At 48.2% G+C, this 142,598-nt stretch overlaps 2 protein-coding genes across 3 annotated transcripts; one reads left to right on the top strand and one right to left on the bottom strand.

The window, feature by feature from the left end:
- Window positions 1-44,606: 44,606 nt before the first annotated feature.
- Window positions 44,607-105,885, top strand: TUBGCP3 (tubulin gamma complex component 3). 2 transcript variants are annotated; one of them, XM_082365845.1, is made up of 22 exons: window positions 44,607-44,886; window positions 52,479-52,586; window positions 55,771-55,838; window positions 58,957-59,034; window positions 60,286-60,503; window positions 62,347-62,519; window positions 63,293-63,411; window positions 64,034-64,159; window positions 65,936-66,004; window positions 66,370-66,502; window positions 68,420-68,586; window positions 77,922-78,032; window positions 78,352-78,460; window positions 81,318-81,489; window positions 83,487-83,622; window positions 84,466-84,534; window positions 87,073-87,208; window positions 94,682-94,770; window positions 94,896-95,027; window positions 98,286-98,426; window positions 102,570-102,686; window positions 104,795-105,885. In XM_082365845.1, the coding sequence occupies exons 1-22, from the start codon at window positions 44,811-44,813 to the stop codon at window positions 104,951-104,953; spliced, it is 2,706 nt and encodes a 901-aa protein (XP_082221971.1). In that variant the 5' UTR covers window positions 44,607-44,810; the 3' UTR covers window positions 104,954-105,885. The 2 variants fall into 2 exon arrangements, with proteins under 2 accessions (XP_082221971.1, XP_082221970.1); XM_082365844.1 differs by having other exon boundaries at window positions 81,300-81,489.
- A 9,463-nt stretch (window positions 105,886-115,348) lies between these two features.
- On the bottom strand, window positions 115,349-137,254 carry SPACA7 (sperm acrosome associated 7). The gene is made up of 7 exons (XM_082365854.1): window positions 136,550-137,254; window positions 135,651-135,710; window positions 132,884-132,985; window positions 131,898-132,005; window positions 129,737-129,832; window positions 117,631-117,711; window positions 115,349-116,219 (listed from the first exon to the last, which is right to left on the bottom strand). The coding sequence occupies exons 1-7, from the start codon at window positions 136,755-136,757 to the stop codon at window positions 116,203-116,205; spliced, it is 672 nt and encodes a 223-aa protein (XP_082221980.1). The 5' UTR covers window positions 136,758-137,254; the 3' UTR covers window positions 115,349-116,202.
- Window positions 137,255-142,598: the final 5,344 nt, after the last annotated feature.

Raw genomic sequence — 142,598 nt, 5'->3', positions numbered from 1 at the left:
CTCCCAATTCATCCCACCACCACCCCCTCCCCCGCCACTTTCCCCCCTTGGTGTCCATACGATTGTTCTCTACATCTGTGTCTCTATTTCTGCCCTGCAAACCGGTTCGTCTGTACCATTTTTCTAGGTTCCACATATATGCGTTAATACACGATATTTGTTTTCTCTTTCTGACTTACTTCACTCTGTATGACAGTCTCTAGGTCCATCCACGTTTCTACAAATGACCCAATTTCGTTCCTTTTTATGGCTGAGTAATATTCCATTGTATATATGTACCACATCTTCTTTATCCATTCATCTGTTGGTGGGCATTTAGGTTGTTCCCATGACCTGGCTATTGTAAATAGTGCTGCAATGAACATTGGGGTGCATGTGTCTTTTTGAATTATCGTTTTCTCTGGGTATATGCCTAGTAGTGGGATTGCTGGGTCATATGGTAATTCTGTTTCTAGTTTTTTAAAGAACCTCCATACTGTTCTCCATAGTGACTGTATCGACTTACATTCCCACCAACAGTGCAAGAGGGTTCCCTTTTCTCCACACCCTCTCCAGCATTTGTTGTTTGTAGATTTTCTGATGATGCCCATTCTAACAGGAGTGAGGTGATACCTCATTGTAGCTTTGATTTGCATTTCTCTAATAATTAGTGATGTTGAGCAGCTTTTCATGTGCTTCTTGGCCATCTGTATATCTTCTTTGGAGAAATGTCTATTTAGGTCTTCTCCCCATTTTTGGATTGAGTTGTTTTTTTTTTTTTTAATATTGAGCTGCATGAGCTGTTTATATATTTTGGAGATTAATCCTTTGTCCGTTGATTCATTTGTAAATATTTTCTCCCATTCTGAGGGTTGTCTTTTCGTCTTGTTTGTAGTTTCCTTTGCTTTGCAAAAGGTTTTAAGTTTCATTAGGTCGCATATGTTTATTTTTGTTTTTATTTCCATTTCTCTAGGAGGTGGATCAAAAAAGATCTTGCTGTGATTTATCTCAAAGAGTGTTCTTCCTGTGTTTTCCTCTAAGAGTTTTATAGCGTCTGGTCTTACATTTAGGTCTTTAATCCATTTTGAGTTTATTGTTGTGTATGGTGTTAGGGAGTGCTCTAATTTCATTCTTTTACATGTAGCTGTCCAGTTTTCCCAGCACCACTTACCAAGGAGGACTTCTTAATTCAGCCAAACGGTCCTGTAAAACCATAAAACACTTTATCACACGTATAGCCTCCCTTCTAAGTGGTATGTTCCTTATCTTATAGGCTGAGTATAATCAGGAGGCCTGTCTATACCGCGTTTCTCAACATTTATAAGCCAGGCACAATTCTGATAAGTGGCTCAGGATCACCTTCCTAGTGATTTAACAGAAACTACCAGTGAGATGATCTAGTTGAACTTTATTTTCTGCACTTTACTTGATGAAATGATGTGTGCTTTTTTCTTTCCCCAAATATAAACTTTCGTATTGTGTACCTTTATAGAAAACATTTTTATTGAGATATAATTCACATACCACAAGATTCACTCCTTTAAAGTATACAATTCCATGGTTTTAATATATTCACAGAGTTGTGCAACCACCACCACGAAGTTTAGAACTTTCCATCACCCCCAATGAAAACTCCTCCCCATTAGCCCTCACTCTCCCCCCACCTCCCCCAGACCTAGGCAGCCACTCATCTACTTTCTGTCTCTGGGATTTGCTGATTCTGGACATTTCATATCAATGGGATCATGCAATACGTGGTCTTTTGTGACTGGCTCTTTCATGTGTTTTCACAATTCATCCACGGTGTGGTATGTGCCACTGTTTCCTTCCTTCTGATGGCTGCGTAATGTTCCATGGTCTGAATACACCACATTTTATTTGTCCATTGGTCAGTGGATGGAGATTTGGGCTCTTTCCACTTGTTGGCTATTGTGAAAGATGCTTTTACAAACATTAATATACAAGTCTTTGTGTGGACATATGCTTCCACTGCTCTGGGGCCTATACCTGTGAGTGGAATTGCTGGGTCACATTGTAACTCTGTGTGTAGCCTTTTGACGAACCGCCAGACTATTTTCCAAAGAGGCTGCACCATTTCACATCCAGCCAGTAATGTATGGGGCTCCAGTGTCCCCACGTCCCTGCTGGCATTTGTCATCATGTGCCTTTTTATTATCGCCTTCCTAGTGGGTATGAAGTGGTTTATCATTGTGGTTTGGATTTGCATTTCCCAATGGCTAAAGATGTCGAGCATCTTTGCATGTGCTTATGGGATCCTTGTATGTCTCCTTGGGAGAAATGTCTATGCAAGTCCATTTCCTTTTAAGATATGGATTGTGTTTTTGTTGTTGAATTGTAAGGCCTCTTTATATATTCCAGAGGCAATTTTCTCATCAGATACATGATTTGCAAATATTTCTCCCACTCTAGGGGTTTTCTGCTTTCTTAATGGTATTTTCAATACAAAGTTTTAAATTCCGATGAAGTGCAGTTTATTTTCATGGGTTCGCTTTTGGTGTCATATCTGAGAAACCATGGCCTCGTTTTACAGTTTAGGTCATGAAAGATCAGAGGGCAGGGATGATGTCTGTCTTGTTCACTATCCCCCACCTTCACGGTGCACACAGTAGGTTCCCAAACAATACCTGTCGAATGAATACAGTTCCGCAGAAGCCATGTGCCGGGTGGTCTCTGGAAGTGGACGCTCACTCTGACAGCCCCTCACTCACTGCTCTGCGTCAGGCTGGAGAGACTTCGCTCCTGGGTGCCTCCCCCTCCTTACGCCATCAAGCTTCTGGCAAAAATGACACTGGGTAGCAAACCCCATCCTGTCAAGAGGCAAGCCGTGAGTTAGCACGTTAGACCCCCGGCCCCTGACCGGGAAGGTGTAGCATGTGTGGGCCTGAGCCAGAGTGACCCCCACGAACAACATATGAGGTTGAACTATGTGATCTAACCCCTATATGACCCACTTTACCTAGAAAAATTGCAGCTGCAATTGGTTCAACATAAAAAATTTGAATTAGTTTCCACCAAAGAAAATGAAAATGCATTTAATTAAAAACCTTTGTTTGAAACCTACAAAACTCCCTCCCTCATCCGGGGTTTTTCTCTTTCTCTCTCTCCCTCCATGCAGGGAGCACGTCCAGGCCCAGCTCCCGTTCCACTGGAAGGGTGCTGGGACAGGTCCGCCCTCTCTCCCGATGGTGCGAGGTAGGCGCTACCCCGCACGTGGCATGGTGGTGTCTGAAGCAGGACTTCTTGGGCCTCAGACTTAAGTTCCCTGACTATTTCTTACAGGGGAACTTACAGACAGCTGGTACCAGGCAGGGGCCAAGGACAGAGGACATTCTGTACGCAGCAAACCAATGTCATTAAATGAAGTTCTACATAAGTGATGATCTGTTTTTCTGCATCTACCTGGTGACTAAGGAGAGGAATTTCACTTCGTTGGTTTTTTTGTTTTTTTTTTTAAGTGTTTGTCATATTTTGTTGTTACTTGAATGATTTGGAGTTTTTCCTTTCCTTTTTACTTCACTAAATTTACTTTCCCATTTTCTAAGTCAAACTTGACAAGCACCTTGGATAATACATGATACATTATTCATAAGGAGCTGCTTGAAGTAAGGAAATTTAAGTTAGCCAGTTTCCTGAGAAATTCTACTTATAGCACAAAGTTTGTGGTCTAAGTGTTGATGAAGTCCATTCATGAATAAAACATGAATATCAAGGAGGGCATTTTGCAACCGTTTTATATTCCGTTTTGCTTTTCTGACTTTCCTTTTACAATAGCTGTGCTTTTCCTGTGCACCAGGTACAGCCCAAGATTTCAGTAGGACGGGGAAACTTTATAATCAAGGAGCCTGCATGATAATAAACTTCAAAGGCTGGTGTCTTAAAATTGGAGGTCATGTAAGGTTTTGAACGGCAAAATGCCAATCATTGTCCTAAATGCTCTCCAGGCCTTATCTGCGTGACAAGCGTTAAAATCAAGATTGGTCAGAGTGCTATGTGGCAGGTGACATGGGACCCTGGAAAGTTCAGGAACATTTCAGGACCCAGGGCCTCACAGTGGATGGAGCACAGGGTTTCTTTTTTCTTTGTTTGTTTGTTTGTTTTTTTATTTATTTATTTATTTTTATTTTTGGCTGCTTTGGGTCTTCATTGCTGCGCACGGGCTTTCTTTAGTTGCGGCGAGCGGGGCTACTCTTCGTTGCAGTGCGTGGGCTTCTCATTGTGGTGGCTTCTCTTGTTGTGGCCCACGGGCTCTAGACGCCCAGGCTTCAGTAGTTGTGGCACGCAGGCTCAGTAGTTGTGGCTCTCGGGGTCTAGAGCGCAGGCTTAGTAGTTGTGGCGCATGGGCTTAGTTGCCCCGCGGCATGTGGGATCTTCCCAGACCAGGGCTTGAACCCATGTCCCCTGCATTGGCAGGCAGAGTCTTATCCACTGCGCCACCAGGGAAACCCCACAGGGTTTCTAACACAGCTGGGTAGTGGTGCAACCCGCCATCTCCCAGATCTCGGTCACAGGGTGTGCCTGTGCATGTCACTCCATCTTACTGGGTTCCCACTTTTCTTGCTATAAAATGGGAAATTTTGCATCACCTCTCCTTCGAGGGAAACTTGTTCCTTCCTCGTGCTTACAGAGTCTGTGTGGTCACTCTGAGCTGCTTTACATGCTTAACAATGGTGCCTTTGGGTGTTATTGTTATTATCTTGGAGTTCTACCTTGAATTGTTCTTTGAATTTCAAAGCTTTTGAAGAAACACCTTCTGATTTATTTGCCTGGCATAAGGCTCTGCTTGGCCCGGAGAAGGTCCAAGGTAGATGATTCACAGGATGAACAGAGAGGTGGGGGCTTCAGATGAGACTTTGCCTCGGATGAGCAAAGGGAGAGGGGAACTTAGGAAGGAACACGGCTGGCCAAGAGAAGTTGTGTGAAATGTCTGCTTCACGGTGAGAAGTGTGAATTCTCACCCGTCGAATTTTCCGTAAAAATGTTTCTCGTTAATGAGCTGGATATTGGGTCTGTCTGTCGGGGTGGGGTGTGGAGGGGGCCGGGAGTGGCCTCAAGGTGGCGGCAGGATGAGAGCCGGGAGCTCTGTTCAGCCGCGGGGGAGGGGAACGCAGCCCCACCGCTGGTTCTCGCTGGGGAGGGGCCCAAGAAGCCGCAGTGGGGATGGGGCCGCCATGGCCACGACGTCCCATCCCGAGGGAAGTGCGCATTTCCAGACCCTGATGGATGGAGAAGAGGCTGCCTACTCAGAGAGCCCCCTACACCCTCGTCCACGTGGACCCCGCACGTTTGCAGCAGACGTAGAAACCCTGAGGCTTCGTGATGTTTCTCTAATTTTAGACCACACAATGGTGACAGTGAGCATCGTGTTATCCTTCACTTGCAAACGGTGGGACCGTCCCCACTCGTCCCCTCCCACCACAGAACTGAGGGTCCAGTGCGTCTAGAAGGAGCACGGACTGGCCTGGCTCAGAGGAGGAGGCAGCTCTTGCTTTGGTCGATGCTTGAGAAATATTTGTGGAGCAGAGGAATGAGTGAATGAATGAAGGTGTGAATGGATGAATGAATGAAGGTGTGAATGGATGAAAGAATGAAGGTGTGAATGGATGAATGAATGAAGGTGTGAATGGATGAATGAATGAAGGTGTGAATGGATGAAAGAATGAAGGTGTGAATGGATGAAAGAATGAAGGTGTGAATGGATGAATGAATGAAGGTGTGAAGGGATGAATGAATGAAGGTGTGAATGGATGAAAGAATGAAGGTGTGAATGGATGAATGAATGAAGGTGTGAAGGTGTGAGGCGTGCTTTCCCGGGCCTGCTGGCCCGACGTTTACCACATTCTGTGTTCCACTTGATTAAACTCCAAAGTCCCAGGCGATGCAGTGAAGACGCAATTGAATATCTATGCTTCTTAAGTCCTGAAACTCACACATTTAGAGAATCAGATCAAGACCCAAGGGCAGAGGGCCTGTGGTCCTTCTCCTCGCCTGACTGGGCCCCTGTCAGCACCCGCATGCCTTGCCTGTGCCCCTTTCAGGCCCTGATGGTCACGTCCACCCACCGTCAACCCTCACCTCATGGGCCCGGATCCGTCACCCTTTCCCACACCACTGGATTGTCTAAATCGTCTGACCTAAGCTTGGAGGCCAGCACCCTCAGCTCCACCCAGGCCCCAGAACCTTTGTTGGAAGCTCTGAATCCCCGTGGGACCCGAGCTGGGTGCTGGCCCCTCTCCCCTCCAGGCGGGAGTTGGCCCTGGTGGGGGGGTTGGGGGGGGGTACGTGTCCGCACTGAGACCTGACACCCATCGCTCTCCCGGAATGAAGAAGTCCACCATCTCATTGTACTTGTTGAGAAAAGAAACACAAAAACACTGACCGATAATCTAGGGAACTTCCTGTTGGCAAATCCTTGGAGCAAGATTATTTTCACCTATTCAGCTGTTAAATTCGTAACTTGATCAGGCCTTTTAAGAATTAGGTAAGACCCCCGGAACCGGAGCCTCCCAGAGCCCCGTTCGGAAGCTCAGCGCTGAGGACCAGCGGGGATACGCACATGTGCTGGGTTCGATCCCGAATTCAGAGCGCCCATGTGATGCTCCGTGTGGACGCCAAACACAGGTCTCTCCTGCGAAGAGGCGGAGACACAGGCGTGAGACCGGTGTTTCTGGTTCTTATCTCCCATGGGGCCATGTAAACAAGCTGAGGGGACCCAGCTTTACGACAGAAACGGCCTCAGAGCTGAGCTCACTTACTTCTCACTGTGTTCAAAACACTGACCAGGTTGATGCAAAGCCACAGACTCAGCAACACCAAAAATCCACTAGGGTCCCTTCAGGGGTTCATCCAACGCTCCTACCAGGTTCCTACGAGGCTTGAACTGAGAAGGGCCGAGCTGAAGAGCCCTCGTCTGGGTCAGCAGGATGTAGGGACACGAGGTCAGCCCTCTCCTTCCCACACTCTGCTCAGAACTTGAGACACCAGGTGAGGCTCTGAGCTGCAGCCCCTCGCCCGGTATCTTGTCTGCAATGCTGAGGCACAAACAGAAAGACATTGAAACCCCGAGGTGAGTGAATTAATTATTAAGCAGTCTAGCACAATCGATACAATATTGCTGCTGTGTTTCCTTGTAGGTATTTCTGGAGTTTGCTTCAATATTTAATTCAACCTCAAACTGTAGGTCGTTAGAAAATGTGTACTCCAGGCTTCCACAGGGTACAGCTTGTGTTATGTGGTCACCCCACAGGAGGCCTGGAATCCTGGATGCAGATCTGGGGTCTGGTTTCCAAGACCCCCTCCCCCTTAAAGGAAAAGTCAGGAGACACTCCTCAAGGCTCTTTTCTTGTCCGCCATTTTTAAAAACTGAAATATACTTGATTTACAATGTTGTGTTAGATTCAGGTGTACAGCAAAGTGATTCAGTTATACATATACATGTATCTATTCCTTTTCAGATTCTTTCCCCTTATAGGTTATAACAAAGTATTGAGTAGAGTTCCCTGTGCTGTACAGTAGGTCCTTGTCGGTTATCTATTTTATATTTAGTAGTGTGTATCTGTTAATCCCAAACTCCTAATTTATCCCCTCTCTATCCCCTTTGGTAACCATAAGTTGGTTTTCTATGTCTGTGGGTCTATTTGTGTTTTGTATATAAGTTCATTGGTATCACTTTTTTTAGATTCCACATATAAGTGATATCAGATGATATTTGTCTTTCTCTGTCTCTTGTCCGCCTATTTAAAAACACAGGTGGGGTTACTTCATTTGCTAATTCTTGAATCAACGAGTTGCCAAAGAGTTTGGTGTGGTAGGGTCTTTGTTGAAAAGAGGAAGAAACAGTGTGATTATACCGAAGTGCTGTGTCCTGTGTTTCTCCTTATTAGTGTGTAAACAATGAGATCAAAGGGGGGGGGAAACTTTCATGTTTTTGGTGTTATTGAGGATGTGGAGAATCCTGCCCAGAGCGCGTGACTGGACTTGGCTGCATTTTCTATTTGACCCGGAAAAACAACAAGCCAGAAACCCCACACAGTACCTTTCATCCTTTTAAAAGTGACTGAATTGTTCCACTGGATGATGGGGTGAGCTGCCCCCTCCCAGGCCGAGCGTCTCCTCAGTGGGGAGGAAGCGGGGATGTCAGGCACGTCTGTCTAAACTTTACTTGGAAAGAAAGATGTGTGATTCCTCGGGTTGACCTGGCTATTTTGACACAGTTGCTTAGAAGAATGACGTAAAGCAGCTTCCTCCGACCCCTGTTGAAGCCCAGGTGAGGCCGGGGCCCCCGGGGGCCCTCCTCCCCCATCCTCCCCTCCCTGGCGTGTGGCTGATTCTACACTGTCACCGTTTGGGATGTCCCCGTCGGGGCTGAGCCACGATCCCGCCGTTAGAAAGGGCAGCCCTTACCAGCCGTGAGTGCCTCCCGTGGCGGCTGCCAGGGCCAACGAAGCACCACGGCCGGGCAGCGAGCACAACAGAAAGTCCGGAGGCCAGAGTCAGGACCCCGGGTGTCGGGGGCCGGGCCCCCTCCTTGGCTCGCCCAGCTCCCGGTGACGGCGGCTGGCTGGCAGTGCTTGGCTCGCAGGTGCAGCGCTCCAGTCTCGGCCTCCATCTTCACGTGGCTTCTCTGTGTCTGTGTCCAAGTTTCCCTCTTCCTATAAGGACTCCAGTCGTGTTGAACTTGGACCGGCCCTACCCCGGGATGACCTCAGCTACCTCGATGACGTCTGCAAAGACCCCGTTTCCAGTGAGGCCGCATTCACAGGCTCCTGTTGGGCGTGACTGTGGGGGGACACTGGCCCTCCCTGAGCAGCCGCCCCTGTCCTCCGGTCTGACTGCCGAGGACCGTGATGGGATTCCTGAGGCAGGCTGTGAGGTCAGGGCCTGGACACCGCTTAGGGCAGAACAGGATGGCCGAGGCCTTCTGTGTGTGGGCAGGGGTGGCCGGGGGTCCGGGGTTTAGGAGAGGACGACAGGGAGGCAGGAGCCCAGAGAAGAAGCAGCACCCACTTCACTTCTGTCTTGGGCGATGCTTTCCAGCCAGGTCCCGCACCCGCCATGTCCCAGCCCTGCACCCCACGCCGCCTGGGCCGGGGAGGGCGCTGAGGGTGTCACTGTCCCAGCCAGGGTCGGGGGGGGCCGGGTCTGCCCCTTGCTCTGGAGCAGGTGGCCCAGGGCCACCGCCAGGCGGCACAGCCTCCATAGGGCCACTTTGTACCAGTTTTAAACAGGATTCCTTCCCTTTAGGTGAAGAACGTGTTTATATTTTAGCTTTGTGCAAGACTTGCATGTGGTAACGAAAGGCAAATTACAACTTTCAATAAAGTACATAGTAACATTCAAAAAATTGACTCCAGAATTTCCCTATCTGGTTCTTAAACAGGATGCATTACAGAGGCATTAAGATACTTTTGATAAAATCCAATCAAATTTCAAGAGTCAGTTATTTTTACCAGCAATGGAGACCCTGTGGAGAAGACCCAACCTGTGACTTCGGTTCACACGAGTTGTTGTTCCTTTTCTAATTGTTTCAAGGGTCTAGAGGTAAAAAAATGACGAGAAAGCAGAATCTTCACTGTAAAAGAAGGAAGCAACGTGACTTTTAGAGAAGGTAGATGTGTCTGAGGGATGCCCTTCTCCGCTTGAAAGTTAAATTGGCTCTGAGTTCATAAACGGTATGAAAGGGTGAGGGGTCTGTGTTCTTCTTAATGGAGGAGAAACGAACGTCTTGTGGGAGAATATTATGTAAATAAAGGAGGGAGGACATTTTGGGAGGCCGTTCTAGATTGAAACAGACAAAAGAGACCTTTGAAACAGAACACAAGGCATGAATCTTGACTGGGCTCTGTGATTAGAGGCATTGGGGCAGGATGGTTGGCGTTCCCTGTACGACAGGAGGACTTCGCTTGTGTGAGAGACACAGGGCGAGGCGGTTGGGGGTGAATGGCCACCACGTCTGCATGAAATGGATCAGAAAAAAAAAAAGCAATAGTTAAGGACAATTGGGTTACTTTTTTCAAATGTCCTCTATATTTGAAACCATTTATGATGAAACTAATCTGACAAAGCACAATATTAGCAGATGCCTGCGATCATGAGGCTGGCCTCCGTTGCCTCGGCCCGGAGTCCCCGCAAATGCTCAGGCCTCTACCGACGTTCCGTGGGCAGGCGTGGAGCGGTCGCCATGTGGCCGGGGGGCAGCCTGCGTGGCCCGCGCTATTCGGTGACCGCGCTCCGGCACGGGGGGGCGACCTCCTTTGTAAGTTCTCTCCTTGGTCTTGCATCTGTTTGTGGAGTGACATCCGTACAGCCTTGGTCTTTCCGGGGAAAGTTTGTTTGGAGACCGCTGCTTCGGAACAAGGACGTGAGTCCTGCGGGCTCTCGATTTGCCAGCGATGAAAGCTAACGCTCGTTCGGTGCTTCCCACAGGCCAGTGATGGAGGCACGTTAACACTTACGTGCAGCGTCGCACTGCTGGGTCCACATAGAGACACGTCTCACAGACGAGGGGCCGGCAGAGACTGGCTTGCCCGAGGTCACACGGCCAAGATGCGGCAGAGCTGGGCTGAGGAGGGGCTGGTGTCCCGTCAGGGAGGTTTGGTTTGAAATACACAAATAGCAGGAAGGCTTGGGGAGAAGGGCAGGTGGATCAGACGGCGGCTGCACGGCGCCTAGGCGGCGGGCTGGTCACTGGACGATTCATTCACATCTGCCGAGTTGGAAGTGTTTCGTAAGAAAATTTTGGGAAAACATTTAAAAGTGGCAGGACTGAATTTCAGGCCAAGGCAGCCGTGCTCCAGGGTCTAGGTTCTTGGCGCCCGTGTGCCACTGCCTCCCAAGCAGGGGGATTTGGGCCCCAGACGCTTAAGGGATTTGACCAAATTCTTGCTGCAAAAGCATCACAGGACTGGGCGGAGGCTGAGAAGTTTCTGCTCAGCCCTCCCCCGAGGGATGAGGCTCAGGGCGGGGGAGGCTTGCTCGGGGCCTGGGGGAGGGGTGGGACCGTGTCCCCGACCCCCCTGGTGCTCGGTCCAACCTCCCTTCCCGGCGGCCACGCCCCTTCCTGGGAGCAGCCGGGGCTGCTGTGTACCGTCTGTGTGTTTGGCCCCAGAACAGGCCTTCTCACGGGCGGCCGGGCCCTGCCTCCTGACGCCTCGTTCGCCGTCGCGCCATCCACTGCCCCACGTCAGAGCGCCGTCCTTCACCTTCCGTCCTGAGTGCCCAGTGTACTGACCTGCACAGGACATTCCGCCCTCTCGTTTCAACGTCTGCCGGTTTCACTTCTATTTTTAGTACCTCGGATTCATAGAACACCCTTCTCCGATGAGGTCAGGAGCTTCGCAGACATTAGGTCTTGAACCTTCCCCTACTGGTGGGGCGGGTATTGCTGACCGGAGGCCACAGAAGGAAAACAACGACCTCCGGAGCTTCAGTGACTCTCCCCAGCTCGCAGGTGCAAGAGGAGGAGAGGAGCCGGCGTCCCCGCTGCAGGAGGTCTTCATCTTCTAGGGGCCGGGAAGCGACGCCTGTCCGGCGCAGGGCTTACGTCCGAGCGCAGACGCGCAGCATTTCAGCGCACGGAGGGACCGCGTCTGCCCTTTACTGATGGGGAGATTAGAAAAGTGGAGACTCGTATGAGGGCCCAAACCTCCTTGATGGCGAAGCCTCTCGCAAGGTCCTGGGTCGCCTGGGTCTCGGAATTCCACTTTCGGATGGTTATTCTTTTATTTCCTACGAAGTAATATTAAGCCACGCACATAATTCCTTGCTTGGGGACCATGCAAGCCTTTCTCAGCCCAGGACAATTCTGCCTTTCAGGAAAATCCCCTTGGAAGGTTGCCGTCAAGCCTGGAGACCTAGACAAGTCTGTAAATTTGCGTCCCTTTTCCAAGTGTGTTAGCACAGGCAGTGCCACTCTGGGGGAGGAAACCAGCTGTGCTGGGGGATCCCGGGTGAAAGGTCGGGTCCTAAGAAAGGCATTGACATGGAGAGCACGCTCAGGGCCGCCTGGACCAGGCAGGTCAGCAGGGCGGCGCCAGTGGGTTTGGGCCGGGCTCAGAGCTGCCGCCAGGGTGCTTCATGTCTTGGCCTGAGTGTCCTGTGCGGGGCACCTGGGTTCTCCTCCACGTCCCACCCATGGCCCAGTGGACGCTCCACAGGAACCAGTAACCACAGTTCTGTGTTGTTTCTGGGCTCCCTCAGCACCTTTGGGGTTCTAGGGGGCCACCTCCCAAATGGAATACTTTTCTTTTTTTTCTTTTTCTCTTTTTAAAATTAATTTATTTTATTTTTATTTATTATTTTTGGCTGAGTTGGGTCTTCATGGCTGCACGTGGGCTTTCTCTAGTTGCGGCGAGCGGGGGCTACTCTTCATCGCGGTGCATGGGCTTCTCATTGCGGTGGCTTCTCTTGTTGCGGAGCACGGGCTCTAGGTGCGCGGGCTTCAGTAGTTGTGGCACACGGGCTCAGTAGTTGTGGCTCGCGGGCTCTAGAGCGCAGGCTCAGTAGTTGTGGCGCACGGGCTTAGCTGCTCCGTGGCATGTGGGATCTTCCAGGGCCTGGTCTCGAACCCGTGTCCCCTGCATTGGCGGGGGGATTCATAACCACTGCGCCACCAGGAAGCCCTGGAATACTTTTCTAGGAGTTCAATTAACGCTGCAGATGGGTCGATGTGGACACCTAGCCAAGTTCAGGGAGGCCTAGAGTGGGAACTTGAAGGAGGTCTTTGGCCTCCACAGTATAAGACGTTGATACCATTGGTGTTTTTGTAAAAAAATTCTGCAGAGGCAACAGTTCTCAGTTCTTGTCAATCAATGTCCCCCATAATATTTTCTCATTTCATCTTCCAGATACCACTTCAGTAAGGAAGATTTTGGGGGACTCAAGCTTTATTCCATTATTTATTATCCATCCATCCATCCATCTACCCATCCATTTATTAATTTAATTAATGTATTATCTCTCCCTATCTAACCAGACTCAGGTGTACAAGCTGGATTAGCATGTTTCATCATTGGCCAGTGGATGGTGGGTGAGTTACTCGTTAGATATCTTCGATAATGTAATAAGCATCTATAAACCCACACCCCAAACAAAGCTAGAACTTCTACCATAACCTACCTTGAACTGTGTAATTCCACCTCAACACCTGCTCCATGCCAGCCCCTTCACTTCCCATCCCAGGCAACCACTGTCCTAAATCTCATGTTCATTGTTGCCTTGCTTTCATTTTTCTGTGGTTTTGCATTCGTATGTATTTCTAAAAAGTATGTGTGTGACTTTGTTATACAGCAGAAACTAACAACATTGTAAAGCAATTATACTCCAATAAAGATGTAAAAAAAAAAAAAGTATGTGTGTGAGTGTGATTGTTTTTAACTTTGTAAAAAGGGTCTTGCCCTTTCTGTAGTGTTTCTGAACTTACTTTTTCACTTATTAAATTGTTGTTTCCCTGTGTTGCCACGTCTTGCTGTAGTTCTTTCACCATCATAGGAATACAGCGCCCAGAACTGTGACATGACCAGGTGTTACCCTACTTGAGAGCTTTCATGTTAGCCCGTCAGGTCCACAGATCTGACAGGAGGCAGGAGACCCCCGTTGGGGACAGAGGACTGTGTGACGCCTGGCCCTGCAGGCAGCAGGGGCATCGGCGTGACTGTGTGGTCCCCTTGTCCAAGTCCCACGGGGGACACAGGGGCCTGCACACACAGTGGGTCCCTGGGCTCGGGGAACGTGAGTCTTTTACTGCAGGCAGTCAGCATGCCTGCCCTCTGCTCCAGGGGGGCCCGGCCATTGCTATCCTCCAAGGCTGTCAGCTGCACAGACATTCTGGAAAAACTAGTGGGGACAAGGGCAGCTGGTGCCTTGCTTGCAGGATGTGCAGAATGTGAGAGATGGTGGGAAATTAACTTTCACACTTTAAGGTCCTGTTGCGAATGGAATAGAAACATCTCTAAGAAAGCAAACATCCTAAGCCTTATCCATCCATTTATATCTTAAGGAAAATGAATTTATCTGCTTTTTACCACTTTCAGAGGTAAATGATCTAAGCTTTAAAGTAGAGAACGGGGAGGGGGAGCATTTTGGGTTCCCAAGTCATGGGAGATGCATGGAGAGTAGAGGCTGCCAACGGGAGGATGGGCTGCTACACTTAATTTCTGCCTCTCGGGTGATTTTATCCGAAGTGACCATGGCCACGTATCTGATGGGATGGATGCCACCTGCCTACATGGCCATGACATCAAGTAGCAATTAATTGATCTGACTGCATTTTTATGCTGTGCTGATTCAGCGACAAAGTCAGGATGGACGAGAGGGAACCTGGTTCTAGGAAAGAGTGAGCTTGGGGCTGCAGCATGGTGCCTGGATGTGCTGACGTCAAGCTAAGACGACGCTGCCTTCTCAGGAGCCCCCCCGTCCCGAAACTCCAGCCCCTTAACAGCACAGGTGGTTTCTGGGGCGGCTGAAGAGGTGGATATACCAGGGACATCCCATAGGAAGAGTCTGAATGCTCACCTCCCGGGCACAGCGGCTCTTGGGCTTGGCTCCACCTGGGGTAACCTGGGGACTGGTAACAAAGCCCCTGCCAGGCTATGGCCACACCAAGCGCTGCACAATCCCGGGGCAGCTTGGACCTCACACAGACCTGGGTACAAAATAGGGGTTCACCGCATCGGTGCTTCATTGAACTGAGCAGATGCTCCTACCCCAACCTGCAAGACAAAGATCCAGAACATGGCTTTTCACCCGTGTTCCCAGCAGAGTCACCCGGGATGGACTCAGAAGCCTGGTGGTGGAGCCCCGGCTGAGGCTTGTCTGGAAGGCTCCCCAGGTGAGAACTACAGCCTCAGGGGAAGGAGTGAAGACTCAGCCTGTCCTTGCCGTCGGCTCAGGGTCAGCCTCGGGGTCATCACACGGACACAGCGCAGGTCAGGGGCGCGCGGGAGCGAGGGGTCCGGCCAGCCTCCTTCTCCAGGAACTGACCGGGTCAGGGACTTAGCCGAGGGGCTGCCGCTCTTCCCTGTAATTGAATGAAGTGTTTCAAGAGCTCCTACAGGACTCCACCCGGTTTCTCCATGAGATTCTTTGGGGGGTTTAATCAGTGGCGGAAGCTTCCTGAAGCAGAGGTGGCGCTGAGTTGGCGAGTGTGAGCCGCACTGAGGAGCCTGGGATTTAGCCAGTTCTTCTGGGGCCGTGAGGCTCCTCTGTCTGGGGTTTCTCTGATTCCAGGGCGGGGAGGGGAATGGCCGGGTCTCTGCAGCTGGCCTTCAGCATCCCTCATCTGTTGCTACGTGACAGAGCCTGGCTGTGCTGGTGGCAGAAGCAGCATTTAATTGTTTCGGCGTCTCCTTTGGGGCCTTTCCCATATTTCCCGTATTTCTTGAGAGGCGGTGCTTCTCACTGGAACCGATCGTGCTAATTGAGAGAAGCATCCTTAGGCTGAGTTTGGTGAAGGGTTTCGGACTGGTTGTGAAGCTGCCTGAAGCCTCTCAGGCCTCCCCCTGGAAGACTCACAGGGGGTCTGGGCTCCTGAGATATGGGTCTCAAGGAGGGAGTGGCCACATGAGGGTGGAGGTCCCACATGGGCCCTTGTCATCGACAGACCCCAGACCATTTGGCCCCGGCTTCCTGGTGCCCTGGGAGCCAGCTGGGGCCACGAGCAGACTCCGAGGAGCTCAGAAAGCTGGCGGGGGCAGCAGGACAGCATCTTGTGCTGGCCTGTGCCACATGCGGATGACACAAGTGCACCGCCCCTGTGCACGCGTGGACTCGGGAGGGGCAGACCGTGGTCGGCGGTGGGGGAACCAGGCCGCTGGGGGTTCGCACTCCGGCTCTACCCTGAGTCGCTGGACGTCTCCGTGTTCCCGGTTTCCTCACCTGTGACATGGGAATTGTAATAGTTCGCGAGAACCCTGCCTTGGACCGGCTCCTGCACGTGCTGAACACCACCGGGCGTTGGCCGTTCTTACCCCCGCCCTCCGGGAGGGAACGGGCAGCCCCCAGCCTGGGAGTGGACCGGACCAGCCGCCGTCCCCGCTGCGGGGAGCCGGGATCCCAGAGCTGGGAAGAGTGGACGCCGCACACCCAGCTGGCCTTGGACCTGCCCGTGATGCAGTCCCCTCGCTTTAGCGGGGTTTTCTCTTCACCGCGGCTGAAAGCATCCTGACGGTACAGCTGCTGCGTCTTTGCGCCTCACAGTCTTAAAATAAAAAGGGAAACCCAGTTCTGCTAATTCTGGATTGGCAACTTAGTCAATTTGCATAACTAGTTGACAAACTGTGAGCACAGGCTTGACAGAGGCAGCTAGCGGGGTGCACAGATGAGCAACGAACGCCGCAGACAGAAAGGGACCCACTTGAAAGGATGGGAATTTAAATGCTAAATTAAGGAAAACAGGATCTGACCTTTGAAACAGATGTTGATTTTTTTTTTTTCTATCAGAAAAACTTAAGGACAGAGTGTATTTGGAATCCCCCTGGAGCAAATAACCAGTATCAGCTAGATCAATTCTCCTTTCAAATATGTGATCCTTAAGCATTTTCTTTTTTTTTTTTAATTAATTAATTAATTTATTTATTTTTTAATGGCTGTGTTGGGTCTTCGTTTCTGTGCGAGGGCTTTCTCTAGTTGTGGCAAGCGGGGGCCACTCTTCATCGCGGTGCACGGGCCTCTCACTATCGCGGCCTCTCTTGTTGCGGAGCACAGGCTCCAGACGCGCAGGCTCAGTAATTGTGGCTCACGGGCCTAGTTGCTCCGCGGCATGTGGGATCTTCCCAGACCAGGGCTCGAACCCGTGTCCCCTGCATTGGCAGGCGGATTCTCAACCACTGCGCCACCAGGGAAGCTCCAGCATTTTCTTTTTTTACTTTAAAAAAGGCACTCATGTTCTGTTGTCATAATCCAAAATGCTTGCAGGGTTTTCATTTTTCCTTTGAAGATTTCCAAATTCTGAAATATCTGGATTCAGCCCAGCATTCAGATAGCCTGAAAGCACTTACATTTTACCTAAAAATGGGTTTCGGAGGTTTTCATCTATCAGAGGCCCCACGGTTCTGCCTGGCCTTTCAGACAAGCCCAGAGCAAGGTGTGCATTTCCCACTGCTCAGTCAGTGACCCCCAGACGCAGAGACCACAGGGCAGTGATGTGGGACCACTGTGCAGCCCTTCGGCTTTCTCTGGACCCTTGGTCACTGGAAATGGCATTGTCGGTGCTGCCTCCTTGGGCCTGGGGTGGGAGTTATGGGGTCCCTGAAGTCCTCTTTCTCTTCCCCCGGACCCCTGTCCTCCCAGGGCAGAAAAGGAAGGCTACACGGAGGCTGTCCAGGGCCTGGGATAAGCCGCCCCTGCCTGCAGGCATTGCCCAGCTGCTTGGGGAACGGAAAGAACGTGTGGAGATCCAGGGACAAGTTAGGGGAGACCAGCTGAGGGCTGCTGATGCCCGTGGGTATGCCTTGCTGGAGGGGGGCCGCCCCCGGCCCTGCACATCCCCACCCAAACCGTCCGCGGCTTTGTGACCAAAGCTATCCGCTTCCGCGCCCTAAAAGACGGGAAGGCCGGGGACAGGAGACCAGGAGACGAGCAATCCAAAAGCAACGTGTGACCCTGGAAGAGATCCTGTCTTGGAGGGAAAATAGGATGAAGGACGTTATGGGGTCAGTGATACAATTGGAACACAGGCAGTAGATTAGGTAAAAACATCGTGTTGATGTTGAATTTACTGACCTTGGCAGCTGCTCTGTGGTTACGTTAGACAGCGTCCTTAGTCTAAGGAAACCCGCGCTGAAATAGTCAGAGGGCCAGCGACGTATGCAGCCCACTCTCGCACAGCTCAGGGGAAGGGATGCGTGTTTATACACGATCATACGTGTCAGGGAGAGAGCGAACACAAATGCCAAAGCAAATGGGGCAAAACGTTAACAATAAGTGAATCTGGGCAAAGGGTTTATGGACATTCTTTGCACTGGTTCTGCAAATCTGTAAGCTTGCAGGTTTTCCAGATAAAGTAGTTTAGAATCTCTGGACTGAACTTTAATATCTCTCTGAGGACCCTCTCTCTGACACACACACACACACACACACACACACGGCATTTTCTGTTTCACTTTTTCCTTCCGTATCATTTACTATGGGACGAAGGCATGGTGTTCCACGATTCTGTTTCATTTGCAGAGCTAGTCTGAGAAGGTCGGCATTTAAATGGATGGGTCAGGAACGTGACATACTTTCCTCCAGTGTGTGGTGCTGTAGCTGAGCAAGGGTCCATGTGCCTGCAACACGCAAAGCCAAACTCTGACAGCGGGAGTTTGCGGCAAAGTCAGGGTTTATTTGCAGGTGCCAAGCAAGATGAACGGGCAGCTCGTGTTCAAAAATCCCGAATCCCTGCAGTCTTTCAGGGAAGGGATTTTAAAGACAGTCTGGGGGGAGAGGGTCGCAGGGTGTGTGATCAGCTCATGGACCTTCTTCAGATCGGTTGGTGGCGAGGTAACAGGTAACGTTTCAGGCATCTCGACCTTCTGGTCCCACCCGCTCCGGGGTCCACGTGCCTGTGGTCAGCATGTGGTCACCATCCCCCAGCTGGGTGGGGCTCTCAGTTTCTAGAGCACAACTCAGAGATATGCATGTGTCTTATCTCTGTCCCTTCAGAAGGACCCAGGAGGCCTGTGACTTTACTGTCCTATTAACTGCTGAATCTGCTCTTTGGAACTCAGGAAAGGCCTAGGGGGCTAAAGCCTTTTTTTCTACAAACAAGAAACAGGGGACACGGAGGGGATTTTGAACCCGAGAGGGCCCCAAGGGGTCCTGCTTGGTTCCAATCCCCCCTTTTCTGTGACACTTCTCAACCCTGAGAGGAACAGGGGCGGGACAGGAAAGGGAATAAAGCTTTGGATGGAGAGGTTCAACGTGAACTCAGTAAGGGGACTTGGTTTACGGGGGCTCGGTTTCAGTGGCTCAGTCTTTTCTGAGGGGTCTTTCATAGTCTTATAAGTGACTTGGCTGAAGGGATTAGATCAGAAACCAGGGGAACAAACGCCTAATACTTTGGGAAACAGCCCCTGATGGTCAGAACAGACCCACAGTCTTGCTCTCAGTGTTCTTAGGGACCTGACGACAAGCAGGCCAGCCGTGAGGGCATCCTTCTGTTTTTGGAGCAGTTTCTCACCTTTTGGTACTAGAAGATGCTCCCCTTGTATTTCTCCTGCCCCAACTTGGAGAATCACCCTTTTCTCCAAGGAGCCCCACTTCTCCTTCTTCTTTTTTTTTTTAAACATCTTTATTGGAGTATAATTGCTTTACAATGGTGTGTTAGTTACTGCTTTATAACAAAGTGAATCAGCTATACATATACATATATACCCATATCCCCTCCCTCTTGCATCTCTCTCCCACCCTCCCTATCCCACCCCTCTAGGTGGTCACAAAGCACCGAGCTGATCTCCCTGTGCTATGTGGCTGCTTCCCACTAGCTATCTATTTTACATCCCGCTTCTTCTTATTGGAGAAAGGGATTAGAAACCAACATCTGGGCACAGGGTGTGCTCATTGCCTCTGGGGTGTCACTGCTCCTTGGCCATCTCGGCTGATGGAGCATGGAGACGTGTGCGTGTGTGTGTGCTTGTGTGTGTGCATGTGCTGACCCATGTGTGCACTCGCTCTCTGTCGTTGTTTCTGTATCGACCCACCTGCACACATGGTAAGCCAAGCGTGAGCTTGCACTGATGTCTCCAGCTAACCCAGAGCCACGTGGCAGATTCTAGCCTTTCCTTCTGTCACCTCTGAATTTCCTCTCCAAACAGTGGGCAGCCGGGCCCCCACCACCCACCGAATTACTTGTTCAACGTGAGGACGTATGTGGAACAGTTTCGAGACTGTAAACTCGCCCTCTGTGGGAACACATTTATCACCCTCCTCTGTGACGACCATGTCTATGTACCCCGGTTTCCAGACAGAACAGTTCCCAAATTTTCCAGCTTGATATGGTCGGAGTCACTCGTCACAGCCTGCACCCCATCCCGGGGTCCCCGACCCCCTGGTTCAGCCTCCCCCCACCCCCTCGGCTGGCGCATCTCTGTGGTGCCCACACGTTGAGTTCTGCTCACACCTTTGCAAGGTTCTCCGGGTGCACAGAGCTCTCACATGCATTCCTTCGGTCACCTTCCTTACAACCCTAAGTAGGCAGGACAGATAGTAGCAGTTTCATTTTACACATGGTGTTTGGAACGTGAACAGCACGCCCAATACCGCGCAGGAAGGAAACGCCATAGCTGGGCCTGGACCCAGGTCTTCCGCTCTTCCTGAATCCTGACCTGCTACTCAGTGTCGTTCTCCATGCTGGAGATGCCCTGCCGCCCCGACAAGACGAGAAAGCCAGTAGGGTGCAGAATACACGATGTGTACACTCGACAAATGCCCTTTCTGGGAAGAACCGTCTTTCCCCTATACCTTTCCGGATATTTGGGGTTAAATGACCTTCCTGTGACAGACTGATGACAAAAACAAATCATAGCATTTTCAAAATACCACTTTTTTGGCAAAATAAGTAGTTGGCAACCCCATGTTGATCCCCTAGATGATGATTTCACGTTTAACCGTCCCGTGATCCAACACTCGGGGAATCCTTGCATTCTGTTATGTCCCCTGGGCCAGCCGTCTACACGCTGGGAAATTCCTCAGAGAGACAAGACCCCAGAGGAGGGGCTGCCTGCCAGCTCCACGTGACACTGTGATGTACAATAAAGAGAATCGAGACGGGCTTCTTCTGGGGAAACTCCCCCCGCACAGCCGTCATTCCCCCCTTACGCACGATTTCACTTTCCGAGGTTTCAGTTACTGAAAATATGAAGTGGAAAAATTCCAGAAATAAGCAATTCATAAGTTTTAAATGGTAGGCTGTCCTGAGTAGCGTGATGCTTTGTCCTGCCCCGGATGTGAACCACCGCTTTGTCCAGCGTATCGACGTCCGTCAGCCACTCGGTAGCCTCGGTTATCAGGTACCCCAGGGCTTGTGCTTAACTGACCCTGACTTTACTTAATAAAGGCCCCAAAGCGTAAGAGCAGCGATGCCGGCCACTCGGCTACACCAAGAGAAGCCCGTGAAGTGCTTCCTCTAAGTGAAAAGGTGAAAGTTCTTGACTTCACAAGCTGAGAAAAAACCCTGTATGCTGAGGTTGCTAAGGTCTACGGCAAGAATGAACCTTCTATCCATGAAATTGTGAAGAAGGAAAAAGAAATTCGAGCTAGTTTTGCTGCTGCACCTCAAACTGCAAAAGTTACAGCCACAGTGCGTGATAACTGCTTAGCTAAGATGGAAAAGGTATTACATTTGTAAATAAGATATTTTGAGGGGTTGGGGGGAGACCACATTCACGTGACGTTTATTACAGGGTATTTGTAACCGAGCAAGGGCCAAACTCTTGACGGTGAGAGTCTGCAACAAAGTACCGGTTTATTGCAGGCGCCAAGCAAGGGGGTGGGAGACAAGTTTCAGATCCACTCCCTCTTGGGCGTTGAGTTGCCGGGGTTTTTTTTAGGGGAAGAACAAGGAGGCCGGGGTTAATCTTTATCTAGTGACATTTCTTAATCTCAGTTTCAGGAGCCAGGATGTCCCCGGTGTACGATTCTCAGGTCCCTGGCTCAGGCGTCTGTTCACTCATCTCGCCCTGGAGAGGCAGCCTGAGTCTGTAGGTGATGATGACGTCTATGATAGCGGTTTTAGTCTATTAACAATGTTATCGACAGCAGCGATCTTAGCCGTCTGACCCTGTTGATTAGTGTTCCGTGAGCACAGGATTGAGGTCAGAGGGCACAAGACAGGGAGTAAAGTGTTGGATGGAGGGATGAATCATAAACTCAGTTAGGGAACAAGGTTCTAGAGGGCTTGGTTTCATACTGTTGTAATTGTTCTATTTCATCATTAGTTATGGTTGTAAATATCTTACTGTGCGTAATTTATAAATCGAACTTTACCGTACGGCGGTATGCAGGGAAGAAAACAGAGTGAACGTAGGGTTTGGTACCACCCGTGGTGTCAGCGTCCACGGGGAGTCTTGGGATGTACCCCCCGCGGGTGAGGGGGCGACTGCACACACAGCTTTGTGCAGAGGTGAGGCGGAGGGGATGGGGACACACAGGAGGCGGTCCCGTTACACTCGCCACCTCCACGGCCACATTGCTCTCCGGGCCCACGTGGACAATCTTCCACACAAATACCCTTCTTCTTTTTCACATCTGCTGTCCATGGATAGTCTTTTCTGTCGTTTTTTTAAGGTTAAATTCTTTTCTTGCGTGACTTATGTTTACTTCTGTGTCTTACGTTGCTGGACCCCCCCAGCGTTCTCGGGCCTCTCAAATTTCCCCCGTCCCCCAAAGCCGAGTCTCCAGCCTCCCCCGCTGCTGCCCCCACGGCCACCTGGCTCCCAGAGTCCTCCTTCTGTAACCTCTGAGCCCACCCTCAGGCCCCGAGCTTCCCTCTCAGAGTGTCGCTAAGCCCAGGAACCCCATTACAAATCACAGAAGGCTCAGAGGGGGGCCGGGGGGTTCACTGAGCACCCCCGGCCTGGCGCCGTGCCATACACGATCTATCGACTGATCGGTCCATCAGTGGGCGGGCGATTCACTCATGTCCCTGGTTTAACCTTCACTGTGGCTCAGAGAACATCCATGCCCTGTGCGCCCAGGGCGGGCGGGGACCAGGATGCCTGATTCACTGCTCAGGATGCTCTCCCCCATCCCCCTGCCTTTGTCTGTTTCTGGTCAGGGGACCGCTGGTTTGGCAGCCTGGTCTTTTCTTTAGAAAGGCTTCCTCTGTGAGGTGACGTATCAGATGTCCCAGGACAGCAGGTCGGGAATTCTTCTACTCCAACTCTAGGCAGCAGCCCTGGTTCCACACAGAGAAGAAGGGACTCAACAGCCACTGGCACAGTAAGCACGCAACTTGTCCTGGCCCTGGACACCAATTTGCTCCTCCACCTCTGACCCCACCCTGAACTGACGCAGTTGTCAGACCTCCAGTGCCTCATCAGGTACAGGAGACAGCGGTGGGCGCGAGCCCCCTCTCTCCACCAGGGGTCAAGCGCGAGCAAAATTAATGCACCCCTGCCCAGATATCTGCTGGGGCTGCAGAGCCCAGCCTGAAAAGCATGCTGCAGCAGCGTCTGTGCTTTCTATGAGCAATTCTCATTCCAAATGAGTGAAATGCACATCGGTGCTTCTGGGTACAGGCACTGTTCCATGATGGGGCTTACCTGATCCACCAGTAATAAACACCTGGTCTGGGCCTTCCCTGGTGGCACAGTGGTTAAGAATCCGCCTGCCAATGCAGGGGACACGGGTTCGAGCCCTGGTCCGGGAAGATCCCACATGCCGCGGAGCAACTACTGAAGCCCGTGCGCCACAACTACTGAGCCTGCGCTCTAGAGCCCGCGAGCCACAACAAGAGAAGCCACTGCAATGAGAAGCCCGCGCACCGCAACGAAGAGTAGCCCCCGCTCACCACAACTAGAGAAAGCCCGTGCGCAGCAACAAAGACCCAATGAGGCCAAAAATAAATAAAATAAAAATAAAATAAATAAAATAAAATAAAAAACACCTGGTCCTGGGAGAGGGGACCAGGGATCACAGGTGTGGTTAAAACACGGGTGGCAGGAGCGAGGGCTGGTAAGCAGCCTATTTCCCTTCTGCTCGGTCCCGGGCTACTATCCTCCAAGCAGCAGCCACGCATCGTCTGCGTCAGCTATGTCCCAATCCAACGCCGGCCAGCGGATCATGCAGGTTCTCTCCTGCTTCCTCTCTCCTAGCCGCTCGTGTTTCCTCTTATCTCTTTTTTCCCCAGCACAAGGAGAATGCTACTGGTTGTTTGCTCTTATCACCCCATCACTTTCCAGCCAGCATCTCAGGCCCTGTCCTACCACGGCCTACGCGTCTAGGTGACGACACCCCTGCACGTGGCCTTCGCAGCGCTGGGTGGGGCTAAAATAACTCGATTTGAATTCCTCATCATAAATGTTCCCACGAGACACTAGGAAATATTCCTTCAAATGTTGGTTGATAGTAAAACCCCTTTGATCTTGAATTTTAGAATTATGCCCAGAAATCCAGAATGATCAAGCAGTTTCCTCATTAATGAGTTGGTTATCCAACATTAGTTCAAGGGGTAATTTAATGTAAGCTTTCATCTTCATTAGAGCCGTGGTGACATTTCATTCTAACACTTTTTTTTCATAAAATTATTTCCATCACACTAGTCAACATCACTAGCTTGATTATGAAGTCCTGCCGCCTCCGAGAGAGGTTTTAAAGCCTGACTTTGTGCAGGTACAACTTCTCCCGGCTAAGGAAAGAAGGAGGCTTTGTGAGAGAAGAGACACGGTGAGCTTGGGAGAGACTGGCATCCCAGGAGAAGCAGGTGCTCGGGCTGCAAAGCCTTCTCCCCAGAGGAAGCACCGGGCAGGACGACTGCGGTGTGAAGCCAGCGCCCGACGTGCACGGTCCTTTTAGTGGCTGTAAATGGGCGTGTTCCTGTTCCTGAGCAGTGTGTGTGGAAACAGACACGTATCCAACAAACGTGGGCAGAGAGCGGATAACAGTGCCGTTCCACTTTTTTACTGCCTTTGGCTCTTTTCCAGTTATTTGTCGAAAAGCTCCTTGGGCCCCATAAAAGGTGATACACTTAAATCAACAAATAAGAAATTACGATTCTTATTATGTTGAAAATTCTGAAAATATATCGTCTGTACAACTTATTTTAGAAATAGGTTCTGTCCCTTCCTCCATTCAGAGTAACTAGAGATCTTAATTCTTCATGAGACGCTTGAAACTTATATTCCTGAGTCAAGGGAATTTCTGCATTTATCCATTCATCCCGTATTTATCGTGTCTGCCCCGGCTCCCAGCAGGCAAGGCTCTGGCGCGTCTCTGCAGGAGCAGAGCCTGGCTCTCCCCCGCGGGGCTGGGTCTGCTGCTCGTGGCTTCTCCTCTAGTCTGTTTCCGCTTTCGGAAGGAGATAGATGGTCCCGCAGGGAGGTGCAGGTCCCGCTGCATCTCCTCAAGTCTGGGGGCCTGAGAGAGGAGCTCACACCTGAGGGAGGGGTGGTGGACGTCGTTCAGCCCTGCGTAACTTCCAACAAAGGCAGACAGGGTGGGTGGAACGCGGGTGGCCAGCAGCCCCCAGCGGCTGGGCTTGGGTAGGAGGCAGCAGCTCGGCGCCCTGACCTGGCAGAGGAGGAGAGGAATAAGGGCCTGGATTCAGGTTGCGGATGGGAGGTGTCCCGGAAGGAACGATTCTTCAGGACGGGCTTGATGAGCCCAGGTCCCAGGCAGGAGCTGTACCGGCAAGAACCCATCTCTGGGCGAGGACGTGGGGTCACCTTTGCTGAAGCACTTTAAAGGCAGGATTCGTTTCCCCCGTCTGGGGCAGGTGAAATCGGTCCTTCCGAGGGGCAGGAAATGGATCTGAGTGATGGTCAAGGTCCTTCCTAGCTCCGTGATTCCGCGGTTTCGCCACCGCTTGAAGTAAGGAAGGTACAACTCCGAATGCATTTGGAAAACTGAAAAGTCTGGGCAGGCTTTGCCAGGGCTCGTATGTGATCTGTTTGCACGTGCGGAGGTGATTCAGATGAAGGAAAATGCTCTGTCTGGTCTCTTCTAGACACCGGTTTATGAGAACAGCCAAACTCTGTAGGTCATCCAAACAGGTACTGGAGGTAGATGTACAACTCCAGCATCCTCTAGGACAAAGCACGTTAACTCCACTCTAGAAATGCTGGGAAAAGCTCAGACACTACAGCCCGAGGCACAGAGGAAGCATGAGAAATACTGAGAGAAGACCAATAGTAGTAGTCACCTAATGGGAAAAAGTAAGCTAGAAGGACAGAAATAGGAAGCCTTCAAGGGCAAGACTGAATTCTGTAAAACCGTGAGGGTCAGAGACAGAGTGAAAAGACTGATTGCTAAACCCAGATCCCAGAACATGGATGGGGGAAGCTTCCTTTAACTTGGAAGAGACAAATTTACTACTTTTCAAAGAAGGCATTAATTTTTCACAATAAGTAAATTCATGGAACTCCTGATCCTATAATTAACACTAGGAAGGTTTAGAAGGCTTAAAGAGATGAATTGGCGATGGAGACACACAGTTCCACAGAGGAAAGCGGGGTTTTCACCATCTGCTGTTAGCTGTGAGAACACTGGCATGGCCCACGATGTAGCCCTTGTACCATGACTGTGAGGACACAGCGCCCTGGGTGGATGGACCCTGGGGTGCTGTGACGACGACTTTTAAGGGACCTCGTGGGGAGAGGCTGCCTCCTTCTCCAAGGAAACTGCATGCATTTGAGGCAGATTGAAGGCCCTGTTGATTTGAAGAAGTACAATTTTCAAGTTATTGCTTATTTGCCAAACTAATGAATATCAGACATCACTTCTGTCATCTCACGAGGACAAAATGAGGGGAAAAGGTGCCTTTTCTTAGGCTCCTGAAGTACTTACATATGCTTCCTACTTGGCCCTTCCTCTAAATATTTATGATTCACGAATGGTCTTTCCCCTAAGTGCCTTTTGAATCATATTGAATCAGCGTTCATTTATTTATTCATAGCAAATACTTATTGAAAGGCAATACGTCGGTATTGGGACACAGGTATTAATAAAGCGTGGCCTCTGCCCTCCAGGAGCTCCCGGTCCGATGGATGAACCACACGTTGAGAGGTGAGGGTGCCGTGCAGAGGACAGGCTCAGTCCCCGCTCCCTCAGCCCAGCGCTGACCGTTCCTAGCACCCGAGACCCCTTCTTGAGGGCTCCTCTGGCGCCCAGAAGCACAACTCCACCCCCGAGCTGGTGGATGGGGGAATGAACATACTCTGTATACATAGATCGTAAAAGCTAAACAAGGACAGAGGGTGAAAACCTGGGTGATCTACTGCTTAAGGGGTGGTTGACGGGGCAGGAACCACCGCAGGAGGCGAGGGCAGGGATGGGTGAGCTCCACAGACTGGGGTGGCAGGACAGTTGTCCTGACTCCAAGGGAAGAGAGTAGTCCCACTGGGCGAGAACTGAACACGGCTGGCGACCTGGGCGACTAGGAGGTGATGGGGGACCCGGACCAGGGTGCCAGAGGACAGGAGGAGCCCTGGGAAAGCATCGCACACGCGGACGTGTCCGTGACAAGCTGCCCTGAGGTCTGTCCGCGGGAGCGGTGGCCGCTACTCAGTGATTCAGCGTCTTAGCACCTGGGAAGCGTTTTGCGGTGATTGTCCGACTACTCATCACAACCCCATGAGGTAGACCCGGCAGCTATTCTCTCCCCAGCTCCACAGAAGTGTCCACGGTACAAAAGAGAGCTGAGTTTTAAAAAATTGCTATCATTTCAGTTGCATTTGGCATTTGTTTTCCCGGTTAAATATCAACCACCTGCCCAGACACTGCAGGGTGAGGTGAAGATGGTGTGACATTTGAGTCTGGCTTCAGGCATCCTGGGGAAGTGCAGGCCTCTGATAGCTGGGGTGTCAGGGCTAAGGACTCGGGGTCAGGGGTGACATCTAGGGGCACCGCACAGCAGGTGCACGCAGACCAGAAGCAGGCAGGCTCTTCTTTAGTGAAACAGGAGTCAGAGATTAAAAAGAAGAATTGAGACCCGGAGGCAGTTACGAGCAAAGCCCCGTGAAGAAGGAAAAGCAGGTGGCGCTGGGCCTCGGCAGAGGATGGGGCTCATCTCTGTGCTGCCCCGGGGGGAGGCCGTGACTGCACACGGAACGCCCATCCTGGGCCCCAGGGATCCTGACGGGGCTTCAGAGAATTCTTCACGCTGTTGTGCAGCGGGGATTGGGAAGCACAGACCGTGTCGGCTAGCATGTTCTCGGGCATTTCTGGGAAGGTAATTTACATAAAGCACCTGCACTTAGTAGGTACATGGTGAATTCCGGTTTCCTCTTGTCTCTTTTACCTCTTTCTACATCATTTAAAAATATGACAAGGGCTTTTCTTTTCAACCATCTCCCATGTATTCTACAAGACTTGCAAGAAATGTGTCCTTGATTACAATGTTGTGACCTATGAGATCACTGCAGAAGAAAATCATTTTTTAACCATCATTTTATTTATTTTGCCAAAATTGCACTTTTGAGTCTGTTGTTGGCAGGGACCGCAGCACCATTTCTAAGCATTATTGCACAGCCGATGCCGGCGAATGGAAACCTGATATAAAACACCCCTTCTATCCTGCTTTGATATTGATTTAATATCAGAGTGCCATTTTCTCTTCATCTCTACCAGATGCTAAAAGGAACTTGAGGTGGATAGAAAGGACATTTCCTGAGAAAGGTAATGCTCATTAACCTAAAATAAAAGACAGCTTTTTTCCTTCCTTTGAAAAATCTTGTCGCATTTTTTTTATATATATAGAAAGCAGCTTGTAGCTGTGTGTTGAGACAGCAGGATTCTAAATGATAAAAATAAATCAGAAGGACACATTTTTGCCTCATTTTGCGTATCCTTCATTTTTTCCAGTTTTATTGAGCTATAATGATCAATAACACTGTGTAAGTTTAGGGTGTACAACGTGATGAGATACATATATATATATATATATATATAAATGATTACCACATCAAGGTTAGTTAACACATCCATCACGCCACACAGTTACCTTTTTTTTGTGTATGTGTGGCAAGAACATTTAAGCTCTACTGTGTTAGCAAGTTCTAAATATCCGACACAGTATCGTTAACTTTAGTCCCCGTGCCGTACATTAGATCCGCAGAACTTATTCCTCTTAGAACCGAAAGCTTGTATCCTTTGAGCAACACCACCTTCCCACCCCGTTTCCCCTGTCCCCCTGTCCCTGGCAACTACCATTCTTCTCCCTGTTTCCATGAGCTGCACTTTTTTAGATTCCACAAATAAGTGAGATTATGCAATATATGTCTTTCTCTGTCTGACTTATTTCACTTAGCACAATGCCCTCAAGGTCCATCTATGTTGTTGGAAATGGCAGGATTTCCTTCTTTCTCTTGGCTGAAAAACATCGTTTGTCCACTCCTTCACTGATGCAGACTTAGTCGTTTCCATGTCTCGGTTATTGTGAATAAGGCTCCATTGAACATGGGGTGCAAGATCTCTTTGAGATCCTGATTTCATTTCCTTCGGATATATACCTAGAAGTGGGATTGCTGGATCACATGGTAGTTCTGTTTTTAATTGTTGAAGGAACCTCCATACTGTTTTCCACAGTGACTGTACCAATTTGCATTCCCACCGACAGTGCACAAGGGTTCCCTTTTTTTCTACATACCTCTTGTTATTTCTGGTCTTTCTGATGATGGCCATTCTGACAGGCATGAGGTGGTCTCTCATTGTGGTGTTGATTTGCATTTCCCTGATGACTAGTGGCAACTTTTCTTGTATTTGTTGGCCATTTGCATATCTTCTTTGGCAAAACGTCTATTCAGGTCCTTTGCCCACTTTAAAATCAGATTATTTGTGTGTTTTTTGCTCTTGAGTTGTAGGAGTTCCTTATATATTTTGGATGACATTTGGTTATACTGGGTTCACAGAATCTTCCCTTCTCTGCTGTTTGCTAGAGGAAATTGTGTAATTATTCTTTAAATGTTTGGTGAAATTTTCTAGTGAAACCACCTGGATCTGGATATTACTTTTTCAGAATTTTTAGTGCAAGGTCAATTTTTTAAAAAAGGTTATATACCTATTCAACTTATCTATTTCATCTTGGTTGAATTTTGGTAGTTTGTGGTTTTCGAGGAATTGGTCCATTTCTTCTGAGTTGTCATATGTATGAGTGTATGTTGTTCATAGAATTCCCTTTTTATCCTTTAATGACCACAGAATCTGTAGTTATATTTATTGTTTTATACCTGATATTGCTGATTTGTGTATTCTATTTTTCTTTCTCAGACTTTCTAGAGGTTTATCAATTTTGTTGCTTTTTTGGGGGAAAAACTGACTTTGTGTTTCATCGACTTTCTTGATGTTTTTATGTTTTTAATTGTATTGATTACTGCCTTTATCAGTTTTTTCATTTTTCTTTCTTTGGATATATTTTGGCCTTCTTTTTCTAATTTCTTGAGTTGAGAACTTACGTTATTGATTTGAAACTTTTCTTCTTTTCTGATTAAGCGCTTAGAGTTATAAATGTTCCTGTCAGCACTGCTTTAGCTGCATTCCACAAATTTTGATATGCTGTATGTTCAGCTTCCTAGAGTTTACATATTTTCAACATTTCTTTTGAGACTTCCTCTTTGCTCCAAAGATTATGTATAAGTGTGTTGTTTAGTTTCCACATGTTGGAGATTTTCCTGTTGTCTTTCTGTTATTGATTTCTAGTTTGAATCCATTTGGTCAGAGAACACACTCTGTATGATTTCAATACTTTTAAATTTGTGACTTAGGTTACTGTTTATCTTGGTCCTTGAAAAACTGTGTATTCTGCTGTTACTGGGTGCAGTGTTCTAAAAATTTTAGATTCTGTTGGTTGAATGTATTTAGTTTTTCTATATCCTCATAGATTTTCTGTCTAGAAATTCTATTTATATCACAGAATAAGGTGTTGAATGAAGTCTCTAACTATAATTTTATTTTTTAAAATATTTCGGCTGACTTTTATTTTTATTTATTTATTTATTTTAAAAAATACATCTTTATTGGAGTATAATTGCTTCACAATGCTGTGCTAGTTTCTGTTGTACAACAAAGTGAATCAGCCATATGCATACATATATCCCCATATCCCCTCCCTCTTGAGCCTCCCTCCCACCCTCCCTATCCCACCCCTCTATGTCATCACAAAGCACCGAGCTGATCTCCCTGTGTGAAGCAGCTGCTTCCCACTAGCCATCTATTTTACATTTGGTAGTGTATATATGTCCATGCCACTCTCTTACTTCGTCCTAGCTTACCCTTCCCCCTCCCCGTGTCCTCAAGTCCATTCTCTACATCTGCATCTTTATTCCTGTCCTGCCCCTAGGTTCATCAGAACCATTTTTTTTTTAGATTCCACATATATGTGTAGGCATGTGGTATTTGTTTTTCTCTTTCTGACTTACTTCACTCTGTATGACAGACTCTAGGTCCATCCTCCTCACTACAAATAACTCAAATTTGTTTCTTTTATGGCTGAGTAATATTCCATTGTATATATGTGCCACATCTTCTTTACCCATTCATCTGTCGATGGACACTTAGGTTGCTTCCATGTCCTGGCTATTGTAAATAGTGCTGCAATAGAACATTGTGGTACATGACTCTTTTTGAATTACAGTTTTCTCAGGGTATATGCCCAGTAGTGGGATTGCTGGGTCATATGGTAGTTCTATTTTTAGTTTTTTAAGGAACCTCCATACTGTTCTCCATAGTGGTCATATCAATTTACATTCCCACCAACAGTGCAGGATGGTTCCCTTTTCTCCACACCCTCTCCAGCATTTATTGTTTCTAGATTTTTTGATAATGGCCATTCTGACCAGTGTGAGGTGATACCTCATTGTAGTTTTGATTTGCATTTCTCTAATACTTAGTGATGTTGAGCATCTTTTCATGTGCCTCTTGGCCATCTGTATGTCTTCTTTGGTGAAATGTCTCTTTAGGTCTTCTGCCCATTTTTTAATTGGGTTGTTTGTTTGTTTGATATTGAGCTGAATGAGCTGTTTGCATATTTTGGAAATTAATCCTTTGTCTGTTGTTTCATTTGCAAATATTTTCTCCCATTCTGAGGGTTGTCTTTTCATCTTGTTTATGGTTTCCTTTACTGTGCAAAAGCTTTTAAGTTTAGTTAGGTCCCATTTGTTTATTTGTTTTTATTTTCGTTACTCTAGGAGGTGGTTCAAAAAAGATCTTGCTGTGGTTTATGTCAAAGAGTGTTTTTCCTATGTTTTCCTCTAAGAGTTTTACAGTGTCTGGTCTTACATTTAGGTCTTTACTCCATTTGGAGTTTATTTTGTGTTTGGTGTTAGGTAGTGTTTTAATTTCATTCTTTTACATGTACCTGTCTAGTTTTCCCAGCACCATTTATTGAATAGGCTGTCTGTTCTCCATTGTACGTTCTTGCCTCCTTTGTCATAAATTAGGTGACTATATGTGTGTGGGTTTATCTCTGGGTTTTCTATCTTGTACCATCGATCTATATTTCTGTTTTTGTGCCAGTACCATATTGTCTTGATTACTGTAGCCTTGTGGTATAGTTTGAAGTCAGGGAGCCTGATTCCTCCAGCTCCGTTTTTCTTTCTCTAGATTGCTTTGACTATTTGGGGTCTTTTGTGTTTCCATACGAATTGTAAAATTTTTTGTTCTAATTCTGTGAAGAATACCATTGGTAGTTTGACAGGGATTGCAGTGAATCTGTAGATTGCTTTGGGTAGTATAGTCATTTTCACAATATTGATTCTTCCAGTGCAAGAACATGGTATATCTCTCCATCTGTTTGTGTCATCTTTGATTTCTTTTTTTTTTTTAATACATTTTATCACCTAACATTCTTTTTTTAAATTTTTAAATTTTTAAATAAATTTTATTTATTTATTTTTGGCTGAGTTGGTTCTTCGTTGATGTGCGAGGGCTTCTCATTGTGGTGGCTTCTCTTGTTGTGGAGCACGCGCTCTAGGCACACAAGCTTCAGTAGTTGTGGTGAGCAGGCTTCAGTAATTGTGGCACGTGGGCTTCAGTAGTTGTGGCTCATGGGCTCTAGAGCACAGGCTCAGTAGTTGTGATGCACGGGTTTAGTTGCTCCACGGCATGTGGGATCCTCCTGACCAGGGCTCAAACCCGTGTCCCCTGCATTGGCAGGTGGATTCTTAACCACTGTGTCACCAGGGAAGCCCCTTGTCTTTGATTTCTTTCATCAGTATCTTATCTTGATCCTATTCAAGTCTCCTATTTTATCAGGCAGTGCTTCTGGTTATGTTTCGTGTGTAAGGCCTAGCCTGCTTCTGAGACCTGTAATTCCAATGACAATGTAGTTTTCAGGGCCCTTTCAATGCTATTCTGGTCTGCTTATATTTCAACAGAGTTCAAAATTTTACTAAGCATGTGTTCACTTTGTAATTAGCAAAATGAAAATTCCATGTGGACATGTATTTTTTACCCCATGTATTAGCATGGAAGACACCAAGTCCAAGTTAACAAAGAGTCAAAGGAATGGCCAAGAGTCATGGCCAGGAAAGGAGGAAGCAGATGAGAAGTTCTGGGGTTGGAGGGGAGAGGACAGTTTGACTGTACCCCAGGGAGCAATGGTTTGCTGGGGTGAGGTCTCTGTGGCCACTGGGTTAAGATGTGTCCATCTCAGAGATGCTCTCCAGCATCTGGGAGGGGTTTGCCCAGTGGCCAGACTCAGATTCAAATTTAGGGCTTCAGGCTCTGAAGTCAGAATGCTTTCTTTCAGCAAGTAAGATGAAAGACAACACAATCTCAAATAACTGACAAATTAGTTAATTTTCCACATTGAAATCTTGGTTATAGAGATTCCACCTTATATATGGGATCTCATTTGTGTCTCACGTGACTCAAGTGGACAGCAGTGCCCTTGACGGTGACCCGTGTACCATGTAGATAAAGTCAACAATCTCTACAGACCAGAGACCCGTGTACCATGTAGATAAAGTCAACAATCTCTACAGACCAGAGACCCGTGTACCATGTAGATAAAGTCAACAATCTGTACAGACCAGAGACCCGTGTACCATGTAGATAAAGTCAATAATCTCTACAGACCAGAGACCAGTGTACCATGTAGATAAAGTCAACAATCTCTACAGACCAGAGACCAGTGTACCATGTAGATAAAGTCAACAATCTCTACAGACCAGAGACCCACGTACCATGTAGATAAAGTCAACAATCTCTACAGACCAGAGACCCGCGTACCATGTAGATAAAGTCAACAATCTCTACAGACCAGAGACCCGCGTACCATGTAGATAAAGTCAATAATCTCTACAGACCAGACCTTTGCTCACTGGTTACGACTATTGAAATAATTTTACATATTTAGGCCTTTGGCTACTTTCAAATTATCTTTGATTAATTTTTAATACATGTCATAATACAATATTCACATATGTGTAATGCTGAATTAGTTTCATTTTTAAAATAGATTCAATGTGATAAAAACGAATCCCTTTGTTCGTCCTTCTAATGTAATCTTGAAAAAATTCAAATACTAAAATCTACTAGTAGACATTCCATAATCTCTCTTACAAACTGTAATTTTCAAATGTTTACCAGGTTGGGTTTTTTTTTAAACATTAACTTGTTGAATCCTCTCAAAGTCTGGCAAGGTGAATATGTTCATTCTATTTTGAAAATTAGAAAATTGAAGCTGGAAGAAATAAGTTGCTCAGAGTCACACAGCTGGTGGTAGGGTTTGAGCCCCAGTCTTTCTGAAGAACTCTGCAGTACACTTTGATGTCTCCCACTTTCTCTCACTGATGGCAGAGTGAAACAGTCTCAGAAGCATTCTGAAAATGAGACTGACTCTTCCAACATCATTTTTGAAGATAGCATTTAATTCGTTTGATGCAGAAAAAACACACTCCGGATTAGCTTTTTGCAGTACGGCAAAGACTGTGGACCAGAATAGAAAAGTTAAGGATACAATTCTTACTAGGTTTATTCTCTAAAACCAGTTGATGGGATTAAGCTGCAATTCCCGGGTCTCAGGAGAGCAATTCGGACCATCCGGCCAGCAGAGGGCAGTACTAGGCCGGCACTCGGAGGACGGTCCAGCGGTGACCGGCATCACCTGGCCTCGCTCTCCTGATTGATTACCTGGGTATAGCCCATCCCAGGCCCCTTGCGGGGCACTGGTGACCTGGCGCTATTAAGTCGTGAAGGGCCTAATGGCAGAAGAGGGGGTTCCTCTCTGGTCCTCTGTGGGTTTACAGAATGGAGAGAAGAGCTGAGAAGATTCTAAACCAAAGGCACATTTTCTCCACCTAGTGATCCTGTCAGATTTCTGCATCAAATGTATTGAATGCTATGTTCCAAAATATTTCTGATTGTACTTCTTGCAGCAAGAATTCCAAATGATATCCCAGGAGCTAGATAACAAGATACAGAGAAACTTAAATTTCCATGTAACCCACCAGGGAATTTTGGGAAGGAAACAGTGTACACTGGGGAAAAAAAACCCAAAAACGTTGCTTTTAAAAAGCGTACAGAGACAGCAGCTTTGACACGGTAGATGTCAACTGGCAAAGATTTTTTTTTTTTGGCCACGCCACCCAGCTTGTGGGATTTTAGTTCCCTGACCAGGGATTGAACCTGGGCCACAGCAGTGAAGGCATGGAGTCCTAACCACTGGACCGCCAGGGAATTCCTGCAAAGGTTTTTTTTAACACATGATTTTGTACTGAGTTTTTATCTCCAAATTTTTTTTTATAAATTTTTATTTATTTATTTATTGTTGGCTGTGTTGGGTCTTTGTTGCTGTGTGTGGACTTCTCATTGCGGTCCCCCTAATTTTTAAATAGTGTTAAAATAAGAAGTAATAATTCATTTTAGGGACTTCCCTGGTGGCGCAGTGGTTAAGACTCTGTGCTCTCAATGCAGGGGGCCCGGGTTTGATCCCTGGCCAGGGAACTAAATCCCACATGCATGCCGCAACTAAGAGCTCACATGCCACAACTAAGGAGCCCGCCTGCCACAACTAAGACCTGGTGCAACCAAATAAATTTAAAAATTAAAAAAAAGAAGTATTAATGCATTTTATAGACCATCAATAATCAAATAGAGATTTAAAAACTACATTCTAATTGGTAATCCAAATTTCTATTACAGAGTTACTATAAGGTAGTGTGCTAATAGCAAAAACAGCCTCAGCCTGGAAGAGACATGAATCCTAGCCCCTGCTTGGCCATTTACTGCTGTGTGAGCTTAGACAAAACACTCAACTTCTCTGAGCCTCAGGCTCCTTATTTCTAAAATAGGGATCATAACCTCCACATCAGGGAGGCTTGGTGAGGCAAACTGTCTTATCTGCAGCTCCTGGTTAGGAGCGTAGGTATAATGAGACTTACCGTTCCGTGTCACTAAGAGGTTCAGTTTGTGTAGCATTTCGCGGTATGTTTACCTTCGCAGTGTGCCTGCCTCCTCTGTACTGACCAGGAAGCCATGACTCGAGTGTGTCCGTGCCTTTGCGATGGCCACACGGACGATCGACAGCAGAGCCAGGATGGGAAGCTCTCGTCTGGCTCCGAATCCTGCTCCCTTTCTTCCTCGCGGCACTGCCTGGTCAAATCTGTGAAGGGCCAAGCGGAGGTGGAAAGGCCGGAATCACTCCTAACTCGCTCTAACTTCTAATGAGACGGGCTAAGAGAATGTCATCCTCAAGGAAACAGTTCTGATGAAGACTTAGAGTGCTTGTCTCTCCAAATTCATGGCTTTACAAATGGACTTCAGCCGGCGTTTTGGGTCCAAAGCTGTCTTTATTGGCTTTAATGTTCTTTGCATATAATAACAAAACATTTGCAAACAAACAGGACATCCAGGATCATGAAGAGGGAGATTAATCACATAAATTGTGACATATCCATAAGACAGAATATTATGTAGTCATTAATGGTCAGGCTTTAGCCTATTTGATGACATAGAAAAACACGAGATGTGATATTGAGTGAAATTGGGGGTCACAAAATAGTACGTGTAGTACAATTGCATGTATATGGATGTGCACACACACAGAGGGAGACTGGGTGTATAGATGCTAAAGCATTAACGGGGAAAAAAACTAATGGGGGCTGTCCCTATGGGTGCCATTATGCCTGATTTTTATCCTTTAGGTATTTTTGTCGCTTCTCAATTTTTCCCATGTACATTTGTTATCTTGGGGGCAGAAAAAAGTTTATTTTTAAATAGTTGTGTATATATAACACTGCCATTAAATAAAAACAATTTTGTAAGTTAATATATGGAGACCATTTCCCCAACTAAAAGATGCCAAAAGAAAACCTTAGAAAGATAAAATGAATGCATAAATTGAAAATAAGAGCTCATAATGCCAAGACACTAAGGAAAATTGGGTAAAACCTCATAAGACCTGGTAGAAATTAGAACAAAGCATTTGAAATTGATTGGATTGTTTTCTCACAGGACAATAAGAAATCCTATCAGTTTACCACCAAAATGCTTTTCGGAATTCTGGAAATAGGGCTTAAGCAGTGAAGTCTTTGTCCGGAAATCTGCTCTTAAGATCCCAGGAAGGAAAACTGATCTGAATAGAGAAGGCGGACAGTTAAAGTTACAGTTACAGTTAAAACAAGAGAGTTGGAGTGTCGATTTGAAGCAGAGCCACCATAACAAAATTCTGGATATAAAGTGAGCAAAATCAATCTCTTGGGGCTTCCTTGGTGGCACAATGGTTAAGAATCCGCCTGCCAATGCAGGGGACATGGGTTCCAGCCCTGGTCCGGGAAGATTCCACATGCCGCAGAGCAACTAAGCCCGTGTGCCACAACTACTGAGCCTGCGCTCTAGAGCCCATGAGCCACAACTACTGAGCCCATGTGCTACAACTACTTAAGTTCGCACGCCTAGAGTCCGTGCTCTGCAACAAGAGAAGCCACCGCAATGAGAAGCCTGTGCACTGCAACAAAGAGTAGCCCCCGCTCGCTGCAACTAGAGAAAGCCCGCGCACAGCAACAAAGACCCAACGCAGCCAAAAATAAATAAATAAAATTTAAAAAAAAATCTCATTCCTTTCCTCCCTCCTTTGCTTTCCTTTCTTTATGTACATGTTACCTTTGACCCCATTTTATAAACCAAAGATAAAAAATTAAGCACGATAAGTTTGTGGATGTTATTAACATTTAGGATTGTTATACTGAATTCTTAACGGCTTCTGAGTTTAAAAACAAAGCAAAACAAAGCTACCAAATACAGAGAATTAGTAATTAAATAAAATTACCCCCAAAGAACAATGACCCGGTTTTAGGGGGAGAAAATTCTGAAACAACCCCCTTATAACACAAAGACAGTCTTGAAAACTACAAAGATATCGCAGCCGTTCTTGGGATGCAATTTCTGCGAAGGCTGATGGGGGACCCTGAGGTGTCGCAGTCAGGCAAGGCCAGAGTGTACGGGGTGTGATCCACTACGTTGTTTCAACAAGAATCTGAAATTAATAAAATGCTGCAGTTTTTGTTTTTCAGATCAGAAAGCAGGCAAGAAGAAGTTAAGAGATCCGCCCGCGTAAGGACCAGGGCCGCCAGATGATCCACCTCTGGTTTTGGTGTTCTTCCTGTGCTTTAGTAAGTCTGCTGCTTTTTAAAAAAAACTAATCAATTTTTTTATTGAAGTATAGTTGATTTACAATTTGTGTTAAGTCTGTTGCTTCTAAACTGTAAATTGAGGTTGTGCACAGGGAGACTTTAGAATGCAGACCTTGCCTTGGGAATATCTACACAGTAACTTTATATTTACATTATACACTGAATGTGAATGGCAGCGAGGGATTGTGGGAGAGTGTAATTGGTGTAAACTGAAGAGTTAATGTGTTGGCACAGGGAGATCAGCTCGCTGCTTTGTGACCACCTAGAGGGGTGGGATAGGGAGGGTGGGAGGGAGACGCAAGAGGGAGGAGATATGGGTTTATATGTATACGTATAGCTGATTCACTTTGTTATAAAGCAGAAACTAACACACCATTTTAAAGCAATTATACTCCAATAAAGATGTTAAAAAAAAAAAGAGTTAACGTGTAAGACACAAGATGGGGGGATTTTCTCGGCTTTGATTCTGTGCTTCATATTATACAGACTCGCCTTGTGTTGATATATTCCAGCTGTGTCTTTAAAAATATATTCAAGCAAATTTTATGTAAAACGAACAAACAGTGTTGGTTGTGCATGATGGGTCATGGGTCCATCCCATTGTCTTCTGAGGCACAGCAAAAATAAAAACGTGACAAACAGCAAATGTCTTTTTCCACTATGCAGAGATGAGCTGAATTCTGTCGCTGCCAAGGTAACATAGGATAGATATTTATAGAAATAAGCGAGCTGTGCAGACATTCACGTGCTTCAAATCAATCCCTGAGCACAAAGCCCCAAGCCCGGCAGAAAGAGTGTTATTCAAACCGCCTGGGAGACCTCAGCGGCCACGACGGCTCCTTGAAGAGTTTGTGGCTCAAAGAGGCTCCCTATCTGCCCATTGTTAACTCAGCGAAGCATTTGTTCAAGCAAAAGGGGACTAAGCGCTCTAATCATCTGGAAAACTAATTAACTTCTTTTTTCAAAGGCTTTATCAGATTTCTCCTTGCAGCGTTCCTCAAATTCCTCAGCACCGAAGGGCTGAAGACCCCGGAGAGCAGCTCCAAAATATATCAGTGATCAGGAGTGTCTGGAGGAGAGGCTGAAACACACCGTCTCGGGGTCCTGCAACCCAGATTTGAATCATGGGTCTGACCCTGGCCGTGAACTTGGACAAGGGATTGATAATTTCAGGTTGCAACGGGGAGAACAGGACTGGGTTTGTGACGATTAGAGATGGGCTAGCCCACACTGCACACAAAGAGCAGGTCGCGGCAGCTCTGTAACCTAGCAACACTGGGCCAGGTGGCCACGGTGGCCTGGTGGACATGGTGACCCCCGCAGCCCCTGCGGATGGGCCCTGAGGGCCTGGGAGTGATGAATGGACAAAGGCGGTCTGGGTCCCAGAAGCTTCACAGACTTTGGGGGCACAGGGTATATCCTGCCATGGAATCAAACACTGTACTAGGGCCAGCCTGGGCCGGCGAGGGCTTTAACCCAGGTTTCTCAGCCCCAGGAGGAGAGGAAGCCTCAGCCCACCTCATGTGCCTGGGGTGATGAGGGGCAGGCGCAGGGCACGGAGGGACCCACGCAGGAGGCAGCCCAGCTGTCACCTTTAACCTGACTTGTAAAGGGCGTCCAGTCCCTAATCCCGGAGGCAGGTTCTATCTTCCAAAGATCAGATGCCAGCACCACGAGCCGAGCACTGCAGACGCGACCCACCAGCTACGCGGACAACCTGCCCCACTGCGCACCTCCTCTTTCTTTACTCCTCACAACGGCTCTGCTTAGGCTTGAAGAATCTCTAAAACTCTGTTCAGTCTTCTACCAAGAGAATCCACCTATTCCCAGCCACCCCTAGACAACAACAGCATAAGAACATTCAACCAGATCATGAGTAAACTGGGAAGGTAAAGTTGGTAAATCCACGGTCAAAGGGGAGAGATGAGGACAGGATGGAAATACTAGTCACAGAATTTTGTACCCAAACAAGGATATTTCATCCCCATTATAAAAAGTCATTTGTATTCTTTTAAAATAGTGTTTTTAAAATTAATTTAAAATACTTTTAAAATCAAAGAAGCAACGTGCCAGTTGAACACCATACTAAAAAACGTGATATGCTTCAAAAACTGTAAATATAGACCTGAGAAATAAGATAAAAGAACTCTGACAAAAACAATGCTAGAAAAGAGGGGAGTAGGGGCTCCTGCTTCCTAAGCTGGGGAGAAGGGCAAAGGTAATACTCAATCTTGGTGGTATTTATAGTAAAGCTGTGCCAGATGTCAGCCTTTGAAAACTGATTACAATTTTTTAAAAGTATGAGAAGAAACACTACATACTCACAAAACAAGATAACAGAAAGGACAGTGGCTCAAAAGACTTCTTGACTTCTAAAGTAATTTATCCATCCACTTACTAGGGTTAAATGACACGTTCCTGAAATATATGAGTTTTCAAAGTCTAATTGGAGTTTCTTTCTGTTGATCTGATGTCAGAACAGTAAATTATTATGGTCTCAAAAAAGAAAAGTGAATATCAATTTAAAAATTCATTGTAATTTGAAAGACTGTTCACTAGTTTTAGTCAATCAATCATTACCGATCTTTATAATCACTGAGTTGGGTACTAAAAGCTCGTTAATCACAAAGCTTCCGATTGAGGCAACTTGAATGGGTTTTTTCCTATGATATCAAATGTGACATAAGAGATAGAATATGAAAGAATTTTAAATGTAGCCCATATCAAGGAGAAGTGAGACAGAGCAGCAGATCACACGGGGAAGAAGGGAATGTGAATAGCCAGTTGTGGAAACTCTCTACTGTGGTATCCCACATGACTCTGCCTCACTGTTTTACAGAAAAGTTGAGACGGGGGCACCTGACCACAGAATTCGCTGTCTTACCACAATAACCCACCGCCCAGAAGCACTGGACTAACATAAACTACAGACTTTAGTTAATAACATGTCCATATTGGTTCATTAATTGCAGCAGATATACCACACTCATGCAAAATGTTAATAATAGGGGAAGCTGTGCCTGGGTTGGATGGGTGTATGAGCCTTTCTGTACTATTTACTCAACTTTCTATAAATTTAAAATGATACTGGGCTTCCCTTGTGGCGCAGTGGTTAAGAATCCGCTTGCCAGTGCAGGGGACATGGGTTCGAGCCCTGGTCCAGGAAGATCCCACCTGCCACAGAGTAGCTAAGCCTGCGCACCACAACTACTGAGCCTGCATTCTAGAGCCCGCGCGCCTAGAGCCCGTGCTCTGCAACAAGAGAAGCCACTGCAGTGAGAAGCCCGCACACCGCAGCGAAGAGAAGCCCCCGCTCACTGCAACTAGAGAAAGCCCGCACGCAGCAACAAAGACCCAGTGCAGCCAAAAAAAAAAAAAAAAAAAAAAAAGATACTAAAAACCGTTAAGTCTATTCACTATTTTTAAAGAACTCACGGCCATGAGGGAGTGTCCAAGGGATACAGGAGGCAGCTGAAACAGCTCCCAAGAGCCAAGGCTGGAACAATTTGAGCAAGAAAATAAGTGATGCATTATTGCATTATGACCCAAAGTATAAAAATAAATACCCGCAAATGCATACTGATATAAGTAAATTGTTGAAAAACAAGCAAATGGGGGAGAATAAACAAATCTCCATGCAGAAAACTTTTACATAAATCTGTGTAGGTACCCCACACTTAGGGAAGAGGACCATAACTACCCACTCCCTTGGTGTGGACTGCACAGTGACATTCTTCCAAAGAACAAGAAAGGAAAGAGAAAAGGAGTAACTGTACGAACACCACTGGAGGGCAGCTGACCAAGGTCCACACCAGCAGTGATACGTCCAGTCAATAGACTGCAGCCTTGATGGGATGTGATTAGAATTGTTCTTCACCTCTGTGGACTTAATGCATTTATATTTAATGTAATTTGTGAGCTACTTTGGTTTCAACATACCATCTTAATGTTTTCTCTTGTCCCTCCTGTTCTATGTTCATTTTTATTTCTTTTTTCTCTTTAAGTGGATGAAAATTTTTTTATTGTTTTATATTCTACACTATCATCTACCTAGAGTGAAGGAAAGAAATTGAGTTATTTTAAGGGATTGGCTCACATGAGTGTGGGCATGGCAATTCCACAATCTGCAGGGTGAACTGTCAGCTGGAGACCCAGGGAATAGCCAATGCTGCAGCTCGAGTCTGAAGGCTGCCTGCTGGCAGAACTCCCTCATCCTTGGGGAAGGTCAGTCTTTTGTTCTAGTCAGGCCTTCAACTGATTGGATGAGGCCCACCCACGCTACAGAGGGCAATCTGCTTTACTCAAAGCCTACTATTTACATGTTAATCTCATCCCAAAACACACTCACAGAAACACCTAGAACAATGTTTGACCACACACCTGGGCACCACAGCAAGTCAAGGTGACACAAAAGTCACCCTCACAGCATTAAAATCCTGGCGGGGCTGCCACTTGTACCAAGTGGGCCCCCAACCTTGGGCTACTGTAGCTGGAGTGTCACCCTGTTCGTTTCCTACCAAGCCCCCTTTAGCTGGTGAGCCATGGCTTTTCACCTCCTGCCCCAAATTGAGCCCACCCCTTCTGGGACCAAAGCCGATGGTCGGGCAGCCACCGTGCACTGGGAGTACCAGGGCTCTCCTGGGTCAAGCTGTGTGGTGGGAACTGGAACAGCCCTGGCAAGACCACAGATGCATGTTTTTCTCCCTAGAAGCTCCATCATTTTTTCAAGACTGAATGCTTTCCAATTTGTGGTCTATCTTTGGTTGATTTCCAGTGCCCTGGCTTGGTTCATCTTGGCAATTTGGTCCAGTTTTCTGCTTTTTTTTTTTTTTTTGGTGAAAAGGAGTTGCTTGCATCCTCACCCATCATCTCTGTAAGTCCCTCTGGCTTCACGTATTTTGAGGGTCTGTCATCAGGCACACACGCATTTACAGTTGTGTCTTCCTAAGGAATTGACCCTTTTATCAGCATGAGATGTCCTTCTCTGTCTCTGGACACTCCCTGTCTCCGAGTCTATTTTACCTGATGTTAATGTGGCCACTCCAGCCTTGCTATACTCACTGTTTTCGTGGTATATCTTTTCTCCACCCATTTACTGTTTACCAACTTTTTATATTAAAATATGGCTTAACCTGTAATTAGGTCCTGCTTTTTTCCTTCACTCCTTCTGGCAATCTTGGCCTTTTAATGGAGCGTTTCATCCATTAACACTTGTTGCAGTCATTAGAGTGGTTGGATTTTGGTACACTGTTTTAAAAGTTTGTTTTCTGTTGTCCTCTTTGATTTTTTGTTTCTCTGTCCACTCTTTCACTCCTTCTTTTGGATGACTTGAGTCCTTTGGAATTCTGCTTCACTTGCTGCTGAGAAGAGCCATCCTGATTCTTCAGAAAATGGAGGAAAGGCCAGACTCTGCACACACACACGAGGAGGGGTTTCCTGCTGTGTTTAAGAAAGTTCAGGTGACTTGGGTTTTCACGTTTTACCCAAACGTCTCCATCTCAAACCTCAGGGTCCACTTCTTCTCAATTAACCATCCACCCTTAACAGGAGAGACTTGGCAGGACTGTGTGTTCAACTTGCATCATAACTGGAGTCTGGTCCTCAGTTCTGATGACTTTGCAGGTACAAGAATAAGAGATTTCTTTTGGGGCTGTTATAGACGCCCTCTGATTCTGCCTATGGCTGCGCCTCTAGCTAGAAATGCACGGACCCCAGGTTTCCGCATGTACCCCAGCACAGTCCACCCCATCCTGTGCTCTCTGTAGCCATCATTACCCCTGACCGCAGCAGCTGCTTAATTTCCCCAAGTCTTGCCATCAGCCAGCCCTTTTCCCCAAGTAGCCACACGTGACCATATAACACATTTTGGTGGTCGAGCCTGCCCCCTTCTCTCGCTCTTGTCTGACTAGTTACCTGGGGCTGGGGGTGGGGAGGTGCCAATCAGCACTCTTATGAAAAGCTGGACAATGTGGCCGGTGTCGACGTCAGCCACGTGTCGAAAATCATAAAACCCTTGTACTTCTATAAACAGACTTCTCCACCCAAAGTGTAAGTAGAAACAATGATCCTTTAAAAAAAATTATGGACTGTGAAAGCGCTGCTGGGCACCCACTACTCTCACAGCAGGTCAGGGGCCGTCCTGCCCCTCTGCTGGGGACGTCTGGGGGTCGGAGCCGTCCTGACCCTCGAGGACACCTGGGCACGTTTGTGGGTCTGAGCACCGCGAGCAGCAGCGGCTGGGGCGCCTGGTTCCGGAACTTTCCTGGCTGGGCCGCAGTTGTCGGGAGGAACCCTTAAGCCGGCGCACCAGCGGCCCCGAGCGCCCGGAAGAAGCGGGGCATTGTGGGAGGGGCCCGCGTTTCGGCGGGTTCCGTCAAAATGGCGCCCTTCTTGCCGGCGCTGCCCGCGGGCCCTTAGCCTGTGGGGAACCCGGGAGCTCTCGGGGCGCGGGGCGGACGGGGGCGGCCGGGCCTCCGGAGCACGCCGGGCTCGGGGCGGGGCAGGCGAGCGCCAGGGGCTCCGCGGGGCCCCCGCGGGCAGCCCCGGGCTAGGATGGCGACCCCGGACCAGAAGTCGCCGAACGTCCTGCTGCAGAACCTGTGCTGCCGGATCCTGGGCAGGAGTGAAGGTAGCGGGGCTGGCCGGGCGGCTGGGAGGCGTCCCCGGGGCTGGCGGGGTCGGGGCTGGCGGGCCTGCGGGCGCTGCAGCCCCCGGGGCGGGGGAAGGAGGCCGGTCCCGGGGCGGCTGAGTCACCGCTGCCCGGCGCGGTGCCGGGGTGCAGCCCGGAGGACGGTCAGCCGCCGCGCGTCCGCCTCCTCCGGCCGCAGGGCCGGGCGGGCGCTCCCGCGCTTATCCGGATGGAGAGCGCGGCGGGCTGGCCCGGGTCACACGCCCGTGACTGCGCGGGGGCGACGCCGCGGAGGGGGTCCGGGTGGTGGAGCCACACAGTTTCCCCTTAACGTTAGCAAAGGAGCGGATTTGAGGATGATGCGAAGGTGCCTATGACGGTTACCTGCCACGTTTTCCTTCGATGAAGGGCTGAGGGTTGCTTTTCATGTAAAACCATTTCTGCAGGGTTCACATGGCGAGTCCTGCTACCAGACCAGTCCCGTGCAGTAGGTCAAGCCATTGTGTAGTCCTGGAACCGTAAAATACGGCACAGTTTGTCGTCTCTCGATGTTTGTTTTGGCGGGAGGGAGGGGGGAAGAGGGGATGCGCTACGAAGGGATCTTTTGGGTAATTGAAGCAACTGGGTTCCTTATTCCTTGAGCACCATAATGTGGGAAAGGAAGTGTGCAGTTTTTGCAGGAAGACTTAAGACAAAATTAAAGAATTGAGACTGCATTTTGACCTTTCATGATTCTGGACAATTAGCGTACATAATTTATTTGATGGTCTTAGGAGCAAAAAGATGAGTTTTCTTTGGTCAGTCTGTTAAATGACACTGACTTTACACGGTTCTTGCTCCAGTTTCTGAAGTTTCACTCTTTTCCTTTGTTCATCTAAGAAATCTTTGGGCTCCCCCCACCTCCAGGCACTGTGCTAGGCGCTGGTGATGCAGAGGTAGAGAGACAGGTAATTCCTCTCATAGATGCTACATTCTAGTGGAGGATATGTGATAAAATCAGTAAACTTAGAGGCTTCCCTGGCGGTCCAGTGGTTAAGACTCATGCTTCCAATGCAGGGCCGCAAGTTTGATCCCTGGTCGGGGAAACTAAGATCCCACCATGCGGCGCAGCCAAAAAGTTAAATAAATAAATAAATAAAAATTAAAGACAAGAAGATTTTCTCTCATTGTTAGAGTGGAAGAAACGTTACTTATTTAAAAAAAAACAGTAAACTTATAATGTTGTTTAGTGGTGCTGTGATGAAAAATAAAGTAGGGTAAAGGGATTTTTTTTTTTAATTTACAAGTTATTAGACTAGATTTAATCTTTTTTTAAAAATTAATTTATTTTTGGCTGCGTTGGGTCTTCATTGCTAAAAGAGGGGCTACTCTTTGTTACGGTGCATGGGCTTCTCATTGCAGTGGCTTCTCTTGTTGCAGAGCACGGGCTCTAGGTGCACGGGCTACAGTAGCTGTGGCACGTGGGCTTCAGTAGTTGCAGCACGCGGGCTCAGTAGTTGTGGCTCACGGGCTCTAGAGTGCAGGCTCAGTAGTTGTGGCTCATGGGCTTCAGCGGGCTCAGTAGTTGTGGCTTGTGGTCTCTAGAGCACAGGCTTAGTAGTTGTGGTGCATGGGCTTAGTTGATCCACGGCATGTGGGATCTTCCCGGACCAGGGGTCGAACCTGTGTCCCCTGCATTGGCAGGCGGATTCTTAAGCACTGCGCCACCAGGGAAGCCCAGGGTAAAGGGATATTGAAGGAAAGCTGAGGATACCTAAATAGAGACCTGGGTGGAGAGAGGGAGGGGCCCTGGCACACCTGGGCCAAGGTCTTGAGGAGGGCAGGCCTGGCTGTTTTGTTTTTATCTCCAGCTCTTCTGTGTGTGTCTGAGTTGCCTTTCTGATTTGACGTTCCTGATCATAGGAGACACCAGGGAACTGAGATGGTTGGTCATGATTCACTCATGTTAAAGTCAGGGTTTGCATTACATCCGTGGGCCCTCAGTTTTCCTCCAGGGATAAACCACACATTCATCCGTTTCCATTGTCACAACTAGAATTTGAAGACCATTCATTCATTGCGAGGTGTCATCATGTTTCTCAAATTTTTTTTTAACATTTGAGGCTCCTTTTGATTGACTTAGTTTCACCCATTCCAGGAGGTTGAAAAACTTTTCAGAAAGTTCTGCACCATCCTCTCGCTCCATGTAGAATTGTGTCTAAATTAAGAGTAAATTGGCTCCTGTACACCTTAAACTTATACAGTGATGTATATCAGTTATATCTCAATAAAACTGGAAGGAAAAAAAAAGTAAATAAGCTGTCTGTGAGATCCTGAGGGGTCCTCTCAGAGTAAAATATATCATAAAATCCACTAAAACGATGCTCTGTTCTGTTCTGGACAGCTAGGATTGCCAAACAGTTGTATTCATAATTCCAAATTATGCTGCTACTTACCGAAGAATATATGTCTTTAATAGCTTGCCTTGTTCTGTTTTAAATTATTCTTCCTTAGTGAACAAAGGAGCAATGTTATTGCTGCCTTTACAGTGTTTGAGATTTTAAAAAAATTTCTTTTCATTGGTGGGTATTTTATCTGTTAACTTAGTAGAACATTTGATTAACTACATTTTCTAGTGACGTTACAAACAATTGGCCTTATGCTTTTATAATATATTGCTTTTTTAATACTGTGAAATTGAGGCATAATAGATACTTGTTACTTTTCATGTGAATTTCATATGAATTAATTTTTCATAAAGTTTTTTTTTTTAATTTGTAGTTAGCTTCAAGGGGCCTTCAGAAGCAAAGCACCTAGCTATAATGATGCTTGACACTTTTATAAAGTTAGTATAACCATTATTTCCCACCTTTTCCAGCTTATAACACTTGTGAATTTGTTTGAAACACACAGTGCCAGTTATTGAGTGGAGAATTCTCTCTCCACATCCTTGAGCCTCTCCTGGAGAACATTTTACTTATTATTATATCTTTGGATAGTCATTATTTCTGTCTTTGGAAACAGTGTACTTGATGTTATAGTGTTGCCGCTCTGCCAGAGGCAACATTCCTTTTCATACTTTGTAATCCTCTTTCTAACTAGAGATTAAGAAGAAATACAGGAGTTTTTTGTTAGGTAAGTGTTTTAGCACAAATGATTAGGTAGGACTACAGTAGCCCACATACTGAGGTCAGACGATGGCCCTGACTGGGAACGGCCATGTGAGGGCAGCGTGAGCCATGGTGCAGGCAGGGAAAGGATGTTGTCTTGGTGGTTTGTGGACCACAAGTGGTGTTGCTGTGGATTTTATGATTTTTGAAAATTGTGAAGAGTTCTTGATGAAGTTCCAAAGAAAGTGTAGTCTTTACCTTGGGAAAATCAATGTATATTAAATATACATCAAAACATATTATGTGGGGAAAAAAAAACTTATTATGTGTATGTTAAAATGTACACTAAATGTTTATTAATGTGTATATTGAAATTTTAAAGGTTTAGGCTTCATTTTAAAATTGTACCTAATGGGTTTATTATTGCTGTTTTAAAATGAATTAGTATTTAAAAATGATCATGGTTTATGTTTCTAATACAGTAAATATAGATTGATGTAACCCACATAAATAAAAAACTTTTAGGGGTCCTCAATCTTAAAAGTGTTAAGGGGGCTTGAGACCAAAAAGTTTGAGAACCACAAACTAGAGCAATGATTTTTATTTTGTTTTTGTTTTAGAGCATTGCTTTTCAACTAGTGCTGTGATCAGAGTCATCTGTGATCTCACGAGAACCTGATAACACTGGCTGCTCTGGGGAGAGGAGCTGGTGGCCAGACAGTAGTGGAGGGGGAAGACTTTTTACTGTATGCAGTGTTACGTCTTTTCATTTTGAATTCTCTAAATGTGGCACTTATTCACAACTAATATTGTGGGCCCCATCTCCAGAGATACTGGTCCTGGCGGTGTCTGTTGGAGCTTGGCGTCTGGAACACAGTCATTCTGACCTGTGTCTGGGGTGGGGATTGCTGGTTCAGGTTACTGACCTGTTGGCCTGTCCTTTACGAAAGCAGTGCCACGTGTGCACAAGCCCACAGGTAGAGGAGGTGCAGGAAGGCAGAAACTTACGACTTGGACAGTTTGTCCTCGGTCACTTTCTGAAACTCTGGGAAGCACACGCCTGTAGAGTTTTTGTAATTCCTGGGGACTCGCTTATTTTTGTGCACCTTGAAGTTCAATGGTTGTCTCTTACCTGACCGTGTGGATGAGGACCCTTCTGGGATGCAGAGGCAGCTGTCTTCCATCTGAAACCTCTTGGGCCCACACCTGCGTGCTCTCTGGGCCTTCGTGTGTCAGGTTGAGATCCTGTGGTCCCACGGTGTCGCTGGCCCTGGCTTTGCACCCCCTCCCAGTTTCTCTCCCACCCTGCAGCCAGAGGGTCATTTCTAGAAAACAGTTTAATCAGATCTGTTGAAGGCTGATTTTGTTCCCTGTCTGTAAGCTACAGGATGAAGACCACGTTATCTTGCTTGAGGTTAAAAACTAGGGGTGCTCTGTTGAGTTGTAATTTTGATGGCTATGCTAGACACAGTGTACATTTAAATGACATTTTCGGGTTGATAGTAATAAAGATAGCTAACGTTTGTTGAGTCCTTGCTATGTGCCAGATACCCTGCTTACCCTCTGGGAGGTTGCAGTGGTTATTAGTGACCTCATTTTATAGGTGAGGCCCCTGAGACCCGGAGAGGTGAAGTAGCTGGCTCGCCGTCGTCCGGCTGGTGACGTGCAGGGCCACGACGTGCAGGGCCCCGACGGGCGCCCAGGGCTCTGATTCCGGAGCCTCTTGCCTTGAACTCACTCCCTCCCGCTGCTGTGCCTCTGTGCTGAGTAGCGGCGGGAGAGGCGCGGCCCCGCCTGCGGGCTGGGCTCTCACCTGCTTGCGGGAAAGCGTGTGTCAGCAGCGCGCAGCGGCCCTCTGGCCCTCTTCAGACAGTAAATCCTTGAATTCACTGGTGCCATTTCTTCTCAGAGAAATGTCCTCAGAGGCTTGGCGGGGGGTGTACCTCCCCCTCCCCGCTCCTGATAACCAACCGCCCACGCCTCGCACATGCCCAGAGCAGATTGGAGGCGAGAGTACTCTGGTACTTTGTGGTCAAAAATTTGAATGTTCCTATTTTTAGTCTTGGGTTAAGCCAGATCCTCACAGAGCTGCCGTGTGGACCTCCTTGTCTGGGACTCTTGGTGGAATGAGTTTGGCTTTTAGAATCCAGTGTCATTGGCCTCCTTTGAGGAACAGTGTCCTGAGTAGCCCTGTGAATCCCACTACTGTGTCCTTTCCACCTGGTTCTCTGGCTTTTCACCTGGCAGGCTCCTACCCGTCTCAGAGGTCGCTTCCTCAGAGAGGCCTTGCTCAACCAGCGTGTTTCATGAAGTCTTCCCTGTTATTTGCCATTGTAATGTCCTGCTTATTTCTCAGTAGCTCTTGTCACAGTCTGATTACCTTGTGTATTATTTGCCTCATTTTTTTGTATTCTCACTAAGGCTGCCTTGTTAGCCACTATTTCTTGTCTCTTCTATTCTTAGGGCCTGTACTGTTTGGCATGTAGTAGGTACTTTGGAATTATTCATTGAATTACTGATTGAGTTTACTTTAAAAATTGAATGATGTTTTGGGAGTGTTAAAAGAGAAATTTATAGTTGACGTTGCTTGATATTTTGCATTTTAATCCTTGATGATAGTCATTATTAAATGATGGTCATTATTGATAGTCATTATTGATATCATATTGATGATAGTCATTATTAAATGATGGTCATTATTGATAGTCATTATTGATATCATATTGATGATAGTCATTATTAAATGATGGTCATTATTGATAGTCATTATTGATATCATATTGATGATAGTCATTATTAAATGATGGTCATTATTGATAGTCATTATTGATATCATATTGATGATAGTCATTATTAAATGATGGTCATTATTGATAGTCATTATTGATATCATATTGATGATAGTCATTATTAAAGAAGGAATAACGGCCTCTGCTAATTTCTTTCATAGTCTGCATTCTATGCATCTACCTTTGCAGCACAGGATAGGTAGATCTGGTTTAAGAAATAGCTGATGGGTTTTTCAGATATTTTATCATCCACAAGAAAGATAGACTGGAAATTTGGCTGGCAGGCAGATAGGGAAACTGCAATGTGGCTGCAGAGGCGGGAGGGATGCGACAGACATGCAGAGGTGTGGAGAAGGTGTGAAGACAAGGACGAGGAGAGTGTGTCTGGTACTGAGGAGGTTTGCATTTTGGGCAGGAGAAAATTCAAAAGTTTATGAAACTTTTAGAGTGGGGATTTTTGTGTGACGTCCTTGGGTATGTTGTTAACGAACTGTTGTTTGTAGAACTCAGGATTGTGGTAATCTAAAAATAATTTTTAACTAAAATAGTTATACAAGCACTCCTTTTAAATAAGAGATGTTCAGTGACACTTAATGTTTATAAAATTAACGTATAGTTGGTGTAGAAAATTTTTAAAGTGTGGGAAAACATAAGGAAGAATATCTCCCCTCTAATCCTGTGACTCCACAGAAACAGTTTGAGTTACTTCTTTTTGCTCCTTTCCCCCATGTATACACTCACCTTCTGTGTTGTGGTGCAGTGGTGTTTAAGGAAGACTCCGCACATGCGTGTGTGTGTACATGTGTGCGTGTGTGTGCGTGTGTGCGTGTGTACGTGTGCTGGAGGTGGGAAGGCGGTCTGAGGAGCTGGGGGGGGGAGGGTGTGTCAGGGTTCTCAGCTGGACGTGAGTGAGGCGTCCTCAAGGAAGGGCAGGACCGCGGAGCATGGCTGGTGTGTCGTGAGCTGGGCCAGGAGAGCAAGGGGCAGGTGGCAAGGGGCCCAGTGTTGTAGGCCTTCCTCAGGATCAGCCTGACTGCGTGTGGGTCATTTACTCCAGGGGCAAAAGGAGGAGTAGGTCACCAGCTACTCAGGAGACTTGTTGAGATGGGCTAGTGGCTATGGAGTGATCGTAGTGGGACACACTTGTAGAAGTCGAGTCAGCAGGGTTTACTGATCTGCCTTGTTTTCTTTGCTCTTGTAGGTTTATGCCTTAAAAAAAAAAGATCCCCTTTTCTCAGTTTAGTGGGTTTTTGAAGGGCGTGGAGGCGCATGTCTGTGTTTAAGCCATCCTCTTTACCTGGAAGTGCACACATGGTTCATAAGTTATTGCCCGTTTTGGTTGCTCGTGGCCACTCCCGGCGTGTGTGCGCACGTGAGCCTTGGCGCTCCTTGTGGGCTCTGCTGAGCAGGTGCCATGGTTGCGCTGGCACTTTTCCTGCTCCTTTTTTTAGGTTTATCAGTCCAATCTGTTTTCTGTCTCCTAGGAGTTTTCAGACTTTCTGTTGCTGTCTCCCTCTCTTTGTCTGTAAAACTGTCATTCTGCTCATGTAGTCGTTCATCCTGCCTCTTTGTGGCTCTTCCGTCCTCTCAGTTAAGCCCTGGGGAAGGTGGACAGTAGATGCACCTGCCCAGTGCACCGTGTTGAACTGGAAGCCTTGGGGGATCGCGACGTAACGTGATGGTGATAAGTTGCATCCTTTTATTTACCTTTCAGCCGATGTGGCCCAGCAGTTCCAGTATGCCGTGCGAGTTATTGGCAGCAACTTTGCCCCAACTGTTGAAAGAGATGAATTTCTAGTAGCTGAAAAAATCAAGAAAGAACGTATGTATTTTTCTTAAGTGTTATCATGTGTTGCATTCTTAAACTTGTCAAAGCTTAAGTTTATACACACACACACACACACACACACACACACAGATATATACTTGTGTCTTTCCTTACATATGTATGTATTTCTTTGTATGTGTATGTATATATGTAGTTCCGAAGCACATTTTAATTATAGGTACTATTACAAATATATAAAAATATATATTAAAAATAAGGACAAGAACATAGTGGAAGGGGGTTGTTTTAAATACTATTATAACAACATAATGTGGGTTAAGAATGTGAGGAAGATAAAAGGACTTCATATAACTTGCTGCTTATCTTGTGATTCGAAGTGTTTAATCTTATGCACCCTTTGACCAGATAACAGAGGGTATTATCTTGGCAGTTAAAACAACTCAGTGAGTCAACTTGCAGTACTTTAGAGCTTGCCGTTGAATGTTGTAATTCTGAGATGGTCCTGAAAGCTTTCATACACAGTGTTACCTTAGAGAAGGAAGCTCTCCACGTAGTAGCCCCCGGTTAGGGATGGTTGTCCGACTGTGCGTCCCCGGAGCATCTGAAGGGGGGGCTCTGAGCACCAGGACCCGCTTGTGAGAGCTGCCCCGTCCCGGTCGGAGGGTGGTTCTTCTCCAGGGGCCGGGTCCCCTTTCCTCACAGTTCTCCAGACTCAAGAGCCTGGCCCCAGCCACCTAAGCAGCAGCCTGGCACCTGAGAAAGCAGGTGCATTCTCCCTGCGGGCCCGGCTCTTAACCCGCCCAGGTGAAACGGGCTGTCGCAAGTGGTAATGCCACCTTCTCGACGGTAGTTCCTCATGGCACCGTTTCCCACCTCAGCTGTTGCCTTATTAACTGTTTGGCCGGGGCTCTGTGTGGACGTCCTGTTGCAGAGCTGGGTACCCGAGCTGGGAAGTGGCGGTTGCGGTTAGGGTTGGGACCCTGGCGTGTGAGCGGCTGGGTCTGGGGGCGGTTCGCTGAGCAGCGCAGGACTGGCATGATTCCGATCTTGGGGTTCCCTGGCACGTAGGTACCGTGTAAGGTGGGGGGACGGACTGTTTATCATAGTGTGAAGACTCATTTTCCTTTCTTGTCTGTAAAACTGAACCTGAGAACATTGCGCTCGCTTCTTGACCCCTGATGATTGTTACACTTTAGGTCATTAGTGAGGACCCCAACTGCTAGGCACTGCGTTGAACAGACCTTTATGCCCTTTGTGAACGTACAGACCCAGACCCGCTGGTGAGAGCGCTACACGTGCTTGGACTGGCTGACGGCAGTTTGTCCTCAGAGTCACAGGACTGGCGGCCACGTTGTTGAGTGGGTCCTGAAGGATCTTTGTTTAAGGAGAAAACTGTAACCGTGTGCAGTTTATTGTTCTGTGTAGTCTCTGTACCTTTGAAATGAGGCTTGCTGTGTAGACACAGTGCGTCTCTTCTGCCCGTTATCACCTGGTGTCCGCGGCTGCTCCTGGGCCCCCAGCCCGAGTCCCCAGCCCTGACGTGGCCCAGCTGTGGTTGAGGTGTCAGTGATGGTCCATGGAGTGGTCACCAGTGATCTATCATCTGGTGACCTATGAAAGATGACCTATCATCTTTCATTCATTCTTAGACATAGTTTTTACATTTTAATATTTTTGAAATTTGGTAATTGTTTTTGGTATATTAGATTAGTTGGGGTATGGTAGTTCTGCCCGCTGGAATAGCACAAAAATGTTAACTTGCCATTTTATATGGCTGGCTTCAGATATAAAATGCTAGTATGTTTTATATTGACACAAATTGCAAAACTCATCGTGTGTGACAAAATTTCACACCTATTGGTTTCTTCATTTTTCACATTGGTAAGTGAGGTACATTGTAACTCAAGGCTTGTTTTGCTTTATTTAGTCGTCTATTAGATAAAACATCATTTTTTGGGTGAATATTCTGTGTTCATTTTTATTAGTATTATTTACTATATTTTATTGTCCTGTGACTTTTATATCTGAGTTAGCATTAGTCCCATTCTGTAGAAATAACATGTAAAAGTAAATTATATTGAATTTTTAACTGCATTCATTTTGTTGAATGCATTTTGTAATAATGCATTTTAAAGAGAGCTTTACCGTTCTGCACAGGAAGACTTGGAGGTACAGCTTTGATTAGGATGAAGCGGCCTCTGGTATGTCCATACGAGACATACTGGGCCATACGATCAGTACATGATACGGGGACCCTTTCCTAGGTGATGAATATGAAAAGGTATTGGCTGTCGAGTCATTCATTGTCTTTCTAGAGAAGAATTCAAACATTTAAACTAAGTGAGCTTGGCGGATGAGATTTTAAGAAAGCAGTCCTGCTACTCTGGGGTAAACAGACGCAGAGGTTCCTTGGAGAACAGTGAGGCCGTAAGCCAGCTTCTGAGGGGGTGCTTTTCTCTCGGCCGTAACGGGGTTCCTTGGAGAGGCACCCGTGCACGGGTGGTGCGTGCAGCGTGGTGGACGTGGGTGAGCGTCTCCTCCCAGGCCCACGTCCTCCTTCACGGAGCCGCGCGGCGAGTGAGCCTCTCGTTGGTTCCCTTGGCTTCTAGAGAATGGGCTGTGGCCGTGAGCCCTGGGGACACACAGGCATGGAACGAATTCCTGGGTGAAGATTAGCCCCTTAGCTGTTTCGATTTCGATTTTGAAACAGTAACTGACTCTTACATCTTACACCAAAGCACGATGAAGCATTGCAGTATATATTAACAAAAATGCTTAGAAGGTGTGGTTTTAAGTCACACTGTCATGAATGGGGTACTTCTTTGTTATTGCCTTTTGCAGTTAGGATCCCAAAGATGTTTTCACTGCCCATCCCTCCCTCCAGGTGGCCTTTATTAAACTCGTGGTACTTTGCCTCTCTGGGCCGTTTGTTACTATTTATAGATAGGATCTAAAAAAAATCCCATCGTTTCTGTTACTTTAGCTAATTTTCACATAAACTCTTTGATTGCAGCCTAATTTTGTCCATATTTTACAAATCTCAGATCCAATGACTTGACGAAATTTATGGAGCTGAAGTGACGTTGCCTAGTTATTTTGATTCTTAAGCTCAAGGTTCGTTGCAGACGTCAGAGTTATCCATTACTGTGGGTGAAATAGTATCATAAGAATAAACTTCGGTGTGTGTCATTGACATGCTCATTTTCTGACTTTCCAGTTACCCGACAGAGAAGAGAAGCAGATGCTGCATTATTTTCAGAACTCCACAGGAAACTTCACTCACAGGTATCACGCACGTGTCTGAAAGCTGCTCTGCCGTTGGCGAGGCAGTTATTGTGGCGGGAGCACGTGGTCACCTTCTCTGTGTTGGGTAGTGGCTTTCAACTCTAGATAGTGTTTGCTTTTCAAAGACGTTCGGTGTTAGAAGTAGGTTCTAGCTGGGTTGAATGTGAAATTGCTTATAAAGATGAATGAAGCTACAGTGAGAAAGCGATCAGACTTCCTGGGCAGTGAGCGTGTCACCGAAGTCTTAGTTACGTCCCTGGGAGGAAGCACATCAGCAGGAGCTTTGACGTGTCTACACACTACAGCAGAGGCTTAGCTTGTTGGTGCATCTCACTGTTCATCAGGTGCAATTCCTGCTGTTACTGTGAATAAATTACAGTAAATTACTGTCACAGTAAATAAATAAAAAATTGATTTGAACATTTTGTGCTTGGATGTTGATACTTGCACATGAGTGGTTTTTCTAACCTGTTATTTTTATAAAAGACTCTGCTGGCCTTTACTCCAGTAAACTAACGAATCCTAGCGGGAGATTTTTGTGGTTCAGACTATAAAGGAAGCTAGACAGCTAGGTAGCCGTCTCCCTTCTCTTACAGAGAAGAAAGTGAAATCCTGAGAAGTTTACTGCTCTGCTCAGCAAATACTCGGTTAGTCTCACGATGGTGAAATCACGGAGCAGTGCCCGATGCTGCCAGTAGTAGAACTTGTGGTTCTTTCAAGTCTTCCTCTTTGTTCGTCTGTTGTGCCCCTAAAGAGAAGCCTAACCTTATTTGCTGACCTTTTTGATTCCTTAATTCAATTGGATTTACTTGGATTCACTGCTTTAAGTATGTTTTTCCATCTTTATGATATTTATGAAGTTAAGAAATGACCTTGCAAGAGATATGATTTAAAAAAAAAACCTTTCAATATGAATATAATCTAACATTAAATTATAAAATCAAAAAAAAAAAAGAGGAACCTTTTTTTGTACAGTTGTTTCCAGGCAGATAGTTTCAAACTGCTGTATTATTTGGTTTTCTTAATCTTTCTCTATTTTTAAAAACAACTTCACTTGTGCATTGAAAATTACCAAGATCTGCTTATCAGATGTCACATTCCCGAGATGCTTATTAGCCTTACTGAGATCCCCAAAGGGAGATTTCATCAGTAAGAGCTGTTATGTCTGTTAACACTGGCCATTAGGTGAAAACATATTTAGGGAGTTTCTAATTTAAGTGGCTGTTTTCCACAGTTCAGTTTGGAGCCCCAAATGCTTATTCCTAAAGCAGCGATGTTTTACATGGTAGCCGGCTTCCTAGGGCTGGAGGCCGAAGCATGAGGCAAGGTGTTAGCGAGCGGCGGGAGCCGTTCCTTCTTGTTGCTGAAACGTCTGCTTCTTTGGAACCACAGCCATGGTCGGTGTTTTGTCCTCCCTCCCGCCCGTCAGGGCCTTCCAGCAGTGTGCCCGTGGGCACCAGCGCAGGTCCGAGGGGCCCTTTGCCGTTTGCCACTGTGTCCTTAGACCCCAGGTGGGAGTCAGGGAGCAGAGGCGTGGGCAGGGTGTCCTGGGCCAGAAGCTGGACCGCGGCTGGCGGGGCAGAGCTGAGGACGAGGAGGGGCTGCGGGCGGGCGGAGGAAGGCGGGGCTGTGCGGGGCTGTGCGAGAGGAGCGGGGGGCCTCAGGAGGGGTGGGCTGGGGTGCGCGCCGGTCTCAATAACTGTGCGTGCAACGCTTGTCCCGATGCTCCTGCAGAGCTCACGGGGCCCTGATACGTGTTTCCACATGTAAAATTCAGTGTGTGCACAGCGTTCAACGTTTTATGTCTGAATTGAGGTCCTTTCAGTTTCAAAGTCTAAGACAACAGGGTCTGAAGTGGTTTAGAATCATCTGAAACGTGTGCTGCTGGAGTTGTTGATTCTGGTGGTCCCACCAGCTCTGTTCTCTCCCCCTTTCTGCTGCTTTGGGCTCCGGGGGGCTGACGGGTGTGGATTGCAGCCCCTAGGCTCCCTTGCTTCTGGTTGGCTTCCCCTGGAACAGGCAGCGTAGGGAAGAGTGAGCCCCTCCTGCCGCGCTGCAGGGACACATGTCTCTGTTTCTGAGAGACGCACGTCTCCTCGGGGGCTCCTCTCGTGAGCCTGGGCCACTGAGCGATCCTCCTGTGTCTGGAAGGGCAGTTCATGAAACCAAAGTGTATTTGCCCGAACGTCTGCTTCCCTCTGGGCTGAGGCCTCGGTCAGGGCTGGCCTCTTCCTTCCTTGCTGTTGTCCCAGCTGGGGAGTTTGCTGTTTCTGAAAAATTCTGTGTGAATCAATTACATACCTAGAATGAGCTTGTTCTTTAAAGAAACTTTCTAGGAATATTTTATACATATAACGAAGAACTTGTGCAACGTGAGTAACCGTCCCATAATTTGTTTTGTAAATAAAGTATTTATAGTTTCTAGCCTATGCATGGGAAAGGTAGGGATACAGGAATAGAGTGCAATGCGCTGTAAGTTTGGGATAACACGTATGGAGGGTGGGCTGCTTGCTGTGAACGGTTGTGAATCGGGGGGAGTGATACACGTTTGGAAATTAATGAAATCATCATGATTACCTTACATAGAAGCCTAGGGGCAGTTATCCTGACATCTAAGTGCTTCAGAACCTTGAGCTTCCCAAGAACGCATGATGCTGAAACCTACGTCTTATACTTTGGAATTATTTTCTTTTTTCCTAATACTCTTGTTTTACGGCTTAAATTGGACTTAAGGCGGGGAAAGCATTCACACATTTTGTGATGGCATTATTCTTATAATCAACTGTGTTTGGGAAGTTGGTTATTATAAGAATTATTTCAGGGAGGAAATACCGTTAGACAGGAATAGGATAATTGAAAAAATGTTCACGTTGGGACTTTGGAGTTAGATTTCAGGGGGTTAAAGGTTCCAAGGGTCTTGACCTCTTGAGAACGTTCTCTTGCCTTCTCATGGATAGCACTATGGTAGTGCCTGAAAAATGGACAAATTTAGATTTGACGTTACCAGGTGAATTTTAAAATGCGTTTCTATTTTGGAAATAAGGGTAATTTAGGAGAGAGGAAGATAAAATTGGGAACTAGTACAAAGTTGTTCTTTTAATGTTTTCTTTCTAAACAGGGAGTTTTGAAAAATAAATGGTCAATTCTCTACCTCTTGCTAAGCCTTAGTGAAGATCCACGCAAGCAGCCTAACAAGGTGAGAGTCTCTATTTTCACAGCTCGATGCCTTTTTAAAGCACAGTGTCTTTTGCTGGGACAGTTATACCAAATTTTGGTAGGAATTGGCTTCCATACTTAAGAAAATAATAGGAGAAAAGCAAAAAAGTTTGTATAGTTTTCTGGGCAGTCATGAGGGTCAAGAGATTTCTTTTTCTTTCTTTTTTTGTTTTTGTTTTTGTTTTGTTTTTAAGGGCATTTTTAGTCGGTATGCTGTGTTTCCTTAAGATGTTTTTGAGAATCATGTTATTACTTCAAATATAACAATGTCTGGTTAAATAGAGCATAAACTATCAGTTTTCAGATTTTTATTCTGTAAAGTTATTAATATTAGCACAGCTTCATTATTCGTTGGGTTAGAAGACCTTTTAAGGTTTTCTTGGGTTTTCAGATATCATGATGAACATTAATTACTGTTATACCATGAAAAGTTTGTTGTCACTGGGTTCAGTTTTTGACCCGTGCGGTGTTTGAAAGAGCTGTTGGGCTGCCGCCCGGAGTCCCAGAGAGTCTGGTGTAATAAGATGCTCGACCACAGAAATTTGAGTGTTTAGAGAGTTGAAGAATGTGGGTGAAAGAGTCATATTTACCTTTAAAGCCTTAGTCTGAGTAATGAGCATTCTTTCATTACATAATAATGCCAGACTTTTAAAAATGTTTGAGTAATTGTTTGAGTTTCAGTTTGCTTGGTTTCTGAGTAAAGTGTTTAGTTATGAGACCATGTGGGAGTTTTGAGATTCAGAAAACTTTCCAGAACCTTACCAGTTCAGGCATATTTCAAAACTATAATACCTGATTTATCGTTTAATAAGTACAGGCACATCTCGTTTTATTGTGCTTCGCAGATACTGCATTTTTTACAAGTTGAAGGTGTGTGGCAACTTTGCATTGTCAGACGATGGTTAGCATTTTTAAGCAATAAAGTATTTTTAAATTAAGTTGTGTATATTGCTTTTTAGACATAATGCTGTTGCATACTCAATAGACTACAGTATAGTGTACACATAACTTTTATATGCACTGGGAAGCCAGAAAATTCGTGTGACTTGCTTTGTTTCACTACTCGTTTTATTGCGGTGGTCTGGAACCGAGCCCACAATATCTCTGAGGTCTGCCTGCACAAAATCCAGTTACAGAAATAGAACCAAAGTCTGAATGTAAATTATCTTTGCTGGTGTGGGAAAGCGTTCTGTAAGTTCGTGCCCATATTCGTGACGCCTTTTATTTGCAGGTTTCTAGCTACGCCACGTTGTTTGCTCAGGCGCTACCCCGGGATGCTCACTCCACGCCCTGCTACTACGCCAGGCCTCAGACGCTGCCCCTGAACTACCAGGACCGCAGCGCCCCGCCGGCCCAGAGCTCTGGAAGCCTGGGGAGCAGCGGCGTGGGCAGCGGCAGCGCGTGCACCCTCGGCGGCCCGGCCCCGACGCCTCAGCCTCTCCTCCCGGGGTAACCCAGCTCGCGGCGGGCGTCCCCACGCGGTGGGCGCGGGGGGTGCTCGGCCCTTAATCGGGCGTCTCGTCTTCACCGACACTGTCTTCAGAGCCGCGTGTGTGCCAGGGATGTTCTAGGCGCTGGGTCTGAGGTGCTCTATCTAGGAAGTTCCCTTCCAGGCGCTCCCTCCGTTTCAGCCGGGAGCCCCTCCCGCGTTTAGTCCTCGCTGCCTGTGAAGGGTTTGGGCCGACTCCGCCTGTTAAGGAAGGCACAGGCCCATTAGCGGGGGGCCTGCGCTCGCGATGGCGAGCAGAGCCTTCTCTGGCCGTAACTGAGCGACGGGCTCTTGCTGGGCTCTTGCACTTCTCTCGGTGCACGTTGTCCCCTTCGTGGGTGTGCTGTTCCCTTCCTCAGTTATTTAAAACGTCTGGAACATAAGATAAAGCTGCCTCGTCCTCGAGTGCTGAGGTCTTCAGACTGAGGCGTGTGGCATCTTACAGTACATGTGTGACATCAACGTGCTGTCACATCCGATCACACGCAGAGCTCATGGCTGAGAGTACAGCCAGTGCCAGTGCCCGAATGGACGCGGAACTTTGCTCTCCTGTGTGTTTTTCCATGCACATTCCTAGAAATCACATCAAAGCAGACTATGCTTTAAAATATCAAAAAGTGGATATTTTTCCAGGAGAACAGTGACCAAGGATTTACCATCAAATGATGTTTTCCACATGAGCATAATACAGTTATAAGTCATTGTGCGACTTAATCAAATTTTGTTAAAGTTATTAGAAAATAGAATGTGTGTACCACACATGTGGAATAAATGGAGTCTAGTATTTTAGAAAGACAGCACAATACATCCCAAAATTTAATCTTAAACTCATGTTCTGGCTAAAAGAATAAACAGATGTTCTTATTTTCACCTTTAAAATAAGTATTTGAAATAATTAGTGTCATGATCTAAAAAAAGCCGTATAGAGAACTTTGAGCTGAAGTGGTCTTTTAGAATTTTTTCTTAAATTTAGGACTGTATTCAAAAACATAGTTTTAATTTAGTGTTGTTGATGACTTTTTCCCCCTGTCAAAAATAGGAAAAAGTCAGGGCCGTTTCAGGTTTTTCTTTCCTCTCTTACTCGACCAGTTAAAACCAAAGCTCACCACTTGGAAGCAGTAGTGCCACTGAGATCCTTGTTTCTGTATTTTGTGGTCCCAGGAAGCACTATTTTTGTTGCGGTTGTCAAAACGTATGTCATTAGAAATCAGCTGTCAGCTTCCTACATCTTCAGGGAGCAGCTTTGACATGTTCTCCAAATTATTAGAAGCTGTCTTGACCTTGGATGTGCCTTTGCCTTATATTTTATGTTTGTGCATTTTTAAAACTAATTGCAGATTACGATGTTTCGTTTCGTATCAAGTGCTGTGAAGACTGAGGGACAGTAAGGACAGGGAAGGGGGACAGTTTCGGATTTTTTAACTCAACGAATGTTCACTGGATGAAAGATGTTAACTTTTAGGGTAAAACCAGTAGTGAATCTCAAAGTGGTTTTAGCTGGGTGGTGTGTGTTATGTATTTGTAAAGAAAAGTCCAGTAGGTTGTGACTTGTGTGTTGAGAAGTCTGTGGAGGTGGCAGGAAGAGCCCGAGAGCCACCTCGGGAGCCCAGGAGGCCTTGGGTGTCGTCGCTGGGACACGGCGGCGGTGGGGGGGGGCGGTGGTGGTGTGGTCGCTCGGGCGTCTCAGGTTCTCAGGATTAAGTCACTCAGTATAGCAACTCAAGCAGCGTGTCTTCGGCTGTCTCAGTGTCCTCCGTGACTAGTCTGGCATTTGAAGACACAGACGGTCCCTTCCTCTTTCAGACAGTCTCACCCAGCTCCGGGCGCAGGAGATTGTCTCCGACAGCAGCTGGGCTCACGTCTTGCGTGGACTTTAACTGCAAACCAGCCTCCTTCACAAACCGCTACCTCGAAGGGCGTCCCCAGCTCTGTGTCCCGCAGCGTGACAAGGCCACGGAGAGAGGGGGATGCGGGTGGTGAGTAGGACGCACCCTGTTGTCTTAAACACTCACAGCCTTGGCATGGCTCCCGCTCTCGTGGCGGGGTTCAGGAGCCTCAGTCCTCCAGGCTGGCCTTGTCGCCCTGTCACCCTGGCCGTGCCTCCCCGCAGCCGCCCACCGCTCAGGTCCTTGCCGAGTGCTTTCCTGGGTCTGCTCTCCCTTCCCCGGTGACGGTAGGCCCGGTTTGCTGCAACCTGGTATTTATAGACCGTTGTCGCCACAACTGACTGCAGCCCTGGAGTGGGAGCCTGACCCCGGCTGGGCTCTGACTGTGTCTCCTCCCGCCGAGACCTTAGGTCTGTGGGCTTTGCCTCTCATCATGACGTTGGGTAATACCTAAATTCTGAGTTAGCTTTTGTTCCAAGGTTTGTGGAAATCGTAGACCCCTTTCTGCTGTGTTAGCTCCTTTTGTCACGGTGACGGAGACGGAACCAGGTTTGCGTGCTTACCATATAGCCAGTTTTCTAAACATCGTATGAAATAATCATCCATCCTTTTGTGATTGATTTGTGCTGCTCCCGATCATATATTAAACTCCCACATATTGCTTTCTTTTTAAAAGACTTTTGGAAGAGAAATTATATGATCTCCATATCCTTTTCAGAAAATCCTTTTTTCTTATAACTTCATATTCTTTCTCATCTTAAATTCCTTTATTTAGTTTTTAAATTTTGTTCTGGTTGCAAATATATTACCTGAAGCGAATTGTGTTGTGCGATTTATTTCACCTTGTAAAAACCGTGTTACAGGTGCTGTGGAAGTTGCCGAGGCAGCCCTAGTCAGAGATATCCTGTACGTCTTCCAGGGCATAGACGGCAGAAATGTCAAGATGAGCAACGCTGACAACTGTTACAAAGTGGAGGGAAAGGTACGGTCCCTGAAACCCCGTCTGAAGTGTTCAGAAGTCAAGACAGATGGCAGGCACGGTTGGTTTGTGAGGCAGTACTAGGGTCACGAGGGCTGGCGTGCAGATTCGGGAGTCCTGGTCAGCCGGCACCCTGGAACCCTGGTTTGCTCCCTGGTTTGATCCTCAGCGCGTTGCCCCCTTTCATCCTGTGACAGTGGTGCGCGAGTTACCTGACGGCCAGGTATCCTGGCATCTTTGCTTCTGTCTTCCAGAACCTGCCTTTCCCACAGTCCTTCTTGTTGACCCTCTGTCCTCTTGCGACTCTTAGCCGAGTCACGAGGCCACTGACGTCACAGACTGTCCCTGCCACGCCGGGCACCGTGGCCAGTCACTGCTGGGGCGGTGGGACCCAAGCCTGACACTCGCTCAGAGGTGTCTTACTTCCCGGCCTTCTCTGTGATGCTTTTTGTTCCCTAGAGTCTCACTGCTTTCACTTTAGTGATGGTGTGTTAGTTGTCTTTAAGTTTCTTATGTTGAAGCCTAAGAATTATAAAAGTACAAATGGTTAAAAAAATAATAATAATTAAAATCCTAGGGTTAAAAATTTTTTTTATTTTAAACTCTGGATATATTTACTTTTTAGGCAAACCTAAATAAATCTTTGAGGGATACGACGGTCAGACTTGCTGAGTTGGGATGGTTACATAATAAAATCAGAAAATACACTGACCAGAGGAGCCTAGACCGTTCATTTGGACTTGTAGGCCAGGTATGTTCTTTGTGACGGAGACACGTGGGGTTTTGGGGTGACATTCACCTCGGGAAGTGCTTAATCTCCTTAGAATCTTATAAGAAAGTCATTCTGAAGAGGGTTCTTTTTACATAAAGAAGGTTTGAAAATGGACTGTGTCAGTCACGGTCAACTCAAGAAAAGAGAAAACATAGTGGATAGTGACAAAGATAATCAAATATAGCGATTTTTTAAAATGTTTAATGAATACTTGGGAACACTGACCATGTATGAGTCACTTTACATATTTTAGTGTATTTTCCCTTTGACTTGATTCTCTCAATTAAAAAAATTTTTTTTAATTGAAGGATAGTTGATGTACAGTGTAGTGTTTCAGGTGTACATCAAAGTGATTTGGTTATACGTATATATGTATATATGTATGTATTTTTATTACCTTCCATTGTAGTTACAAATATTGAATATCGTTGCCTGTGCTATACAGTAAATCCCTGTTTATCTATTTTACTATAGTAGTGTGCATCTGTTAATCCCATACTCCCAGTTTATACCTCCCTCCCTCCCTTCCCTCCCTTCCCTCCCTTTCCTCCCTTTCTCCTTTGGTAACCATAAGTTTGTATTCTATGTCTGTGAGTCTGTTTCTGTTTTGTAAATAGGTTCATTTGTATTATTTTTAGATTCCACGTTGAAGTGGTATCATATGGTATTTGTCTTTGTCTGACTTACTTCATTTTGTATGGTAATCTCTAGGTCCATCCATGCTTCTGCAAGTGGCATTATTTCATTCTTTTTTACAGCTGAGTAATATTCCATTGCATATATATATATATATATATATATGTATACATACATATGTACACACACACACACACCCACTACCACATCTTCTTTATCCAGTCATCTGCTGATAGACACTTAAGGTTTCTTTAACACTAATGTTCTTCACTAGTGATATTTTTAAATTGGCAACTCCATGCCAGTTCCCCCCATTTTGGTGAGGGTAGTTGTACCATCCACATTATTAAAAACTGCCTTGTACCTTTTCAATCTTAAATTCTGAAAAGGTATCAGAAGGACCTTCACATACTCCTGTGACTCTGGAATGAACTCTGGGCGTAAGCCTAAGGGTATGCAGGAGGAGAGCCTGTGACAGAACCTGTAAAGGATAGACAGGTTTCTCACGGGCATAGAAAACATACTTACGGTTACCAAAGGGAAGGTGGGGGGAAGGATAAATTAGGAGTTTAGAATTAGCAGATACACAGTACTATGTATATATAAAATAGGTAAACAACAAGGACCTACTGTATAGCACAGGGAACTATAGTCAGTATCCTGTAATAACCTATAATGGAAAAGAGTCCAAAAAAAAAGAATATAGATGTATACATATATATGTATAACGGAATCACTTTGTTGTACACCTGAAACTAACAGAATATTGTAAATCAACTATACTTCAGTGAAAAAAAATTAGAAGGGACGTAATCTGAAAATAAAGCATCAGTGTCTAAAGTGAATACCCCTTAGCTTATGAAAAATGCACTGTGTTTCTCCACTTCCCTCCTGCAAAGCTCATGCTGAGGGACAGCCCTTTCCGGATGCTATTAAATGCGTATGTCTTGGTGGGTACACCTGCGTGGGGAATGTGGACAGAAGCAGACTTTCATCTCGCAGACACCCGAACTTTGTCTGAAGGCGTCGTCCTGCGAGGTCCCCGTGTGTTGTGGTGTAGTGACCGTCGTGTGCAGTGACCGTGTCCTGCTTTAATTGTGCTTCGTCCTTTCTCCACAGAGCTTTTGTGCTGCCTTGCACCAGGAACTCAAAGAATACTACCGATTACTCTCTGTTTTACATTCCCAGGTAAATACCTTATTTTTAATTTCTTCATGATTTGAAGTGTTAGGAAATACCACTATACAGAATTTTTAAGTTTCTTCATACGTTACTTTTAAAAGATAAAAATCTGATAATCCTATCGGGAAGGATTGGATATCTGTAAAGTTTCATTGTGTCCTAGAGCCAGTTCATTGCTAATTTTCAGGGTCCTGTCTGCCATTGAAACAGACCTCCTCTGTAGCTTGAAGGAACTGTCGCTGTCTCAGAGGGACCTTCTGTTTCATTTTCATGAGGATAATCCTTTCCCCGTGTCTACTTCACATGGATTAAGACATGCTTGGCCTGTTTGGTGACCCGTACTTACACATTCTGTCTTTCCTGTTTTTCAGCTACAGTTAGAAGATGATCAGGGTGTGAATTTGGGCCTTGAGAGTAGCTTAACGCTCCGGCGTCTTCTGGTTTGGACGTACGACCCCAAGATAAGACTGAAGACCCTGGCGGCCCTGGTGGACCACTGCCAAGGTCATTTTGCTTTATTTCAAAGCAGGTTTTAGGGAATGTCACCGAGGTTTATTTTTGTGCCTGCCCTTTTGTATGCTTAACAGCCAGAAGGATGCTGATTAAATACAAATTAATAGACATGAACTTACAGGGGAGAATAACCAGCTGTCCGCATAGCCCAGTGTTTATGCTTTGGAGGCTCAGGACTTCCTTGAGGGAAAGGGGGCGGGGTCTAGTTTTCAGAGATTTTGCCTTTTCCTGTGGCTCATGGTGTTACAGCTGCTTATCTCTGTTCCTCTTTTATTTGTCTTTCAATTAGCAGCCTCTCCTAGCGCTTCAGTCCCCCCAGGTTCTGGCCCACGTCTGGGCTCAGCAGCTGTGTCACAAGTTCCCTTGTTTGTGCGTCTGGGTGGGGCCCCCCCTGGGCTCTCGGCCTGTGTTTCTAGTTGCTTCTCAGCATCTTTCTCACTGTGTGTGCTCCCTTGGCCAGGAAGCCCTTTGTCTCTCCTCGTCTATAACTGTGGGCACTGGGGGTCCCTGCCCCCTCGGGGTGGGAGGGCCAGGTGAGATGTGGGGACCGGTGGCCGCCCTGCCCTCTGGCTGTGCGTGCGCTGCCCCCTCCCGCGGGATGGTTCTCAGGGCCACTGATTCCAAGGGCCCGGTGTGGGTGGCACCTTCCTCAAAAGAAGAAAGAAGTCGAATACAGTGAGTAAATGCCTCCTTTCTCTCCAGCTACTGGCAGCCCCCCAACTGTCTTCCTGCCGACCCCCATCCCTTTCATGGTCCTGGCGCCTCCAGCTCCTCCCTAGGCCCCCAGGCTTTGCCCTCCTGGGGACGCTGGGGTCCCCGCTCCGGGCCTTCTTCATGCCCTGTCCTCATAACCTGCCAACTGGCTCTGTCTCTGTTTGTGTACACATGCCAAGAGGGATCCTACTAAAGTCAGAGCACGTCAGTCCTTTCCTTAAAATCTGTCCGCAATCCGAAGACGCAGACGTAGAGAATGGACTTGAGGACATGGGGAGGGGGAAGGGTAAGCTGGGACGAAGTGAGAGAGTGGCATGGACATATATACACTATCAAATGTAAAATAGCTAGCTAGTGGGAAGCAGCCGCATAGCACAGGGAGATCAGCTCGGTGCTTTGTGTCCACCTAGAGGGGTGGGATAGGGAGGGTGGGAGGGAGACGCAAGAGGGAAGGGATATGGGGATGTATGTATATATATAGCTGATTCACTTTGTTATACAGTAGAAACTAACAACATTGTAAAGCAATTATACTCCAATAAAGCTGTTAAAAAAAAAACAAACTTTCCGCAATGTAATAAACTCCAGAATTATTCACATGGGAAACTCCTCGTGTGCTTATACTATTGGATCTGGTTTTTGCCACTCCCGATATTTTGTGCTGAGCTGTGCTCCTGGGACACCGGGCACTGTTAACACAGGGCCATGTTTTCACACTGTAGGGCCACCAGTTAGTTAATGGGTTATGACATCAGTCTAATGAGTTGAGACCAGCATATTATACCAAAAGAGAAAAAGGAAAAAATAGAAAATCTTCAAGTGTAAGTATTGTTTGTAAAGCTCCTGTTTTCTATATATGCTTATTTGTGTACTGGATCGCGGTATAAAGTGTGAGTCTTGATGTGGGTCTCAGTCAAGAAAAGGTGAAGAATTGTGTTCTCGATCGTATCTCCAGTCACGTTTTCCATAGGGGTCGTGGAGAGTCACGTGAAGCGCTCTGACTCACGTGAAGCCCAGGTAGACCCTAGGCCTCTGGGCTCCTGGTCCGTCGCATGTTGACTGCTGCTTCTACGTCCAAACAGTACTAGGAGAGCAGACACACTTTATCTCTGTGACTTGGCCATTTGCATTACTGTTCAGTTGTTGGTTTCTACTGTGAGTGTCAATGTGGGTGTTTTTTTGCTGTGTCCCCAGGAAGGAAGGGAGGTGAGCTGGCTTCAGCCGTCCACGCCTACACCAAGACGGGGGACCCCTCCATGAGGTCCCTGGTGCAGCACATCCTCAGCCTGGTGTCGCACCCTGTCCTGAGCTTCCTTTACCGGTGGATCTACGATGGGGAGCTCGAGGACACGTACCACGAAGTAAGGGACGCCCCCCTTCTCAGGCGCGGCTTTGAGGAGCATGGGAACAGTTACTCTTTCTTGATTTTTTTCCCGAAACTATTTTCTCTTCACAGTGATGCCACCATACTTCATTTGCATGCCTGGCCTATTTTGCCAATTACCTCATTGATCAGAGTTGTATTTGGTTAGTGAGAAACTGTTATCCTCGTTTGAACAGTGGGAAACTCAGCAAGGTCGGATCGCTTGTCCCTGTTTATCAGCAAGTTGGCGGCAAAGCTAGGACTAGGTGTCCCCAGTCTTAGTCCGGGTTTCCTGGCAGGGCGGTATTACATGTTCTGATGCTTTGCACCGTTACTGTATGAACTAAACTCATGCTGGTTAACTGTGGTGCTGACAATTTTAATGAGACAAGTTATTTGTATATGTGTATATGTATATGTACCTATTGAAATACAGTTAGTTCCGCCAGAATGTAACATATTTGTCCCTAAAAATCACTGCTATGCAAAATCATGTGGTAAAAACCAGACTTCTGACAAAAAGTAGAGTGAGGGGCACCACACTCAAAAACCTTGTCATTATGTTACATTAAAAAAGGATAGGAATTAAATGGAAGCTGTAGCACAGTTTTTAACACATATTAGACGGTTAAGAAATGGGTAAATTCTAGAGTAAATATGGCATTGACCTTGACAGAGCCCTGGCATTAGCTTGTGGGCCTGGGCGGAGGCGGGACAGACGATCGCGGCTGCTGGAACGCGTGGGCGAAGGCGGCAGGGCAGTTTCAGGTGCGTCTCTGGGGATGTTTGTGTGGCCCACGTGGCTGGGCTCCTGTTTTCGCCGAGTTTTTCGCGGGTGAAATTGCACGTAAGCAAACATGGAAGCAGATCCGACCGTACGTGGTACTGTTTCGTGCTCTGGGGACTCACACGGCGGCCACACGTGCGTGTGTGCTGTGGAGGCCCCCAGGGTGCCCTGTAGGCCTCCTGTGGAGGGCTGGGCTTGTAGCTGTTGCTGCCTGGACACAGCCCTTTTGCCTAACGGCTCTGCTATCCGAGCAGATTCTGTTCTTTTCGTTTTAAATCTTACCCACATTATTAACGTGAACGTCCCTTTATGTGCCTCCCTGGGAGTGTTTATGAGCTTCTCTGAAGTCGGTCCTGGGAGATGGGCCGGCTCGGCTGTGGGCAGGGCACAGCTGTAGGTCTGACTCCGTCTCGAGTGCTGGGTGGCTTTCCCGGTCCCCCCACCCCATGCGCCCCGGCCGACTTCTTCCGCCTTCCTGTGTGCACTTCATGTTACCCAACCTGAGTAAAAGTGTTTTTAATCTAATGTATGAGATGTGGCGTCTCCTATGGTATTTATGTATTTGTGTTTCACTGGTTACTAGTGAGATTGACCAGCTTTTCATGTGTATTGGTTGTTTTTATTTGTCCTACTAATTGCTGTTTGTATTGTTTCCCCATTTGTCCTGTGGATTTGTCTGACTTTTTAAGAGTCGAATCATGGGATGAGTTCATACATTTGGATATCTTGTATCTGTAATTGCACTTTTTTCCTTTAATTATTTTTCTTCAACCATTTGTTTTCACATTATTTCAGACTTAGAGGTGTAAGAATAGTACCGAGAATCATGGGCTTGACGGATGCTCTCCAAATGTTGGTTTTGCCATGTTTTATCATATGCTGAATTCCCATTTATACCCGAGTCTTTCTGGACTCTATTTTTTTCTGATTTTTTTTTTTTTTTTTTGGTTTGCTATTTCTTTGTCAGTAATACTTAAACGTAGCTTTAGAGTTTGGTATCTGGTAGGAGCAGCTCTTTTCGCAATCGTCCTTGTTGTTTCTGCACATTTCCACTTACATATAGATTTAGAATTAGCTTGTCGATTCTGCCAGATAAAACCTGAGAGAGTTCCTAGAAACACAAACTGTCAAACTGACTCATGGGAAATAGAAAATCTAAATAGACCTATAACACAAGTAAAGAGAATAAATGAGTGCTTTAAAAACCTTTCCAGTAAAGAAAAGCCCAGGGCCAGATGGCTTCACTGGTGGATGTGACCAGTGTGGGAACAGGGCCATCTCTGCCCCTGTCTGCCTGGCGGGGTTCCTGGACCTGCTTTCTCTGACCCGCCGTCCACTCCTCCTCAGTAACTTTCCTGCGTGCAGCTCCTATTCATCTTTGTTGACGGCTGTTCAGAGCTCACTTTCTGTGTAACGTGGCTTCATCCTGTGGTCCTTCCAGGAAGCTCTTTGAAACGCCCGTGTTTACCTGGTTCCGGGGAGGCTTTTCTCTCCCCCTCCTGCTGCAGAGCGGTGCTCAGTGTCCCACCTCGGCTGCCTCTGGGTTTGACTGACTTGCAACCCAAGGATGAGTTTGCAGTCCTTTTATCTGAAAGAAAAACTTCCAGGTGGCCTCTGAGCTTTGCTATTTCTGTGGCGTCATTAAAACTGCCTCTGGGTCCACCAGTTGGGATTTTACTTTTATTTTATTATTTATTTATTTATTTAAAATTAAGTTTTGGCTGTGTTGGGTCTTTGTTGCTGTGCGCATGCTTTCTCTAGTTGCGGTGAACGGGGGCTACTCTTCGTTGCAGTGCACGGGCTTCTCATTGCGGTGGCTTCTCTTGCTGCAGAGCACGAGCTCTAGGATGCGTGGGCTTCAGTAGTTGTGGCACGTGGGCTCAGTAGTTGTGGCTCGCGGGCTCTAGAGCGCAGGCTCAGTAGTTGTGGCGCACAGGCTTAGTTGCTCCGCGGCATGTGGGATCTTCCCGGACCAGGGCTTGAACCCGTGTCCCCTGCATTGGCAGGTGGATTCTTAACTACTGCACCACCAGGGAAGACCGGGGCTTTACTTTTAATTGTCAAAAAGATATGATCCTTTAGTTCAGTGGTGCAGGGATTAGTATCCAGCTTTTTTTTGTTTATCTTGTATTAGGATGAAGTGCAAAGGCAGGCAAGACTAGAGCCCTGTAAGAATTTACAGATGTCCTCTGAATAGACATTTTTCCAAAGAAGACGTACAGGTGGCAAACAGATACATGAAAGGATGCTCAACATCACTAATTATTAGAGAAATGCAAGTCAAAACCACAATGAAATATTACCTCACACCTGTCAGAAATGGCCATCATCAAAAAGACAAGAAATAACAAATGTTGGCGAGGACGTGGAGGAAAGGGAGCCCTCGTCCACTGTTGCTGGGAGTGTAAACTGGTGCAGCCACTGTGGAGGGTTCTCAAAAAAAATTAAAAATAGACCTACCATAAGATCCAGCAATTCCACTCCTGGGCATATACCTGAAAAAACGTAAACACTGATTTGAAAAGGTACATGCACCCCGATGTTCATAGCAGCATTATTTCCAGTTGCCAAGATATGGAAGCAACCTAGGTGTCCATCAACAGATGAATTAAATAAAGAAGATGAGGTATATATACACACAATGGAACACGACCCCGCCATAAAAAGAATGGAATTTTGCCATTTGCAACAACGTGGATGGGCTTGGAGGGCATTATGCCAAGTGAGATAAGTCAGAGAAAGACAAATACTGTATGGTATCACTAATATGTGGAACCTAAAAAATACAACAAGCTAGTGAATGTAACAAAAAAGAAGCAGGCTCAGATGTAGAGAACAAACTAATGGTTACAAGTGGGGAGAGGGAAAGGGGAGGGGCAAGATAGAAGTGGGTGATGAAGAGGTACAAACGGTCATGTATAAAACAAGCTACAAGGATATACTGTACAGCACAGGGACTATAGCCAGTATTTTATAATAAGTATAAATGGACTTTAACTCTTAATCATTGTGATTCAATATATTGTACACCTGAACTTATATAATAATGCGCATCAACTATACCTCAGTTAAAAAAAAAGATTTTACAGATGCACTGAATGATTAGTGTAGAAAGTACTTTCAATGTTTGGGGAGAAGTTTCTAATTATTTTTGGTTCTTACAAAGTAGTACTGTAAAAGGAAACCAAAGTTTTTCATTTTGCTACAATGACTATCTAGGGAAACTCTATCCTGAGACATTTAGTGGCTCACATGGGTTTTCTCCCCTGTAAACTGAGGGAGGTAAACAAATTATGCCCGTGTGTTCAAGGTAAGAACACGATAGCTCAGTGTTAATTTGTTTTATATTTTTGCCTTTTGGATAAACCTGTCAGAGCTATAAAGGATTGGGGCCTTCAACGAGGAACAGGAAAAGAAGGGAAAAGTTAAAAGTCAGCACTCTTGCTTTCAAAATTAGAAAAATTTCAGACAGCAATCAAATGTTAGCTGAAATGCTCTGACGGTGCTCCCAAATCTGCATCCTTGGATGGGAAGGGCAGTGCACTCACTAGAGAGAACGCAGGGGCTGCTTTTTGGACTATCTCTGTGGATGCCTTCAGCACTCTCCTTATTTTGTTCCTCTTACACTTTTGCTAGGAATTATTGGATTTAAAGGTTGACCATGTACCTATCTTACACTTTGGCACTTTCACGCCCACCCCTGAAAGCTGTCGTCCGCCAGTCTGCCTGGTCAGCTCCCTCTGGCCTTCCCCTGGTCCAGAGCCTCCGGCTTCTCTCCGCGTGGCCAGAGGCGGGTCTCTTGGTGGTGGCCTGCCTATTGACCCGTTGAAGTTGGGGTCCTTTGTGGTCTGAATGAATGGATCTGGTCTTAGAAAATAAGTCGCTTGCTGAGGAAATTACCCTCTTCATTTCTGTTTTTATCAGGAAGGCCTTGGCATTTGTCCAGCACTTCATGAGAAATCATGGTTCAATTATGCTTTATATTTTCCCTCACTTCTTTCTGTGTTTGACATAATGGTGCAAATTAAAGAACCTTGAGTGGAAAGTGCATCAGTAAAATAAAAGCATGTTGCAATTATATTCTAACCTTGATTCTTTTCCTCTGTAACTATATTTTTTGCAAGATTAATTATGCCCAGGCCTCTCGGTGTTTGCTTCTAGATGTTTGCTAGTAGGGTGATTGAGTGCTGCTTTGCCCTCAGATGAAATGATGCTTTCATAACTTCTAAAGATGACTGAATGCCTGAGTTCTTTATCTTTTAAATTAAATTTTCTTATTGTTCATACTGATAAAAATCCAGCTGTACTCCAACTATCAGGATAAATTAGTGTGTTGTCTGTAGAAACTAGCTATTCTGTTTAAGTGAATAACAGATAAATAACAATTTATATGCAGTTAATCTAATCTGTTGAATGGCAAGCCACAGAGCAGACATAGTGTGGTGACTGGGTAACCTCTTAGATTGTTCATGGTGAGCTTGTGACACTTTAATTTCTATCAGGGCTGATTTGAGTTTATGTTAAAGTGGTGATAGCCTCATTATAATAGTACTGAAAGCAGTCGTTAGTTATGTGTTTAAAATTAGAAAGGGAATATAAATCCAAAAAAGTCTAAAAAAAGGAATATCAATAAATACTTTCATAATTTAAATTGATATCTAAAGATAAGAATATGAGTTGGAAATAAATGTAGCAGTCTCATCCTCATGGTCATAAAAATGTTGGCATTTGTTCAGATACCTACTTAAAGGAAACTGGCTGTATTTGATCCTAGATGGCTCGATACCATCTAGGATCAAATACAAGGATCAAATATAAGACCTTAACATCATTAGAAATTTTGTTTCCTTAAATAGTTACCCTTGGGAGTAGATTTCTGTGAACAGGAAAAAAAAAATCTTTTTTAGTTCATTGCCTTGGGAAAACAGTGTTTCTAAAAAAATTCTTACTTGTACCATATGTTCACTCATTGGCTTGACTTACTCAGTTCTTTTGAACAGTATATTTTCCTGATTTAAAAATGTGCAATTAAAACGTTTTCGAGTATGTAAACACGGAGGGGAAAATTAAAATTTATTGAATCTCATCATGAACCTATAACCTCTGTTAATATTTTTGTATATCCCCTTTTTATATATTTTTATGTGTGTGTATATCATACCACACATAGTATTTTGTAACCTCTATTTTTTTTAAAAAATAAATTTATTTATTTATTTTTGGCTGCGTTGGGTCTTTGTTGCTGCTCACGGGCTTTCTCTAGTTGCGGCGAGCGGGGGCTACTCTTCGTTGCAGTGCGTGGGCTTCTCATGGCGGTGGCTTCTCTTGTTGCAGAGCATGGGCTCTAGGCACGTGGGCTTCAGTAGTTGCGGCACATGGGCTTCCAGGAGTTGTGGCGCACGGGCTTAGTTGCTCCGCAGCATGTGGGATCTTCCGGACCAGGACTCAAACCTGTGTCCCCTGCATTGGCAGGTGGATTCTTAACCACTGCGCCACCAGGGAAGTCCTGTGACCTCTATTTTTACTTGAAGTAAATAAAGAAAATAATTTCATGCCATTAAACATTATTCTTCTATACCAAGTCTTCTTAAAATGTGATCTCTGAAACTCCTGAATAGCACATAAAACTGTGTATTTTGTGGATATAAGCATTTTTTTTCCTGGGAAGAAAATCTGTAGTTTTCATCAGATTCTCAGAATGGCTTCTGATAGTTAACAACCTTCATTTTAATTAATTAATTAATTTTTTTCCAGCCATGACACGTGGCTTGCGGGGTCTTAGTTCCCCGACTAGGGATTGAACCCAGGCCATGCAGTGAAAGTGCTGAGTCCTAACAACTGGACTGCCATGGAATTCCCAAACTTCATTTTTAATGACTACATGATAATATTGTGTAATTCATTTTTACACATTTAGTGTGTATTAGAAGTATGTTGTGCCCCAAAATACTTTATTCCTGTAACGCAAGGATAATGTTTCACTCAAACTTTCTTCATCTGTATTCACAAATGAAAGTGGTCTGTAGTTTCCATTTGGGGCATTATTTTTATCAGGATTAGCTTGTGTTAAACGAGATTCATTAAATAAACAGGTACCGCACATTCTTCTGTGGTCTAGAATAATATAAGAAAGATACCTTTTTTTACAGTTTAGTAGGCCCCATGTCTTGGTGATAGCAGTTTACATTTCTGATTTCTTCTACAGATACTGCTCTTTTTAGAGTCTTCTCTCTCCCTCCCTACTTCTCTGTTTCTCAAGCCCCTTCCTTAGGTTTATTTTGGCTATTTACTTTTTGCTAGGAAACTATTAATTTTGTATTGCTATATATTTGCTAAAAATATTTTTTAAATTCTTTAAATCCATTTTGTATCTGCAGACACACCTTTGTAGACAGGGTTGTGTGTTATTCACCAATTGGTGATTTGGACTTTACGTAAAAATCAACAAAAAGGCATTTAGGTATGTTGGGACTTAAATGGATTTTACAGTCCAGTGGGAGGACCAAGCTGCCATGTGCAACGTGGCCGGTGCTGCGTCTCAGACATCCAGCTGCTGACTGAAAGTACTGCCGAGTACCCAGGCTGTGGTCCAAATGCCATTTCTCCCCAAAAGGGACTGGGGCTCCTTGGGGAAGTGGCTGATTCTAGGTCGGGGGAGCAATGAACACTTAGGAACCTAGAGCCTGGATCAGGCCGGCAGCAGGGAAGGCACCTCGCGTGGAGTCTGAAGGACGCGGCGTCAGCTCAAGGCACTCCGCCCTCCCAGGACGGGCAACGGGACGCCGGGAGGGATAGTAACCGAGATGGAGCGAAGCACCAGATGCACTCCAGTGCATCTAACTGGTCGCCGTGGACGGGTGTAAACATACTATCAGACACTCCTCAGCGTCTCTTGGTGGAGTCAGTTTTTCCCCTTTTAATCTTTCGATGTAAGTGACTGTAATGATCGCTCCTGGTGAGGACGCTAGCTCAGAGGAAAGGGTGCTGTATTAAATAAGAGGTGCTGGCCTGGCCAGTAAAGAGAAAATGCAGCCCAGAAGGAAACAGACCCCAGTGTCGCCTGTGTGCAGGGACGGAAGATCTAGGGAACGAAAACAGCGCAGCGGGAGTACAGCTGTCTCTCGGTATCCATGGGGCATTGTTTCCAGGACCCTCGCAGACAAACATTTGCAGATGCTCAAGTCCCTTGTATAAAATGGTGTGGTACCCACCCCACCCGCATCCCTGGGTTCTGCATCCGTGGATTCACCCAACCATGGATGCAGAGGGCCCAGTGTACTTACTAAAATTGCGGAGAATATTTCTGTAATCTAGGATGGGGAGCTCTTAGGAAGACAGGAGACCCAGAAGCCATAAAGGAAGACAGTCACCAATCTGACCCAGAAAGAACAAGACAAAACATGGAGCAGACCATAAACAGTGGCAAGTCATTAATTTGGAAACATTTGTAATTCTTAATGATTCACAAATGGTCACTCTCCCTTATATAACAAAGAGCCTCTGTGTATTGGTAAAAAAAGACAGTAGAAAGATGGGATGAAGATATGAAAAGACAATTCACAGGAGAAAATCATGTGGCAATCAGCATTATGAAAATAGGCCCAACTTCCTTTGTTGTCAGTAAAAGAACAGTACAAGCAACCATGATTTTGCCTGATTGGCAAAATTCAAACCGAGCAAGGATGCAGAAATGTAGAGCTTCCTGTGGTGGGAGGGTCAGTTGACAGGGCCGTTTGGATGGGAGATCTGGCATTGTTTATAAAAATTAGAAATTACTTGGACTCAGCAGTTCTGCTGTTAGAGATCGAGTTTATAGAAATAAAAGCACAAGTCTGTTAGGACTATGGCTGAAAAAGGAGAGTGGCCTCGGCGTGGTAGCAAACGGGCTGGAAACAACAGCAGCTTAGTTTTCTCCTTAGAACCCGTACCCTTTTGGATGTCAGGGAACAGGCCGGTGGGCGGGGTTAGGGAAGGTGAGGAAGTGAACAGGGGAAGCTTCCGAGCGCAGTGGGTTTCGGGGAGAGCGCCACGCGAAGGTCGCTTCCTGCAGTGCTGCGGGTGGACCTGGGGCCTCTGCCGGCGGCGGCACAGCAGCAGGAGGAGATGCAGCTGATTGGTGGGAGGAGGAGAGGAAGACTCTGAATTGGCTTGAATTGAATACTCAAACAGCCCCAGAGGCCTGTGTGCCTTTCCTAAGGTTGTGTGAAGAGTCCGTGTGGATTAGGCAGGCCTCACACTCAGATCCATGATGTACACAGCAGAGGCTGTGATTGTTATTATATTTACAAGGGCGACCACGTGTCTTCAAGAAAAAGCTTATCTTATTTTCACTATATTTTGGTTTTAAAAAGTGGGGAAGAAGTGATTCCATTTAGAGAGATCTATCAAAATGCCTCTTAAAATAAGATTTATTGTATAAATGGTAAGCCTCCCAATATCTGGAGAGAATTTTGCTTCCTAGAATTACTTATTTCTTGATGTTGCTGTTAGCTAATATTTCGCCATAAATATCACTTTTTAATGTTTCACTGCTTCTTTCCTTTCAGTTTTTCGTAGCATCAGATCCAACGGTGAAGACAGACCGGCTGTGGCACGACAAGTACACCCTGCGGAAGTCGATGATCCCGTCCTTCATGACGATGGACCAGTCCAGGAAGGTGGGGTGCGACTGCTGTGACCGTGATGTGCTAATGCTGTATTTACCTGCATCCGGTGACAAAACCAGTCTTCAGTTAACACAGTTTTGTGGCATTTTAGGATTTACATTCTTGAGGTGAAGTATATGTTAATTGACTGCCTCAACGTATTAATATGTATTTGTTAATAACAATTTTTTCAGTTCCTGGAATTCACTTGATACTATCCTAGATGTTCTTATTATTTAGTTTTTAGTCAATAGAATAATTTGTAGTGCTTGGATGTTTGATCGTTTTAATTTCGAATAAAGGTAACTCTAGAATATTTTCCTTTTTTTAGGTCCTTTTGATAGGAAAATCAATAAATTTCCTGCACCAGGTTTGTCATGACCAGACGCCCACTACAAAGATGATAGCTGTGACCAAGTCTGCAGAATCACCCCAGGACGGTATGATGACGATGATGGTGGTGATAATGTGATGGCACGATGGTGGTGATGATGGTGGTGGTGGTGATAGTGGTGATGTCGGGGTGACGCTGGTGATGATGGTGGTGACAGTGCTATATATTGCTTGAAGTATGTTTCGTTCAATAGGACTGACAGATTTTCGGAATTATTATCTAAGATGCCTTAATACACAGTGTGATACATATAAAATATCTATTACTGTGTAAATTTTGAATTTCCTTTCTTATACAGTTAAAAAATAACTAGGTGTAGCTATTTTACTCTCCTTGGTAACTTGTGTTACTTTTTTTGTGATGCAGTGACAGTATGGCAAAGTAAGGAAATAAAGGAAACACTTGCTAATGAACTCAGAGGCTTGTTCAGAAATCAGCACGGATTCCCAGCGTTTATGTATTCAGAATGCCGCACTGTTAACCGTTCCGTGGTTTTGCCTCATTTCCTACTCTCCTCTCTGCCAGTTTCCCCATTTGCTGCCTGCCCCGTCCTCAGTTATTTCATGTGTTCTCTGTGTGGCTGACTTAACGGACAGCTGTCCAGTCTTGGCTACATTTGTTACTTATACTGTTGTCTTGACTCATTCAAGTTTATTTTGTGTGAGGCATTGTGGTAGCTGTAGGGGAGATGGTATGAATTCACCATGATGATGCTTTTCATGAACTGTGCTCTAGGAATGGAGATTAAACGTACAATAAAGTGAAATAATAAGTAGTAAATGGTAGAAAGTGATACGTGAGATGAGGTGTACAGATAACGTGCTTGAAGTACACAGGGCAGTACTGCTAGCTGTAGGCACTGTGCCATCTGGTGTATACAGGTCTCCAGAGCTTATGCATCTTGTATAATCAAAACTTGGTACCCTTGGACCTTCACCTTCCCACTTCCCCCTCCCCACCGTCCCTGGCAACCACCATTCTACGCTCTGGTTCTATGCGTTTGACTGTTTTAGATTCCACTGGTAAGTGAGATCGTACAGCATTTCTTTTCTCTCTCCGGCTTACTTCACTCAGCATGATGCCATCCTGGTCCATCCATGTTGTCACCAGTGGCAGAAGCACCTGCTTTTTTACGGCTGAATTATGTTCCATTGGATATGTACACTGTATCTTCTTTATCCATTCATATGTCCGTGGACACTTTGGTTGTTTCCACGTCTTGGCTTTTGTCAGTAATGCTGCAGTGAACACGGAGTGCAGAGATTCCTTTGAGATCCTGACTTCATTTCCTTTTGGATGTGAATTGCTGGGTCGTATGGTAGTTCTATTCTTAATTTTTTGAGGAACCGCCATACTGTTCTCCACAGTGGCTGCATCAATTTACATTCCCACCGACGCTGTACTAGGGTTTCCTTTTCTCCATGTCCTCATCAGCACTTGTGATTTCTTGACTTTTCCACGGTGGCCATTCTGAGAGGCACGAGGTGACATCTCACTGTGGTTTTGGTTTGCATTTCCCTGATGAGTCGTGATGCTGAGCAGCTTCTTGTGTTCCTTTTGGCCCAGCTTGATTTTCAGCATCTGAGAGGGCTCACTAGGGGAGATTCCAGAATGTGCTGGAGTTGTACTGAAAATCCAGATCAAGGTCAGGGCTGATGGGAGATGTGGTCGCACCTGTGTCGCCATGCGGTTAAGGCCAGGGCTCCAGGGCAAGGCGGCGGCTGCAGCCGCGGGCCAGACACATCTCCCTCTCACCCCTCTGGCTCCCCGTCTCAGGTGTGTTTGACATGCACTGTTCTGTGTAAACATTTTAGGGATTCAGAGATGCCAGGTTAGTTCTTAGAATATGGAGGTCCCAGTACAGAATGTTTGGAAACACCTGTGTTGAGGAGGTAGAAGGAGGAGGAGGAGCCCGGTGAAGAGTTGTGTTGATGCCTTTCGACGTTTCCCTAGTGGCCGGAGAAGATGGCACTCAGGGAGGACGAGTGCTGTGCCCGGCCGGCCGTGGAGACCCGCAGCGGAGGCCAGCACCCGTGAGCGCCCAGCGCGCGGCGCGCGGCGGGCAGGCAGGAGGGGGCCACAGAGCGCTGCTGCTCTGCCTCAGTCAGCCACCCTTGCTCTCCCCGCTGCTACCCTCTGCGGAGCGAGGGGGTTTCGGCTGCCAGCGCCACCGGGAGGAGGAGAGACGCGGACTCGGAAGGGCTGCTAGTAATGATACAAACAGCAGTGGGAAAAGTCACGTTTATATTTCTCATATGGGAAAAACTTTGGAAATTTAAAAGGGAGCCTAGAGAGCTAAGGGTAGATGTTTTCCTGTGGGAGCATAAGGAACAGAGACCGGCCAGCAGGTTCTGGGTCGGGTGTCGTCTGACAGGCGCTTTGGCTGCCGTTGGTTGGCATTAAACCTTTTCTCTGGCGTGAAAACCCTTCATGAATCGAGCAATGGTACAGCAAGAACACTTCTGGGGGAGGATCTTGACATTTTTAAAATGACACAGATCAACAGAAATTTGTGTTGCCCCTCCCCCTCCCCCATCCCCCAAATGTGACCGTGGTCAGCGCAGCGCCTGGCGCCCTCACGTTACTGCACCATCACACCTCCCCTTCTACAGAAAGCTACGTTTTCCTCACCGTGGACACCTTAGTTTCTCCGCAGTAATGTATAATTAGAATAGCAGCAGTACTAAAATAGGTTTTTCTTAACGGGACCGTTATTCTGAAGAACAAACAAGCCCTCCTGGTCTGCCCTCCTGACTGCGCCCTCGGCCTGTCAGCGAAGCTGTGAGCAGGTGTGGAGTGACTTGTGTGTGTGTGAGTCTCTCATTCCTCCTTCGTAAAATGCAGATTATGTACGTATGCGTACTTTTCCCCTTTGTTCTTTACAGCTGCAGATTTTTTCACAGATTTGGAAAATGCATTTCAGGGGAAAATTGACGCGGCTTATTTTGAGACCAGCAAGTACCTACTGGATGTTCTGAATAAGAAGTACAGCCTGCTGGACCACATGCAGGCCATGCGGCGGTACTTGCTGCTCGGTCAAGGAGACTTTATCAGGCACTTAATGGATTTGCTCAAGTAAGAAGGCTCTTTAGGTTTTCTCGTAAACGTGCAGTAGAGTTCAGCATGATAAAGAGCTTTACAGTTTCTCTTTAAAAGAATAAGCGACATTAGAGGAAATGTGTTGAATTCTCATAGAACGTTGGGAAGATGAAATCCGAGGAGAGAAAATTGTCGCATCATCAAGCCAATGTCCCTTTAGTTCTTGTCCTGTGCTTCACTCGCGGGGCTCGTGTGCCTCTTGAGCACTGGCACCGACCAGCAGGGGTATGAGGGGCGCGTGGTGTGGTCGATTAGCTTAGCTTCAGTTTGAGAGTAGTCTGCGAAATAAGATGTATGTATGTTTTAAAATGGAACTTTTTCTTCCATGTTTTTAGTTTACATTATTTCTTGCTAAAAAAACCAAAAAACAAAACAACTTCATAGGACAAACTTCCATTAGTTTGTCTCTTCCGTTAGTAGTTCTTCATAGAACTACTCCTTCCATTCAGTTCCATGACGTTCCTCCTGGCACCGTCCCTTCTAGAAGGAAGTGTGTGTCCCTCCTTCCTGCCATAGAGACAGGAGGGCCAGCTCTGTAGGAGACAGCCGGGCCCCGGGCAGCCGAGGGTGGGCACAGCGTGGACTCGGGCGCCTAGGACTGGACGTGTGGCTTCTTGGCGCTGCCTTTGGGACACTTCAGTCGTGCCTGTGTCAGTCCAGCAGTGTCTCAGGCCTTTGGTCCCCAGACTCCATGTGTGTCGGAATCCCCTCCAGGGACTGTTGGACTGGACGGCCGGGCCTGCCCGCAGAGACGGCTCCGTGGCTCTGGGCTGGAGCCAGGACGGTGCGTCCCTAAGAGGGTCCCGGCCGAGGGGAAGCTGCTGGTGTGGGGACTGCACTTGAGAAGCCGCTTCAGCCACGGCAGCGCCGTAGTTCCACCTCCAACCAGAAGGCCGTCTTCAGTACGAAAGATGATTGAGTTTTGGGGGCACACATAGCAGGCTCAGGGGTAACCTTGTTTGAGGAATTAGCTCATGAAAGAGTTGATGATCTGCTGAACATGAATTCTTGGTGGTTATACTTCCTGAAGGAGCCTTTCTGCTCTCTGTAAGGAAGGGGGTCGCTGGTGACTTAGGTACTGGTCCCAGGGCAGCACCTGTGGGGAGTGGGTGGAGATGAGTTTTTAGGGGGAGATGTTCTTTCAGTGGCCCAGGGGGTGGGGGGCAAGTGTGCAGGTTTGGGGTGGAGGAGAGCAGGTGTTTTGTGAACGTTTAGAGGCCATGGCCACATTGCAGATCGCATCATTTAGCTGACTTACCCGTGTTTGCCTTATGCTGGGTTTTAATAATCAAAGTGTCTCATCCTTGATAGTAAATGAAAAATTTATTTCTTCTCAAAGGCCTGTTTTAAGTTTCCAGTTTTAAAAGGGGAATGTCATCAGTCTCTAGCTTGCCTCAGATTTATTTGAGCGACACTGACGTTGTTGGTCCTTTTTCACCCTGCGCACACCTGGGGTGGATCTCAGAAATGTTAGCTTCATATTTAGGAACGCAGATGTCAGTTTCATATTTAGGAACGCAGATGTCAGTAACCCTTAAATGTTTGCTGGTAATGCAGTAGTTTTTAGCCTTTAGAATCATGGTGTCCACACAGCTAATTGTTTTGATTTAATCTAGTCCTTTCTGCCCATTGGATTTGTACAGGAAGTTACAGTAGTTCATGCTACTGTAGACCAGGCTTAAGTTTGAAAACTGTATTTGTTAACATGCGTGGCTCACTTAAGGATTTTCAATTTTAAGCTGAATCAAAATTAATTTTAAAGAAGTGTTTTGCTCCCCAAAATACTTGATGAAATCTTATTTATAGTTAATTCTGTAGCATTCAAATTTTATAGTCATTTTGTTACCGTGTTGTATTGGTTCCATTTGTCCTTTTAGGTTTTGTAATTTGAACTCTTTATAATTTTAAGTTTTTAGGAAGTGCATTAAGAATTCAAGTAACATTCTCTTTTACTTTTACAAAAATCTGTTAAGACCAGAACTTGCCCGTCCGGCTACGACTTTGTACCAACACAACTTGACTGGAATTCTTGAAACAGCTGTCAGAGCCACCAACGCCCAGTTTGACAGCCCTGAGGCCCTCAGAAGACTGGATGTGAGGCTGCTGGAGGTACCGCAGCTCTGGTCCCACCCGGGGCTCCTCGCTGATGCCCTCCATGTGGCCTGAGGCCCCGCTGCTCTGCTCTGCTCTGCCCTCTCCTCTCCTCTCCTCTCCTCTCCTCTCCTCTCCTCGCTGCTCCGCTCTGGTTGGGGGGGAGCTGGCCACCGTGTGTCGGAATCCCTGCCCAGTGGCCTGGCGTGGTGTGGCCTCAGACGGGTCCCCGCACCTCAGTGTGTTCTCCTGACAGAGGGCCCCCAGGGCTGCGGGCAGGGCACATGCAGCTCTGTCCTGGGGCCTGGCCACGTGGACGCTTAGTCACCACCACTGCTGCTGCTGGTGACGATACTGGGCCCAGAGGTGACAGATCGCAGTAGCATTGATCACAAATAGAGGTGTTTAGTTTTAGTTGGTAGAAGATGACTTTTTTTAGGGGAATGAGTATTTCATAAACATAATACACTGTTTGCTTACTTATGATGGAGGACCATTAGCAGAACCTGTGGGTTTTTAACAAATGTTTACTTTTAAGGGTTAGGAACCCAAAAGGCAGTGGGTTTTTGTCATTTGAGAAAATGCTGATGAATGTTAAAACTGATTTTACAATATTCATTGAAAATATGCTCTTTATTCCAGAATATTTGCAGGGTACCGCGTATGTGCCTGTTCACTGTCTAGATGCTGAGGGTACAGGAGTGGACAAAAGATGCCCTCCTCTGCTGTCATGCAGCTCACGCTCAAAACTGCTGAGTGGTTTTTAAAAATTGGGCTTTATTTTAATGCCTTTTCTTTGAGGACTCGACAGCCTCACAGTGGTGGGAAGCCCTGCAGTTGTGTGTTTGTTTTTGCGCTCAGGTCTCTCCAGGTGACACCGGCTGGGACGTCTTCAGCCTGGATTACCACGTCGACGGGCCCATCGCAACCGTAAGATCCCGCTGGGCGCCGTCATAGCTGTTTGGGTGGCTGCACGTCCTGTTGCTTCCGAGCCGCTTTCTCTCTAGAGCACCGCGTGAAGTGCTCGCTTGTATCCCCGATGCATCCACTGAATGAATGCTTGAGCCAGAGTCGTGTGTGTGTGTGTGCGTGCGCGCGCACGTGTGTGTGTGTGCGCGCGCGTGTGTGTGTGTGCGCACAACAGTCACTAATGAGTGCTGAAGTGCTGGATTATTTTAAGAATTCTTAATATCATTTGTTCTTATCATAGGTTTCAGCAAGTACTTAATAAATGGGTTATTCATTTTGTTCCATTATTCTTAGACTGTAGTGACTAATTTAGGATAATTTGAAGGGAACCATAAAGTATTTTAGTGGAGTTGTATTTTTACTACTTGGATAAAATTTGATATTTAGTATTCATTTAAACTGATGAGAAAATAGCTGTCCTATTGTTCATAGTGCTTTCACTGTGTTTAAAGAAAAGTACTATTTCCTTGAATGGTTCCCAGATCATAAAGGATTGACCAGCACAGCTCTCTTCTTGTGTGTCTGCAATTAAAATGCCCTCTTGAGTGCTCAGTTTTTCTTTATTCAGACTTGAGTGAACTCTGCTTGACCAAGGCATCTCTTTGAACTTATCTCAGTCACTTTCATATCTGAAATATTGAAGAAGGACATGCATTTCTTCTACTTCTTGGGAAAATATTTTGTTAAGAGGCAGTGTAATTTGGCTCTACAGTGTCTCCCGAGCGGTCTTGGCGGAGCTGGAGTCTGTGGCTGTCCTTCCTCTCCAGGTGTGACATGGGCCCGCCTCCTGCTGGAGAGCTTGCGCCGAGGCCAGGCTCTCCTGCATTCCCTTTGGGCTGACGGCTTTGCTCTGGCAGGTGCTCTGTCTGTCTCCTGTGAGGCGGTGGCTCCTGGGGCAGGCTTTTTACACATAAACTCCCCATGTTTAAATTTTACCAGATCAAAGCTACTACACTTTCAATATATAACTGTGCTCAAACTTAATTTTTGGTCATATTCAAACTAGTTTTTTCTCCTTCGATGTATGTCATAAATAGTTTTAAGTAATTATAATGTAAAAAAGAGGCTATTTTAACAAATTATTTATGTTAGAAACTTTCCTATTACCTACCTTGTTAATATTGCATATTTTACATATTATTTTTTTCATAGTATAAATGATACCATAGTGAAGGCAGCTGCATCGATTATTTCACAAAATGTAGGTGCCTGGAGTAGTAGATACACTGAACATGGTCTGTATACACGGTTACTTAATTATTGTATGATATTGCACATCTTACTGAGAGTATCGAAGTTACGCATTGCATACCTTGTGCATAAACAATTGATCACGCTATGTTATATTTTCAAGATTTTAGATTTTTAAAAGCTCTAGTAGAGTCAAGAAAATAAGTTTATATCATAGATGTATTTAAAAAGAAATTTAAGATAGATCCCTACCTGTGGCTCATAGGCGTCCATTTCCTTGCCAACTCCAGCGGGTTGATGGTCCGACGGGAGAGGCTGGATTGGAAGGAGAAGAGGTCTTGTAGTTGGTTGCTGGAGTCTGCCCAGGACTCACACGGGGCGTGGCCTCTTGCCCGTCTGGTCTTTGTGCTCCAGTCCCAGGGTCGGCACACGTCCTGGGTTGGCATGTTCTCAGTGGAGTGGCTGTACCTGTAGCCGTTTTATTGAACAGCTGCAGATAATCAGACTAACGTTAGAAATGGAAATAATTTTTAACTATCACATTAAATTCTGTGCAGTTGGATACAGAAGTTGCTAGAAAGATAAAAAGAGGGCTATTTTATTTAAAAATTTATGGTTTTAGAATCAGATTTTAGAAGCAAATGGATTTCCTGATTTTTCCCTGTTTAATTTACTATATTAATCTCTATTTCCTTTCTATTCTCACTGAAATTGTCATTTTTTGTATAGAATTTAATTAGAATGGGTACATATCTTAGTTACATAGTTATATCTTCTATAACACAGCATTGTTTTAGATTCTTACAAATTCTGTGAAGAAGGATTTGGAAAGACAAATGTCATTTTGACAGTGGGCAGGATAAAATCCATTTATTTCTACCCTTGATCTCCAGGGTGTTACATGAGGTGTCAGGAGCTTATTTGTTGAATGTTCCTCCGAACTTTATTCTGCAGTAAGTGATGGACTGAGGGACCACGTCCTGTGGGTGCTGTTTCCCTGTGTGAATGCAGTGGGATGTGAACGTCCCCGCTCTAGACAGTTCATAGGTGTAAGGAATTTCGGTCACACTGAACTTTTGTGCGTCAGGTCCGTTGAATGTGCTCTGACGCGTAAACGATCAGCGTGGTTGCTGTGTGATGGCGCTTTCCTGAAGTGGGCTGTGCTGGTTGCTTACCTACTACTTAGAACGTGTTAGAGCTGGTTGTGTGTTCTCTGGCTTTCTGTTTAAGGAAAAAAAAGACTGAGCCCTGCCCCGGGAGGACCCTCACCTTACAGGTTCCTGTCAGCCTGTGTTCTGCTCTTCCCAGGTGTTCACTCGAGAGTGTATGAGCCACTACCTGAGAGTGTTTAACTTCCTCTGGAGGGCCAAGCGGATGGAGTACATCCTCACTGACATCCGGAAGGGGCACATGTGCAACGCCAAGCTCCTGAGAAATATGCCAGGTAAACCCCGGCAGAGGGCGTGTCCCCGCCTGGCCCTTGGTTTCCAGCAGCTTCGCAAAAACAAAAGTGTTCTTAAAGTAATTGAAAAGTGGTTTCCTGTGCTTTTGGATTTGTCTTTTGTGAAGAGGCTCATTTGTAATATGCTTATCTTGACTTCAGTGCAAATCAGGAAAAGAAATTGAGTCAAGTTAGGTTTTTTTAGACATTGAAGTTTCTTTTAGAATCATGTAGTGTTCATATCTGTACTTTAATTTTTTTTAAAAAAATAATTTTTAAGGAAAGAAAGCCGTTTAGTAAATCACTGGCTCATTTAAAATTCACTAAGTGTTTTAATTAAAGTCTATTTGGGAATTGCTTTAATATTGTTTTGGTTCATAAACCAGGACATGGGAAGATTTTACAATATTTTACAGTTAAAAGCTATAATAAAACTCTCATGTCATATAGTCAAGTTCATTTTAATGTTATAAATATTGAGTGTCTTCAGTTATGAATAATTTTGAAATCTTTATATTGAAAGTGATTTGGTCAAAACGTTTGAGAAAGTATTTCAACAAATTATGTCTCCAGAGAAGAACCAAACGGTCACACTGTTAATCCTTTGGTGAAAGCAGTTACTAAAAAAGGAGCAGTTGTTTGCAGAACGGCCTGCGTGAGCTCTGCTTGTTTACTAGGTCGAGGCTCCTCCCTGGGCAGCTCCCAGAGTTCCAGAACTGTGACACCCCAGAAGCTGGGGGCTGGTGGGTACCCGTCCATGTGGGAACACGCGGAATCACAGGTTTACTGGCGTCCAGGCTTTCTGTATTCCCGGCGGGACCCGGCGAGTGGTCGTGATGCTCTTAGGCTCCTGGCCGAGCTTCCTCCGGACTCACTTCGAGAAGATTAATGCTAGGGTCCCTCTGATGTAGCTGAGAAGGAGGCAAGAGGGGGCGTTTTCTCTGAAAGCCTCTCGTGGTTGTGGACAGTAAATATGCCTTCAGCGTCCATTTCCTAGTCGATGAGGGCGGAGGCGCTGGCTCCTGGCTTTGCCTCTGCCGCCCTCCCCGGAAGTCACACGGTCGGAGCGCCTGCCAGGTGTTCACCGGGCCCGCCCTCCCCGGAAGTCACACGGTCAGTGCACCTGCCAGGTGTTCACCGGGCCCGCCCTCCCCGGAAGTCACACGGTCGGAGCGCCTGCCAGGTGTTCACCGGGCCCGCCCTCCCCGGAAGTCACACAGTCGGTGCGCCTGCCAGGTGTTCACCGGGCCCGCCCTCACCGGAAGTCACACGGTCAGTGCACCTGCCAGGTGTTCACCGGGCCTGCCCTCCCCGGAAGTCACACGGTCAGTGCACCTGCCAGGTGTTCACCGGGCCCGCCCTCCCCGGAAGTCACACGGTCAGTGCACCTGCCATGTGTCCACTGGGCCTGCCCTCTCCCCCTCCCTGCGAGCAGAGGGGTCTCATCTTCCTCAGTGTCTGGTGGAGATCATTTCAGCACAGTGCAGATATTTGTCATTGCATCACTCTTCTCCTTTCGAAATGAACAACTGTATTATTTTTAGCTGTGGGAAATCTGAGCTCTGTAACAGTTCTAAGTATTAGCTGGTTCTGATAACGTTTTTCTGATTTGAATATCAGCAATGTCTATGCGAATTGGCTTTTCTCTTATTTTGAATAGTCAGAAATGAGTTTTGTTTTCTACTTGAAGATAACTAATGCATTTATTTGATCAGTTTTCTGTGTAATTTTAACATAACTTGATCCTATTATATCATGTTCAGTTTCAGCTTCTTTCACTGAGCCTTTTCCCTTGTCATTATAACTTCTTGTAAAATATTTTTAATAGCATAATATTGCCTCCTGTGGACATATCATTTTATCTTTTCTCTTTGGTTGGACATATAGTTTTTTGGGTTTTTTTTTTTTTTTTTTTTTACTATTTTTCCACTAATATAAATAATGCCATAAGCTTTGTGTAAATATATATTTATATGCCTCTGAATATTTCTTTAGAATAGGTGAATTGGAAATGGAATTGCTGGGTTAACAGATACGAATCTTAGTTTTACTTTACATTTACTAATACTTATATTTCTTAGTATTTCTATTTTAACTCTGTTGGTACATATTGTCAGATTACTTTTCAGGAAAGTTTGTACCAGTTTAATTTACATCCCCGTAAGCACAGCTGTCACTGGCTGATAGTTGTCTGTACTGCTGTTTTCTTTCTTCTTTTTTTTTTTTTTTTGACTAACATTGGATATTATGTTCAAACAAACTGTCAATTTGATAGGTGAAAATGGCAGTTCATTTTATTTATTTGTTTGCTTTCTATGAATTTTTTTAAAATTCATTTTTTATTTTTTTTGGCCACACCCCATGGCATGCGAGATCTTAGTTCTCTGACCAGGGATCAAACCCGTGCCCCCTGCAGTGGAAGCATGGAGTCCTAACCACTGGACCGCCAGGGAGTTCCCTGGAAGTTCATTTTAATTCCTTTTAATGCTTTTTAAATTAGCTTTGAATGTAAACACTTTTCTTTCTTTCTTTTTTTTGTCATTTGTGTTTGTTTTTTCAGGAAATTGTTTTTTTGCCCATGTTTCTGTTGGAGTGCAGCGTTCTTACCTTTGACTTATAAGGAAGTGTTTTAGTTATTAATGGCCAGGCAACTTGATGAACAGAGATCAACTAGGTAGTTAGTCTTTTTAACACGGCAGATTTAGAAATGTCCCACCAACCATAAATCTGAGGCAGAAATACAGGAAAATTCCAGAAAATGCTTCTGAAAGCAGCCCGTGGAATCCTCCACGTGTGCACGTGTGTGTTTGGTCATGTGCACAGTACCCATGATTGTCATCCCAGAAATAATTTTAATGCTCATCAAAATAAGTTGTTTGGAGTAAACAGTTACACCTGAAAATGATTTGCTCAGAGCAAGAGTTTTTGATAATGGTATGCCAAGCCGATTAAACCCATTTTTATATATATTTGCCATTTAGCTAGACAGAAAAGATTGTTGATCTGAAATGGTTTAAAGGTTTTTTTCCTTTAAAAAGAAATGGAAGTTCTTTTGTTAGATTCAGTTAATCTAAAAACTGCTGCTATTAGTGGCAACTAAATGTGTATTTCAAATAACATTTAACCAGATGAAATAGGCAAATACAGAACTACAGGTAGACGAGCTTTTGCTGCGTCCTTCTCAGCCTTTGTGTCCCGGGGGGAGGGAGTGCATGGAGCGTCCCCTCCCCACAGAGTGGTGTGAAAATAGTCTCCTTTTTGGTCCTCGTTGGAAATGAAACGGAACGAGGAGGAGGTAGGGGAAGTGGTCGGCTCCCCTGCTGGCGGGGGCCTTGTTTTCCTTTCTTGGTGATTTAATACGATAACGATTCGTCTTACAGTGGGCGTTCTAGACTTAGCGGAATGGCGGCTCAAAGATGAGTAGATGTTTTTCTCTTTGAAAGTTCCTTTTTGTGTCTCTCGTTTTTGTCCACGTGGGTGAGTAGGTAGTCCTCAGTGATTACACGGCTGTGAAGTGTTCTCTTCTTGTTCGCCAGACTGCTAAGCCGAGTGGTTAGCGCTCTGCCCAGATGCTGGGCTGTGGCCTCGAGCTGATTCTTAGTCTTCTGCCTCAGAGTCCTCGTCTGGGTCGGGGCTGGTTGGCAGCACTTGCCTTCAAGGGTTGCCAGGATGGAATCTGTGCAGCGCTCAGCCCAGCGCCCCTCGGGGAGCCCCACGTGGACAGGTGTCCTCACACTTGCCTGGTAGACAGAGGACGCCAGACGGTGTCTGCAGGAGGCCCTGACCGGTGACCAGAGGTCTTGTACCCAGGAGACAGGAAAGACCCAGGATCTTACCAACGTCCTTTGACTCCATAGCCTTGAGAAATGAATCTCATGGGTAATTTGGTGAAGTCGCTTTTAAATATCATCCCCTCAGCTGTAGATAAAAGTTGAAGGAGGTGATTTTGAAATTGTGAATAAATTGTTTTAGGGTATTTTTTAGAAAGAAACTTTTGTAATTTTTAATAACACTCAAGGCTATTTCCAGTGCATCTCCAGTTGGGCAGAAGCTTCTGGGAAAGATGTCCAGACCACACGGTCAAGCCTGTGAGAGCTGCTGGTGTATTTTAAAGCCCTGAAGTCCCTCCCGCAGCCTTGAGGGGCAGTAGAGGATTACAGATGGGTCTAACGTCTCACGCCTAAGTCCACCGGAGGGGAGATGGTCATTCTTGGTGTCTGTGTAAAGCTATCTGCCGCTACGTTAGTCCAGCGGGAGATGTACTGTATTTATTGCACCTCAGGGTGAAGGTTGCTTTGCTTTTGGGATTTTTAGAATTATATGGTTATTTGTGGTTCAGTTATAAAAACACAAGTACTTATGTTATAAGTATGTTTTAAGTGTATTTTCAAGGTTCTGCGTAAAGAGATTCAAGGGCTGTTTCAGGTGTAAGTTGTATTTTTTAGGAGCTAAAGGACCGAAGTATACCTTGTGAATTCAGTCTCTGTGTGAACTGGGTTCATAGTCGTTAGAGCCTTAACTGGGCAGTGAGCAGTTCCGAAATCCTTCAGCTCAGAGCGCTTGCTCTCCCCCGTGGGGAAGGGAAGCACTGTGGTGTTAGAGGGACTGCAGACTTTACCGTGTGGGTTGTTTTACCAGATCCCTTTTCAGGAGGCAGTGCCCTCGGGTCCCTTCACTCTCAGAGGCTTTATCTTCGAGGGAGGGTGCATTAAAGATGCTGTCCTCCGTGCTCACTTCAGACTCGAGAACACATGGTTTTTCTAGAGTGAAAATACATTTGGTAGTACTTGAAGACTATAAAGAAAATAACACATATTTTAACACTGTTGCCAAATTTGCCTTGGTCATGGAAACCTTTTGAAAGGGATGTGAATGAAATAGTCAAGACATAGATGATGCAGACTGTCTCCTTAAATTTTGAGGATCGAAATGATTCATTCAGTAAATAATGATTGGCCTACTTGGTGCTGCCCGTTCTTGGTAATCCATTGGTGGATGTGGCAGAAGGGTCCCTGTGGTCAGGAAGCGTCTTGTCTCGCAGGCCAGCTGGACGTGTCCGCAGGTGCTTAGGGCACTTTGATCGTCGTTTGAAGTGGGAAAGACCAGGTGCTGTGGGAGTATGGGAGGCAGACCCCCACCAGGTGGCGTCATAGGATGGAGGGGCTCCCGGGCTGGCATCTGGAGGTGAGGGCGTTAGATGGGAAGAGCGGCTGGGGGCCCGGCAGAAGAGCGTGTCCAGAAGGGGGGCTGGGCCAGGTCCACGGGCCTCGAGGCCATGTGAGCCGGTGTGACTTCAGTGCAGCGGGGGCCAGAGAGGGTCCGCCCCGAGGGGTGAGCAGGGAGGCCAGCAGCCTGGTCCACCGTGACGGTGTGCAAGGCTCATGCAGCCCGGGTTGCCAGCAGCCTCGGGGCTGAGGGCCGTGGGCTGGGCGGTGTGGCCGGGGTGGACGCCTGGGCCTCTGCTTCTGGGCACTGCGGGAGGAGCGGGGGCCGGCTGCCAGGTCAGGTGCATCTGTGTGAGATGTTTTTAAGGGTAAATGAATCTGCAGCCCAAGACAGATCTGGGCAGGAGGAAAAGACTTCAGCTTAGGTGATACTTAGAGGAGACCCACACTACACAGAGCAGTGGAACCTGGAGTCGCGCTTCTTCCCCAACGTGTGGAAGACTGTCCTGGAGCCGGAGGCTGGCGAGTGGCCGCAGGTGTGCTCTTGCTCCTGCACTGACCCAGGCCCCGAGGCACCTGGGGCGTCAGTGTTCTCAGGTCATCCGCCGGGAGCCGGGATGAGACCTACCGTTCTGTCTGTGATCTTAAACTTTCTTTGGTGGGAAAATGTCAGGCTGGGTTAGTGTAAACTGCAGACCCGTCGCACGAGGCTGGGAAGCAGGCCGCCCCCGTTTGCTGTGAGTGCGGGCAGAGCCGTGCCTTCAGCAGTGGTGAGATTGTGCTGGACGAGGCCTCAGAGACGCTGGGCTTCCGGGAAAGGTCCACCCGGAGTTTGTGGTGACGTGAAGAACGCTAAAGAAACAGACCCTTCCACAAGGCGTTTCTAGACTATTTCGTATCACAGACCGTTTCATGGAACTTTGCCGCTCTACGAAGAAATCACATCACACCGAGAAAGATGTGGAGAACCGGACTGGCACGTGCCCGCATGCCTGTGGGATGTTTGAATGTGCACGGACGGCTCTCCAGGGGGACTGCCTGGCGTCGGGGGAGGACAGCCCGCCGTTCCAGCTCTGGTTAAACCCCAGATGGAGTTGCGCACTGGGGTTACTTCTCTGAGAAGCTTACCTAAACCATAATGCAGATGAATATGGCTGAAACAGCATGTTCTTACGCCTTTTTACATGGAAAAGTAATTTCAGTTAAATAGACTTTGAGTGCTAGACTGGAAGTCTTAGCCCCTCTGATGGTTTTAGTAGGAAAAGTACATCCTTCACTCTGGACTTACAAATGAAATAGGAAGCTTATAGCTGTCTTTCAGAAGAATATTAACCGTATTCATGGATTGCAGATTCCTGATGGTATGGGGGACGTCAGGCTTTGGAGCCTGTGCCGGTCTTCTGAGGTGGCCATGCTGTTTCTTCCCTGGCGGAGGAGGACCTATTAGACAAGGCAGAATCCCCACAAGTGTCGCTTAGTCCTCAGCTTGTAGAAAGCAGTATTTTTTCAAGTATATAGCACCACTATTGTTTTTTTCACACCTGTTTATACGTCACTCCGTCATTACCCTTTGAGGAAGGGACAAGAATGATTTCTCAAATAACTGCATGCAGCGACAAGTGAGTTATGCAGGTAGCTAATTGAAGGCCCTTGGAGTGGTAACAGAAATATGTCCAGTCTGGCCCATATTAAAGTCGTTCCCCCAACAGAGCCTTCAGGGACAGTAGTAGCCCATAATAGTCCAGCGGAGTCTCTGAACAAAAATGAAAAGTCCAAGCAGAGAATGGCTGCTCCCTGGTGACCTTCCAGCCTTTTCCTGGTTTTATAATCTCACAAAGAACAGGAGTGGAGTCTGGGCCCTGCCCACCCCCCTCCAAGTTCATGTTTCTCTCAGGTGACAAGGTCACATTCGGTACTTAGGGAAATGTCATTTTTGTCGCCAAATAGCTAGGGAATAGTAAAAGTCTCACACACAGTAGGCAGACTGACTGATTGTAAAGAAACCATAAAATTGAGCTTATATTTATTCAAGATACTGCATTATTGTAAAACAGAATTTCTCTAATTTTCAAATACAGTTATTTCATTTTATGCCATTTCTTGTTAGATCCTTATATTCCGTAATCTGTCACTGCATGACGAGGTGGCTAAATACGTGTTTAAATAGCACAGAGATGGACTCTGGAAAGGCTGTTTTCTGCCTTAGGGGTCGAGAGTGAAAGTGAGGGAGTTTTGGGGAAGACAGCTTGCAGGTGGCCAGGAGGGCGGGCTGTGCTGGTGTCCGACGGCGGTGTGTCCGGCTCTCTTGCAGAATTCTCTGGGGTGCTGCACCACTGTCACATTCTGGCTTCCGAGATGGTCCATTTCATCCATCAGATGCAGTATTACATTACATTTGAGGTACGTTCGAGTCAGCCCTTGATTCTGGTTGAGGTCATATTGTCTCAGGCCTTCGTGCTGTGCTTCATGGAAGGCGCCGTGCCAGCGTGGCGCCGGCTTCTCCGTCAGGCTCTCGTCATTTCCAGGTGCTTGAGTGCTCTTGGGATGAACTGTGGAACAAAGTGCAGCAGGCCCAGGACCTGGACCACATCATCGCCGCGCACGAGGCCTTCCTGGACACCGTCATCTCCCGCTGTCTGCTGGACGCCGACTCCAGGGTAAGACGAGAGCGGACGGTCAGCCAGTCCTTCCCTCGGGCTCGTCCCCCGGTGCAGCCACAGCCTTGGTAGTCGGGACGGGCTTGCTGCTAGCGTGGTGTTTCCCATCGGGGGCAGGCTTGCTGCTAGCGTGGTGTTTCCCATCAGGCTTGGAGCGGTGGTGCTCAGGTGAGAACGTGCCTTGAACTGGGCATGAGAGGGTGAAGACCGGTGGCGCCCATCCACCTCCTGGGGTGGCAGTGATGTCCTCGCGTGCTGCTCAGGGGGGAGTCGTCCTGAGGGACGGCAGTGCGAGAACAAGCATTCAGAGCCCATCCCTCAGTTCAGGGGGTGTGGGCGCAGGCCAGGCCTTCCGGAGCCTCTGGCGGCAGAGTCGGGACAGGCTGTCTGTCTGGATAAACCCCTGCTCGTTTGCTGACACTGCTTCCCGTAGGCTCTGCTGAAAGTTGCACGTTCCGTGTGGCAAGTCTTCCCGGAGCTTAGATTTTATTCAGAGATCTGGGAAAATAAGGGACACTTTGCTTTCACTTGAGACAAATGCGAAGTAGGAAGCAAAATTTCAAGTGCGTTTTTGACGTTAAATGTGTGACTTTAAAGACGTTTCAGGCTTGCAGAGGGCTGCTTCCCCCTAAACCTCCACCCGCTGCAGGGGTCCTTCTGTGGGAACACGCTGCTTGAAAGGGCTTCTGTTTTGTCTGATTTTTTTTTCGGTAGATAGCTTTATTAGATATTGCCAGAATCCCTGCCAGAAGCGTTGTGTGCATTTGCATTCCCAACAGCAGGCGCATGAGAGTGCATTTTCCTACAGCCTCGCCAACAGAACATGTTGTCATACTTTTAAATTTTTGCCAGTGTGATAGATAGGTGAGAAATTGTATCTTAGTGCTGTTTTTTTATCATTTTTTTTATAACATCTTTATTGGAGTATAATTGCTTTACAATGGTATGTTAGTTTCTGCTGTATAACAAAGTGAATCAGCTATACTTGTCTGATTTTTTTAGTATATCTGGTTAGCCATCCATGGCTGGGAAAACGGGTATTTTGATATGCCAGATTTCATTATTAGAGAATTATTGATCATATGTGCTTCTTTATAGATGCTTCAGATTAAAGATGCTTCTATATAGAATGTTTTATAAATATATTGAAACAGCGGCACAGGAGTAATTTAAGATACTTGGAGCGTAAGGAGAACTTAAGAAGCACACACCTCAGGGCTTTCAGCCTCGCTCACTGCACCTCGTCTGTATCAGGCTGACACCACGGGCAGGTCCTGTGAGGGGTCTGCCTGCTGACACGCTTGTGTTCGGTCCAGGTAGATGAGTGTCCAGGGCCCGACCGGACGGGCTGCGGGCGTTCGCTGCCACCGTGTCCTCGTCCACTCGCACGGCACGGGGCACTGCGGGCAGGTGGGCCTAAGGCTCTGTCCCGCTTCTCAGCCTTTGGCCCCAGCGTTCCCGTGTTCTGAAAGAGCGCGACACTTCACTCTCTTCCCTACGTTTGTGAGAGTTAAATTGTGTGCTGCTCGTAAGCCGTCACCATAGTGCCTGGCACATGTGAGTTGCTACTGGTTTTAAACAGTTAAAAGTCATCTTGTGTGTGTGTGTTTGGCGGGGAGATTTACGATCGTTAGATCTAATGCTTTTTAGAACACGTGTGAAGGGCTGAGGGTTGTCCCCGGGCTGGCGAATAGAGAGCACATGCACCTGCCAGTAGCGGCGTCTCTGCCCGTTTGCACCTGTGGAAATGCCATTGTAGACAGCTGGAGGCCACGCTGCTCCTTGCTAAAGATGTCTGCGGAGATGAACAGAATCCAAGGGAGAAAATATTTTTGCCTGTAGCATAATTTTCTCATGATAGTAAATGTTTACATGTGAGTTGGTCCTGGCTAAATTCATGGAAGGAGTTGTTTGCTGAAGGCTCTAATGTTCTTTTCTGAAATGGTCCGTCTGCTGAGGGTTTTACTTTTAATTTGATGGTTTGTTCAAAGTAATCACTAGAAGGTTTTTGTTTTTTAAGAAACCCAATATATAAAACAAATTAAGGCAGTCTGTTATTGACAAATTAAATGTATTTTTCTTACGTCACTTAGTAAGAAAAACAAGGCTGTTTGATACACGTAATTTTGAAGTTGGAGGTTGTGACAGGTGTGTGTATACATTTTTGTAATTTCTGTTTGTGCATTCTTGAGAAAAATCCTGAGTCACACTGTAAATTGTTGCAAACCGGTATCAGCACAGAAGGCACTTCTGTAGTCGCCCCGTCTGAACAGATTGCTGATAACAGAAGCACATATTGCACTCTTAGCTTGGAGTAAACAGCAGTAAGTCGCCCCAGCTCCAAAAATAGTAAATTTTTATTTGACTACAATAAAGAAACAAACTAGAAGAAATAAATCCTTGTTAGAAAGTCGTCTCCAGTTTTTGTTTTGATTCCGTGTTGCGGCTGGGGCCCCACCAGGAGCAGGCAGCTCTGAGCCGAGCGCGGGGCTTGCTGCCCACGGAAGACCCCCCCTGGGTGCTGGCTCTCTTGTTACCGTCCAGCCCCCCGCCCCTTCCCCTCCGCTGGCGCCGGTGTCGTGGTGCTCGCCGTACAGCCCTGGGTTAGGGTGTGTATGGTGCGCGGATATCGTTTGGTGTACATACGAGACTGTGGGCTGTGGTCTCCTCCTTTCCATGCCACACTAGAGAAAGAATGAATCACCTGCGGTAGGCGTGTGCCCTGAGGAGCCCCGTGAATTAGGGAGACGCACTGTCGCCCTTGGTTTAAAACCATCCTTTCATTCCTGGTGTAAAACATGATACCTTTTTCTAAAAAACCTTGCAGAATTTGTTTTTTATACTTTTTAAAGAATTTCCTCTCTCATATTCTCCTTGTCTGGTTTTGGTATGTGCCACCAAAAAAAAAAAAAAGTGTTTTCCCATCCCTTTCTAATCCTCGAGCAGTCCCACTGCGGACGCAGCTCCGTGCTCCACACTTTGGAGTTGGGCAGCACCTTGGGTTGCCAGGTGTCGGTGAGGATGGGAGGTGATTCGGCCGAGAGCCTGGGCTCTGTCTGCTTGCTGTTGCTATGGTGATTCAGAATTCGCGTGTTTGCCAGGACCGGGTGTTCAGTCAGTGTCTGCGGATGCATGAATGAACAGCTAAAGAGCGCCTTGAGAATTTCACTAAGTGTCAATATTTTGTTTGAAAAACTTAGTAGTAAGCGTGTTGGGGGCTCTGTTCATAAAAAGAAAAAACTTGTCTTCTCTCCGCAGGCACTTTTAAACCAGCTGAGGGCCGTGTTTGACCAAATCATCGAGCTTCAGAACACCCAAGATGCCATCTACAGAGCCGCCCTGGAAGAGCTACAGAGACGCCTGCGGTTTGAGGAGAGGAGGCAGCAGCGTGAAGCCGAGGTACGGTTTCGGTGCTGGTGGGCTTATCCGTTTAGATAGTGGACTGTTGCCGCAGTAGTTACCAGCGCAGCAGAGACTCTGCCGCTGAAATGTCGCTGCGGCTGTGGTCGTATCCACGCGCGGCCGGGGTCCTGAGCGGCTGGGGACTCTTTACAGGGAGCGGGCACCATCACCATTGTCCTCAGCTTTAAAAATAAATGAAGGCGGCGGTCACGGGAAGCGCTGGTCTCTGCCAGCGTTCCTCGGTAAGCGTCGGGACGTGCGTCTGCTTCGGTGTCTCCGCTGGGCGGTGCCCGACTCCGCATCGCTCTCATCTGGAGCCGGTGGACACATGTATACCCGTGGGAACCGGATTTCTGCACGTCGGCTATTTTCAGTGACCTTACTGAAGTAGTTCATGTCCTTCATGACCTTGAAGTACCAAGATTTATTGAATGAGTTTGAGTCTTTATGGGATTTCTTGTATCGGATATAATCTGTACAGTCTTTCACTTTTTCAAGATGCTTATTCTTGGGGTGGTGACAGACTGTTACCCGCCAGCGCCTCGGAGCGGATCGCCTGATAAGGCAGGTTATTCGACGTGTTTGTTCAAATGCGCTCGGGTCCGCGGGAGAGGGAAGAGCTGCGAGCTGCGAGTGTGCCCAAGGAAGGGTTAGCGTTCGTGAGGCCGACGATCTGCGGCGTCATCAGACCCGAGGCCCCCGCAGGCGGAGGGGCTGTGCAGGGCGGCTCGGAGCGCCCGGGGCGCCTGGTCGGGGCCTCGGCGTTCCGCGTTCCTGCTGCTGCCGCCGGGCTGGGGCTCCCGGGCGCCTCTTCCTCCTGCAGTCCCTGCCCTCAGCTTTCTGCTTTCTTCCCACTTCTCAGAACCGTGTGTGATAATACGTCCAATTCAGATTTAGGGCTAAAGGCCTTCTCTTTCTTTCTTTTTTCTGTCTCACAATTGGAAATCTTGTTTTCTAGCAGGAGCTCGCCCAGCAGTTTGTTCCCTGACTCCGCCTGCCCCCCACACACCTGTACACACCTGTACACACCTGTACACACCACGGTCTCAGAACAGGCATCCTGACCCTCCCCCCACAGTGCAGCAGCCGTGCAATTTCCCAGCCACGTGTCCGCTACCGCAAGGTGACCTCCCTGAAATAGCTCTTCCCGTAAGGTTTTGCCACCAGCTCAGTACCCAGTTGGATTAATTGGTTTCATTTTTGCTTTTAATCATTAAGGATAGCTTTTTTTTTTTTTTTCTTTTTTTTTAAAGGGAACGCTATTTATTTATTTAGGCTGTGTTGGGTCTTCGTTTCTGTGCGAGGGCTTTCTCTAGTTGCGGCGAGCGGGGGCCACTCTTCATCGCAGTGCGCGGGCCTCTCACTGTCGCGGCCTCTCTTGTTGCGGAGCACAGGCTCCAGACGCGCAGGCTCAGTAGTTGTGGCTCACGGGCCTAGTTGCTCCGCGGCACGCGGGACCCTCCCAGACCAGGGCTCGAACCCGCGTCCCCTGCATTGGCAGGCAGATTCTCAACCACTGCGCCACCAGGGAAGCCCAGGGATAGCTTTTATTTATAAAACAAAGTTGAATTTAACTATGTAAAATCGTTACCTGGTCGCAAATACAAGACAAAGTGTTTGGACGCGGCCGCTGCGCTGCTGACGTGAACGTGCGTGTCAGCCCAGCTGTGAGGTGTATACCGCGTTGTGACGATGCATCGCGCTCCCCACTGAGGGTTCTCGTGCTTTTTTATACGCGCTGTACTACAGTAAGATAGAATATTTAAAAAATTTGTTTGAAAAGACAAGAGGTGGTAGGGGAAGAAGAGGTAGAAAGTAATACAACTTTAGTAATTACTTCATCTTTTAAAGCCCAGCATCAAAAGATATTTTTTAAAGCTCACGAAGTAAGTAAAACAGGTATACATATATTAAAAGATACAGACATGAAAATAATGTCGTCTAAAATCAGGCAGCAAGAAGGGGGGCGCTCACCATTTGCGCTCAGGTTGGTTGTTAACGCTGTCTGAAGAAATAGAGCGCAGGGATGGCCCGTTTTATGAAGGTATCCTTTTAAAGGTAATCACTGGAACAAACTTAGAAGTCTTCCGGTTATCAGAAGAAACACAGACCATATGGTAAAAGATGACCACCGTCAGGTAGACCAGAAAGCGTCTCATTGATATGCTGACAGTGAGACCAGACGTGTCTGTCCTATCAACAGAGGTAACGGGGCTAAACCCACCTCATCAGAGGAAAGGCCTCTGGGTAACCTCTGGTCTGGGGCTGCCCCCTGGACCTGTCACCTGCTCGCCCACGGCTGAGGGCTCGTCTGGGCAGACCTGCTTGGTCGGGAGGTTCTGGGACGGAAGAGACAGGACAGAGTGGAAAGGATGGACGACGCACCGGGTACTGAAGTTGTCCGAAGGGAAGCAGGTTGCCGTCGAGGGCACAAGGCAGTAGAGAGGACAGGGCCAGCTTGTGATGGAAGGTGGGGTTGCGGTGAGGACCCGCCACGGCGGGAGGTCCGGGGGGGGCACTAGGGGTGACCCGTGTCTCTCAGGCTGCGGAACCCCAGGACGCGATTCTGAAAATGCACAACCCTCGTGCCGACGGAAATAAACGGGGAGAGAGTCACCCACACGCCCGCTGAAGCCACTGGGCAAGCACCGAAACCCGGAGGCGGCCGGGCAGCAGGAGGAGGGCCCCGGTGAGATGAGGGTGAGCGTGGACGGAGGGCGTCCCAGGCCCAGGGGGAGCAGAACAAGCCGGGCACCCGCCCACGAGGCCGTGGGGGGAAGACAGACACACCGAGGCGGGGAGGAAACGCCGCCTGCAGGCTTGCTCGGATCCGCGAGGCCAGCCTGCACACGGGAGGGAGACGAAGGGCTTTCTCTGGACTTGCTAGCGTTGACCCCAGGACAGGGGGCAAATTCTGCCGCCGGGAAGGGAGCGGCCGGACCTCTCGGCGTGGAGAGTGCTGTGCTCGGGCGCCAGTCCAGCCGCGGGGGGTGGAAGCGCCCAGAGCCCGCTTGCGAAGCTCTGTGAGGTTGGCACCCGATGCGAGAATCTTTACACCAGACCTAGGTTGTGAACGGTGATGGAGAAAGTCTTACAGAAAACACAGTGGAAACATTTAACAGAATATTGAGAGAATAATTCACCAAGACTGGGGTTTATTTAAGGAATGCAGGGGTTCAAGAGATCTATTCATGTAATTTACCAGGTTAATTGATAGAAATGATCCTGTGATACTTCCTGCGTGTGCTGGCCGGAAAGCAGCTAGTCAGCTTCACCAGTGACCGAGAACGGTCTTTTTTTTTTTTTTTTTAAATTAGCAAACAACTGTTGAGTGAGCTGAATTTATTTATTTATTTATTTGCTGTGTTGGGTCCTCGTTTCTGCGCGCGGGCTTTCTCTAGTTGCGGCGAGCGGGGGCCACTCTTCATCGCGTGCGCGGGCCTCTCACCATCGCAGCCTCTCTTGTTGCGGGGCACAGGCTCCAGACGCGCAGGCTCAGTAGTTGTGGCTCACAGGCCCAGTTGCTCCGCGGCATGTGGGATCCTCCCAGACCAGTGCTCGAACCCATGTCCGCTGCACCAGCAGGCAGACCCTCAACCACTGCGCCACCAGGGAAGCCCGAAAACAGTCTTTTACATGCATCACAGCTAAGGGAAATGGTAAGAAGCGTTCCCATTCAAGTCAGGAGTTAATGCAACGTGTGAGGGTGCCAGTGCTTTGAACCGTCGGGTTCAGTTTACAGACACGTAAACTGTCTGCATTGAAATACGTACAAAATGACAGACAGATACAAGGCTGTTTATTACAGCATTGTTTGTAATAGCAGAAGACTGGTGAGCTGTGACAAATCGTCTGAATTGTTGGATGTCACAGAATGTAGCACTGTGGCCAATGAACATTGTCAAGAACAGTGAGGGAGTTCTACGTGTACTCACGTGTATTGATGTAAAATACTTCCAAGGTATGTTATTAATTGAAAAAAGTAAGCTAGAGAACATTTTGGCATCAGAAGGCGATCATGGACGTTTCCAGCAGCACAGAGGGGCGGAAGTCAGCCCCCGCCACTGACACCCACCTCAGCCCCACCCCCCGGCGTCTTCCATCCAGAGTCTAACCCGTTTGCTTCCCTCTGACTCTCAGGGCCAGTGGGGGGTGACGGCCGCAGAAGAAGAGCAGGAGAACCAGAGGGTCCGGGAGTTCCAGGAGTCGATACCGAGGCTGTGCTCCCAGCTGCGCCTACTGACGCATTTCTACCAGGTGCGTGTCCAGCGACGGGGTGCCGCCCGCGTCGCGCTGCTCTCCTCCCGTAACTGACGCTCGGTGCCGGATGACGGAAGGGCCGTCGTTCAGTCGGTCCAGCCTTTGCCGCTGGGTGGGAGCCTTGCCCTCGCTGCTGTCCGACCTCTGGTGGCCCTTCCTTCCCGTGGCCGCTCTGGTGGGCGCGGCTGTGCGGCCCCCTCTTGTGCGGACACGCGGGGAGCTGCTGCGGGACGGGCCTCGGGCTGCTGGGCCGCGGAGGCCGCGCGCTCTGCTTTGTCTGTCTCTTTTGAGGGTTTGGTTTCTGATTTCATGTTTCTCGAGGTGATTTTAGTGATGGAAATAGAGATGAAAAGATTTTATGAAGAGTTCTTCCACTCAGTGGCTGGTAACTAATTAGACAAATCAAGCGTTGAACCCCAAACTTTTAAAAATTATGTTTTTGTGCTATGTGTTCATTGGTTCAAAATCCTAAATGAAACGTCACGACCCTGTTCCCTAGGCATCTAGTTTGCTTCCCAAGGTCCTCATACTTTCTAATTTTGAATTTTTCTTCAGCATAACTAAGGGGTAAATTTGTCCCTTTTGTAAGTGACCTCACTTTGGCATTGGCCTCCTGTTACCTTTTTGTTGAAAACATGTTTCATAAATGGCGGTAATGACTGGTTTGTGTCCAATGCAAAAATATCTTTATTGGGCCGGTGTTTTGATGACGAAGCGCCGTCTTGACCCAGGTCGCATATGTGGTGCGGGTTCATAATCCTCAGAAATGGGTGCCTCGTGGTTAGGTTCGTGCTGTTGATTAAGGTAGTTGCCCAGCTGCGGAGGAGTACTCAGTAGCTTAAAACGTGTCCAAGTGCTGGTCTCTAAAAGGACAGCAGTGCTTACATGTTTTCCCGGTACAGTTAATACAGGTTTTAAAAAGTAATCTTAATGTAATCCCAGCACTACTTAACATTCATTACAGCCTTGATCTTTGTAAATCATTACCGTTCAGACTTCTTGTCTTGAACATGTAAGTCCTTTGCTGTCTTCTTTGTGTCGGTGGCTGAAACACTATAGAGTCTTAACAGCCGTCCGTGCTTTGCTGCTTGTGAGCGGCCCTGGGCCCGGCCCCGCGGGAAGACGTGGCCTCACGTGTCCTGGTGGAGGCGTCCTTCGTCAGCGTGTTGCAGTTTCACGCTCGCGAGAAGCCCTGGCAGTGTTTTGAGCAGCACGGTTCCTTAGGGACTTTCTCCTAAGTCCTCCTCACCCAGAGAGACGGTGACGCACGCACACGCACGCAGGCAGTGTGTTCGCTCAGTGTAAAGTGACTCGTGTCACATATACACGTCTGCACGCGTCCCAGCTTCCAGGAGCTCCACCAGAAGCAAGGGTGGGGGGCAGTGTCCACCCCGAGAGTTTGGGAAGGATGGACAAGGGTGTGTTGGTGACCTTTTCTCTGCTGATCAGAGTTTTCCCGAGTGCTTCCCCTGAGCAGGTGACGGTCAGCTGGCGTGAGACGGGTGGGGGCTTGACAGGGATGGGGGGTGTCCTCACTCAGTGACTCAGCCCGGACAGAAGCAGTTGGGAATTCTGTTCTGTTAAAGTTGAGTGAACATCTCTCACACTCTGTCGTCATCTTTGCAAACCACCCCCCCACACCCCCAAAGGCACCGGGACCCCAAGGCCGTGGTTTACATCACGTGTCTGTTCCTGGTGTTCTCAATTTGTCCTCCCGTCAGGGCTTTATGATTAAATACTCTTTCATAACTCATGTGAACGGTGAAAAGTGTCACACTGAAGTTATCTATTCAAAATTTTAAAAATAGGATGTTTTCCCACCAGTTGCTTTGCTGTTTTGCTAGTTCTTGTAGAACTTAGGGGCAAAAAGGAAAAATCTGTTGGTTAGTTCTTTTCCATGAAATTACTGTTGTGAATTTGCATTTGTGGAAATGGGCATCTCTTCCCCGTGGGGCTGCCCTTGGCTGGGTGAACTCTGGTCCCAGGGACAACCGCTAGGGTGGGTGTTGGTGGAAATAACGCCGGAGGGGGTTAAAGGCGGGGCGGTTGTGTGGGCAGTTCCTTTCTGGACCTGAGATGGGCGTGTGTCCCCTTCGTCTCTCCAGGGCATCGTGCAGCAGTTCCTGGTGTTGCTGACGACCAGCCCCGATGAGAGCCTGCGCTTCCTGAGCTTCAGGCTGGATTTCAACGAGCATTACCGCGCCCGGGAGCCGCGGCTCCGCGTGTCCCTGGGCGCCAGGGGCCGGCGCAGCTCCCACACGTGAGGCCCCGGCCGCAGGGCGGCAGGTACCCCTGGAGGCGTCGTCATGGAAACGCTCGCATCGCCTCCTCGGGGACCGCCTGCTGCCCTCGATCCCGGCAACCTCGACAGCCCGGCGTCGGGCGGCGGCAGAGTCGTGCTTTCCTATGTTGGAGTTGAATATATTTGTAATATCACTACGTTAAAGAGGCTGGCTTGCACTATTCAAATTTATTTTTTAAAGTCTTCATATTTAAAAGATACAACACTTTGTTGAGGCTTTTAAGCTCTCTGTGATGTAATTCATATTTGTCACTTTTTGAAAAAAACCACAGTTTCTTTTAGAGAGAATTAGGGTGATGGATATTCATCAGTTAGGATGGTAACATCGTTGCTATTTTTTTGGCATCCTCTTTAGAGGCAATTTTTGTTAATATAATCAAATTAAATTGAAACCAAATGTCCCTACTAAAGAAATATATAGAGTATTTTATTTTGGTTTTTAGTGTTGTAAAATATTAACCTCTGTAAGGACCTTTCTATCAGTGCATTTACACGTGTTCTTTTTTTCTCTTCCTTCAAAGTTTACATTTTTATATTTAATTTACTCTCAGATAACTTGGAAAATAGTGTAGAAAAAGAGCAGGAGTGATTAGAACAAAACCTCCTTAAGCCTAGATTCCTGGAACCATCAGCTGAATCAACATGTAAATATGGATGACTAAGAAAGGTAATGAAGTATTTTATTTTCAAGATTCTGGTTAGCATTGGAAAGAAATCGTCTTGAACAATGAAGATTTCCTTTTTCCTTGCCTATTTTTTCATTGTAAATATTTATATACTACTGCCCAGATGCTGGGGGGACATTTTTTGTAAAAATGTCATATCAAGTCACATAAAACTGCCTTTATTATGTTGCGTAAGTGAAAACTTAGAACATTAAAAGCAATTATCTTTCAGATGTGTTGGTTCTTTCCTGATTGTCTATGAAGAGACATAGTTCACTTGCCAGGTTCGGGGGCTGGGGGTTGGCAGAGCTTGTGCTTCAGTATATGAATTATTTAATCAGTGAAACCAAGAAATCAGACCGCGTGCGACTTTCAGTGCAGATCCAGAGGGAGCGCCCCCCTTGCTGCTTGCGTGATGCATCCTTTCAGTTTTTAGCCACATCCGATTCCTGTGGGTGCAGAGTCCCTTTAGAAGAAAAGGGGCGTCAGGGGCGCTGGCTGTGCAGAGATGGACCCAGGGCGAAGGTCAGAACTTCTTAGGATTTACGTTTAATTTCAGTTTAAAGATTCATACAATCAGAAATTTGAAGCAGGTTTCTCTACTGCAGAGCTTCCCAGAAATGACGATGTATTGTGTATCTCCCGGAGAAACTGCCCGAAGCTTTTTGACCTTGGACCCTGCTTTTAATTTATCTGAAGCATTTCTCCAGAGATGACTCTGCAGTAGAAGCCACTCTAGAAAACGCCACTCCAGATTTGGGGACAGAAACGCCCTTTGACTTAGGAGCCATCAGGTAATCAGGCCGAGTCGTGGGTTGTGGAGTCGCTTCCGAGAGGAGCCCGGGCCGGGCCGGGTCGAGGGGCTCACTCAGGAGGGGCTGTGGGCCTGGAAGACGGAGGCGCTGACCGCAGGGGGTCAGGCAGCCTGTCGCCCCCGAGCAGGGTCTCACCAACCAGAGTCGGCAGCGGCTTCGGGGAGCGGGGGGCCGCGTGCTGGGGCGGGGAGGGGAGAGCCCGCTGCAGGCTGAGCCATCTCTGGAGGCGGGTGCCCCGCGCGGCCCCGGGAGGGCAGGGCCGCCGTTTCACCCAGAAGGTGGTAATCATTCTGAGCTTTAGGTTGCCGCGGCTGGGGAGCTGCATGCAGAGCCCGGCGCACGAGGTCCGCGGTCCTGGGGCCGTGCGCTCAGTGGAGAGAAGCCCCTGCCCGGGCCCACGCAGGCCAGCCCTCCCCCCGCGCAGGAGGCCACTCGCCGAGGCTGAAGGCCGAAGGCCGTCCTCGGGCTGGACGGACCTGCCGCCCTCCCGCCTGTTGGCTTAGCCTTGGACCACGTCGCCGGCAGAATTCCCAGCGTGCGGCTCTGTCACTGGGGAGGGTGTGTCCTGCACGCTCTGCAGGGCAGAAGGAAACAGCCAAGCTGAAAATCCCGCTTGTTGCGAAAAGAGCCCTTCGATCAAATGGCCACAGTCACACTCAAATTGGGTCACGAGGCACCACAGCCACGTGAGGGGGGAGCGCGACAGAAACTGCAGTGGCAGCAGGGCTGTGGGCCGGGGACCCAGCGTGGGGCGGGAAGGCTGGGACGGACCCCGGCGCTACCGGGCAGCGCCCGCGCTTTCCCTCCCCTCCAGCCGCCCCGGAGGTGTTTCCATTGCTGTGTGTTTTGCGGGCCGACCCAGGTTCAGGAGGTGAGGTGGCTGAGGTCGCCAAGCCCGGCCAGAGCGGGCCGCCAGGTGCTAAAGCTGCGCACGGGGACCGGGGCCCCCGGGGACACTGGGTCAGATCCCGCCGCCCGCCTGGAGAAGGCGCTCGGGGCCGGGGCACTGCCGCCGCAGCCTCCCCGCCGGCCTCGCCCAGCTCCGCGGGGGCTTGGGGCGCAGGGGGGCGTGAATCACACACGGATCTCTCTGCGCCGAAAATAAGCCTCTGCTTTCCAGAAAATTGAGTCAAATGGTATGGAAATTTGACTAAGTGATTATGGATATTGTTCTGTGGACGTGTTGCCAGGTGTCTCTTCAAGAAGAGAAATAAATTTGTATCATCTCTCGGCCTTTATTCCGGTTTAAGGTTTTAATAAAAATGCAGCCGGGGAAAATCGCATAGCAACTTGGCTGGAGCCCAGATTCATGCTGCTGACAAGCGCTTTCGACTGGCTCTCTCACACGTTCCCCGGTTTCCACCGGTAAGCTAAGCCTGTCCCCCCGAGGGGCGCCAGAGAGCCCGAGAGCCTGCGTCTGTGCCCACCGGGAGTGCGGGCCGGCCTCTGCCGTCAGAGCGCCCCTCTACTCACCCTCCTCTCGCAAAGCTGGGCTCGTGTGCCGGGAGGGGCCTGCGGCTCCCCTGCCCGCGGGGATGCTCGGGCCGGGGTGGCCTGTCTCAGCCTCCGCCCACACCTGACGGGCCGCCACGTCCTGCAGCCTGTGCTGCCCACCCTACCTGGTGGAGAGCTGGGGTCCTTCCCTTAGATGCCCTGACATGAAGGGTGGGGCTGGGGGAAGGCCGCTTCGTTTTGGGGGCTGCAGGCCTGAGCTGGCTGGGGTCACCCCACCAGCCTGGGCGCCCAGAGAAGCTGCGCCTGACCCCTGCCCCTCAAGGAAGCGCCAAGCCCTTTGAGGGCATCCTGAAGCCTGACGTGGTCCACCCAAGGCTTCAGGGCAGATTCCAGAAGGGCTGAGCTGTGTGCTCCAGCCCTGGGGGCCCCGGTGACCCCGGCACCACGGGTGGGAGCTGGGAGCCCCCGACAAGGGACCGGAGGGGTCACAGGTTGGGGCTGCGGAGGGGGAGGAAGGATGCTCAGAAACATCGGCGTGCAAAGCTTTCCGAACCCTGAGAGCCCTGCCGTGGGGCGCGGCGCCATGCCGCCCGCGTGTCGGGGACGCCAGCCGTACGTGTGGGGAGGGGTCCCCCGGACAAGCCTCCGCCCTGCGGTCGGCGGGCAAGGGGGCCTGGCTCCTGCGTGTCCCCAGCAGGGGCACAGGGGGCCCCACATGCCGGCCCCCAGAGGAGTGAGGGGCCCAGCGTTTCTCTCGGGGTCTCCAGGCCGCTCTTCCTGCGTCTCAGCTGCCCCGCGGGGGTCTGTGGGGCACGGCTCCTCCGGGACCACAGGCCTCGCATCGTCTCGGATGTGCCCCCCTCGCTGCCCCCCTTCCCAGGACATCACAGCACATGGGCCCCTGCGACGGCCCTGCCTGGGAAGGAGCTGGGCTGCCCCCGTTTCCACTTGACCTTCGCAGCCCAAGCAGAAGCAGAAGTATCAGTTTATCCTTTAAGTAGTGGAATCTTCACAGTATTTTGCCAGGAGATGGGAAGAGGCCCTGAAAGTCCTCTCTGATGCCTTGTAACCTCAGGGCTGAGCTTGCACACAGTCAGATGTTCGATTTTACCGAAGAATAAATGTCCGAATTTGCAGGTCTTCCCTTGAGGAGAAGTGGCCACTGAGCAAACATTTCCAACAGCGTTCAGACGCGCAGCCAGCCGCGAGGGGAACCTCCCGAGTGACAAGTGAGGAAGCAGCTACTTTTCAAAAGAAATGTGTCTGCAGAGAAAACGTTTTGAAAATGAACGTTCAGAAATGTTATATAATCGTTACAGGATTTTTTTGTGAAGAATGATATGTATCCCTTATTTTTTTGTAAGTTGGGCTTAAACACTTAAAAAACTTGGGAATCCACTTTTTAAACTTGTTTTAAGATATTCCAAGTGGAGGGTTTCAGTTGGTTGGGCCCATTTATTAGAATTGTTAAAATGCAACACATTCTAAGTGGTCTGGAGCAGCAACTGATGGTTGTCATGGAGCACAGAGATTTACTGCCCAAACTTTAACAAAATCCCCTGTAGAATCGGTCAGCAGGTTGGACTGACCCCCACGCGATGAAGAAGTCCAGCCAGTGACACACTTCTCATTCCGATCTGCGTGTCCTGGTGAGGAATCTTTTCCAGACATGATAGTCGTTAAAACCAAGTATCAAGGCTTCCCTGGTGGAGCAGTGGTTAAGAATCCGCCTGCCAATGCAGGGGACACGGGTTCGAGCCCTGGTCCGGGAGGATCCCACATGCTGCGGAGCACCTAAGCCCGTGCGCCACAACTACTGAGTCTGCACTCTAGAGCCCGCAAGCCACAACTACTGAGCCCACGCACCACAACTACTGAGCCTGGGCTCTAGAGCCCGCAAGCCACAACTACTGAGCCCTTGTGCCACAACTACTGAAGCCCAGTGCCCATGCTCTGCAACAAGAGAAGCACCTAGAGCCTGTGCTCCGCAAGAAGAGAAGCCACCGCAATGAGAAGCCTGCGCACCGCAAGGAAGAGTAGCCCCTGCTCGCTGCAACTAGAGAAAGCCCACATGCAGCAACGAAGACCCAACACAGCCAAAAATTAAATAAATAAATAAATAAATAAAATACCACGTATCAGAATTAACTGAACTTAAATGTCATGTCAGATGGTTGTACCACAGAGTGTTAAACCTGGTGTTTCAGAGATAAAGAAGCATCTTCAAGCACGGAACTCACTAAAATCACTATTATTTATGCCATATTTTAGTAAAGCAAAAAAAGTTGATAATGTTAAAATTATTTATTTTTATTTTTATTTTTTGGCCGTGCCGCGTGGCTTGTGGGATCCTAGTTCTCTGACCAGGGATTGAACCCGAGCCCCCTGCAGTGGAAGCTCGGAGTCCTAACTACTGGACCCCGGGGAAGTCCCTAAAATTATTTTAAAATAATTTATCTTACCTTTTAAAATTTCTGCTTTTTGTGATGTTAATATAATATGTATTAACATTCGTATACAACTGTAAATAAACATACATGCTCACTGGGATTTGTGCTGGAATTTTTGAATCATAGTTCTCGTTTTAAGAAGCTCAGAGGCCACGATTTGAGGTCAGTTCGTAATTGCACCATCAAGCGCACTGCGTAGTCAGGATTTGGGGGGTGTTGCTGATAATTTGTCGATCGTAAAATACTAAAGGTGGCACGCGGTTCATTTTCTTAGTGTGAATGGAACGGATTCAGGGTTGTCCCCGTGATGCGCTTCCTTCGCCTGCACCCTGGACGCTGGTGTGGAGAGGTGGGGGGGACGAGCAGGGGGGGCGGCGTCCTCGTGTTGCTGGTGGAAGACGCAGAGGCTGAGGGTCTCCAGCTGGAGGGGGAGGGAGTCCCGGGAGGGCTGTTGGATTGCGAGTGTTCAGGCTGAAGGTGTGGGAAGAAAAGGGCGTCTTGGTCGCGGCTCCGGCCGGGCTCCCGGCCGCCCGTGCTGACCTGGGTGCCCGTCGGTGTGCCCGGCTGCTGGGGCCACAGGAGGAATCCCGTCTCCACGAGGTGCCACGAGGTGCCGGGATACTCCTTCTCCTCGGCGCCGTCCTGAGCAGCCCTCATCGTCGTCCTGCTCCTGGACCAACAGAGGCCGCTTCATCTGCAGGATCTGGGGTGGGGACCCCGCAGGTGCAGGGGAGGGAGGGCTGCAGGATGCCCCAGCGCCTGTTTCCTTTCCTCGTCCTCTGTGCCTTTCACAAGACCTGGAGGAGGCCCACGGGGGCCGGGGTCACCACGCAGGTGGCCGGGTCCAGGGGCGGAGCTGCCCCACCTGGCGTCCGGGTCCATGAAAAGATGCAAAGGTTAAGGAACAGGATAAGGCAGATTTAGCCCCCAAGTTAGGTTCCCTGTGGCCTGACGCGTGGCGTCACCCTCTGGGACAGGGGCAGAACGAGGGCATTTGCTGACTGTCACACTGGGGGCTGCCCCGCCCTGGCAGTAACCCCCCCAGGTCCCCATCAGCACAGGGGCAGCGCTAGCTTGATGTGCTGTGTCCCCTGGGTTCTCACAGATAACCTATTTTAAATCATCACTCCCGGAGCTGATATGTTTTTTCCCGATAATCTGCAGATATCTTTGTGAATCTCCTCTGCAGAGGGCAGAGAAGCCCCGCCTCGTTTCCCGGCGAGGATGGAGCCCCGGCCGTGCCCAGGCCGATGTGTGCCCACCGTGTCACTGCCCGCTTTATCTGCACGGCCCTGCTCAGCGCTCCACGCCACCGTGCGGCCTCAGCGCCAGGACCCACGCGGCTCTGAGACGTCCACTCACTTTGTCCCCAGAGGCTCACGCTGGTTCCTGCTCAGCCATTCACAGACCGGGAAGCGCAGAGACGCGTCACTTAACTGACGGCTCGCGTCAGCCGCCTGGCTGTGGGTCCCGGCTCCTGCCCTCCTCGGGGCGCATCTCTGGGGCCTGCGCTCAGCGCGTGACATCGGGTGGGCCGCGTGCTTGTCCGACAGCCGCAGGCGGGATTCTCTGGAGACGCGTGGGCACGGGAGAGCCGATGATGCTCGGTGGGGGGACCCAGAGGGTGCAGGCTGGGTGGGGAGCTTCCTGAGGGGCTCGGGCAGGGCTGCTCGCTGGCGACTCCTGGCCGCCTCCTTGCTCCACGTGACGGTCATCCCAGGGGCGCAGGCCTGAGAGCTGGCCGCCGTTCCCACCGGGTCTGGACAGCGCTCTCCTCTGGGGCGAGGCCCCCGCCACCTCGTGCAGCACCCGTGTTCCCGCGGGAGGTTGATTTGGGGGGAGCGGTGGGAGGAACAGCCCCTTCGGCGCAGGTGCTCTGGAGCCGCAACTGGTCCTCCTCGTCTCCCCCCACCCCGAGCGTCCTTTCTAAGACCCTGCTCTCAGCAGCGCCCGTGGCTCTGGCGGCTTCCCTGGTGGTGGGACCCGGACCCTCACTCCCGGGGCACCCGCCGTGGCCGCTGGGGTCCCACGCGCCCCTCCCGCCGCCGTGCAGCCTGGATCTCCCGGAGGGGTGGCGCCCTCCCCTCTCCTCCGCTCCTCCCGGGACCCCAGCAGCTCCGAGGAGGGTCAGAGTCGCGGGAGGGAGGGGGATCAAATTGTCGTCACCCAGCTGTGATGCGCTAACTGATGGGATTTGTGTGTCCTGTATGTTGGGGATGGCAGTGAGGCGAATGGGGGCCCCCCCAAAAGACATGTTCACATCAAACCCTTATTTGGAAGAAAGATCTCTGCAGATATAATCAAGGTTCCTGAGATGAGGTGGTCATTGTGCGTCATCTGGGTGGGTGCCCTCCCGAGAGACACACAGACGGACGAGGAGGAGGAGGGGGCAGAGTGAAGAGAGAGGCCGACACTGAAGGGTCCTCCCTGCCCCGCCTCCGCCTCTGTAGGGCCTCGGCCCTGCCAGCACCTTGATCTCAGACCTCCAGCCTCCGGAACTGAGAGAGAATAAATGTCTGTGGTTCGAAGCCATCCGGTTAGTGGTGCTTTGTCGCAGTGGGACACGGACACGGGGATGCCTGATTCCTGTCCGCTGAAGGACAGAGTGGACGCGGAAGAGCACAGATGGACCAGGGCTCAGGGCCGTGGCCGCTGAGCCACCCGTACAATTGGACTGTGGTCTCGCAGCAGTTGTAGCCTCGACGAGGGCCAGCCCTGCTCCAGTCGTTCCGCGGCGGCCCCCGTGGCCAGTTGTCTGGAGATGCTCCCTGTGGGGACGGGGCTGGTCCTGCCCGCAGTGGTCTTCACCCCCCGGGGGACGGGCCTGCCCTCTGCCTGCTCCTCTCTGGGCACCTGAGCGCCTGCCGGCCCGCACCCCCCGGGCCTGCTACGACAGGCCTTGGGCAGCCTCTCCCCACCTCCCGCCCTCCTCAGGCGCCGGGACACGGGGTGGAACTTCGGACAAGAGATTCCGCAGAGCCCCTGGGCCTCCTGGACGTGCTGGGCCGCCGCGTGCTGGCCGCGAGGCTCTCTCGTCTTCACGCCCTCCTCCCGGCTCCCAGCCACGGCTCAGGGGGTTTGCTGCCATTTCAGAATGATGCTTCTGTTGTTGAATAAGCTGAAGCAACACTGCTCGTTAGTCAATCGAATTTAGTAAATGATAAGCCATCTCCTTCCAAATCGTCCTTAAGTCTTCTTTCCCATGTCGCCCTCCATTAGAGTTTGTATTGTCCTTTTTTTGGCTCACCAAAGACAACGAAATCTGCCTTGTTAATTTTGTAACTGAGGTCTCTGCAAACACATTGCCTTTGCCATGGAGAGTCGCTGACTGTCTTGAAGCTGAACACACAGCACGTTTTTAGCTGAATCAGATCCAACAGAAAGACACACATCGAGGGTCTAAAAACAGGATGAGGATCACAGAGCTCGGTGTGTCAGTACCCTGGCCAGCAGGGCGGAGGTTAGATGGCCGGGGCCCCTGCTGAGACTCAGCTTGCCCCCTCTGTGTTCCTCCATGTTTCCAGCTCATTTCATAAAACCTACGAGCGTCCTCAGGCAGGACAAGTCAGCATCAGGAGGTAAAGGTCAGCAAAGGGAAGGAGATTGTAAAACAGTTACCTTTCCCTTTATCCAAAAGCTAACACCCGCTGTCATTGGTCTTTCTCGTGTCTGTGAAGGGACTTGGAAGTTCTCACTCTGTGGTGAGAACTCGGGCAGAGCTCTGGAGGGAGCAACGAACACACGGCCGAGGTCGGACGCGTCCAGACCGGATGGCGTAACCCAGACATGGAGAGAAGAACCAGCTGCCCCGGCACACGGGGATCAGCCTGAACTCCCACGGACATCTGGGGACCGGGTGGAAGCCGGCGGAGACAGGACCGGCCAGACCCTCCGTGGGAGGAGAGAATCACCCTGGGGTTGGACGCCCTGCGTGTTGCCCGTGGACCTGGGCCGTGCGGGGCTGTCGGGAGAGCTGCGTGAAGCTCTGTTACCTGGGATTCAGAATCAAGCAGGAAAAGTGCATCCTGAGTTGAAAAACATCATGTGAGATCTTTAGCTGAAAAACATTTTCTTACAAACATGTTTAAAGTCTATTTGGTCACTTAAAAGGTAACGTGCTAAGGGTTCACTGGCATCACATGCAGGGAAACAACTTTCAAATCACAAAGTGCTCGAAAAATGTTCTCTGAGATTCAAGCATAAAACAGAAAAATTAAAATTGTATGTCTCCAAACAGAAAAAGACAGCACTGAAACATCCATTTATTGATAGGGAGCTGCAGAATGAGGCCGTAGAAATAGGAGAGGCTGGAAATCAGAGCTATTTGCTTCCTGCTCGGCCACCGAGTTACTTGGTGACTCGCGAGTCTTAGGACCTCTCTGTGCCTCAGCTTCCTCGTCTGGGGTCTCGGTGTTGGATTAAAGCCTTCATTCTCTGATTCCAATCCCCCAGTCCTCTATTTTACAGTCGTCTTGGTGACATCAGGGAACGTGAGAAGGGTTTTGTCTGTCCTGAGAAGAGCACACAGCCGGCAATTACAAATAAGATGGTTTAGTTTGATCTAATCTCCAGCTGCCTTTAAAAGCAGGGTTTTAGGGACTTCCCTGGTGGTGCAGTGGTTAAGAATCCGCCTGCCAATGCAGGGGACACGGGTTCCAGCCCTGGTCTGGGAAGATCCCACATGCCACGGAGCAACTAAGCCCGTGCACCACAACTACTGAGCCTGTGCTCTAGAGCCCGTGAGCCACAACTACTGAGCCCGCACACCACAACTACTGAAGCCCGCGAGCCACAACTACTGAGCCCACACACCACAACTACTGAAGCCCGCGCGCCTAGAGCCTGTGCTCCGCAACAAGAGAAGCCACCACAATGAGAAGCCTGCGCACTGCAACGAAGAGTAGCCCCGCACGCAGCAACAAAGACCCAATGCAGCCAAAAATAAATAAATTAAAAAAAATTTATTAAAAAAAAAGTGGGGTTTTAGAACCAACACCAATCCATTGCCAAGTGTGCACCTCGGAACAGAAGTTCTCTCTCCATGGTTACTTCTAAGGCAGGATTCACGACCTTCTCCAGACCCGCCTTTCTGGAGAAATGGGACAACCCCACTTTGTCCTAAGGAACTCTTTCCACGAGTCAGGCAGAGGTACAACCTGCCCACAGTCAGAATGGGTTTGGATTTAAAAAACCTGCCAAAAGCTGTGCTCTAGTCGCCCCGCCAAGAAAGCACTATAGGTCGGAAACCCCACTTGGAGCACGGCTTCATCTCCCACACCAGAGAGACCCAGGCTGCATTTCCCCAGCCCGGCAAACGCGAGGACACGATGGCATCGTGCGTGCGCGCACGTCTGTGTGTGTGTCTGCGTGCATGTTGTACACGCGTGTGCACTTTGCTGCCTGAGAAGGGGAGTTCGGAGGGCTGCCGTTCAGGCCTTCAGGCTCTAGTTCTTCACAGACAGAATTCTCAGAGGATCTCAAACCTTATCCTGTTAGAAAAGAGGAACATTTCAATGCTCTTCCTTTCAAATGGAATTATTTTTGGTTCCTTGTTTCTTTACCAAAACAGAAACAAAAAGAAAAGCACATACCCTCTAGCTTAACGTTTAAGTAAACGACCTCTACTTAAGGTCACGTGAACAGAACAACCTTCTGCCTGCAGAGCGGTTAACAGTACTACGTCTGTGTGTGCACATATCCGCTTTATTGCTAAGGATGGGGGGGCTCTCGCGCAGTCTGGACTTGCTGCTCTGGGGGCTCCCTCAGGGCGGACGGCCTCCCGACGGCTCTCCGCGACTCTCCTGGGCCCCGCTCCTCCTCTTCCACTTACTGGAAGGAGTTTCCTGTTCGGAGAGAGATTTCCTTGAGAAATTCTAGGAGTTCCACGCACTGCTGTGAGCCTGCATTTCAGAACCTCCCGTGGGGTCCCGTCTGGAGACGCCTGAAACCCCTCCAAGGGCCCCTGGCCTGTGGACAGCAAGCGGGGAGCCGTGAGGCGGGAAGGAGACGGGAGAGGCGGGCGTCCAGCGGGGGACGGAGGCCGGCCGGGAGTTCTGAGTTTAAAGTGCTGGGCGTCACCCCGGTCGGGCTCAGAGGATGTTAAAGAAGCAGGACAGAACCCCAGGCGACCCGGATGTGTTTGCACGGAGGGAAAGTGGGGAGCGTGGGTTGAGGGGAGATGGTCAGCGAGCGAGGAGGGGAGGGAGCCGGCAGCTCTGGAGGAAGAAGAGGCCTTGGCCAAGGTCGGGGCGGAGCCGGCAGGGAGGTGGGGGGAGCCCCCGGACCAGCTCCGGCCCCAAAGTCCAAGGCGGGGAGGCCCCACTTTAGAGCAGCTGGGCCTGTGCCTGACGACACCTTGAACCCCTGGGAAGTCCCGGTGCCGAGCCTGGAAGCCCGTCCTCGGGGGCGTTGAGCCAAGGACTGGATGGAGGCCCTGCCGTATGAGGATGATGGGGGCCCGGAGGAGCAGCCGGTAGGAAGTGTCAGGACCCAGAAGCTCCCCCAGGCTGGGCCGCTGAGGCCCCCTGAGCCTCCCCGAGGGCCTGGGACGTGCGCTCGGAGAGGGCGGGGCCCTGGGTCGGGGCTGGAGGCGGTAAATGCCGGGAACTGAGACAGTGCCCGGCGTGAGGCAGGTGCTCGGGGCTCGTCAGGTGAGGCCGAACGCGGGTGACAGGTGCGCTGGAGGAGTTGCCTGGAGCCTCCACGCGGCTGCCAAGTCTACCTCGGCGAGGCCGGGAGGACAGGAGGCCAGCCGAGGGAAGAGGCTCAGAGGAAGGTCCCGGTGACAGGCGTGGGCCCAGGGCAGAAGGCGCGGGGGAATGCGGGGACCGACGTCAGCGGTGAGGAGGCCTTGGGGGGGGGGAAGCGGGGTCCCAGGCGGGGTGGGGGGGGCGCCTGCAGAGGAGGGCGCATCCCAGGCCGCGCGGGACCTCCCTGGGCCCGGTCACGGGGGCAGGAGACCGCCGCACGTGACTGTGTCACGGGGCCCCGCGTCCCCGTTATTCCTGGGAAAGAGGCACGGCCTCACTCGGTCCAGCGGGAAGGGAGGGGACACCCGCAGGTGGCCCGGGACTCCTGCAACGTGCACGTGCTGGGCCAGGAGACCCCCGTGCGCCCACGCTGGTCCCCCCGGGACGGCACCACCTGCTCCTCCGGAGCTGCTCTCAGGGCACGCGGGGCCCTTGAGTGGACGCCTTACGTCCCTTCTCACCAGGGAAGAATCCTTACTAGAGCCAAACTGTTGTTCCCATTTACCTGGAGATTTTCCAGTATTTTGAAGGACTGTGTCCAGAACCGATTGTTTCGCATGTTGATCATTTTCTGAGTTCTTCTTTCCTGGAGGAAAAATAAGTATAGCGATCAAGCTTTGGTGAAGAGTTAAGGCAGGATTCCAAACATCTTTTCAACTTTAGACAACCACGAGCTCTGCGAAAGCAGTATTTCGCAGAGCACGTGACGTGACATGGCCTCGGGTGAGGCTGTCGAAACATCCTTCCTTGCAGGGGCCCAGAGCCGAGAGTGCGTGCGGGGCACTCGGGCGCGGGGTGGGGGCCACGTCGTCATGCCTCCCGCGCGCCTCTCCTCGCTCTGAGCACACGCTAGCGTCATCTGTGTCGTCTGCCGCGCATGGGGGCACTGCTTCCTTCTACGGACGATGCCCCTGACCGCTTGGCTGCTGTCCTTGGTCCTGGACACACATTTTATAAGACGCTTCACCCCTCAAAAGGGCGATTCTCCACCCTGCCTCCTGTTCACCCCTTCGAACGCATGATTGTGTGGGACTCACTGGTCCCGCTGCCAAGGAAAGGGAGCAGCATGAGGGGTGGGGGCCACTTCAGGCAGCTTTTGCCCATGAGGGTCCCTGCTGTCGGGGGACGACCTCCCCTGCAGGAAGCTGCCCTTCCCACCCGCCCTACTCACAAAGCTCACCAAGAAGACCTGCCTCCGTTCGGTTTTCCCAAAACTCCATGTAAGTACAGCCTGGAACACTTAAGAAAAACCTTCAGGTTTAGACGTTTGTATTTGTTGAACCCATGAGAAATAACTAGTTGTTGGCTACTCCGTAGGTTGTTGGAAAAGAACCCCTTGTTCTGAGCAGATGCTCAGTAGATAGTTACTGAGTGAGTGAATGAATCTTTTGTTAAAGCTAATGTTAATAGGAAAGTAATGATTATGGCATAAAATTATATCTATCCCATGGGACACTTCAATCTCAACAGAGCCCCAAGTCTAAACCGGGCGTCTAGGCACAGTCAGGATGTCGGGGACAGTGCCGGGGACCAAGAGGACTTTTCAGACACCCCGGAAATCACAGAGGCAGAGCTGGCTGGGCTGGCAACAAGGAAGGGAAGATGTCTGCAGTTCCAGTGTCCTTCAAGATGCCTCAGGCTTTAAAAATACTAAGCTAAATTTTATTTAAGTACCACATTTGTATTTTTAATGGTACAATTTTTAAATTGAAAAAGTCTGTCCATGATAAGTCAGGCCATTCCAATCATTGGCTCTAGTTTCCTCTTGGAGCCGCAGCTGTCATGCCCTCCCTGTGTGTTGTCCTTCCAGGGATTTTCTACATCGTAGAGATTATTACCAACATCATCCTCTCACTGAATATTTAAAACCACATCTGTATTTTTAAGAGGAAATTGTATAGGAAATTTTGGCAGATAATTCAGGCTGGGAATTTATGGAAAATCATACAATTCATCAATAAATATAAAAATTTACATCTTTTAAATTTGCTTATTTGTGCAGTTGGGAGTCCCAAGGGAGCACATATCATGACAACATTCGCATGGTCCCTATGCAGGTGGGGTTCCATTTGACCATCAATGCACCTGACGAAGCTCGGGAATGATGTTTACTTTCCTTTTACAGGTGAGACCCCAGAGAGGCAGGTTTTGCCTAAGGTCACTGGGGCCGCAGGTGACCTAGCTGGGAAAGAACCCAGGGGGCTAGGGTCTCTGGCCTCTGCTCTTTCCAGGCCACCTGAATCTTCTCTCTGGGTTAAAATGCAGAGATTGTCATAGCTACAGGATTCCCAATGGAACCACATCAGTATAATCTACTATTTGAATTTTCATGACTGGAAAAGATGGAATAACAAGGACCAGATTTATCCTCCCAAGTTAATTTAAAAACTAGAAAAAATATGTATATGAAATAATGATTTCACGTACACCAGACAGGCAGCAAAGGATAGAAACCCCTGAGAGGGGAAACTAATGAAGGGTTCCCTATGGTCCCTCCAGTTTACTGCCTGGAGACTTTCCAGGCCAGGCAGTGATGGGGGACACAGCCCAGCCCAGCGGTCTCAGTGTGCGGAGGAGATGGGGTTGGGGGCAGGGAGAGGCCAAAGCAGCTGGAGTTCAAAGATGGGGTCGGAAGAGAATTCCAGAGATGTGTGTGTGTGTGTGTGTGTGTGTGTGTGTATACACCAGACATTTTAGGTAGAAATAATTTCCATTTCATAGAGACATATCAAGAAGAGGGAACACTTCTCAACTCATTCTAGGAGGCCATTATTACCTTGAAACCAAAACTAGACAAAAACATCAGAAGGAGAAAAAACCAGAGGCCAATATCACTCGTGAACATAGATGCAAAAATTGTTAAGTAAATTTTAGCAAATTGAATCTCAAAAATATAGAAAAGAAACTATGTCATGACCAAATGGGTTTATCCTGGGAATACAGGACTGGTTCAGCACTCAAAATCAATCACATGTGACTCATCATATGAACAGGATTAAAAAAACCCAGCTGATGATTTCAAAAGATCAGGGTTGGCAAACGATGGCTTATAGGCCATAAGATATAGGATCAACACCTGTTTTCGTAAATAAAGTTTTATTGACATACAGCCACACCCATTCTTTTATGTACTGTCTCTGGCTGCTTCTGTGCTACAATGGCAGAGTTAAGTCGTTACAACAGGGACCATATTGCCCTCAAAGACTAAAGTATTTACTCTCTGACTTTTTACCAAAAAGTTCACTATGTCTGCAATAGATACAGAAAAAAACTTTGTCAAATTTCAACATCCATTCGTGATCAAAACGCTCAGCGAACTAGGAGTAGAAAGAAGGTAACTTCTTCAACCTGATAAAAGGATTCTATTAAATGCCCACAACTAACATCAGCTTTAGTAAAAGCATCCTTAATGTTTTCACTCTAAGTTACGAAAGGATGTCTGTTCTAACCACTCCTATTTAACATTCAACATTGTATTGGAACTGGTGAAATAAGGCAAGAAAAATAAATAGAAGGTGTATATATTGGAAAGGAAAAACAAAACTGTTCACAGATAATATAATTTTGTAGAAAATCCTGAAGAATCCACAGGAAGACTGCTGGAACTGAAGGCAGGTTGATCAGGGTGGTGGGTTACAGAGTCAGTGTGTGAAACAATCACATTTCGATATGCTAGAAACAGACAATTGGAAATTAAAATAAGTACCATTTGTAGTAGCACCAAGAAATAGGAAATATTTATGTATAATCTAATTATGCAGGGTTTTGTTGCTGATGAGGGGAGTCACAGGAGACCTAAAGAGATGAAGTCATTGCAAGGTCAGAAGACTGGATATGTCAAGATGTCAGCTTCTTGCAAAGTGATCTACAGATCTGTAGCAATCCCAATCAAAATCCCACCCAATTTTTTTGGTTGAAATTAACAAGCGGTTTCTTAAATTTATATGGGAAGACAAAGGAACCAGAATAGCTAAATCAATTTAGAAAATCAAGACCAAAGTGGGAGGATTCATGCTACCTGATTTCAAATCTTGTTGTAAACATACAGTGACCAACACAATGTGATATCTGAAAAAGAATAGATCTTATGTCAGTGGGACAAAAGAAAGAATCCAGAAATAGACCCACACATATGTGATCAACTGATTGTCACCATCTGGCAATTCAAAGAGCAAAGTGTCAGCAAAAGCAACTCAACAGAGAAAGCTGAGTTTGTCTAACAAATGGTGTTGAAACAATGGAGTATCAGTATGCAAGAAATCAAACCAAAACAAAGTATCTATACCTTTCATCATGGACACAGATTAACTCAACATAAATCATAGTCCTAAGTGTAAAATCTACAACTGTAAAATGTCTAGAAAAGAACATAGAAAATATTTGTGACTTCGAGTTAGGCAAAGATTTCTGATATTTGACACCAAAAGCATGATCCATAAAATGAAAATTGATAAATTGGACTTGATCAATATTAAGAATTTCTGATCTTTGAAAAACAATGTTATGCAAATGAAAAAGCAAACCACAGACTGGTAGAAAATATTGTCCAATCACATATCTGGTGAAGGACTTGTATCCAAAATGTACAAATACCTCTCAAAACGCAATCATAAGGAAACAAACTAATAAATCACGGGCAAAATATTTGAACAGACATCTGACCAAAGAAGATACACAGATGGCAAATAAACAGGACAAGACGCTCAACATTACTAGTTACTAGGGAAATGCAAGTTAACAGTACAATAACATACCACTGCAGGCTCATTAGATTGGTTAAACAATAGAATATATCAAATGTTGAGGAGGACCCAGGGCAACTCAACCCTTCTAGTCAATTGCAAAAAAAAAAAAAAAAAAAATCTGTTTTGACAGTTTCTTATAAAGTAAAACATAGTTATACCATATCTCTAGATATTTACCTAAGTGAAATGAAAATCTGTATTCGCCCTAAAACTACTATGCAGATGGTTACAGTGGCTTTATTTGTAGTTACCAAACCTGGAAACAGGTCGGATGTCATTCCGCTGGTGAGGAATAAACAAACGGTGGTTCCAGCGGAGCATCAAGGAGGCGATGGCGGATACGCACACGACATGGCAATTTGCTGACGGAGGAAACCAGACTCATGGTCTACACAGCGAACGACACCGCGTGTACGGCATTCCGGAAAGGGCAACGCTAGAGGCACAGGAAACAGGTCCGTCCTTTTTAGGGCTGGGGGTGGTGGAAGGAATTGACTACACGGAGGCGTGGAATTTGGGGTGACGGACCTGTTCTGTCTTGTTCGTTGCAATGGCGACATGACCCTATGTATTTGTCAAAACTTGCAGGACTGGACGGTAAAAAGGATGGATTTCACTGTATGTAAATTATACCTTAATAAAACCCAAAAAGTCTTGTAATAATGCCTGACATTTCTTATGAACCAGACTCTGTCTGCCCCAAGTTGTTTACCTTTGTCCATTCGTTTAATCCTCACAGTAACTCCATAGCTTACAGACGATGAAACAGGTTCAGAGAGGTGAAGTAACTTAACCAAGGTTGCACAGCTAATAAGAGGCAGAGCCAGGATCTGACCAGCTCTTGGCTTCTACCCTGCACTGGTTCCCACGCCTCCCCACGTCCCACAGAAACTTTTCCATTTCAGCTCCTGTTCAGCAGAGAAAGATAAAGGAGGGTAGGTTGGATTCCTCTGGAGTATGACAGATACCAATAAGAATCTAAGACTAGGCTAAAATGGTCAACGTCAGGGAAAGGTGATATTACATGGTCAGTGGCACCACGCCCCTTGTGGTGAGGAACCTCTTGCAGCCCAGGAAGGGGAGTGAGAGCAGCTCCCCTGCTGCGGAGCCTGAAGTCCACGTCACAGAGTCACCCCTGGGAGCCCTCCTTTAGAACCTCTCTGCCTCGTGACTCCGAGGTCTGGCTCATGAGGACGATGTTACAAGGCCTGTACGTTTGTGTCTCTGGGGGATCAGTGGTGGGTTCAGGGTAGCCCCAAACAGTGAGTCTGGGAAACGTGGGATCGCTCCGCTCGTGGAAGAAATGAACGCACCCCCAGTGGGTGTGAGGCAGCCTGTGTGCTGGGAGTTGTGCGTCTGTCTGGAGGGGAGGCCGTTGAGCAAAGGGGAGGCTCTGCCTGTGGTGACAGGGGCAGGAGGCCCGGCATCTGCTCAGCAGAGCGTGGGCGCCCGGGGGACCGAGGATGGAGAGAGGAGGGCGCGCCTCCCTGCGGGGACCCAGAGGGGCGGGAGCCCCACCTGGGGCAGGGGCCTGGAAGGCACCAGGGACCGGGTGGGACCAGTGACGCTGTGGGTATTGGACCATGTTTGATCTGCACAAACAGGGATTTCCAACGGCTCAGCCTACCACGTGGTCCCCAGGAGGCGTTACAATCGACTCATTCTTTCCAATTTTGAGGCTCCCAAGTCCCCCAAACAGAGACACGTATGACGACTGTCTTCTAGGTGATCATTTGTCTACAAAGAATATGGGGTTGACCTCTAACCTGGTTCAGACGAATCGCTGCAAACGCTGGGGTCTTGATGACGCGGGAACAGAAGTCCCTCTCGCGCTTAAATCAGTGCTGAGAGTCCAGCCAGCCTCCCGTGAGGCGGAAGGGTAGGAGCACTTTCGCGGAGGTGATTTCATCTTTGGCAACGGGAGAAAGTTCTAGATCAATCTGCCCACAAGACCTGGGGGATGGATCCTGCCTGCTCCGGGGGAGCCGATCTCGGTGGGGCGCCAGGGCTCGGGGTCCCCTCGGTGTCACGAGGGGCAGGCGGGGGGCACTGGTTGCCGGCTTCAGGACGGACAGGAGCGCCACAGTGAACACGCACTCGGAGGGCAGACAGCGCCGCGTCGTTCTCCGTGGCGACGCTTCCAGCTCGTTAAGAGCCCCGCTCTCAGTCTGCATTTCTGAGTTCCCACGGAGCGGCCTCTGGGAGCTGCTTTCTCCTGCTGCACTGTTCTAGAACAGAGAAGACAGCGCCAGTGGCCTCGTTCCAGAGCGGTCAGGGCTGCTGCCAGCCTGCGTCTTAAACAACTTCCTGTTCCGCAGAGGGCACACATGCCCACCCGTGAGCTGCGGGAAGACAGCATGAGGGGACGCACGGGGCCACGCCAGGCCCGTCCGCACGTGGCCCGAGGGCGGTCACGGGACCCACGGATTTGTGGGGCTGCGTCTCTCGGGAGGAGGCGCTGAAAGGCACGCGCACGTCGTCGTCATTACCAGGCTGATTCCTATTACTTCCGTTCCTGGCAATCCCGCGCTGGGTGAATTTCTGCCCACGTTCCTGCCCAGGACAACCAGGCTCAAGGCAGAGACAAACTCTGAGCCCACAGACGAGAAAAGCAAACGCTCTTGGTGTGGCCCACGGGCAAGCTGGGCACACGTCAGTCGAGGCTCACACGTGGGAGAATCTGAGTCGTGGCTTCCCCCCCTGGCCACAGCCTCTTCGGAGGGCTGTGCTCGGGGCTGGACTTGATGTCTGAATGGGCTCGACCCCCAAACCGCCTTCCAGTTGTCCCGGCGGCTCTGTCCTGAGCAGCCCGGGAAGCCCCTTTTGCGAGACATGGGCGCCATCCCCACGTGCCTGGGACCAGGCATCACGGGAGGAAATAACACAGGAGAGAAGACAAGGCTCCCAAAGCCTCACTCCACTTCGTACTCAGAATAAACTGGCAAAGTATTTATTTTTATTCTGTAGAAAAGGCAGTCAACATTCAGCGGGGAAACTCCCCTTGGCTTGAGAATTTCCTGGGCGCTGGCTGGAAGGTCTTTGCTGGCAGGTGGGGTCAGGGTTCGCCCTGAAGTTCACGTGTTGGGGTCCTGACCCCAGTGCCTCTGAGTGTGACCTAGTTAGAATGGGGTCGTTGCAGACGGGACTAGTGAAGGTGAGGTCCCACTGGAGCAAGGCAGCCCTGATCCAAAAACATGACTGGTGTCCTTATGAAAACGGGAAATTTAGCCGCAGACACAGACGTGCACAGGGACGGAGGCTGGGTGACGGCGGGGGCAGAGATGGAGTGATGTCTCTACAAGCCGAGGACTGTGCAAACCACCAGAACCGGGGTCGGGGGGCACGGAGCAGATTAAGGGCCCAGCCCCACTTGGTCTGGACTCTGCCTGCATAGCCGACAGGTGGGTGGTTCCTGGTGTTTCGGCGCCGGATCTGCGGTATTTTGTCCCGGACCCAGGCGGATGGACAGGCCGCAGGTGCCGGCGATGGGCCTCATTCTCCCTCAGGATGAGAAGCTGAAAGCAAGCAGCTCCCTCAAGCACCGACATCTGCCTGGGAAGGGGGGCCCCAGGGTAGACAGAATGTGCCCGCGGGCCCCCCAGCAGGAGGTGGGTCCTGGCTCCAGACCAGGGCAGCGAGGAGAGTCGTGATGCACACGTGGCCCAGATCTCAGACTCACAGAAGGGTGAGCGCATCCCCCGAAGCTGTGGCTTTCACAGTCTTTTTTTTTTTTTTTAATTTTATTTATTTATTTATTTATTTATTTATGGCTGTGTTGGGTCTTCGTTTCCGTGCGAGGACTCCTCTCTCGTTGCGGCAAGCGGGGGCCACTCTTCATCGCGGTGCGCGAGCCTCTCACTATCGCGGCCTCTCTTGCTGCGGAGCACAGGCTCCAGACGCGCAGGCTCAGTAATTGTGGCTCACGGGCCCAGTTGCTCCGTGGCATGTGGGATCTTCCCAGACCAGGGCTTGAACCCGTGTCCCCTGCATTGGCGGGCAGATTGTCAACCACTGCGCCACCAGGGAAGCCCTTTCACAGTCTTTGAATCTTCCCAGACAGCTAGGAAGGCGCTTTGTACCGTGACCAGTGACCACCTCCTGTCTCTCGAAACAAAAGTTTCATCAACACACACATGGTTTTTATTGTTTTCCTCTTCTAGATGTTGGTGCCAACCCAATGAATTGATTTCAGGACCCACTCAGTGGCTTGGGAACCACTGGCCTGGTGGAGCCCCCCACCTTCCCGTGGAAAGGTGTCAGCCCACCAGGTGGGGCTGAAGGGACCAGCCGTGTCCTAACCCCCCAGCAATGAGACGGGTTCCTCTCCAGCTATAGCCGTGCCGTTGTCTGATCTTCCCTCTGTTTCTGCCAGACTTTATCTTTGCCCTTTGCCTTCAGTGAACACGGAGGAGTATTCCTTTAACTTTTTCCCCAGTTTTTCCAGCCCAATTCCTCCGTGACCACAGGGTCTCTCTCTGGCACAGTTTCCTGGCCGGATCCCGACAGGACAGTGAGTGAGCACCTCGGCAAGGCCCTCGGTGGGTTTGCCTGCGGACCCCAGAACCCGCCCCTTCTGCCACAGCAGAAACTCTGTCAAGTTGCATCTGAGCTGCTTGTGAAGTTACTAGATCACGATGGGACTTCACCTTTTCTCCGTGTTAATGAAACACATGCCTGTAGAAGCCGGTCCTCTGCTCAGATGAGCTCCAGGGCTCAGTGTTCCCTTCCAGCTGGGACACTTCCGTCATTCACCTGCCCGTTCATTCATTCAGAGTCTGCAGACACCTACCCTGCAGGTTTGGCCTTCACGACGCCGTTTCCCTTCAATTAAATGGGCTGAACCTCTAAGAGGATGTCACCAGCCACTGACTGGCTGTGTAACCCTTCTGCCAATCCATTCTTTCCCGGAAACTAGCAGGTCCTGGTGGGTCATCCCGACCCCTCCTGGCCCTGGTATCCCATCATCCTAGATGACCTGCAAAATCAAACATGGACGCCTGCAGAGCAAAAGGAGGGGGAATCAATGCCTGATCAGGAAATAGGAAACATTACATTCGTGCAGTGAAAAAGACTGGACAAGTATCAATGTGGTGGCGGTGGAGATGGGGGAGTATTTCCCACCAACTCCTCATCACGCAGAGGCAGTGAAACTTGCCTGGATGATTTGGCTGGGGAGGAGGAACGCCTGTTTGAGGCTGGGGGGCGACCAGCACCTGCAGAGGGGTCACCAGCACTCACGGCTGCATGATCATGATGAGGCAGGAATTGCTTCGTGATTGTTGTTTTACCCAGGAATCCTTGTTTGGATTTACCCCATAGTTGTCAGTTTGTTTTAAAACAAAATTCTATCAGTGTGAAACTCTTAGGCTTTTACAGTGTATGTAGGCTTAACGCATGCATTAATTTTTTTTTTTTGCAATACTCCTTAGAAAGCAAGATCCAAGTATATGTAGTATGCTGTATACTTAAAGTGATGCTGAATGATTGAAAATAAAGGAAAGGAGGTGAAAGACATATGTTGAGCACTATGAAACATTGATAAAGGAAACTGAAGCTGATTCAAAGAAATGGAAAGATATCCCATGCTCTTGGATTGGAAGAATTAATATAGTTAAAATGGCCATACTACCCAAAGCAATCTACAGATTTAACTCAATCCCTACCAAATTACCCATGACGTTTTTTCACAGAACTAGAACAAATAACCCTAAAATTTATATGGAACTACAAAAGACCCAGAATTGCCAAAGCAATCCTGAGGAAAAAGAACAAAGCTGGAGGCATAATCCTCCCAGACTTCAGACTATACTACAAAGCTACAGTAATCAAAGCATCGTGGTATTGGCATGAAAACAGGCACATAGATCAATGGGAGAGAGGACAGAGCCCAGAAATAAACCCTCACACCTATGGTCAATTGATCTACAACAAAGCAGGCAAGAATACACAATGGAGAAAAGACAGTGTCTTTAATAAGTGGTGCTGGGAAAACTGGACAGCTACATGGAAAAGAATGAAATTAGAACATTCTCTCACTGTCAGGATTTAAACACCTAGATCCTTGCTTCTCCTGGGCACTTACTTTACATGAATGCCAGCAGGCATTATTGAGGATGATGGCTACCTGTAGAAGCATTGCCAACCTAGAGGCATTCAAATCCAAAGGGTTAAAAATATTACAGCAGCCACTGTGGAGAATAGTATGGAGGTTCCTTAAAAAACTAAAAATAGAGCTACCAAATGATCCAGCAATCTCACACCTGGGCATATATTCGGAGAAAACTCTAATTTGAGAAGACACATGCACCCCTATATTCATTGCAGCACTATTGACAATAGCCAAGACATGGAAGCAACCTGAATGTCCACTGACAGAGGAATGGATAAAGAAGATGTGGTACATATATACAATGGAATACTACTCAGCCATTAAACAGAATGAAATAATGCCATTTGCAGCAAAATGGATGGACCTAGAAATTATCATACTAAGTGAAGTAAGTCAGACAGAGAAAAATATCATATGATATCACTTATATGTGGAATCTAAAAAAATGATACTTATTTACAGAACAGAAACAGACTCCCAGACATAGAAAACAAACTTATGGTTAACAAAGGGGAAAGGGAGGGGGAGGGATAAATAAGGAGTTTGTGATTAACAGATACACACCACTGTATATAAAATAGATAAACAACAAGGACCTACTGTATAGCACAGGGAACTGTATTCAATATCTTGTAATAACCTATAATGGAAAAGAATCTGAAAAAGAATATATATATATATATGTATATCTATCTATCTATCTAAACGAATCACTTTGCTGTACACCATAAACTAACACAACATTGTAAATCAACTATACTTCAATAATAAGAAAAAAGAAATAGGTGAGGAAGATTAAGAGGTAGAAACTTCCAGTTGCAAACTAAATGAGTAATAGGTATGAAATGTACAGTGTGGGGAATATAGTCAACGATTATGTAATACCTTTGTGTGGTGACAGATCATAACTAGACTTACTGCGGTGATCATTTTGAAATGTAGAGAAATATTGATTCACTGTGTTGTGTAACAGGAACTAACGTAGCATTGTAGGTCAATCATAGTTCAAAAACCAGCAAACAAACTCATAGATAAAGAGATCAGATCTGTGGTTACTAGGGCTCAGGAGGAGGGGAATGGGGTGAAGGTGGTCAAATGGTAAAAACTTTCAGTCATAAGATAAATTAGTACTAGGGATGTAATGTACAACATGATAAATGTAATTAACCCTGCTGCATGTTATATATGAAAGTTGTGAAGAGAATAAATCCTGAGTCCTCATCACAAGGAAAATTATTTTTTCCTATTTCTTTAATTTTGTATCTAAATGAGATGATGTTCAGTGAACTTATTGTGATCATTATTTCATGATGTATGTAAATCAGATCATCATGCTGTACACCTTAAACTTACACAGTGCTGTGTATCAATTCTATCTCAATAAAACTGGAAGAAAGAAAGAAAATCATTATCATATTACATAAAGAAGCAAGATATAGAATTTATATTGTATGTTTCCAACTATATTTTAAAAATAAGCCTTGAGAAAAGACTGAAGGGAAAGGATAAAAGGAAAGATTTTGAAATGATGAAAAAAATGGCCTTTAAAGTATGAGATGTTCAAACTCGCTCATAATTAGAAAACTGCAAATTAAGCAAGACACAAACACCCTCCGCCCCCATCAGATTGGTGATAATTTACAAGTGTGAGCACACACTGACGGTGAGGCTGCGGTGCCAGCCACGCTCGATGCCCACGCCCCGTCCCTCCACTGCACGCGGGATACCAGCCGGGGGAGTCACCATGTTACATTTACCATTGTTGCGAGACCTGTCTTCAAGGCCAAAGGAGAGCTGTGATTCATGGTAAACCTCGGGACCACCGACTTGGTAACTCTCATCAATTTTGGGTTCTTGGATGAAGAACATGGAAAAAATGGGGGAGCATTTCCTTGATTACATACTTATGAACATTTTGGCTCACACTTTATTTTAAAAGGCTAGGTTGAAACACTCCTGTTATTTGCAAATTTTATTGGAAAGCATTTTGGAAAGTTATTGTGTAAATACAGAATCAGGCATTATCTGACTATTCAGATTACATAGTCACTCATTTTTTGATCCCGCCATCCCAGTTCTAAGAATTTACCCTGGAGATACATCTCCAACAATAGGAAAGTATTTATGCTCCAGGCTGTTCATTGCAGTAGTGTTTATAACTGCAGAAGGTTGGAACCAAGTGAAAAGACTGTACACAGATAGCAGGGCGCTAAGTATGGTTCACACACGTTGTGGAACATTTTGCAGCTGTGAAAAATAGAGGGAGATCTATATTAACTAATGTGGAGTGATTTTCAGTTTTCATTGTTAAGTGGAAAAAAAGACTAGAGGAGATTTATGGTGTGTACCCCTCATGCAATAAAGGAGGGATACACGAATATCCCTCATCTCCTCATTTGTGCAAAAGGAGACACAGGAAGATGGAACTAAGGAGACTGGTCCCCTCTACAGGTGGGATGATGGGCTAGGGGAAGCTTTGTGTGTTCCTTTTTCTAGAGTGTGACTTTCAAAACCATGGTGATGCTTCACAGAGTCAAATGTAAATAAGTATTTATAATTAACAGGATGAGGGGACCGACAAGGGAAAGCAAACAGTAACAAGGAGCCTTATGTATTAGAAATGAGCCACATGCAGGGTGCCCGGTGGGCAGGGAGGACGGCCCTGGCGACACCAGAAAACAATGACACTTAGAGATGAAAGGACCGATGAAAAATATTGTTCTCTTGTGGGGTGATTGGATTTTCTCAGGGGTGGGGATAGCAATTCTAAACTCCAGGACTAAGCAAACAATTAAATCTGTGTGGAAAGTGGGAGCCAGGTTCCTAACAAAGTGGTACCGAGAAGGAGCTTCGAGAAGAGCCCCTGAAATTGATACTGGAGTGGAACCAGAGGTGCCAGTGTGAACTCATGGTTTATACAGAGAAACAAAGAAAGCAGGGAGGGAGACCGAGAAGTCAGCACAGAGGTGTCTGTGCGTGTCTGCGTGCATGTGCGCATCTGTGTCTGTGTGTGCATGTGTCTGAGTCTGCATCTGCATGTGTGTTTGTGTGTCTTCATATGTTTTCCAGCTCTGTCTGCCGAGAGAGACTGGAAGCAATGCTATTCCACTGAATTTACCTGGCACCCACCTTTGGTTTCTAAGTTCAGTTCTCCAGTAAAAGAAACCAGATTATTAGGCTGGGGCAGGTGCAATACAGGAGGCCCAGGACATCTTGTGGTGCCAGAAAGTAAGGAAGTGCTCCAAAGGGATGAGGCATTAAAAGGAAAGAAGAACCAAATGGAAGGATTTCCCAAAGCAAATTTGGGGCAATTTGGAAAAGAAAATAATGACATTAACGTGCTAAAATCGGTAGAATAAATATTTATGAGTGCGAATGGATATGAATAAACATTTAAAAATGCACATACATACATATTTATAAAGGGCAAGCTCTTCCTTAAACCAGAATCCCAATTAATAAGCAGAGAAGGATGATAGAAATACAAAATTGCCATTCAGCAAACACCACACCGGCCATTGGGCAATTTGCTCAGGTCAATGTGTGGGACGCACCCAGAGGTGTTAGAAATATTAACTGTAACTGCAGCCCTATTCCTGTTCAATCTTCCAAACACCAGATGCCCGCCGGCTCACTGGAAAGACTGTTTGGGGAATGGGCTGAAATGCAGATTCCCAGGCGCCACCTGCAGAGACGTTCGATGGGCCCGGGAATGTGTCTTTGAGTCAGCTCTTGTCTTCTCCGTCCCCAGGAGGCGGGAAATCTGCCTGACCAGGGTGTCACGGTGGCGGAAGCAGCATCGCTCTCCAACCCTCCAACCACGCTGTTCATCCCCCATGAAGGAGGCATCTCTGCCTACATCCTCCCGTCCTCCCACCTCGTCTGAGCTCGGGCTGGGACCTGCCAGGCTGCATTTACCTTTATTGAGAATTTTGTCCTCAGGGTCCGGAGATAATGATGAAGTATCTGAGAGCTCATGGTAACCCTCAGGACCACCAACTTGATAGTTCTCATCAAGACCAGCATCTTTGATGAAGAGCATGGAAAAAAATGATGGAAAACATAAATGTACACTCCCGTGAACGTTTCGATCCATACTGTACTTTAAAACATTAGCTTGGGATGCTAACACAATTTTCAACTTCTACTGAAAATGTGCTCTGGCAACTTAGTATGTAAACAGTCAGGCATCATCTGACCTCCTTGAACCCAGCTGTTTGGCAGATGTTCCATGAGCTAACGCTAGGAATTGGAACTTACATCTGGATGTAAAATTTCAAGAAAATGCTGAACTTCCCTGCTGCTGAATGCATTTTCACGCGCGGCAGATTTCTGCCACGTGGCTCTCTCCTTAGCGAGGGTCAACCAAATGTTCCGTCTTGGGTCTCAGGGTGCTATTTTACTCATCTGTACGCATTTGGACCACATGAAGCTGCAGTTTGGGAAAGCACATTGTTTTGTTCACTACTAGCTCTGGGGCCTTGGGCCAGTCCTCTTCCAGGCCTTAGTTTTATCCCGTCGGGTGGGGTTGTAGTCACCGCCCTGCTCTCAGAAGGTTTAGGTGAGCATCAAACGTGCTGGGTGGTCAGAAGCTCCTATTTCTGTGCGCCCCGGGTTCCTGCAGTGGCTAAACCCCACCTGCATCCCAAGCACAAGGCCTTTCTTGCATGTGCACCCAGAGACCAGCCAGGATAAACGAACTTGTCTCTGCCTGTCTAGGTGTGACCTCCCCAGTCTCAGGAAGATTATAGCAGATGTTTGGGACTACTATTTCATCCACTTCTCCATCTGCTTTTGCCCCAGAAGTAGCTAGCCTCAAAGAATGCTACCACGATGGGATTGTGCATATATACCACAGACCTCTAGGAACACATGCAATTAGGCTTTAAAAAATGTGTACTTGCTTTTTTCCTTGAATAATCTTGTTGATAACGCTCTTCCACTCTTTTGCATTTTCGACAACGCTGATTTATTTGGCTCCAACATCTCTTGGACTAGAATTTCATCTTGGGAAAAGCACACAAGGACAGTTAAACCAGCGATGCAAGACCTACACCCTTCCGCTCTACGCAGACCTAAGGCAGGTGGTGAATGCAGGACTGGACACAGGGACTCAAGGAGCTCCGTGGAGACGGACCTGGTTTCTGAAGAACCTTGTCTCGGGGGGAGACCACCGCCTCCCTAAATGACTTCTGAAAACCTGAGATTATCCAGGTACCCTGGACAAGAAACATGCCCCCAGAGACACGATGCTGGAAACCCGGCCCGGGCGTCGTCGTAAGTCTCCTTCCTGCCCCTGCTGCCGTTCTGTCCCCTCTCTGAGACTTCCCCCTCTAGCTGTCCCCCGGCAGGCCGGCACGAGCATCTTCCCTGATTTCTACCTCGTGCGGCAGGGTTTCCTTCCTGTACACCCTCTGACCTCTGCCAGGGAGCTGCTAACATGGGCGTCCTGGGCTGTGCGTCGGGCAGCCCCGGACCACACTCTGGTTCTGCTTTCACTGGCTGTGCTCTTACACACGTTTCTCTTGAACCTCGGGTCTTCACGTCTGTAAAATGGGGTCTGTGCTTATCTCATCGGGATTTTTATGAGGTTCAAATGAAGCAGGGCACGTAGGAAGCACTTAACATAGACTGGGATGGGGTTGAGGCTAAATGAATACACGGCAGCGCTGAGCCCCAGCTGTGAGCCCGGGGGTCATGTGACCGGCCATCCCCGCGCTGGGTTTGTATTCACTCGAGCCCTGATTTTCCTGGTTCAGCATGAAAGTCCCAAGTCCCGGGAGCCCCTCAGTCCCAGCGAGTTGAAGCTGTCGGCTGGTTCCCCGGTTCACAGCCCTCCAGCTGTCACAGGGCCCGACCCGGGGCTGGCGCGGCGGCCAGGCAGGGGACAGGGCTCGGCCTCCTGGGGTCAGTGTGACGCGCAGCACGCTGGGGTGGCCTCTGGGGACCCCCCGCGCCGTGACCTGCAGGCATCCTGAGAGGTCCCCGGAGCGGGTGGTGACAGCCCAGCTGCAGCAGGACACACACACTCCCTGCTGGCGGGCAGGGATAACCTCGGGTGAGAGGGGCCGAAGTCACCCTCAGGACTGGGGGCTGGGGACGCCCCAAAGGTGGGCAAACCGAAACCAAAAGCTGCCGGAAACTTCCACGCCTCTGTATGTTGTGCGTATAATCGTAGCTGGAAAAACCCTCAGGTAGACATGAGCCGACCAGGTGTGCAAGGTGAGAAAGCTCTGTGCTTTTAAACCTTGTCCTTTTTCTACTTAAAATTTTCCTTTTTGAGAAATGAGACATTGCACGTGCAAACGGACAACGACCTGACCTACATAGCACAGAAAACACTCTGGCCCACGTGTGAGCGCCCTGTGGGGCAGCCAGCTGGCGCCCAGACGTCACACCTGCAGGAAGCTGACGCCGCCCCCAGCAACAGTCCCGGAGGCCAAACACCCGCCCGCAGGGATCGGCGCCCCCCTGGCGGCCGGGCCTGATCAGTGACGGACGGCTTCCCGTGCTCCTCCCTGCTTCCAACTCAGGACGCGAGAGAGTCAGACGTGCTCCCCTAACCCATCACACGGGACCCGCTTCTGGTCAGCCCCTCCCCCAGGACACCCCTGAGCTGTCCCCCCAGCACCTCCCCCAGGACACCCCTGAGCTGTCCCCCCAACACCTCCCCCAGGACACCCCTGAGCTGTCCCCCCCAGCACCTCCCCCAGGACACCCCTGAGCTGTCCCCCCAGCACCTCCCCCAGGACACCCCTGAGCTGTCCCCCCCAGCACCTCCCCCAGGACACCCCTGAGCTGTCCCCCCAGCACCTCCCCCAGGACACCCCTGAGCTGTCCCCCCAGCACCTCCCCCAGGACACCCCTGAGCTGTCCCCCCAACACCTCCCCCAGGACACCCCTGAGCTGTCCCCCCAGCACCTCCCCCAGGACACCCCTGAGCTGTCCCCCCAGCACCTCCCCCGGGACACCCCTGAACCCCCTTTCCCACCATGAGCTCTCCCCTCCCCACCTGCCGGAGTCTCTGCCACACGCCGGTGCCGGTGGGTGACCCTGCACAGCGAGTTCTGAATCCGCACCTCTGCGGTTCTCATGAGGGTCGCCTTGGCTTATTTCCAGACACAAGGAGTTTTCACTTCTAAGGCTCTCCACTTTCTACCTGGGAGGAGGTGAGGGCAGGGCAGGGGCCGCAGTTCCCCTGCAGGGTTAGCTTGCTGAGCCCAGAAAATCCTCAGAAATCCCGGTGACTCCATTGCATCTGACCTTTTCCCGAAGGTTGTCTGGGGCTCTGGGTGGTGGGCCGCCCGGACGGGGCGGGTGCGGGTGTCGGGACTGTAATTCTCCGCTACAGTAACTGTCAGACCCCCCAGGCAAGTGTGAGTGCTCGTCCCAGCCGCCCCCTGACCTGGTGGAGCCGGATTCTCCCCGAGAGTTCGCCTGACCAGCGGGCGGCCCCGGAGCTGCGCGGCCTCACCAGTAACATCCTAAGGGGGTCTCACTGTGCCGCAGCCCCCGCCCGCGCGGGGCCGTGGGAACGCGATCCTAGCCTCAGACCAAGTCACCTGGCTCCGCCTTGCGCGACTGCACCAGCTTATCTGGGACACACCCCCCGACGGTCACCCGCCCCCTCCAGGCACGGACCCCCGATGTGCGGTAAGGGAGGCTCCTTACCAAATACTCCGGGAATATCCTCCTGACTTTTTGAACTGGTTCTCATTTCAGTAGTTGGACCTGGAGGGGAGGATAAAAGCCCCAATAGTTTAACAACGTTCCCTGAGTTTGCACCGACTTCTCTGTCAGCGGCCTGGCTTTTGCGGGGCCGACCACCTGCTCGAGGGGAGGGGCCCTGCACGGGGCTCCTGGGACGCGGGGGCTCGTCAGGAGGGAGGGGTGAGGACGGGCCGCTCACGGGCGCCGCCCCTCGGGGGGGCAAGGAGCGCCGGGCGGGTGAGGGGGGACCCGCACGTCCTTCCGCACAAAGCCCACGCTGCTCCCGTAGGACCGGTGCCGGCCACGAGCGCGTCTGGGGGCTGCGGATGTGACGTGCAGGAAGGGAGACCGTCACGGCCCCCTGCCCTGTGCCTCTCTGGGGGGCGGGGGGCGGGCAGAGACACTGGCCCCGCCGGCTCCTCCTCCGTAAGCGACCGATCCGGGTGGTCCGAGGCCCCTGGGGGAGCTGACCGCCGGAAGCCAGTCCTCCGTGGGGCCCCTGGGCTCCTGGCCGCCGGCCTCCCCGGCCTTGCCGACCTGAACCGGCCTCGCGGGCCGGGAAGTGGGCGGTGACTCTGAGTGTCGGTCCCCCGGCAGCACCACCCAGGGCTCCTCCCACTTTTCTTAGAGCTGGGTATCCGGCTCCACGGCCTCCATTCAAGGTCAAGGTCAGCCTCTTCCTCCAGCCCCTGGGGGGAGCAGAGAGCAGACAGCCGCCCCCAGGGACCGGCGGGGCAGGGCCACCTTCCCCTCGGGGCACACAGAGCGTTCAGGTGGCGCCTGCAGACGCTCAAGTTCCAGCACTAAAGCAGTGACGACGCTGATTTTCAAACAGTTTTAATGATGGACAATCTGCATACCAATCGGCTCATCTGCGGCCCGCGGCTTAGAACAATACGGGAAAAGGCGGAAAGAGGGCCGTGCTGTGATGACAATGGCTTCCCAGTGTGCTGACCTCCGTAAACGCAGCAAACAAAAGTACAGGCCTCCTTGGACGCGACGGCAACGAGTCATTACGAACGGGTGCAGCTGCTCGTGCAAGCACTTTGTTAAAAATACTCTTCTCATTCTGTGTCTGTCCCCAGTTATAATGCAGCCATTGTGCCGGCCAGCCAGTGAGCGTAGGCGGAAAAATATTTATGTTTTGTCATCTCGGCCGGTTTGTGAAGTGCATTGTCAAGTGTAGCTGCCTCACCGCGTTTTGCCTGCTGACACCCCCTCCTCCTCCTGACATTCTCAGTTTTCCACCTGCCCTGTGCCCGCGTTAGGATAAACGAGCTGGGAAGCCCTTGAAGGTCACCTGCGGACGGCTCTGTCTGGACGAGGAGACGGACCTGACTTGGGGCTGCGTCAGGAGCGCTTGGTTCAAGCCTGTGTGGGAGCAGCTCCCGCGGGCACCGGCGGCCCGACAGGCGTAAAAGGAACGGGCAGCCGGGGGAACCCAGCAGTGTGGGGTGACCGCACGTCCCCACCTGTCACAGACCCTTCGACACCCCACCACCCAAAGGATGCTGTCCTTGGTAGGTGCCTCAAAACTCCAAGTTTCTTGCAGGAAAGGAGCTGGAAACAGTAGCTTCTTCATGACAAGGTCAGGCAGGGTGACCTCCTGCTCCTTGCCCAGACCCAGGCTGGGCTGGGCCGCCCCCCTGGTAACTCTGGGCCCGGCCTGGGCCACGTCCTGCTCTCAGGGGAGCCGCATGGGCCCTGTGCTGACTCTCCAGGGCCTGCTCGTCCGGCCTGGGAGCTGGGCCGGGAGCCTGTCGGGGCCCCTTTCCTCGAGCTCGTCCTTGGTGACCTCTGAGGGGGGCAGGAAGGGGAGGGGGGAACAGGGGGCCTGGGCTTGCGGCCTCCTGCCAGGAAGAGGGGGTCGGGGGGCCCTGCCCCTGTCTGCACCTTCTGCCTCCTCAGCCAGTGAGTCACATCCCAGCAAGGGGGGCACGTCCACTGTCCCCTTCCTCAACTCAGAGGTCAGGACACAACAGCCGGAGCCAAGTGGGGCCTGCTTGGGTGGGATTCGAACCAGCCACCTGTAAAGGACATTCTGAGACGTGGGGTGGGCTTGAGTGTGGGCCAGTACTAGCCCTGCACGGGGTTTTTGTTAATTTTGTTAGTGTTTCAATGACACTGTAGGTATGTAAGAGAAAAATGCCTTTATCTTAGCAAGAAGGCATTTGCATAAAATCATAAGACATCTTGGACGTTGCTAAAATGCTCCAGTAACAACTAAAGTGTGTGTGTGTGTGTGTGTGTGTGTGTGTGTAAAACAAGATGGTAAACCGTATACGATTGAAACCGGGTGATGGAGTTTCCATGATTCCTCCACTTTTGGGTAAGCTAGAAATTTTCCATAATTAAAAGTTAAAATATATAATGTATGCTACTCTCCCATGGAGTATTGGATCTGAAAAAAGCTTCAAATATAGAACAACGCTTCAACTTGCTCCATTCCCCCGGGAATACATGGTAAATTCGGGGAGGCATGAAGGGGAGGGACCCCTAGGAGAAGGCCATGGCCCGCCTGACTCAGCCCAGGGAGGCACCCGTTTTCTCCCGGCCACAGCAATGCCCCGTGACTGTACCTGTAAACATTCTTATCGGCCGGAGCTCAGCTCCCTGCCCGCAGTAAAGCAGCAGGACGAAGACGGTCACTCCTGTATTAGCTGCCATGTCCCTCCAGCTGCGGAAGGAAGACGCTCTCCTGAGGTCCCCTCAGATTCTCCCGCGTGGTCTCCAGGACACTGTGGAATGTCCAGGGTGTGTGACATCACGGCAGGAAGCGAGCAGGGTCCTGCCTTGTGTGGGTGGCAGAGACAGGAAGATGCGGGAGACCCTTGGGGCCTTGGGGGACGGGGATCCCCTCTCCTTACTTCTGTTGCCCGTTCCGGTCCTCCCTCAGTCCTGCAGACCCTGAGACCTGGCAGAACCCAACAAAGCCAGCTTCGGGGAAAAGAGGCGCGTTGGAAGGAGGCTGGGAGCTCACTGAGTTACAGAGCAGGTGCTGGAGCCAGCAGGAGGGCAGGGGCTGACGCCTAAGTCTCCCCACCATCCCCAGTCCCCCACCTCCGTCTCAGCAGGAACGAGGCTGCTTGTCCCCCCGCGCCACCTCCCAGCTCCATCCCTCAGAGATTCTTGCTCCATTCACACCCGTGAGAAAATCCCACAGGATCTTGGTTGGCTTGCCTGGGCCATAGCGCATCCCATATCCCAATCCTGGACCGATTCCTATGTCTGGGGCTCAGAATGGGGTAGCCGGTCCACCCCAGGGCAGGGCTGGGTCCCAGGTGGACAGTCCTCCAACCACAGGGGGGTGGTCCTGGATGCACAACAACGGTGCCCCTAAACCCGGGGAGGACCCAAAGGTGGCAGGCCCACCAGGGATCTTTTGGCTTTTTACGTTTTTATCGCTGTTATGGGGAACTACTGCGGATGTTTTAAAGATTTTCTTCGGGTAGATGTAGTGGAAAGCAGTCTACCTTGAGGGATAGCCACGGAGGAGACTGCAAACGTTTGCAGTGTCCATGGACATGTTGAATTTAAGCACAGCTTACATTTGCAGGTGGCATGGTGGGTTCCGTGTCCCATTTGAGTTAATTAATGGTCTGATGACACACAGACCAGTGGTCTGGACACTTTCCATTCAAGTGTGGTCCTTTGACCAGCAGCCTCAAATGGAAAACAGCACCATGAAGGGATGTAGAACTTTGACCCACAGTCCGCAGTGACCAGCCCGGGAAGGGAAACCAGTGTCCGTGGTGGCCATCCAGGAGCAAAAAGGACCATCCTCAGTAACCATCTAGGTGGTTCCAGGCAGGTAAAAAACAGCCCCTGCCGGGATCTGATCAGTAACTGACAGCTTTCCTGATTTTTGTCTCCACTTCCAATTTAGAACAAGCAGAGAGAGCTGGGCTCTCACGAATGAAGCTCTGGACTTTTCCCTGTAAGGGTGCGGACAGCAAAGCTGGAGAGACCCACCCTGGGCAGGTGTGTCCTACACGCTCACTTCAAACAATATGAAGTTATAATCTTACTGGTTCTGGAGACCAGAAGCCCCAGCCGGACGTCCCTGGCCTAAAATCGTGGTGTCAGCAGTGCCGTGTGCCTTCTGGAAGCTCCATGGAATTTGTTTCCTTGCCTCTTCCCAGTCCCAGGAGCCACCACATTCTTGAACTGTGGCTCTTCTCCTCCATCTTCAAAGCCTGTCCTGTCTCTGATTCTCTCTGCTGCGACATCTATAGACCCCTGTGATTACAATGGCCTCTCTGGCTGGGCCACAGTACCTACACATACTGAATACTATTCTGGCTGTTTCTGTGAGGGTGTCTTGAGTGAGATTTATGTTTAAATTGGTGGGCTTTGCAGTCACAATAGGACAAATACTGTCTGATTCCACTTATATGAGATACTTAGAGTTGTCAAAATCACAGAGACAGAAAGTAGATGGGTAGGTGCAAGGAGCGGAGTGAGGGCAGAATGGTTATTGTTTAATGGGTATAGACTTTATGTTTTACAAGATAAAAAGAGTTATGGGGCTATTTCTGTAAAATTGTTTAACTAGATTGTGTAAAATAACTTCATTGCTTAATATGAAATTATAAAGTTAAAGCTTGGGGGAAATGGGCTTTTTAGAAGCAAACAATTCTAAGTATATTCTGTTCTTTGAATAAATGTCTTTTTTTTCTAAAAAAGATTTATGGGGATAGATGGGGGTGATGATTGAACAACAATATGAATGCCCTTAGTATCACTGAACTATACCCTTAAAAATTGTTACAATGGTAAATTTTATGTTATGTTGTTTTTCAAACTGGGAGGGAAAAAATATAAAAAATATAAAGTGCGTGGAAGAGTCCGTGGCATGTATTAAGTACTCAGTAAATGTTAGCTATCAAAGGAAATTAAAAAAAATTGGTGGGCTTTGAGTAAAGCAGATTGTGGGTGGGCCTCATCCAATCAGTTGAAGGCCTGGATAGAAAAAAAAGACTGACGTCCCCTGAGCAAGAGGGACTTGTGCCAGCAGATGGTAGGATCACCTCTTCCCAGGGTCTCCAGCCCGCCCGCCTGCCCTGCTGATTTTGGCTCTGCCAGCCACCACAATTGTGTGAGCCAATTCCTTAAAATAAATCTCTCTCTATATATATATATACCTACACCACCTACACCTATGCATATATACCTACACCACCTACACCTATATATATACCTACACCACCTACACCTATATATATACCTACACCACCTACACCTATACATATATACCTACACCACCTACACCTATATATATACCTATATCACCTACTACGTCAGCTCTGCTTCCTGGAGAACCCTAACACAGCCCATGTGGATGACCCAGGATAATCTCCATCCTCAAATTCAGTTTACTAGCCTCTTAACTCCATCTGCAATCTTAGTTATCCTTTGCCATAAAACTCAAGGTATTCTCAAGTTCTGGAGATTACAGGCCTGAGAATATGGGTATCTTTGGGGGACCATTATTCTGCAGACAACATCTTTTGCCCATTTTCCAACTGGATTGTTTGGGGGTTTTCACTGTTACATCTTGAGAGCTCTTTATGTATTCTAACTATGAGTGCTTTGTTAGACACTTGATCTGCCAAAAATTTCTCTCAGTCCATAGTTTGTCTTTTAATCTTCTTTACAAGGTCTTCTGTAGAACGACAGCTGTTTTTAATTGTGCTAAGCCCAATGTATTGCTTTTTTCCTTTTATAGATTGTGCTTTTGGTGTCACGTCTGAGAACTCTTCACCAAGCCTTAAGTCCTGAAGCTTCTCTCCTGTCTTCTAAAAATTTTATAATTTTACGTTTAAATTTATGATCGACTTTGAGTTACTTTTTGATAAGTTGTGGGTTTTGTTCAAGGTTCATTATTTTGCCTTAAGATTTAAAATTGCTCTAGCACCATTTTTTGAAATGGCTATTCTTCTTCCATTGAACTGCTTTTGCCTTTTTTTAGAGAATCAGTTGGCTGTCATTGTGTGGGGCTCTTTCCGGGTTCTCTATTCTGTTTCTTTTGTATTATTGATCTATGTGTTTATGCCCCAACCAATACCACACTGCCCTGATTATTGAAGCTACATAAAAAGTCTGGAAAACAGGTAGAGTAATTCCACTTTAGTTTTCTTTTTCAAAATTGTTTTAGCTATTCCAGTTCCTTTGCCTTTCCATATAGATTTTAGGATAATCTTGTGTATATCTGCAAAATATTTTGCTGGGATTTTGATGGAATTTGCGTGAAACCTGTACATCAATTTGAGGAGATTATTAAATATTTTTTCTGCATGAATTGATATGATTGTGTGACTCTTTCTTCATCAGCTTGCTAAGATGGTCAGTTACACCGAGGAATGTCTATTGTTTTACCTTTTTTTACTGATTTTTTTCTGTTTTTTCCATTTTGCTGTTGAGCCAATCTTGTGGGTCAGATACAATATTTGTATCTGATATCATTTCAGATACAATATTTGTTAGTTCTGAAATGTCTGATGGTTCTGCTTTGTATTTTCTATTTATCTGCTGAAACCTTCTATGTCTTTGTTGAGACTTTCTATTTCTTCATTTGTTTCAAGTGTGTTTGTAAATGCTTGTTGAAGCATTTTTACCATCACTGCTGTCACGTCCTTATCAGATAATTCTAACATCTGTTATTTCTGTGTTGGCATCTATTGAGCTTCTTTTCTTGTTCCATATGACATTTTCCTGGTTCTTGGTGTGGCGGATGGTCTTTGATGGAAACGTGGGTGGTGTGTGTGTTATAAGACTCTGGATCTCATTTAAACCTTGAGCAGGCGGGCTTCTGACCCCGCGCTGGTGCACCGTGTTGCTGTCAGGTGGGGTGGAAGCCCATGTTCCCCGCTCAGCCTGCCCCACCACGACCCCAAACACGGGCTGGCC

The sequence above is a fragment of the Balaenoptera borealis genome, assembly GCF_965194805.1.
Source record: "Balaenoptera borealis genome assembly, chromosome: 18".
NCBI classification, from domain to species: Eukaryota; Metazoa; Chordata; class Mammalia; order Artiodactyla; family Balaenopteridae; genus Balaenoptera; species Balaenoptera borealis.
This window is presented reverse-complemented; position numbering and strand designations above follow the sequence as displayed.

What these genes read in the sequence shown, in the direction of transcription:
- TUBGCP3 (XM_082365844.1), top strand. Translation starts at nt 44,811, where the DNA reads ATGGCGACCCCGGACCAGAAGTCGCCGAACGTCCTGCTGCAGAACCTG. An exon ending in CACGCAAGCAGCCTAACAAG is followed by an intron (nt 59,035 to 60,285) that starts GTGAGAGTCTCT and finishes TTTTATTTGCAG; the next exon opens with GTTTCTAGCTACGCCACGTT. An exon ending in TACTGACGCATTTCTACCAG is followed by an intron (nt 102,687 to 104,794) that starts GTGCGTGTCCAG and finishes TCGTCTCTCCAG; the next exon opens with GGCATCGTGCAGCAGTTCCT.
- SPACA7 (XM_082365854.1), bottom strand. Translation starts at nt 136,757, where the DNA reads ATGAGAAGAGTATTTTTAACAAAGTGCTTGCACGAGCAGCTGCACCCG. An exon ending in GGCCGCAGATGAGCCGATTG is followed by an intron (nt 135,711 to 136,549) that starts GTATGCAGATTG and finishes CCTCCCCTCCAG; the next exon opens with GTCCAACTACTGAAATGAGA. An exon ending in GGACAAAATTCTCAATAAAG is followed by an intron (nt 129,833 to 131,897) that starts GTAAATGCAGCC and finishes TCTTCATCCAAG; the next exon opens with AACCCAAAATTGATGAGAGT.